At 37.2% G+C, this 120000-nt stretch overlaps 6 protein-coding genes and 1 long non-coding RNA gene across 13 annotated transcripts in view; 6 read left to right on the plus strand and 1 right to left on the minus strand.

Annotated features, from left to right (window-relative positions):
• LOC139968168 (uncharacterized) overlaps positions 1-11840 on the plus strand; it is a 33438-nt gene extending 21598 nt beyond the window's left edge. Inside the window, exons 8-12 of the mRNA XM_071972562.1 lie at positions 1715-1867; positions 7197-7366; positions 8760-10294; positions 10670-10811; positions 11105-11840. Of these exons, the coding sequence (XP_071828663.1) occupies positions 1715-1867; positions 7197-7366; positions 8760-10294; positions 10670-10811; positions 11105-11235 (2131 nt within the window). The 3' untranslated portion in view covers positions 11236-11840. The remainder of the gene's footprint in view (positions 1-1714; positions 1868-7196; positions 7367-8759; positions 10295-10669; positions 10812-11104) is intronic.
• A 6884-nt stretch (positions 11841-18724) lies between these two features.
• LOC139967852 (uncharacterized) lies at positions 18725-96344 on the plus strand. Of its 7 annotated transcripts, none has more exons than XM_071971991.1 (20): positions 18725-18911; positions 34222-34336; positions 34974-35045; positions 35304-35363; positions 36030-36098; positions 36461-36532; positions 37408-37479; positions 37809-37886; positions 39031-39093; positions 40440-40511; positions 40913-41008; positions 41446-41598; positions 43032-43100; positions 43629-43709; positions 90662-90733; positions 91259-91312; positions 91890-92074; positions 92396-93930; positions 94307-94448; positions 94743-96344. In XM_071971991.1, the coding sequence occupies exons 1-20, from the start codon at positions 18815-18817 to the stop codon at positions 94871-94873; spliced, it is 3288 nt and encodes a 1095-aa protein (XP_071828092.1). In that variant the 5' UTR covers positions 18725-18814; the 3' UTR covers positions 94874-96344. The 7 variants fall into 7 exon arrangements, with proteins under 7 accessions (XP_071828092.1, XP_071828091.1, XP_071828095.1 ...); XM_071971990.1 differs by lacking the exons at positions 90662-90733; positions 91259-91312 and adding exons at positions 44469-44540; positions 45063-45116 and having other exon boundaries at positions 94743-96343; XM_071971994.1 differs by lacking the exons at positions 90662-90733; positions 91259-91312 and adding exons at positions 44469-44540; positions 45063-45116 and having other exon boundaries at positions 40937-41008; positions 94743-96342.
• On the plus strand, positions 22108-28101 carry LOC139967861 (uncharacterized). Its single transcript, XM_071972010.1, has 3 exons — positions 22108-23568; positions 25966-26066; positions 27313-28101. The coding sequence occupies exons 1-3, from the start codon at positions 23477-23479 to the stop codon at positions 27513-27515; spliced, it is 396 nt and encodes a 131-aa protein (XP_071828111.1). The 5' UTR covers positions 22108-23476; the 3' UTR covers positions 27516-28101.
• On the plus strand, positions 47324-51450 carry LOC139968197 (uncharacterized). Its single transcript, XM_071972590.1, has 3 exons — positions 47324-47743; positions 48120-48261; positions 48559-51450. The coding sequence occupies exons 1-3, from the start codon at positions 47714-47716 to the stop codon at positions 48687-48689; spliced, it is 303 nt and encodes a 100-aa protein (XP_071828691.1). The 5' UTR covers positions 47324-47713; the 3' UTR covers positions 48690-51450.
• LOC139967864 (uncharacterized) lies at positions 80241-82055 on the plus strand. Its single transcript, XR_011793165.1, has 3 exons — positions 80241-80375; positions 80969-81216; positions 81922-82055. It is a non-coding gene; the product is annotated as an uncharacterized lncRNA (long non-coding RNA).
• On the minus strand, positions 81277-85005 carry LOC139967860 (uncharacterized). The gene is made up of 3 exons (XM_071972009.1): positions 84231-85005; positions 83306-83526; positions 81277-82770 (listed from the first exon to the last, which is right to left on the minus strand). Coding segments are annotated over exons 1-3 (405 nt in total). The 5' UTR covers positions 84414-85005; the 3' UTR covers positions 81277-82769.
• Positions 96345-102362: 6018 nt separating the features above from the next.
• LOC139968169 (keratocan-like) overlaps positions 102363-120000 on the plus strand; it is a 19413-nt gene continuing 1775 nt past the window's right edge. Inside the window, exons 1-4 of the mRNA XM_071972563.1 lie at positions 102363-102569; positions 118363-118477; positions 119109-119180; positions 119439-119498. Coding sequence (XP_071828664.1) covers positions 102473-102569; positions 118363-118477; positions 119109-119180; positions 119439-119498 — 344 coding nt within the window. The 5' untranslated portion in view covers positions 102363-102472. The remainder of the gene's footprint in view (positions 102570-118362; positions 118478-119108; positions 119181-119438; positions 119499-120000) is intronic.

The raw sequence follows: 120000 nt of genomic DNA on the forward strand, positions 1-120000 counted from the left end.
CAATTGTATTATTTGGATTTATTTTGAAAATGTGAGATCATAACGTTATTATGGCTTTCGATTTTGTTTCTTTCTTCAATTGGACACATAACCACATTATATATTCTCCACAATTAAGGTAATGTTTGCATATGCAGTTAAATCTTCTTTGGTTTAGTCAATTATGTGAGTGTATCAAAACAATATCAATGATGAAAACTCTGTAATTTTGCAGGATATTGGTTGGATTCGCTCTCATATTGTATCAATACTAAAGTTGAAATGTGTAACTGCATATTACATGTTATTTGTAACGAAAAAAGTCATACAAAAAGACTTAGTTCTGGTCCCAATGACGTCTGAAGGAGATGTGTAAAAGATTTACATAGCATGGGTATAAAAGAAGAATCTACATGTCCTCCAGATATTAATTTTTGGTGGCACCCTTATATACATGAGTAGGCCTACTGGAATCCCTTTGCTACAAATTGAAAAAAAAGGTAGAAAGATAAACAAGATATGCCATGCACACAGAAACATGTGCAGTGTTTAGCTTACAAACGTATCCTTCAGATGAAGAAATAAACAACAGAACCTAAATAATAAAAGCAATCAGGAGATTTGAATAGAAATGCAGGCTGCACGTACGACTTTACTCTCCAAAAATGAATGTTTAATTGATTCACAATACCGATTTTCTTGATGTAAACTGAGCCATCTCTTCTTTTTATTCGTACACAGTGCCTTACAATATACCACCTTGTTTGAAATTCCGGAAAGTTTCTTTCACACAATTCAAAGAATTAGTACGATGTAAGATATACTGCTGTTTCTTCTTTCATTGTTAAGAGATGTTTAGAAATTAGTAAGTTAACCGACAACCACTCCAATAACAAGAGTCAAACGAGGTATAGCTGTTGTTACGGTATCAATTAACACAACAGTTTTACACCTTGCAACCATCAAGATTCACTTTAAATGACTAGTTTCACTAGAATTGATTGACCTTTGGTTCCCATCATCTTCATGAAGTCTCATTTCACAGCACTACCGAAAACACCTTGTCGTATCAGTTATTTTAATCACTAACTTATTTTCCCATGACAATGACATTGACCATAGCCAATGTTTAAGTTACCGAATCATAGTGAGTCACTATCTGCGTTTTCGTTTCATAATTTGATGAAATCATTCCTGTAAAGTCTGCCGTCTGTTATGTTTTACAGACATATGTCATCTATCAAGCTGAAGTCGATACCAGAACGACTGTTTGAATCCACTTCAGTTCATACGGTTTTGTAAGTTTCATGACTAAATAGGCCAAGTATCTCTTCTTAAATTTGCCTTTAACTAGAAAATATTTAAGCGATGAAACAAACGTACAGGAGAAAACCAATAATGCTTGGCCACAAAGGTACGGTAAATTTCGACAAGGACCTAGTCTTAAACTTATCTGTTGCGTATACGCCTGTGTGGATATACTTAATAGGATTGGCATTGTTCTAATTAGCACAGATAACTAGCTTTGTTGCATCAAAGATCAGTCAGTTCATTAACGTCAAAAGTAGAGAAAATGGTTCCATTCATTACACTGAAAACTTACCCAGATGATATTATCCAGTGAGAAAGATGGGAACTGTGTTGAGGTGTCACATGGGAGCGGCTGTTTAGGCTTGATTTCGGAAACTATTCCTAAATGCAAAAATAAAATTTATTTTTGTCTTCAACATTTCAGAGACATCGGAGACAACGATTTGGAAGAAATTCCTGCTAAATTGTTCACGATTAATCCGAAAGGTCACTCTATGATATCACTCTTACTATGTGGTAATAAGCTGAAGTTTCTGCCGAGAGGACTGTTCGACAATGTTCATTCTCTCCAAAATCTGTGAGTTAAAGAAATTAATTTTCTTTCATAGAGAACGGAGGAAGTGTTAAAGATCCGGTCGTCATTGAAAATAAACCACGGCTGACATGCGGGCCTCAGTTTCTAATGACCATGTATACTGACTGCATCGCTAATACTCTTAACTATAAATTTCGAAATAATATAGAAACACTTACCAACGTTATAAACTCGCAAATGGACTCGTCATATTGAAATATGTTTAAGGTATACTGTAGTTTGTGATAAGGCTGGTTTTCTGTATTCATGTTACATGTTTTGTAATTTTATACCAGTGAGGTGCGTCCCTTTCGATAGGATCCAAATTAGACTATACATTAAAATTTGTGTTTATAAAATGGCAGCTAACAATTGAGGTTATCATTAACGATATTGTGAAACGTTTAGGTAGTCACTATGTAATAATCTAGTACAGCCTTGGGTAAGTTCTCCTATACATATGATAGTTCTAAAACTTTCTAAAAATATCTCTGTATTCGGTTTGATTGTACACGACACAGTACAAAGGAAAGGGAAATTCAAACTATCGTGATGTTAAACTTCCTGTTGGCATTATGAAACGACACATCGATAAAACGGCTGCTTCTTATACAATGTTTAAGTAGGTCGATAAGGGGTTGCTTATTACTTTTCATTGAAAAGCATTTCTATCATTTATGTTGGTGATGCTGATGGATATCTAAATATATATTTGCCATAGATCAGGTTCAGTCAACCAATTTTTGGGTCAAATGTTTGAAACAGAACGAACCCTTTTTAAATTAAAAAATATTTACCTTCAGTTCTACCTTTGAGCGGGAAGAAATGGTGGACCAGCGTTAAGTTCATCCGAAATAAGAATGCAAGATTTATGTTATAAAATGCGGGGATTGACTTTTATGAGCAGTTGTATCGGTTTTTCTTCTAAGGTTGCTTAATAATCGCAAGACTGTAATACACCAATGCTAACCTCACTTGGAAGAGATGAAATAGTCCAGCGCTAAGTTCAACAGAGCCATGGAAGTAACATGAGATACAGTTATGTGCCCTTGGATGAGTCGTTGTGTAACTTTGGTCAAACAGAAATAGAAAGATAAACAGAACTTTTCTCTTTAGCTGCAGAAGTCCCGCATTAAGAAGTACTCTTAAAGGACGATGGTGTAAAGATGTTTGTAATTTAACAATTGCTTCCTTTAATTAGAATGTATGTCTCTACACCAGCTCGTGAGCAACGTGATTGTTATCATTTTGTCCGAATATACGTCAATAAAATCATCATGAAAATTCACAGTATGCATCTATTGTATGTTCTCAAATAGGCGACAGATGATCATTAAACGTTAATTCCTTTCGAATAAAGAATTTTAATAGGTTTACGTTTCTACGATCTCAACCTGCACATTTGTTCTTCCTAACACAATGATAAAACAGATTTCTCCACAACAACAACTTGAAAAGTCTACCGGGATCTATACTGGCTGCAACATCTTTGTCTAGTCTGTGAGTAGAGTTGTGTTCTATTTAAATATAGATATAAATAACGAAGAAACGAAAGGTCGGAAGAGAAAACGACTGGCCACGTATTGGAACAGTCTGAACTAGTCGTAAAGCGTCCCGAAATAATGAAACTTGAATGAGCAGAAAATTGTGAACGACAACGCTATGACATTACACGCATTAGTTCAAGCTCGTTTAGGCCACCGCTATAAAACTGGTCATAAGGTTCACCAACACTTTAGGGCTTTCTTAAAAGGCGTTTGCAATTTTACTACAGTCACATTTCTGTACTTTACTTATATTAATAAATATGTGTTCAACTATACTTCTTTATAATGCTCTCTTGGTAGACGATAGACTATTTGTCGTTGGAAGATGAAACAAACATACAGACGTCCAACCAACAACCATCCGATAAACAAAATAAGTTCCCAAAACATGTATTTAGTAATCCTAATTAAACGTTGTGACGATTCAAATGTTAAATGGTTATACGTCGTATCAATTGCACTAATATTTCCTAATATTTCAGGTATCTTTTTCAGAACAACATAGAATACCTGACGGAACCATTATTCGGCAATAATAAACGAAATTCTACATTAAAAGAAATGTGAGTATAAAAGTTTTAGCAATTTAAGGAACACACACATGTGTTTATGTATGCTACATAACTGCGAAAAATCAAATCAGCTCGAGTAGCGACCACCTTATTAGTGTGTTGTCACAGCTAACTTTTTCTCAATAATGAGGGAAAGTCCCTACTTTTGAACAGAGACGTCAACGCCTAGCTGCGTGTCTGTATATATATATATATTTTTTAATTTATTACCTCCTTTGTCGATAAAGAAAACTATGTTAGTCAACGAGCTGTCCCTGCGTATGTATAGCGATTTATGCGTATAACGCATTGCATTTTTCGACAATTACTCATATTTTGACAAGATGGGAGCAACTTCATCGTATTGCGTCGTATACACAATGGTACATTGCAATAGTTTGGTTGCACAGCCTATTAAAATTTCAATGGACACTGATATTAAGCACTTAAAAACTCTCGACTTGAATCGATATCTGAAATAGAAGCTTTACTAGGACAGCGGCGTAACTACGAGTAAGGAAAGGTCGTGTGGGTTACGTGTGGGTGCCTGTGGGTCTAAGGATCACTCTTTAAATCTGGTCATTGACAGTAATAGCATATCCCTTCACAGTAACCTTTTCCATCCACACCCTTGCCTCCAAAAAACCTGATATGTTACTTGAAATATACTGACATCTTTGAAATAACATTGAGATAGAATCACGATGTTTCATGAGCTCAGAATCCATATTTCATTGTAAAGAAATAGCAAATTGATCTAACGTTTATTTCAGCCTTTTACAAGATAACCCCATCCGTCGATTATCGTCAGCAGTTCTTGATGAAATGATCGACGGAGGTACCATGTGAGTTAATTTTCCTATCATTCCAAGCCTTTCATATATTGATATCGACTTTGCACTTCGCCCTGTATCCCGTGGACATAAAAAAGCCAAGATGTACTTTGTCAGCTATTAATTATTTACTCATCTATACATTTCTAACATTCTTTGCGTCAGCATATTGATTCACAGGATTGTAATTTCCATTTTATTTAATCTCTAATTTGAATCGCAGGGATCAGCAGACCTGTATTCAATTTGACTGCCTAATAATTATCACATCGATGTTGCTTTACAATTGGACTTCTGTATTTATATATAGGTAATCAACGTGAAAGGTAAATGATTTACGTCGCGATGTTGTAAGTTGGTCTCGCCTTATGAAACCAACATACACACAAAGTTGTTAAATTGTTGTGATTTTAAACTAATTTAGGCGATACACTAATGACTTAACACTGTTATCGAAATAACTGTTGGTAGTTGCTGAAGACTAACATTGAAATATTCCAATAACTTTCACCACGATTCATTTTAAATATTGACATAGTCATAAATTTCATTATTGTCCTACGTACAGGAATATGTTTTGTGAAAGTCTTACACTACCAATGATTCGAGAGCAATTGAATATGTAAGTCTTCTTACCCAATTTGTCTCTTCTATTTTATATAGTAATCGAATCTATCTATCTATCTATCTATCTATCTATCTATCTATCTATCTATCTATCTATCTATCTATCTATCTATCTATCTATCTATCTATCTATCTATCTATCTATCTATCTATCTATCTATCTATCTATCTATCTATCTATCTATCTATCTATCTATCTATCTATCTATCTATCTATCTATCTATCTATCTATCTATCTATCTATCTATCTATCTATCTATCTATCTATCTATCTATCTATCTATCTATCTATCTATCTATCTATCTATCTATCTATCTATCTATCTATCTATCTATCTATCTATCTATCTATCTATCTATCTATCTATCTATCTATCTATCTATCTATCTATCTATCTATCTATCTATCTATCTATCTATCTATCTATCTATCTATCTATCTATCTATCTATCTATCTATCTATCTATCTATCTATCTATCTATCTATCTATCTATCTATCTATCTATCTATCTATCTATCTATCTATCTATCTATCTATCTATCTATCTATCTATCTATCTATCTATCTATCTATCTATCTATCTATCTATCTATCTATCTATCTATCTATCTATCTATCTATCTATCTATCTATCTATCTATCTATCTATCTATCTATCTATCTATCTATCTATCTATCTATCTATCTATCTATCTATCTATCTATCTATCTATCTATCTATCTATCTATCTATCTATCTATCTATCTATCTATCTATCTATCTATCTATCTATCTATCTATCTATCTATCTATCTATCTATCTATCTATCTATCTATCTATCTATCTATCTATCTATCTATCTATCTATCTATCTATCTATCTATCTATCTATCTATCTATCTATCTATCTATCTATCTATCTATCTATCTATCTATCTATCTATCTATCTATCTATCTATCTATCTATATATATATATATAAATTACCATTATCAAATTATTTACACAAAATTAGGCTAAATTGTAAATTTTAGAAACCGCAAACTTTGAATGGGGGATATTTTTGATGTAAGAAAGAAAATGAATAGATATTTACCTGAGTGCCTCCTTAGACAAAACGTGTTGTATAAATATGACTATGAATGCATCCTACACACTTTATATATAAATCAATAACCATGTAGTTCATATCACATGTTCGAATTCATGGATAAAGCAGAATAAAGTTAAATTTATCCTCAGAATTACAAGAATTAATGGATTAACACCGTTCAGTGATGCTTTGATAACCTGATACGGACTATAACTCACAACTTGCAACTAGACCCGTATTTATTTATCACAGTTCGCTCTATTGTAGTGCACGGGTGGATGAGGAAAGTGGGTTACATGGTTGAGACAGGGGACGGCAACTTCCAGGAAGAGGGTCGGTGCAGTTGTTCATGGTTATAACGAACAAATCGGTTTTGAATGAGCCACGTATTTCCAAAATTGTGTTATCGAGGAATTAATGGTTAAATGACATTGACTGATTGCTGTCATGAATGCTTCCAGAATTCATTTGATAAGAGTTCCAAATCATGAAAATATATTCAATGGAACTCAACCAGATGCTTGGTCTGAGCACATGTTTTTTTTTCGGACTTTCCCATGAACGAATTGGCAGACGACGTTTGTTTTGTACCTATAGCTGCGTCATGATATTACTTACTTGCCTGTATACATCTATCCATCCATCATATCATCCATCCATTCATTCATCCATCCTGTTTATTCAATCTTATCACAGAAAGTGTGTATCACCATCGAATCAACTGTCAATGAACGTTAGCAAAGGGTTAAGTGTTAGAGGCTTTAGCTGTATCGAACACGAGGATCATGTGTACGAGTGTGTATCTTGTCCAACTGGTACGTCCTCGGGACGAAGAAAGAGAAACTATTGCGAGAAGTGTCCAAGAGGTACAGAGACATTTATCTATTAACCTTGCAATACGTGAAAATAAATTGTTTAGCCCAAAACAACATTGAAGCCACTTATTTCGTTATTGACCTAACCATTACATTACGATAAAACATCAACATTCAAGACAAAAACGTTTTGTGTAAAAATTTTGTTTAGTTTGGTCGGATTTCCCCCTAAAACATATAAGTATTTCCTAACATACGATTGTTATTAGCCACACTTGACATCTTTCTTGTTTTTCCTTGTTCACCAAATGAATTGAATAATTAGTGAAATTTATTCAATCCTCAACAATACGTCGACCGGACACTTTTCATAGTAGTAAACAACTACTGTAAAAGCAAATTCCGTATTTCACATTCGACATTTGCTTCACTCCTTGTAATGAAAATTGACCAAACAAATTAATGAGTTACTTTGTTATTATGAACGGTGAATAGTGAATATTGAATAGTGGATAGTGAATACTGGATAGTGGATAGCGGATAGCGGATTGTGAATAGTGATGGTGATAGCGAATAGTGAATGGTGAATAGTAACTTAAGGGTGGATAGTGGATAGAGGATGGTGGGCAGTGCACAGTGATAGTGATCATGATCAAGATAGTAGTAATGATAATAATGATAATAATAATAATCATGAACATTTGTAATGCTCTAGAATCCGTTTAAAAGACATTAATGGGGCAGTAAAGCTATTGTGAGAATGGGCGCAGCAAGTAGCTGAGAAAGAAACAGTTATCAAAGGTAAAATTCGATTAGAAAGAAATCGAGTTCTAGAAACAGATGAGTTTTCAAAGTATATTTGAAGGACACAAGAGAAGGAGAGAGTTTGAGGCTTTCAGTTAATTTGTTCCAAAGTTGTGGGGCAGCAGAAGCAAAACAATGGTTTCCCAAGGAACTATTGGAAGAGTTTATTGTGAGAAGTTGTGTAATATGAGAGCGTTATTCACGAGGTGCACAATGTGGCTGTAACAGCTCTGATAAATACATTGGCGATAAACCGGCATAGTATGAACGGTAACCATATGTAAGTAACTTGAAAATGATTCTTAGTGAGACTGGTAGCCTTTTAATCCTCTAAATGCTGGAGTGATAAGTTCTGTAGAATTAGTACAGGTTACATTTCTATCGGATATCATCTCAAATTGGTACGTGTTGTGGTATTTTATAATAGCTAGCTGTGAAAGGTGTTTTAAGATATTATTTCTGATTTCTGAAGTATTTTGTTTCGGTAAATCTCCTGGCAGACAAACTGAAAGGACCTTAATATGTCAAAGACCTTCCCCTTTATTATTTATCGTTTACTTTTGTTGTGTGGTTACATGTTATCATCATCAATACTAGTGATTATTTTTGTTTCAGTAAGACTCACCTTTCTTTTCAACAGGTGGCTTCTATCAAGATCAAGTTGGCCAATACTCCTTGGATGGAACGTCCATGAACTGCAAAAATTGCACTGAAGGAACGTTTGTAAGGGACGGTTCAGGAAAAGACCCTCTGAGCTGTAAAGTTTGTCCCACTGGAACAAATAAGAGGGCATTGGCAGGATTTCGAGCTTGCTCTTGTTTGGAAAACTATTTCAGGCGTGATCGGTTTGATAAATGTGAACTTTGTCCACAGGAGGGTGTACATTGCAAGAATGATTACATGACCATAAGCCAAGGCTACTACTGGAACTGGAGTTACACAAATATTGACGAATACAAACGATTTGTAGAAAACCTTCTGACATTTAATGACTCGTACGAAAAGGATACAACGATGTTTAATGGATCTCTTCCCAAAGCTCATAAATGTTTGAAGAGCGATAGTTGCTCTAATGACGTTGATCAAATCAAAGGAAATTGTGCGGAAGGCTATATTGGTTGGATGTGCACAAACTGTGACGAAGAATTCTTCCCTATATTTGGATTTTGTCGTCCTTGTCCAGCTCTTAAATATTTCATTTTGGAATCTTCAGTCATTTTGATCATTCTTGCTCTTTTCCTCTTTCTTCTGTTCAAAACTTATCGTAATAAAAAAAGACGGTCTCGATCCCTTGTAGACAGTACGTTGGCCTTGACCAAAATAGTTCTCGGATTTTATCAAATTATGGCAGAATTTTGGGAATCTATAGATGTTATCTTTTGGCCACAGTTTTTTAGAAGCATTGCTGCATGGCTAGATGTTTTGCAATTTAATATTTCAAGCATACTGATAAAGCCTAAGTGTTTCTGGCCTGCATTTGAGCTAACACCGTACACAGCTTTTACTCTGGGCGCTATGTTTCCATTCTTTTCAATGGCTTGTGCCATTCTTGCTATTGGTGCGGTAAAACTTCACGCAAGAGTTTCAGAAAAGAAGAGCCCTGCAAACGTTGACGATATTACTTCCCGCTTGCAACTTCACCAAAATAATATTCTTACCTTTCTGGTTCTTATATTATTTGTCACTTACACATCCACTTGTAACGTTACCTTTGCACTTTACGGCCCTACTTGCGACACGTTTTCTCTTGATGAGTTTGGTGTTTATAACATTAGCATATTGCGGTCTGATTACTCAATAAACTGTAACACGACCACCCATCGTCGTTTCCAAATCGCTTCGTACTGTTCGTCAATATATGTTATTGCACTTCCGGCAGTTCTGTATCTTCTCTTGTGGAAACATTCTCGTCGAAATGGCAGCAGCGAGCTTCATGAACACAACAATGATGACTCACCAAAGTGGTTGAGATTTCTTAATGAGAATTACCAGTCTGATTTCTGGTACTGGGAAATCATCGAACTTGTCCGTAAAGTGTCACAGACTTTCGTAATCGTCATATTTGGATGGAATGGATATTTTTCTGTCACAATTACGTTAACATTGGCTGTTATCTTCCTGAGTTTACATATTTCCTTCAAACCGATGAAAGACAGGGTTGAGTATTACTTACAGGTGGGTTTGAGTACTAATTGTAGAATTAAAGACGCACATGGCCCTTTTTGGGGAAGACAGAAGTACAGTGCACCAACTTAAATTTGAATATACGGGAATGTGGAGCGGTTTGTATGCTGTTGTTAAGCATGAATATTTATTTCAGATTGTCTTGATGGGGAAATGTTTTCATTTAGCATATCTACTACTAATAGTCTTAGCCTTTTCGTAAAGAGAGGAAAGCGGAAGTGTGGTGGGATTGAGGGTAGGGAGGTAGACATGGTACTATCTCGCGTGCTTTGGCGGTTCTGAAGACATATGGTAAATGGTATTCAAAACGTTACTCATTTTTTGTAAAATAGCTGTTCATATTGAAGATACTTTGACTCTTTTCAGCTGATGTCCCTTTGGGCCATTTTCTTCAACATGCTTGTAGCAGCAGTTCCAGCTCCGGAATCTTTCACTGGACAATTCTCAACCGATATCCTGGTCACGTTTCTGGTGATTTTAAACACCAGTGTTATTGTCATTGCACTAGGTGAGTGATGTCAAGATTATTTATAAAAACACAATATTTGCTAAGACAATTGTCGGAAAGACTATTATTAAATGGTTATACAATGGTTATTAGAAGCCGATTGAGGATAATTAAGAGCAAAGAAGCATATTCAGACACAAAAAGGCACACTCCTTCTGCGTCCAAGTTATTTGCAACCTTTACCTACTACCAAGGATCCAAGGCGTGATAAGTTTAAATATCCGATCAAGCAGTCATTGTAATTTAAACCAGTTCCTAAAAATATGGATAATTGCATAAATGTCTCTTTTCAGCTGTGACCGTCTTGAAGATGGGTAAAATTATTTACAGTAGAAATTGTCTCCGAAGAGGAAACAGCGGGTACCGAACTAACGAAGGTCAAGATGAGCACTTCTACGATGAAGTCCAACCTCTTATCAATTGATATCTGCACCAGTGTACAATATATCACTCGGAGTTATCCCTATCTCCAAAGGTTTTGTCTTGCGATAAGCAGTTGAGAGTGGCACTTGGATTCCGATCTGTTGCATTCATTTCATTGGAAACGGTTGAAGTGGCGGCTTCGTTGATATAGCCAGTTGTGTAAAAAGCATACAGTAAATATCGCATAAGGGAGATTAATGCTGGTTACATGCTATTGACATATAAACCTAGATGAGATATATGCCTCACCGTTCAGCCATTTCCTCATCCACAATTTTGTAAACTTTTCATTACACTGCAATAATATTGCAACAGGGTATATGTCAGTGCATGACTATGTGTTTGGATCAGACAAAACTTACGTCATGTAAATATGTATTATTAAAATGATTATTATTAGTTGTTATTATTATTATTTTTAATACTTATTCAGAATGCCATTTTGCACCGCTTCAGATGCAAATGTGAAGTATTTTAAATTGAGGTTTATTCATGATCGTACTTTAGGAACGTATAGACTGCTTAATTTAATGGGGAAAGTTGATAGCCCTCTTCGTACGTTCTGTCATATTCATTCTGAGACCATAGAACACTCTTCTGGTCATGTCAGGTCACTTCTAGTTTTCTTTTAAACTGTGAGCAAAACTATTTTGGGTGGCAGTTTATATTTTCGAAACGAAACATTTTCTTTGGTCGAAGTCACGTTAGTTATAATCCTATTAATTTCTTTATTCTGTATTGTTAATATTATATCTTTGATTGTAAACTGAACAATAACATGCCAGATTTCAAAATTGTTTTCCCCCCAAAATGAAGTTCATTATAAAAGTTGAGAAACACATTGCTTACAATAATAGAACTTCAAAGTCTTGCAGAAATAACCATAAAGCATTGCAACGAAGTCTTCCTAATTGCATTGATGAATTGGAAGAATTAATTTTTGAGAACATTATACTGTATACATTATATTGTCCGTGTATGAATTATGTAACATACGTACTGTATTTCATGAATTATATCTGAATAAAGGAGATGGAAAAAACAATCTTCTTCTTATCATGTTTATGATTTTTATTATGATATTATTATTCTTAGTGTTATAATATGATATAATTATTATTATTTTATTATTAATGCCTTCAAAAAACAAGAAGGCCGACCACCTTCATCGAGCCAATCTTCATTTACTCATTCTCGTTCTACATGTACGTGAACCAACAGGCCTATCGCGCTACGCAATGTGGGATCCGGAGAACAGTGATGACAAAAGTGGCGTCGATGTAGGAGGAGGCTGAAAGGCTGCCATTGAAGGCTTTCAGCGAGTCGTAGAACGGCTCTAGAAAACCATATTCTATCTTAGATGACTTGACGAGAACTGATCTCACAGAAAAGAAGAAACTTAAGAATTTTAAGAATTTTCAGAGGGAAATGGAGAAATTTCCCGGGGATGCCATATCAGATCTAAAGTTCCTTTACAAGATACGCATAGCATTCCTAATGACGAATGCCTTTGGCAAAATGAATGGGAAGGTCGAATTATTTTTAGTCATGGGTCTTCTTCTAGCAGAGGTGTTTTTATGCTCTTTAATCCTACATTAGAAGTGACCATTATCCGTTGTTAGCTTCTGCTAACGGTAGATCCATTATTACCGAGTTAAAAATCTCTGACAAAATATTCGCCATTGTTTGTTTATACGGTCCCACTTCGGAAGATGCAGACTTCTTTCAAGAAATATTACTGAAACTTAATGATTATTCCAGTGACACCCTTATCATTGGCGGTGACTTCAACTCATTTTTAAATTTACATTTAGATAAAACAAGGGGGCATTTCAAGGACTGATTTTAACGCTAGATAAAAATTTCTGGAGCTAATGTCTACTTACGACTTGATTGACATTTGGAGAGACAGTAATCCGCATAAACGAGATTTCAGTTGGAGGTCAAATATTACTCCGGCTATTTCCTGTCGACTAGACTTTTTCTCATTTCGCGAAAGGTGGGGTCTTCCATCACTCATTGTTTTTTCTCCCCTGAGTTTACAGTCGGACCACTCAATTTTGAACTTCAATTTAACCACGTATTCTGGGGAAAGGGGTCCAGGTGTCTGGAAATTTAACTGCTCCTTCCTAAAGGACAATGAGTATACTCACTTCATCAGCAACATTATTCATTCAGCTAATACCACAGACCAGTATCAAAGTCCTGCGTTAAAATGGGACTTTTTAAAGTATCAACTTCGTAAGGTGTTCTTCAAATTATGGTAAAATAAGAGCTACAGAGCGTAGTAAAAATGAAACTGAGACTATAAAAAAAACATTTCAAACTTAGAGAAATATTATCATAATATGCCATCGCCGGATACTCTAAAAAATATTAGCAATTAAAAGAATTATACTGAAGCAATTGTTTGACTATAAATAACTAGGTATTATTGTTCTCTCCGGAGAAAGATGGGTAGGGTAAGGTGAGAAAAATAAAAGTTATTTTTTAAACCTGGAAAGACGCAATAAGTCTGTTAATGTTATTCGTAATTAAAAAACACATACTGGTACCAATATTACCGATAAAACTTCAATTCTGCATGAAATGTTTTTATTTTATAATGAATTGTGTTCTAGTCAAGGCCTCACCTCCTTTTTTCGTGGCCTTAAAATCCCTAGGTCTTTGAATGAGGATGATGCGAACTTATATGACGGCCCCTTAAAAGAGGATTAGTGTAAATCTGCCATTTTATCAATGTGCAATGGTAAAAGCCCGGGTAATGAAGGTTATCAGTGAAATTTTACAGTTTTTCTGCCAGATATTGGTAGAATTGTTACTAATTCCCTTAATTTCGCTTTCCAAAAGTCTTCTCTTTCATGTTAGCAGTCTCGTAGCCTCCTTACTCTTATTCCAAAACGAGAAAAAGATCATATTTGTGTTAAGAATTTTCGTCCCATTTCACTATTAAATACAGACTACAAAATTAGTTCTAAGGAATTAGCAACGAGAGTTAAGAAATTTCTCAACTCAGTTATTGGTTCTTGTCGAACTGGTTATATTGAAGGTCGCTTTATCGGGGAAAATGTTCGATGTGTTTTAGATTCTATTGATTATTGTAAAACAAATATAATTCATTTTTTTGTTGTTATTGATTCTGAAGAAAGCTTTTGATAGTTTGAAATGGATGTTTTTAAGTTTAAGATTAATGATGATTTTTGTCCATGGGTTGGATCTCTATACTCTGGCTCCTCTGCAACTGTTTGTAATAATGGTTTTGCGTCTCAGTCGTTTGACATTACTAGAGGGGTTAGACAAAGTTGCCCTTAAAGTTCTTATATTTTCATTTTATGCGTTGAACTGCTGGCTAAGAAAGTTAATACAAATGCAAATATCAGAGATATTTCGGTTCTCAATCAGGATTCTTCAATATGCCGATGACACTATTTTGTTCCTAGACGGTTCAGATAATGCACTTAGGGAGACTGTTTTGCTTTTGAAAGAGTTTGCATCGGCATCAGGACTTAAATCAGCATTTTGCGTTATCTGCTATAGTTTTTCTCATCCTCGCTGATTCCACGATGCCATAACGACATACATAACTAGCTTATCCATTCAAATCTTACTTCAAATGGTGGCGTAAAAGTCGAACAATATACAACTTTCAACTTTGTTTTTCTCGAAGATATTTTCCATTGGGATCCAAATAAATCTCGCCCATATTGCAACTACAAGGCAGATGATGTGGACACGCTTAAATGCATTCATTAATGATATTCTTAATGCTTGGTCTGATTTTACATTTAAAGAAGTTAATGATAACCTTAAAAGTCAAGTCATCTGGAATAATCATCTAAAGTAAATGACAAGGTAATATTTTATAAAACATAATTAAATAAAGGAATAAGATGCATAAATGATATAATTGATGAACATTATCACTTTTTTTTTTATCGTTCTCAGACTTCAGAGAAAAGTATTACATTAACTGCCCATTGACTGTTTAATGTAGTATTATTAATGCCATCATAGCTAACTGGAGAAGGTCATTGAATCGATTGAGAAGATTTGCCAAATCAAATTTAAATACCATTTTCATATGAAAAAGGCAACAAGTGAACATGATCTTTGAGATGTGTCAAAAGTTACCAGTCTTTGTGACTATGAATGGTTGCAAGGAATAGAAGTGAGTTCGGTAGTTTAACGTCATTCAGGCTAACTGGTGCAGGCAGTAGAGCGATGATTGTGATCATAGTTATCAGGGACCAAATTAAATGGTAGTCCGATCGTCCAAGACGACCAAAATTTATATCCCTTTCTACAACCCTCGTTCTAACCTTGATAGAGCAGTCATTCAGCCACCATGTAGCCCCCCTACAACCCCTTATTAACCTTGGAAGTGCAGGAATACAGCCACCCCATGTACAGTAGCCACACCGGCTATCCTTGGGAATGCAGTGCTACCACAACTCACCCACCTAATCCGCTCCTTATCGTGAAACCCAGAAAACCGAGCGAAGAACGTCGTTTCTGTAGCGTCCTATAACTCGAACGCAATGCATGTTAAACAGACAGCCCTCGTTAATATAAGTTCGTGAACTGAAATTGCGCCACCTCTTCAGTACACTTGGCTTACAGAGCGAATTGACCCAGTATTGAACCCTATTACATATATGTCATAGCATGTATACCCTAATACAAATAAATAATAGTGGCGCTCGTCCGTTTTGTTATCACCGAAATCTTCCCCCTCCTCCAGCAAAAAGGACGTAAAAACCGTCTTCAGTATTACTTTTTGCAAATAAAGGTATGTGTCCAAGGAATTGCTAAAATATTTGAACACGCTCATACTGTAGACTGTCACAAACAAGTCTACTGTGTCTACAAGGGTCCACAAGGGTCTACAAGGGTCGACTATGTAGGTAACAAACCCAATTAGAAAACGTTTAGATTATTTAGGTCCAACTTCTTCTTGACCGATCTGAACTATCAATCTCGTTTAGGATTAATTGATCGGACTAAGCAACACTTTTAGATTTTTCATCAAAGTAACTTTAACGTTAGTGTGCAACTAAAGAATTCGATTAATCCCTCGATGATACATTCGTCGCCCAAAAACTTATTCTGAGCCGCCTTCATCAACTTGCTTGTACCATCGGTTACAGCACCGAAATCTTTCTGAGGGAATCTCTCAGATAATGTAATGGTCACGGCGTTTGTCATTTTAAATAAATCTGTTATCAGTAATGCGTTTGGTAAGTGCCATGCTATATATTTCTAATCTGACTAGTGTGTTAAAGTAATTGTATTTCTTTAACACTATACAGGTACGTGTTAGTTTAACAGTTGAATTTTATTCTTGGTGTAAAATTAGGTCTACCAACAGTTCAGTACAACGACATTAGCATACAACTAACAAAAATAAAAAATTAAAAAAATCATTGGATGAACAGGGAGATGTAAAAAGCAGATATGAAGGCTTGAATAGTATTGGACAAAAAAAATCCCCAATTTTTAATTGATTATTCCCCCAAATATCTAAGCTCAGTATCAACGCCAAAGAAAACCCATAAGTATCATATGATAGAAGGTTCCACGGAATGTTTATGAATAGTTTAACTAAAGCAAACTTGGGTGAATTAATTAAATTGTCAAATTTAGTAAACGGAAGTAGTCTCCAACGAATGGAATTTCCTTTACGATAGTGAGAATTTGAAAATTAGAAAGTTTGAGAAGAGAATTCGTGTTTGTTATATAAATATCATTAATTAACTGATCTCGACAACTTTTGTTATTAGTCATTTACCATATCATTTTGTGTACTACTTTTGCTTTAATGTAAAGTGTTAATACAGAGGTCCAGACATTTTCCTTATTTCTTTCTTCCTTTCCTGCATGGAAGTGTGTTCTGCTTTGTTTCCCTAAGCAATTATATCTGTATATTGCATATTGGCAACAACAAATAAATGAAATGAAATACAAAACTATGGACTAAGACTAAGACTCTCGGTGGAAAGCACGTTTCTTGTTCTATAATGATGTGGCTTGCTTCTAAATTTGTCTCTTAAATAAAAACGTTTAGTTCATTTTCCAATTGACAAAAATATACGGCAGTTTAAAAGTGCCATCGAAGAATAAAATATGTAACCTTAATTAGTTACCATTTTGCAGAAATATTTTATAGTGACGATATGTAAAAAGTGGCTATTTCATCAGTATTTAGAAAATTTGTTAAGTCGAAAGATTGTAAAATATCAACAACTAAGCATTTTGCAGAAAATTGTTGAAACGACGAGATAAACCTTCATAAACTGTTATTTCAACCATTTAATTTTGGAACAATTTTGAATATGCCGACGTGGAAAGGTGTCAACATTTGAACATTTTCCAGAATATTGGTGATATTACGAGATGTCATAAATTGTTAATTCAACATTTTGCAGAAAATCGTTAGTGTAAAGAAATTCTTATCTTGATGGCACGTAAAAGCTGCAACAAAGTATAACAGAGTGCAAAATAGTATAAACAGGAAGTTAGCAATTGATAAAAATTGAAATAAAACTCCCATATAGGCTTGGAACTCCTGAACAAGTACGATGAATAAGAGAAAAGGGCAATGGATTGTATTTATTTTCAAAATTCAATACAAAGCAGTGTGGTAAAGTAGTAACGGGATAATTGTAAATTTGGCAAGATATTCATCCACTTGCATCTAGTATGAAGCTTACACACATAATCTATTTGGTCTTGCCAGGATAGGTTCATACCTATCCTGGTGCTGACGGTCTTACATATATAATCTATTTGGTCTTGCCAGGATAGGTATGAACCTATCCTGGTGCAGACGGTGTTACACACATAATCTATTTGGTCTTGCCAGGATAGGTTCATGTCTATACTGGTGCTGACGGTCTTACAGACATAATCTATTTGGTCTTGCCAGGATAGGTTCATATCTATCCTGGTGCTTAGGATATTACACACATCATCTATTTGGTCTTGACAGGATAGGTTCATATCTATCCTGAAACTGACGGTGTTACACACATCATAATCAGGGAGTGTTAGCTCAGTGGTTAACGTCGGTGCCTTTCAATAATAAGGTCCCGAGTTCGAGTCACTTCAAGATTAATGTATGTCGTCCAGTTACAGAGTTGTTTACAATTCATAATCATGGACGTCAAAATATGAATCTAAGAGACTGACTTCGGTCAGCTTGCGGCTTTGATAAGCCAATGATGGCGGCTTCGCGAGTTCCTGCTTGCAGGAGGATCTAAAAACACAAAATACGAATACAAAATCTATGTAATCTGGCCAGGACTGGTTCATATATATCCTATTGCTGTCTTACATACGTAATCTATTTAGTCGTCAGTTGCGAAATGTTGAATAATTTAACCCGACCGTGCACCACCATACAAATTGCAAGAATCAACTGTGACAAAGCTTGTATAAATTAATTAGTTCCTCTTTTTTGTATTGTGTTTATAATCACGCTACCACAGACACCGTTGGAAAGAAGCATATAAATAAGAACGGTAGAACCGATTTTTGTCACACGACAAGTCCCTCCGTGCACACGAATTGGCGGTTTAGTGATGGAACCGTTACCCATTTGGTGTTACTTTCTTTTATTAGGGTCCATGCAGGCAGTTAATCCAGTAACTGCTATCAAGAATGACTGCCCGCTCGCAGGTAAGATGTATTTAATAATGCTCTCTCTGATTTTAAACATGTAGCTAAACCACTAAATCGTGGAATGGTATCGGGGTGGGGAGACAAGTGCGACGGGCAATTTCTTTCTATAATGAGATATAACAAAGAAATAAAGACGAAAAAAGCTATACTTTTAAGTTTTTACCGACATTTTATACGCTGTCATCCGTTGTTTTATGCCACTGGTCACTTGTACTAAGCAGTTTTTAAATGGAGTATTCCACATGTTGTTTATTTATTTATTTATTCATTCATTTCAACTTTATTTTGCCACAGAGGGTTACTCGGTTTGTCGAGATTTATCTTCCACGAGGACCTATTAAATAAAGTTATTCAAAACATATTGGTGTAAAATGCGATAATAAGTCTGAATGTAAAAAAAAAACCAAGATGTAAAAAGATATAGATAAAAGATAGATATACTAAATGTAAACGAAAAAAAACATGCCCAATTTAAAACTCTGAATGTAAGCACCAACATGTAAACTGAACATAAAACTAATTTAATAGATAGATAACGGATAAATTGATCCCCAATGAAAAACATATACATATAAAATAGGTTAGATGTTACAAAGCTAAATATCATAAACTTAAGAATTTCAAAAATTGTAAGATCTGTAGAATATTTGCATAAATTAACATAAATATACAATTTCTTTCACAAATCTTTAAAACTGCTAAATTTGTGTGCATTTCTGTCAAATGGAGGCAACTCATTCAATTCTTTTGCAGCAATACATGAAACTCTTTTCTAATGTATTTCGGTCCTCTTGACGTCACAGACCGTAGAGCATAATTGTGGCCATTTCAAATGGCGGTATACATCTCATTCATATAATTGGGTGCTAATCCGTTAGGAGATTAAAAGATTAAAATACAATAATTAACCGTTCATATATTGAATGTACATCAAAAGAACATTAAAAAGGTCACATTATCTTGCGAAATAAATTACGCTTAAGGTAATTATAGCAGCACTCTTTTTGCAGCTTAGTTATCGTATTAATATATCCCTGATTACATGATCCCGATACAAGATTGCAGTAATCGAGGTACGGAAGAGTGTATCCATTATAATATAAAACTCAAGTTGGCACACGAGTATATTGCTTCATTAGAAGGCCAACCTGGTGCTGACAGTCTTACACACATAATCTATTTCTTCTTGCCAGGATAGTTTCATACTATCCTGATGCTGACGGTCTTATATACATAAACTATTTGGTCTTGTCAGGATAGTTTCAAATCTATCCTGATGCTGACGGTCTTACACACACAATCTATTTGGTCTTGCCAGGATAGGTTCATATCTATCCTGGTGCTGACGGTTTTACACAAATCTATTTGGTCTTGTCAGGATAGGTTCATATCTATCCTGATGCTGACGGTCTTATATACATAATCTATTTGGTCTTGCCAGGATAGGTTCATATCTATCCTGGTGCTGACGGTCTTACATACATAATCTATTTGGTCTTGTCAGGATAGGTTCATATCTATCCTGGTGCTGACGGTCTTACAAACATAATCTATTTGGTCTTTGTCAGGATAGGTTCATTCCTATCCCGATGCTGACGGTCTTACACACATAATCTATTTGGTCTGGCCATGCAGGAAAGGTTCATACATATCCTGATGCTGACGGTCTTACATACATAATCTATTTGGTCTTGTCAGGATAGGTTAATATCTATCCTGATGCTGACGGTCTTACACACATAATCTATTAGGTCTTGCCAGGATAGGTTCATATCTATCCTGGTGCAGACGGTTTTACACAAATCATTTTGGTCTTGTCAGGATAGGTTCATATATCTATCCTGGTGCTGACGGTCTTATATACATAATCTATTTGGTCTTGCCAGGATAGGTCCATATCTATCCTGGTGCTGACAGTTTTACACAAATCTATTTGGTCTTGTCAGGATAGGTTCATATCTATCCTGGTGCTGACGGTCTTATATACATAATCTATTTGGTCTTGCCAGGATAGGTTCATATCTATCCTGATGCTGACGGTCTTATATATATGTATCTACTTGGTCTTGTCAGGATAGGTTAATATCTATCCTGATGCTGACGGTCTTATATACATAATCTATTTGGTCGTGTCAGGATAGCTTCATATCTATCCTGGTGCTGACAGTCTTACACACATAATCTGTTTGGTCTTGCCAGGATAGGTTCATATCTATCCTGGTGCTGATGGTCTTACACACATAATCTAGTTGGTCTTGCCAGGATAGGTTCATATCTATCCTGGTGCTGACAGTCTTACACACATAATCTATTTGGTCTTTTCAGGATAGGTTCATATCTATCCTAGTGCTGACGGTCTTACACACATAATCTATTTGGTCTTGCCAGGATAGGTTCATATCTATCCTGGTGCTGACAGTCTTACACACATAATCTATTTGGTCTTGCCAGGATAGTTCATATCTATCCTGACACCCCAGAGCCTTTCACATTTTACATTTGCAAGTTGATTTACATTCATATGCACTAAGAAGGTCAGTATTTGTTAATGTACGTTACCTTTGTCTTGAAAAGACTACAGCATTTAGTTTCATCTATATTTATTACCATCATATTATTACTACATCTATATATATATATATATTCGTATATCTTCATTTAATTTATGAGATAAATCCGTTATGGTTTTCCCCACTAACATGGAAAAGTTGTATCGTCTCCATACATATCAGCGATGCAGTGTGATCGACATAAATCAAAGTGATTAATATAGAGTAATAAACGGTAATGGACCAACAATAGATCCCTGCAGTGGCACACCGCTTTGTATGGTCATGCAGGTTGAATGAACCCCATTATAACAAAGACGCTTTGAATTATATCACACAGGTAAGACTTTAACCGTTCAAAACAATCTTTGGAGCATTGCTATAGTTTTTGTAACAATGTAGTAGCAAGGTTGACTTAATCAAACGCCTACTTAAATCTATTAGCATTGACTTACCAAAAGTCCTTTTTAGACATCCAACCGTCTATCAATAACTAATAATGCTGTCTCACACGATTGCTTTGCCATGAATCCAGATTGTGCTACTCTTGGTAAATTAAACTGTTCAACCTTTTCATGAAGAGATCCATGTACAGTGGTGTTGGAGGGGGGGGGGGGGCACTGGGGGCACGTTCCCCCCACTTTTTTCCAAAATAGCAAATGTGCCTTACTGGCAAATAAAATGTGCCCATTTGATGAAGAACTGTCTTTTGGATTTCTTAAGCCTTTGTTATTTTAATATTTTATTTTAATAATTTATTTTTAGTCTGTACATGCTATTTCTAAAATAGCATCCCATATCTTGTTGTAGCACGGTTAACAATAAACAATCTCAATAAATAGTATTGATAGCATACTAACACATCATATATATTTAAGTGATATGGCCGGTGTGTATCAGTTTATAGTATAACGAGTGGTGGTTGTGGAATGAGGAAGTGCCCCTCTGATGTTGTGCTCCCACACTTTTTGGAAGCTTCCTACCCCCCTGTCCGTGTACATTTTTGTCCAAGGTCTTTTTGAAACTACGGTTATCACTGATATTGGTCTATAATTCCACACGTCTAGTTTCGACCCATTGTCGTAGGTAGGTATCACTTTGGCCACCGTCCATCTTGACGCCGGGAAATCATATAAGTTGCGCATTTTTTTGTAACATGTAAGCGCTGATTTTATCGGTACCCGTAGCTTTTGAATTATCAAGATGCTGTAGATACCTAATAACAAATTCATGTGATAACTTTAGGAATATTTAACAGAAATCCATTTGAAATCTCTGACAATACATATTGCTTTAACGTTTCCATACTTTTGTTTTCCTGTGAATTCTGGCTTGTCGCAAATTTGTTTGCTACAGATGTAAAAAGAAGTTAATTTGCGATATCGATATCGTTATTGATATCTGTATCAAGTACCTGTAAGATAGATGTAGCCCAACAGTGTCACGTATTCCCCATTGATTGTACATTTCTCAAAGCTTGCCAGATATATATTTCCATTATTCTTTAAAGGCGATATCGCTCGTAGACTTTTTTTCGAGGGCGCTGGCATTTTCGAGGTTTCAGCGAGGTTTACTGGGACCCCGAAAACTCACGTGACCTCGGTGGCAAATTTAGATCAGTGAATAGCACAGGCAAGCGTATTCGTAACAAGCCCGTACCCATGCACACATAATGTTATAACACAGCATTTCAGATTATTGTACTGTTTACCGTAAAGGATTTTCGTACGCGATAGTTTGTTGTTTGTGTGCCTTTTGAGTAAAGAATACTGTACGATTTTCGTGCAAATACATTCGATTAGACTAGAGTATAGTGACAATCATGGAAAAGGGATCAGGGCAAGGAGAATCGGGCGAAAGAAAACGACCTTATCCTGGAACGAGCGTAGGTTCAAGTGGAGGAAAGCCATTGTTGCATGGACCTGACAAAAACAGCAGTGCAAAGGAACAACAGCGACGAAGAGATGCCACGAAGATCTATCTTCTACGTTCCTACAGTACGTAAACTGGCAAATGGAGAAAGAACTCTACAAACATGTCCACGATTTGACTTCTGTTAGCAACGCAGATTTCGCAAAACATTTGCTTCAGGATCACACAAAAAGGTAATGATTTGCTAAGCTAGGCTAAAACTGTATAGGGTAATACTAGTACATAGTTACCTAGGACAATATTGTCCTAGGTAACTGTCAGTATTGCGAAGTACAGAAAACTGCAAAGTTCGGACACCCCTAAGAAATACACGATTTCACCATGATAACCTACAAGCGAAAGCCAATATGATCACTAAAAACTAGGAAGCTACAGTTATTTCCTCTCCAAAATGACCCGTGCGCAAGTATGTACGTACATATTTGTCAATAAAATGAAGACAGTTTTTGGGGTATTTTAAGGCTTAGGTGTTCGAACTTCGCAGTGTCTATGCTATTGTATTTGTAACATACATGATTTGATGAGCCTAGGCTTTGTAACTAGGCCTATCATTCAATATTTTTCCAATGGACCTAGCGTATGCTAACCTTATCATACTTATCCTAGCACAAAATAGCAGTAAGTTGTATTACTGAGTCATCATCATCACTGTTTGTGAATGCTTGTCATGAGGATACTGTATAGGCTGTGGCTATTCGTACGACTAGTTGTAACAATTATTTATAAACTATTCTTACGACAAAGGCAAATTCAAGTGCAGTAAAGTAAATAAAGCAACTGCGCATGTAGTAGGGCTAACCCTAACCCTAAACATTACCCTAAACCTCAATGCTAACCCTAACCGGAAGTTATTGTTACTCCTCGTCGTAAAGTTAGTACTCCTAATCATAAAAATAGCAACTGCCCATGCGTAGTCGGAAATTATTCTTACGACTAGTTGTAAGAATAGCCATTTTGTACTGTATACAGTTAAAAATTAAAATATCCTTCCTAAAGAAGACTGACAGGGACTGGGGTCTTTAGTTTCACTCCTCATATTTATGCCATGGAAAGCTGGGCCTTCTCATCACCAAAAAGAAAACTGTTTTTTGCCTCAACAAATTGATGGAAATATATTTTCTAACCACTAGGCCTAGATGATCTGTTCATCCCCACCCCCTCCAGGTTCTAAATTGTTATCAGCTCTCCTTGTTTGAGGAATAATTCTTGTGAATGAGCATTTGAAAGAAAAGCCTCACCTATGCCCAGTCATAATTAACTAGGCATATAACATAGGACTAAGGCCTATATAGTATTAGTAATAAGTATCTGAATTTAGTGTTCATAGTAACTGTATTCCCTAATTTTGTAATATACACCAGTGAGGAAGGCCTACTGTGCTGTACAAGTACAACCACATGGACCTGCAATTTTTCCTATAAAAATAATGCATCTACATAAATAATTTAAAATCACTACTAACTGATTCACATGTTTTCACACCGCTGCGTATGCAACTAGACCTTAGGTTTTTCTAAGGTCAGCCACAGCCAGCATATATGCAATCAAGTTTTAATGGTTCATTTGGGCAACAGGGTGTTATACTGTTATCTACTGACTGTCTGTCCAATATTCCAGCAATCATGTGTACATTTCTGTGTTTGGGATTTTTGAAGGAACCCAACTGCTATGCAAGAAATTAGGTAAATTAGCCTCACAAATTGAGGGACCATATTAGTACATATAGCTATACCTATATAAACCTTTATATAGCCATGCCTGGAGGTAAGAAAGTACCAGTTTTTTTTTGTGTAGGCCTGATGCTCATACTTTATGATGCTGTGCTAAGTTATCATATTTTTTATATAGTCAGTACTATGCTTGTTTTTGTTCAGCTTCTTGTGAATGATCTGATGTTTAGTGTTCAAAAATTATAATATCTATTAAATTTGGTGGCCGAAACTATCTCTTGTGGAGAGTAATCTAGCGTTAAATTAATGGTAGTCTGAAATCAAGCTATTCATGTAAACAGGAAGTTTTCACAATGGTGGGCTTATGTCATGGAGTAAGCTAGCATTTCAATTCTCACTCATGAAACCAACTGCTCACATAAACAGGAAGTTTACACAGTAGGTAAACTTCAAACTTTGATCAAAAGACTGGACATCTTTTAGCGATATGAAACCAATCAGTTCACTAAGACAGGAAGTTTACATAGTAAATTTTACATTGACATGTGAGCTCAAGTTGTTGGGCAAGCAGTTGGGCAATACAAAATTATCCTTACAATTCTTGAAAGGTACTGCGGTTTATGGATATGTTGAAGAAGAGTATGAAAGAATATCTCATCCTTATCTGGGTTTAAATCAATGTGGGTTAACAATATGTTATTATTGAAATCTGCCTAAGTGTTTGTTTGTTACTATTCTCTTTCATATTTATTCTTGGGTAGGTATGATAAAAACATGTATGTTTGTAATGATTTGGTCATTACCAGATTCATTACGCATACAATTAAGCTTGGGGTGTACAGTAAAATTACTATTTCAGTTATATGATTTACAGACAATTTTTTTTGTTTCATCGTATAGGTTTCAAATGCATCTTTTCCGGAAAGATGCTGAAAGTCAAACAGAGGCATTCTCAGCAGCTGTCACCACAGAAAGATCAGTTGACACTCAGAAAGGAGAAGGTAAATTTATATGTTTATCCTTGCATGAATTACAGACTGGAAGAGCAGTGATAATCTTATCTGATCTGATGTGATCAGAAAAATAATACAATTTCATTCTCATTAAATTGCAAAGAAAAGAAAAAGATGGTAGCATATTGCTCATCCACTAAAAAGCATACATGTGTATGAGAATTTATAAAAGTAAGTGGGCCTGATATTATCAGGATCTTCTTTAGAGGCAAACTGACTAGTAAGAGTAAATTCAAGAGACACAATAGAGCCTGGAACAGAGAGGACATGGTGAACACAAAGAAAGAAGTTAATGGTGTATTGAACAAAAGGAGTCAGTGAAAGCAGAGGTATTTAGATAAACTGTGGAGTACAAAGCGAGGATTAAGTAAGGAGAGAGGGCGAATAAACTATAGCAGAATACAGAGATGGAGCAGGATAAAGTTAGTCATGTCCTTCCTGTATATTGAGCCCATTCAGTTGAATGGTGCTAGGGCACTCCGTCCACTCTCTCTATCTCTGCTGTGGTGTACTGTGTCTGAGATGGTTAGTCTACGAATTTAGTTACCTGTTGGGACATGTCTTTAATGGTATGATTGGGGAGCTGAAAGTGTTCCCCTACTGGAGTCTCCTTTCATGGTATTGACTTGTGACTAGAACTGCTTCTTGAGGGTGGTCTTGGTTTCACCAACATACTTGTAACTTCAATGTCCTCTAAACTCAATGACACCATTTAAATTGAAATATCAGTTTCCAGTGCTGCATAAGTGTGATAAGTTCTAAACAAAAGGTATATTTTTAGTCACAGCCAAGGGCGTAGGAACCGGGGGGCTGGGGGGGGGGGGTGCCAGCCCCCCCGTGAAAAATGTGGAGGGGCAGGAGTATCATTGCGCCCCCCCCCGCTTCGCAAGTCAGAAAACCCCTTTTTCATTTCCAAATGAGAAAAAAAATCTCATTTGGAGCGCCAAATTGCATCTAAGGCCTGGTGAAAATACAAAATTAAGTTTACAAAATGGAGTGGGTGTTGAAGTGTACTATATTGCACCAAATTGCATCTAAAGCTACCTGGAAATGCAAAAAATTCCAAAGGGGGAGGGGGCACCCCCTCCCCTTAGACCCCTCTCCCAGGTCGGCCATCAGTCTTCAGCCCCCCCCCCCCATTCAAAAGTACCTTCCTATGCCACTGGTCACAGCCATAGAAGCTATAGCAGGATACTTGCAATCTAGTAACTCTTGTTTTATGTAATCTCTACAGATACTCCTGATCCAGTTACTTCAACACCTCTCAAGAAGCCATCTGCCAATGTTCTGTCCAATGTCACCAGTAGGATTAGATATGGAGCAGCATGGGAGAGAAACCTCAGACTATACGAATACACATTGCCACATTTACATGATCCTGAACAAAAGAGATCATACATATGGCAGGGGCAAGCACTTTTCCCAGACTTTTGTTGAGAGGTTGTGCGACATTCACAAACGTTGGATTAGCAGCTAATGATACATCTGCATCACCAGATTGAGATAAATTGCTTTCGTCCATTTTGTTCGATAGTAGCTATGACTATGAATCAGGAGCTTGGCCACCCTCTAAGTCAAGGTGGGCAAGGTTGGGGAAATTCAATCAAGGAGTAACAATCCAAGAATGGCCAGCTTTATATTGTATATAGACCTACACGCACAGCGTGTATAAATATCTGTATCGGTTTATTTATACTGGTGTTCATTTCCGTTGCCAGGAGGGGATATGATTTGAACGTGGGGGAGGGTGTGGTGGGTGGGGAGGGGGTCCCATTTGAAGTGTCCAAACGATGCTAATCTTTACATCTGTCTTCTTGAATCACTTGTACCCCTATCGACACGATCAATCAGTCCTGTCTCTCACCTCCTCTCATGCACTGGTGTATTTATTTCCTGGCAAGATAACAGTTAGGCATAGTAAGGGTCAGAGGTCATCACAACTTAAAGAGTTGTGCGAGTCCCTGTGGTCTCTTACATCCTGGTAGCAGTAGAGAGAAGAAGCCTAATAGATCAGAAACCATAATCATCTTCTGTTGTGTCTTATTTTCCAGCATCCTTGAAACATTATATCCTTCCCCTTTGATTTGTTGATGTCATAAAGCTGTATTTTTGTTGTGCATTATTTAATTCCAGTAATTAGATTGTATATTCTTCTTGTGTATTTGACAGTATCCCAGTGATATCCATTTTTCTGCTCTTGGTTTTTTTTCTCTGTACTTTCATATCATATCTATCTCTACCCTAGCCTCCATCTCCACATTTTTTTTACTTTCTTCCTCCATCCCTTCATATGTCTTTCACTCTTTCTTTTTTGACCTCTTTCCTCCCCTCTGTTTACCCTGTATGTTTTAGTTTGCCGACTCCCCCCCCCCCCGCGTCTCACCCCCAAAAAAGTTCACAAGGTTGACAAGTCTCCCCGTGCTAGTCCCAAGCTATACACCCTTGTTGTGGTGACCGTTCAATATACTTGCGGATCAAATGGAAAGCCCCACCCCCACCCCTTTTTCCCAGTGTAATGAATCGGCAAATGGAAGATTATTCGGAGTTGTTCGTGATGGTTCAATGATCTTATAGTCAGGCATAGGCCTATATGGTTCTCTTTGTCCTTCATTGCCGTCGAAGTTTGAAATGAATTAATCGTGCTAGGAACTTCCGGGCAATGTTTAATTTTCTGTGGCAAGAAAAAAAGCTTCCCCCCAGTCTCTCCTGGTTGACTATATAGAGCCTGTACGCCTATATGGTCACACAATAGTATAGATAAGTATGATCCATGCAGACAGCTAGTATATATTTTTTAAATTCAATCCAATTTCAGTTAAAGTTTCGAGTTGTAATTCGAGTCAGTCGAGATGAGGTGCCCCATGGTGGAGCTGGGTAACCCACCCCAACCCCGTTGCCGACTTTTTGGCATTTCGTTGGGAGCCGTTCGGAACAAGAAGCAGGATAGTCAATTCTGGGAGTACAGTACGCTGGAAAGCAATACACTGACGTAATTTAGAAAAAAAAGTTTTTGGCTTTGACGGCCGATGCTCAGCGAGACACTTTTCAATGGAAATAACTATTAGTTTATTGTTCATGTACTTATTCCCTTTTTGCCAGTCCTTTCTATAGAGGGTGGAGCCGCCCCTTATGGCAACGTATTTTCCTTCCCTTTTCCGTTCAAGTTTCGTTATTTTTTAATTCGGGTCAAAGGGGTTAGGGGTGCAAGGACAGGGTTTACGTGCACCGATTAGGAGGACGGGGTGCAGCTAGGGCAAGTGCTCTGTGATCGCCTAAAGGGCCCGTTGCCAGGAGTCCAAAAATAATCAAATATACATATTTATCTATATATGGTATATGACATAAAATGCTTTGTCTTACCCTCCTGATATATAACTAAAATTTATTTATAAAATACAATGTAAGCTGTGACTGTCTATGTATAATTAATACCTAAATTGGCTGAAATACCAATTGTTCACACATGACGGACTTGACTTTACGTTTGATACCCAATTTTGTAATCACTTCAGTCAATTTTTTCACTCATTCGCGTTTGTCTTTTTGTGACACCAGTCAGCGTGAATCAGACATAAAGTTCATAACTATTAGTTTCTTGAGCTGTTTCTTGACTTCGACTGCTCACCATGTAGGCCTAAAAGAGTAAAAGCAAGGAACTGCTAGAGTAGCAGCTCCCTGGTCAAACTATTACGCCTGATGCAAAGCTCGACCGTAACCTATACTGTACAGCCCATTAGTTGTGAAAAGTTCTGAACGTAAAACAAAGCACAGAGTTTTGTATCACACAACACACACGAAAACGCGGCGTAATACCGCATACTACTGACCAGGGAGTTGTTCCATAACAACTCCCTGTACTGCCACAGACAAGAAACTATGCAGGAATTTCGCCAAGGCCACCGTTCAAGTAACCGAACCCGTTTATTGCTTACTAGCCGTAAATACGGGATTGCTGAGAAATTACGAGACAACAGCGACGAACCGGTAGAGGGTAGTATTGATATTATTTTTGAATCGGGTGGTGTGAAGGACAGAATTTACGAGGAAATTACGAGCGATCCCACCTTTAAGATTTCATTTTTACAACAGGTCTGTTTGGCAAGTCTGTGTTGCAGTGTTTGTAGCTATTTTGACGATGGATATACTGTATGGGCTGGGTTAATAAGAACATTTCTTAGCACTTAATGTTCGTTGTAGAAAAGAAGGAACATGTCTTGAGACGTTAACATTAAATGTTGATATATAACATAATTGCATTTTATTTTTTGTAAATGTTTCATGATTTACAGCTTATTATCCTGCATAAAGCTTGATAACTTTCCAGATAATACAATAACTTTATCAGCAATTGTTTTTATCCACAATGTTGTTATTATGGCATCGTCTATACCCGCGCTGTATCATACATTGCTTCCAGTGTGAGTTTGCATGCTGTGTCATTTGTTGAAAGCTACGGGCGATTGAAACTCCAAGAGTATCATATCCATATATGATCCACTTCTGATTCGCTTCGTATGGGACTCTGTGTAGTTTTGCTAATGAATGCTCTACATCGGCTCTCCACGTACAAATGGTGGAACATTCCATGACTGACATGAAATATGTTTGATTAAAATAAAAACCTACTCCAAAAGTATATGTATATAGTAGCTTAATATATCACCTCAACTTTCATTGCGACACGTACCCAGCGTGACTAAGTACAGTACCGTGAATGCATGGTGTATAGCCGTGTCAAATGTAACTGCTATACTTGAACTCACAAAAAGTACGTGTTGATCTCATAAACTTGAACTTCCTGAAAACGGACTTCCTTATATGGAAACGTGTTCTCTAAAAGGCAGTATTGCGTACTTTGTCTAGATTGAGATTGTTGTTGCTTCTTGTACCATGTTCATTAATTCTATACTTCTTTCAATGTGGGGTCTTTTCCCCGCTTTTGCACTTCCCATTTGACTTTATCACGCTTTGTCTTTTGTATCTGAACCTGTTACTTTCCCTTGAACCCGAATAGTACGGTCGGCATCACATGATATGGCAAGCCATCAGTCTCAAACCGTGCAGGAATCGACATACACCGATTTAAATCGACATATACCAATTTATTAAACTGGAATAAGTCGATTTAAATCGGTAGAAGTCAATTTTAAGCTGCTGGAAACTGGTTTAAGTCGAAGGAAATTGGTATATGTCGATTTAAATCGGTATACGTCGATTCCCCACGATTTAAGACTGATGGCCCGCCATAGCAGCCCTCCTCACACTACATGTCAAGTTGCTTTGCTGCAGCTAAAACCTTTGTCAGCCTAACGAGGGCGAATATCTCAGTCTATGATAACAACTGAGACATTTGTACCACTATTCAACCCTGCAGGTTACTTCATATGCTTTACAGACCAAGCACTGTCGAGGCTGACTTTATCAGTCAGGTGCGTATCCGGGGGGGGGCGTTGGGGGAGGGCGCCCCCCGGGTAAGGAAAAGAAGAGAGAAAAAAAGAGAAGAAAAAGGGAAAAGGAGGGGGGAAAAAGAAAAGGAGGAGAGGAAGGAAGGGAAAAGAAAAAGAAAAAGAGAGAAAAATGAGAAAAGGAGGGAGTAGAAGATAGCCAAGACCTCGGGAAGAGAAAGAGGAACAGTCATAGTTAAAGCGATGATCCCTATTATATACACAGGGTAGCCAGTGACAGATCAAGGATTACGGAGCGGGTGTGCGCCTCACCCTACCCCTTACACCGACAACTCCATTTTTGACGTTTCCATATTTCCTCTCTCACTAATGTATCTATATAAATACTATATATGGTCTAACATAACGCGCGTGTGTGTATGGACGCCTTAAACAATTGTACGATTGTGCAATATGGAACCAACTGTGGCTGATATTGAACTCGACCGAGTCGTCGGGGAACATGACGCATTTCGGGAAGGGGCGACCGCCCCCCCCCCGAGCAAATTTTCTTTATGACATCGCTAGTAATTTCAAAATAGACAATGCTTAGATGCAACTTACAAGGCCTGAGAAGTGTCATTTCCAGCGATCTGGGAGGCATTTTCGGCCAAAATTTTTATTGTACGCTTCGCGCCAACTCATGGTGGCGCTTCGCTTAGATAGTTTGCCTACCGGCTTCGCCCCTCCCTTGGCAATTACTCGCTACACGCCTGTTCGAGTTTGTAAAGCAAAGAGCAGATATAACATCGTATCAGTGAGCATTGAAATGCATGTTCCACGATGAACAGTCTCAAAAACTGTCTATGTGTATAGTCAAAGGCGTAGGAGCCCAATTTGATTTGGGGCCTGTAACGAAAAAAAAGGCCAACATTTTTCGCGCGCAAAGCGCGCGCTCAATACATCGATGCCAATATCATATAAGCAAGCATCGGTCATTACATTGCATGGCATCGTGTACCTTACGGTCCGTGAAAGTTACACAGTATACCGCCGGATGCTAATGTAAACAACCAAATGTCTTATGTAGATGGAGAAAAAGCATACAGATCCATTTATGTCAAAACTCTCTTTTACAGTAGTAATGTCGGTCAAGCTTACAACTTTATTTTAATTACCAAGGAGATCATTTTTAAGCTATTCATTGCTATTTATTTTTCTTTAAGTAGGTGCCCGAAGAAAATGGGAAAAATTTGGTTGCGGGGGGGGGGGGGGGGGCACTCCTACGGGACCTACGCCTATGTGTGTGGTGTTCGGTTTCGATATACCTGATATCGGAAATATCTGCTATTTTTCATTTCCTTCAACCAAGTTTTATAATAGCCATTTATAAGAGGTTTTAATATTTCTACACCAATAAATTAACTGTGTCTGAATTTTCAAAAAATTTCCTGACAAACATTCTTCATCATACTTTTCCTCTACTCGTGCAATTTTGACCTGTCTTTTAGGGGTTCAAGGAGATTTTTTCTATATTGGTTGTCCATAGATTGAATTTTGTGCAACATTATGGGTATGTTTTGAAGTGATTTTATTCACGAGAAATGTGAATTTTCAAATTCTCAACAAATAATGGGCTTAAAACCTTGAAAAGTTTGGCTTTCGGATATTGTGGGCCGTGACGTAGAATCACCTACAAAGGCAATGATCCATAGGACATGCAATGAGGTCGAACATGATGTGACTGGTGAAAATCTTCAAAAGGTTATGGATGGGGGAAAAAACTTTTGGGAAATACTTGGTTCTCAGGCAAAAGTGTACATCTGGTTGCTCATTTTCAAGCCCGAGAAGTGCCATTTCCGGTGATCTGGGGGGTATCAAAACCAGAAATTTTCTTGTACGCTCCGCGCCAACCGATGGTGGCGCTCCGCTTAGATAGTAATTCGCGCCCCCCGGGTTAGAAAATCCTGGATACGCGCCTGATCAGTAACGTTTCTCAAAGTGTGTGTACTTTAATGCCTTTCCCAATGTGGGTATTTGTTCTCACGCTTGTTGCTACAATGTTAGGGTTTATTACTTTTGCAACAATCCGGCTTGAATAATTGTCTTCATCGCTAATTTTCTTGTATATTATGCAGAATGACTTCACGAATAATACGATATCAATCCATGTTGGATCAACTTTATATAAAGGTCGCTATGCAGCTTTTTCTTGTTTTTACTTTTTACTATAACGTTAACATTCATAGCAGCCTCTCAACTAAGATAATATACTATCTTTACACAGGGTTTAGAAGCTTTTGTCGTGAATTGACTGTTATACTTGTTAACAAGATTCAAATGCTGCATGCATTCTTGGCTGCTTTTATAGTGAGTCCATATACTGGTAATCGTATTCTAGCAAATTAGTTACTTTAACTACTACTGTTGTCTCGTACTACAAGTCTGAATGTGTTGTTCGCAGGCGCGTAGCCAAGGGGGGGGGGTCGAAGGGGGCGACCGCCCCCCCTGAGCAGATTTGTTTGAATGTTTTTTATGATATCGCTAGTAATTTCAAGCTTTTAGATGGGAAGTGCCATTTCCAGCGATCTGGTAGGCAGTTTGAGCCAATTTAAAAAAAAAAATTTTTTACGCATACCGCCAACTTATGGTGGCGCTACGCTTAGATAGTTTTCAATGCAGAATCTACGCGCCTGGTTGTTCGACATATTTCTCAAGTTGATGTCTGTGTTACTATTTATGAATTGATATCCATACAGATGTTCCAGCGTGTGGACCAACAGGTGTCTGTAATTGCTCTAACGGTGAAGCTAATTGTGCGGATAAAGGTTTGGTTGCCTTGCCAAGAAACCTGTCATCCGACTTGCCTTACATGTAAGTGTGAGTACGTAATTACACGTGAGCATGTGACAAGATCTAGGCCTATATAACACCCGTAGGCTGGGATGTACGTTCAATGTTTCTTGGCTTCACCTCATGTGATTGGACCACTGTAGCAAGGTGTTAATTAAAGTAATACCTTTGGAGGTGGGCTATATGATTTGGCCAATAAACACGTCGAATAAAATAACCCATGATAGTGTCCGCCACGTCTCTAGGGCAATTTTTTTCAGCCAAGATAAGCGTTTGAATAAGAATTGTCTCATGATCATAACCTTCATTGCCAGCATTTTAATTTATTCAACTCAACAGCCAATCAAATTGAACTTTTGTCGTTTATTATGGAGTAATCGACATTGTAATTTGTAGGCAGCCTAACTGTATATTTCTACTGATGTTTGTTTTGTTCCGATAAAATATATTGAAGGAAGTTTGTGTAAAGAAGTGCACGATCAAATGATATGTAAAAACTTCGAAATCCTGCCTACAACACTCACATGGCTCAAGCAGAATAAAGTGCTAGAATTGACCTTAGAAACCCATATCTTACTTAAGTCATTTCAAATTTCGAGTGTCTTAAGGCGTCTTCGTTCTTTTACTCACGAGTTTATGCATTTTTCTTTCTGTACAGAGACCTTTCAAGCAATGCAATTGAATGTGTTCCCACGGAATTTTTCGAACGATTTACCAATCTGAAACAATTGTAAGTATTTTCTTTCTTATATTCAGGTTTCCAGGAGCATGACTGATACAGATTCTGGCCACACATAACTTGTATAGCAGTGTACAATGGAGTCACTAGCTTTCAATATGTACCATGATTGCAACTGAAATTCTTTAATTTGTATAGATTACTTTCATTATAAGAAGAATACTGTTATTTTTCATTTTGTGTATGATACATCAATTGATATATCACTTTATAAGAATATCTTGTTCTTCACTTATTTTTCCTTCACAGACAATTCAATAAGAATCATATTCGAAGATCATTTCACCTTCCGAAAAGTCTAGACACGCTGTGAGGAGAAAACGTTTGCAATACAACTAACTATTAAATATATTAATAGCTAAATATTTTAGAATACAGTTATTATTTTTTTAATGTGTAAAATCTCAAATTTGGCCAGCTACTATTCGTGGTTCTTACGTTTTCTACTAAAAAAGTATAGCAAAACATAAGTTTCTTATATTTTGCAAGAAAGTATAGCTGTCTTTGTATATCTTTACGTGTATATAAGTATTCGGACAAACAGCTACCACACTAGAAATATGAATGTGTATGTATGAATGTATTTTAGATCCTCCTGCAAGCAGGAACTCGCGAAGAAGCCTCATTGGCTTATCAAAGCCGCAAGCTGACCGAAGTCAATCCCTTACATTCATATTTAACGTCCATGATTTTGAATTGTCAATTGACAACAACTCTATAACTGGACGACATACATAAATCTTGGAGTGACTCGAACCGGGGACCTTATGAGTCTCCGGTTATTTAATATAAATAATTAAAAAAATCGACAAAAGTTGTTGGTATTTGAATCCGACATTACGAATTTCATTTCGGACACTGTACGTATATATAACTATAGAAAAGAGCAATATAATATAATGAAACAGTTTGATAAACCTGTGATTAAACCGTGTTTGTTATTTTAATTAATTATTATTTCTTATTTCATTGCAGTTACATTGAACATAATCAACTCGAAGAAGTGAACAATTTCTTTATTCACTGCGATAAGCTACAAACTGTGTAAGTCAATAGTGTATACCTAAACCTATATCTAACTTATAATTAATATAACCAACTCATGATTGGAGACGGGTAAGTCCATGTACTCTGCCCACGTGATCTGCCCATATGATGTAACGTGTATCATTCTGTTGTTTCATCATAGTAGATCATCAAATTAAATATATATATATATATATATATATATATAGATATATATATATATAAATATATATATATATATATTATATGTGAAATGTGAATATATGAGATATTGAAGAAAGTGTAACGTAGCGCAATACTTTAAGCCAGAAGGTTAGATTGTTGCTACCTTTCCAAATAAATCCATTATTATTCTGCTTTGTTGTTTTTTGTCTCCTTAGATCGCTGATCGGAAATAAAATAAGAAACATACCAGAACATGTCTTTCAAGGATGTTCCAAACTAAAACTATTGTAAGTCCCATTCCACTACTTTTACAGCTAACCAAAAGCAACATTAAAAGCATAAGAAAAAACAACAACAAACAAAAGGAATAGAGAGCAATCAACTCTCTGCTTCACAGCTAGTTCCGATGAGATGTATACAATTTATTCACTTCAAGTGGATAAACAGCTTTGGTCAAACATGGACTACCCATCAATGTGAGTTAAATCAGTTAAAACACTTCCAATTGGGTCAACACAGTCTTTGAATATTGTGAAATAAATTCAAAATCGGTAAGTGCATGTTGTAGAAGCATGAATGAAAAAATGTTAACATGGGTCAAAAACTGTTTTAGATGGGTAAAAATATTTTTAATGTATCGTTGTTAGTAAGCCTGAAGAAGAAAGTAAACGCGATAATCAATTCCAGTTGATTATAAATTGGAGTCGCTGACGCAACCATCATTATGCAGATGTGTGACAGAGAGGCCAATTCCTCGACGATCTAAGGATATCACCCTGTATGGAAATATGATCTGTATAAAATCTTAATGTTAACAGAACTACACTTTACTTTCAAGTTCCTTTGGAAAGAATACAGAATTTCTGAACTGCTTTGCTCATGGTTTAGAGAAAACTTGACATGAGGAAACAAGAGAACTTGATGTTAAAAAGCTTTAGATTTAGGCCCATTGGTTAAACGAGGCACAAGTGCCGGGCGTCTTGCGGCCAAAAACAGGTGATTTTAAATTATTCGTAATGTTTCCTTTTCTCATCTAAGAATAAAAAAGCTGACGTATGATATCATTTATTTGAACATATTGTTAACTAATTTCGTGACGGGTAGTGCCAACGTGGATCGTTGAATGTTTGTACTTTCCTACACCCTTGTTCTACTTCCACAGATATTTAGACGCAAATCACTTGTCACGACTTTGGAACTACAGTTTTGCCGGGCTTGACTCTTTAACAACGTTGTACGTACATGTGCTACTCAATAGAATATTGTTATCATCTTTTTTGGTACATACTTAACGTTTATTTCTAATAAAAGCATTCCGCTGGTGTACGAACATTTTAGTATCAAGCTTCATAAATTTTATACTGGTTTAAGGGTGTAATGTAAAAAAAGAAATATACATATATATATATATATATATATATATATATATATATATATATATATATATATATATATATATATATATATATATATATATATATATATATATATATATATATATATATATGGCGCTATACTTCAATCTAAATTTCAAATACTAATTTTGACCTTCGCTCCCGACAGAAGTATGCAAGGGAATGCTGGGCCTTACTTCCTTTCTGAGGAATCAATATCAAGAGTGTGTTCTACCCTTGAAGAATTGTAAGTATCTAGCTAGTATATAGCTAAGTATATAGCTAGTATACAATATATGTATATGTAAGTATATAGCTAGTATATTGTAAGTATATAGCTACAGTATGCTAATAGATATAAAGCAGAGTGGTTATAGAATATGACACCTGCACAAGTAAGTACTTTACATTATCTTCGGAATATTGATGCCATATTATTTTTGTCTCTATTATGTCAATAGAACCCTCAATTAGCAGACCATTATGATCACACAGTTAAAAAACCATCCCAATTCCTGGTTTTATGACATGGGTTTAAAGCCTCCGTTATTATGTAACACGTTAGCTTAATTACAACAAGCAATTTAACTGGTACTCGTTAATATCAAAAATATTGAAAACAAATGTAAACAAGGTAAGAAATAAATAAGAAAACTAACTTACCAAGTATTGATTCTCTTGCATCTAACTGTTATCAGCAGCCTTTCGTAGCTAATATCGCAGCCAATAGCGAAATAGTTACAAATCGATTTTCTCTTTTTACTGTGTAGATGTAAATATATTAAAAAGACGGTTTACGCAAAACTGTTACTCAGCGATATCATGATGTCAAAAACGATATGATTTCTTCATGATTCCAAATAACCTTTACAAAAGTATAAATATACTTACTGACAACTATCGGCCCCCTTACCCCAGTGCTGCCACGGACGTTCACGCAAACGCATGTCCACTATTAAACCCGCACCCGTAGAGAGTACAGGGGTTACCATAGTAAAATAAAAACGGGTTGTCTGCAGAGGTACGCTGGTTTACAATACAATACAAAATGTCAAGGTTAGCAAATACAATTGTGATAAGGCTAAGACCATATGATTAATTAGCGATTGTATAGCAAACATAGCCCCTCCATTATAACCCTCAATGCGCGAGTTGTATTCATCTCTGGCATATTTCCATTATTGGCATATTTCCATTACTGGCATATTTCCATTCTGCATCTCTGTAGCTTCATAGGGCACAAATGTTTTTTTTTTGGGGGGGGGAAACGTTTGGCAGACTATCAACTTTAAGCAGAGTATTACCTAGTGCATAAGTGCATAAGGTATAGCAAAGATTTACGTAAATTAAAAGATTCCTTATGCCAACGTGCTATTATGTTTTTCACTTAGGTCGATCTCAACTGACAAACTACCTTCAACTCTTCTACGAAATTGTACAGGGTTGATTATTTTGTAAGTAAACACGACATCTGCCAGCTTTATTTTGATTGGTGATATATCACCTGTATACCAAACGTATAATGGCTGTGAAAGTCCCTCCATTGTCAAATGTAAACCTCCTTAAAGATCTTCCACCTTGAACATCATTTCATATCTTGGAATAACTCTTGGAACGGAACAAACCTGTGGGTATGAGACCATTTAAAGTAGATCAGCTGAAAGTAGAAGAGGTCAGTGAAAGGCAGAGATATATATTCTCTGACAACATCACGATTATCAGGTTTCCCGGCCACACAAATACCTATTAAGAAACTCACGTGTATTCACTTACAAGAAGTGAAACCAAAAATATATTCAATTTGGGGTAAACGCATAAGTGGAAATTTTGAGTGTTAAACTCATTCGACTACAGTATGCTTTTTTTGTTACTACTCAGTATTTCTGTGTAAAAGGATACACATATTTGGATTAACTTAGTGTATTTGTGTGTTAAACATAGACGAAAAAATTTGTCGCAAAAATTAACCAGGTGTCGCGGCAGTCCTATACCTTGCATGGCCTTTTGATCTGGGTTAAAATACATCTCAACGTCATCAAACGAGCCTTGAAAATTTTGACGACCGTTTATGACGAAATATTGGTGCCAATTGTATTATTTGGATTTATTTTGAAAATGTGAGATCATAGCGTTATTATGGCTTTCGATTTTGTTTCTTTCTTCAATTGGACACATTACCACATTATATATTCTCCACAATTAAGGCAATGTTTGCATATTCAGTTAAATCTTCTTTGGTTTAGTCAATTATGTGAGTGTATCGAAACAATATCAATGATGAAGACTCTGTAATTTTGCAGGATATTGGTTGGATTCGCTCTCATATTGTATCAATACTAAAGTTGAAATGTGTAACTGCATATTACATGTTATTTGTAACGAAAAAAGTCATATAAAAAGACTTAGTTTTGGTCCCAATGACGTCTGAAGGAGATGTGTAAAAGATTTACATAGCATGAGTATAAAAGAAGAATCTACATGTCCTCCATATATTAATTTTTGGTGGCACCCTTATATACATGAGTACTGGAATCCCTTTGCTACAAATTGAAAAAAAAAGGTAGAAAGATAAACAAGATATGCCATGCACACAGAAACATGTGCAGTGTTTAGCTTACAAACGTATCCTTCAGATGAAGAAATAAACAACAGAACCTAAATAATAAAAGCAATCAGGAGATTTGAATAGAAATGCAGGCTGCACGTACGACTTTACTCTCCAAAAATGAATGTTTAATTGATTCACAATACCGATTTTCTTGATGTAAACTGAGCCATCTCTTCTTTTATTCGTACACAGTGACTTACAATATACCACCTTGTTTGAAATTCCGGAAAGTTTCTTTCACACAATTCAAGGAATTAGTACGATGTAAGATATACTGCTGTTTCTTTCATTGTTCTTTCTTTCATTGTTAAGAGATGTTTAGAAATTAGTAAGTTAACCGACAACCACTCCAATAACAAGAGTCAAACGAGGTATAGCTGTTGTTACGGTATCAATTAACACAACAGTTTTACACCTTGCAACCATCAAGATTCACTTTAAATGACTAGTTTCACTAGAATTGATTGACCTTTGGTTCCCATCATCTTCATGAAGACTCATTTCACAGCACTACCGAAAACACCTTGTCGTATCAGTTATTTTAATCACTAACTTATTCTCCCATGACAATGACATTGACCATAGCCAATGTTTAAGTTACCGAATCATAGTGAGTCACTATCTGCGTTTTCGTTTCATAATTTGATGAAATCATTCCTGTAAAGTCTGCCGTCTGTTCTGTTTTACAGACATATGTCATCTATCAAGCTGAAGACGATACCAGAACGACTGTTTGAATCCACTTCAGTTAATATGGTTTTGTAAGTTTCATGACTAAATAGGCCAAGTATCTCTACTAAAATTTGCCTTTAACTAGAAAATATTTAAGCGATGAAACAAACGTACAGGAGAAAACCAATAATGCTTGGCCACAAAGGTACGGTAAATTTCGACAAGGACCTAGTCTTAAACTTATCTGTTGCGTATACGCCTGTGTGGATATACTTAATAGGATTGGCATTGTTCTAATTAGCACAGATGACAGCCTTTGTTGCATCAAAGATCAGTCGGTTCATTAACGTCAAAAGTAGAGAAAATGGTTCCATTCATTACACTGAAAACTTACCCAGATGATATTATCCAGTGAGAAAGATGGGAACTGTGTTGAGGTGTCACATGGGAGCGACTGTTTAGGCTTGATTTCGGAAACTATTCCTAAATGCAAAAATAAAATTTGTTTTTGTCTTCAACATTTCAGAGACATCGGAGACAACGATTTGGAAGAAATTCCTGCTAAATTGTTCACGATTAATCCGAAAGGTCACTATATGACAGCACTCTTTCTATGTGGTAATAAGCTGAAGTTTCTGCCGAGAGGACTGTTCGACAATGTTCATTATCTCCAAAATCTGTGAGTTAAAGAAATTAATTTTCTTTCATAGAGAACGGAGGAAGTGTTAAAGATCCGGTCGTCATTGAAAATAAACCACGGCTGACATGCGGGCCTCAGTTTCTAATGACCATGTTTACTTACTGCATCGCTAATACTCTTCACAATAAGTTTCGAAATAATATAGAAACGCTTACCAACGTTATAAACTCGCAAATGGACTCGTCATATTGAAATATGTTTAAGGTAGACTATAGTTTGTGATAAGGTGGGTTTTCTGTATTCATGTTACTTACTTGTAATTTTATACCAGTTAGGTGCGTCCCTTTCGATAGGATCCAAATTAGACTATACATTAAAATCTTTGTTTATAAAATGGCAGCTAACAATTGAGGTTATCATTAACGATATTGTGAAACTTTTAGGTAGTCACTATGTAATAATCTAGTACAGCCTTGGGTAAGTTCTCCTATACATATGATAGTTCTAAAACTTTCTAAAACTATCTCTGCATTCGGTTTGATTGTGCACGACACAGTACGAAGGAAAGGGAAATTCAAACTATCGTGATGTTAAACTTCCTGTTGGCATTATGAAACGACACATCGATAAAACGGCTGCTTTTTATACAATGTTTAAGTAGGTCGATAAGAGGTTGCTTATCACTTTTCATTGAAAGCATTTCTATCATTTATGTTGGTGATGCTGATGGATATCTAAATACATATTTGCCATAGATCAGTTTCAGTCAGCCATTTTTTGGGTCAAATGTTTGAAACAGAACGAATCCTTTTTAAATTAAAAATATCTACTTTTAGTTCTACCTTTGAGCGGGAAGAAAAAGTCGACCAGCGTTAAGTTCATCCGAAATAAGAATGCAAGATTTATGTTATAAAATGCGGGGATGGATGTTTATGAGCAGTTGCATTGGTTTTTCTTCTAAGGTTGCTTAATAAATCACAAGGCTCTAATACACCAATGACAGCCTCACTTTGGACGAGATGAAAGAGTTCAGCGCTACGTCCAACAGAGCCAAGAAAGTAACACGAGATACAGTAATGTGCCCTTGGATATGTCGTTGTGTAACTTTGGTAAAACAGAAATAGAAAGATAAACAGATCTTTTCTCTTTAGCTGCAGAAGTCCCGCATTAAGAAGTACTCTTAAAGGACGATGGTGTAAAGATGTTTGTAATTTAACAATTGCTTCCTATTATTAGAATGTATGTCTCTGCACCAGTTCGCGAGCGACGTGATTTTTATGATTTTGTGCGAATATACGTCAATGAAATCATCATGAAAATTCACAGTATGCATATATTGCATGTTCTCAAATAGGCGACAGATTATCATTAAACGTTCATTCCTTTCAAATAGGACATAAAGAATTTAAGTATGTTTACGTTTCTACATCTCAACCTGCACATTTGTTCTTCCTAACACAATGATAAAACAGATTTCTCCACGACAACAACTTGAAAACTCTACCGGGATCTATACTGGCTGCAACATCTTTGTCTAGTCTGTGAGTAGAGTTGTGTTCTATATAAATATAGATATAAATAACGAAGAAACGAAAGGTCGGAAGAGAAAACGACTGGCCACGTATTGGAACAGTCTGAACTAGTCGTAAAGCGTCCCGAAATAATGAAACTTGAATGAGCAGAAAATTGTGAACGACAACGCTATGACATTACACGCATTAGTTCAAGCTCGTTTAGGCCACCGCTATAAACTGGTCATAAGGTTCACCAACACTTTAGGGCTTTCTTAAAAGGCGTTTGCAATTTTATTACAGTCACATTTCTGTACTTTATTTATATTAATAAATATGTCTTCAACTAGACTTCTTTATAATGCTCTCTTGGTAGACGATAGACTATTTCTCGTTGGAAGATGAAACAAACAAACAGACGTCCAACCAACAACCATCCGATAAACAAAATAAGTTCCCAAAACATGTATTTAGTAATCCTAAGTAAACGTTGTGACGATTCAAATGTTAAATGGTTATACGTCGTATCAATTGCACTAATATTTCCTAATATTTCAGGTATCTGTTTCAGAACAACATAGAATACCTGACGGAACCATTATTCGGCAATAATAAACGAAATTCTACATTAAAAGAAATGTGAGTATAAAAGTTTTAGCAATTTAAGAAACACACACATGTGTTTATGTATGCTACATAACTGCGAAAAATCAAATCAGCTCGAGTAGCGACCACCTTGTTAGTGTGTTGTCACAGCTGACTTTTTCTCAATAAAGAGGGAAAGTCCCTACTTTTGAACAGAGACGTCAACGCCTAGCTGCGTGTTTGTATATATATTTTTTTAAATTTATTACCTCCTTTGTCGATAAAGAAAACTATGTTAGTCAACGAGCTGTCCCTGCGTATGTATAGCGATATGCGTATAACGCATTGCATTTTTCGACAATTACTCATATTTTGACAAGATGGGAGCAACTTCATCGTATTGCGTCGTATACACAATGGTACATTGCAATAGTTTGGTTGCACAGCCTATTCAAATTTCAATGGACACTGATATTAAGCACTCTCTTAAAAACTCTCGACTTGAATCGATATCTGAAATAGAAGCTTTACTAGGACAGCGGCGTAACTACGAGTAAGGAAAGGTCGTGTGGGTTACGTGTGGGTGCCTGTGGGTCTAAGGATCACTCTTTAAATCTGGTCATTGACAGTAATAGCAGATCCCTTTACAGTACCCTTTTCCATCCACACCCTTGCCTCCAAAAAACCTGATATGTTACTTGAAATATACTGACATCTTTGAAATTACATTGAGATAGAATCACGATGTTTCATGAGCTCAGAATCCATATTTCATTGTAAAGATATAGCAAATTGATCTAACGTTTATTTCAGCCTTTTACAAGATAACCCCATCCGTCGATTATCGTCAGCAGTTCTTGATGAAATGATCGACGGAGGTACCATGTGAGTTAATTTTCCTATCATTCCAAGCCTTTCATATATTGATATCGACTTTGCACTTCGCCCTGTATCCCGTGGACATAAAAAGCCAAGATGTACTTTGTCAGCTATTAATTATTTACTCATCTATACATTTCTAACATTCTTTGCGTCAGCATATGGATTCACAGGATTGTAATTTCCATTTTATTTAATCTCTTATTTGAATCGCAGGGATCAGCAGATCTGTATTCAATTTGACTGCCTAATAATTATCACATCGATGTTGCTTTACAATTGGACTTCTGTATTTATATATAGGTAATCAACGTGAAAGGTTAATGATTTACGTCGAGATGTTGTAAGTTGGTCTCGCCTTATGAAACCAACATACACACAAAGTTGTTACATTGTGGTGATTTTAAACTAATTTAGGCGATACACTAATGACTTAACACTGTTATCGAAATAACAGTTTGTAGTTGCTGAAGACTAACATTGAAATATTCCAATAACTCTCACCACGATTCATTTTAAAATATATAGGTATCTATCTTGTGAACACCTTACAATGCCCACGATTCGGGAACAACTGAATGTGTAAGTTTATTCAATTATCTCTATTTTGGTATTGCTGATGAGTGCAAAAAAATATGCCACTATGCAATAATGAACAACTTAGTATCTTCCTCTGGTGACAATCGGTGGAAGTGACTCCTCCGGCCCGCTTTTACTACAATTTACGTTGTACCTGAGGGAGCCGTTACTCAACGCAGCTCTGAAAAAAACAATTGCATACTTGTTAATAATTAATTTTAATCCCTAACTACACATCGAAGAGTTACTATTGTCTTTTCTCTGCACGATTCAACCCGCTTGATGTGTACACCGTGACGTGCTAAACTAGCAAAATAGAGATCAATGGCTAAGAAAAAGAATGTTACTTAACTCATAAACATTGTGCTGATAAATGGATTAATTCAATTTTATTACAAAGATTATCAATGATATTAGAATGCAAAGAAATCATTTTATGTTACCTCCGAGTAGCAACCACGACCTCGCATTTGAAATTCGACTGTCAGCTGTGGTTTCGTGTAAACGAACAGTATAGTAGTCTCCCTAAACAAGCGAATGAAAATATATCATATTTATACATAATGTCTGTACCATTTGGCTCTAGAACATGTCTGCGTCCATCGACTGTAATGGTAATGAACATCAGCTATGACGCTTCCCGGTGGTTCGAGGCTAGAGGATTTAGTTGTATCCTATTCGGACCTAAGGTGGATAATCTCCGAGAGTGTACATCTTGTCCAACTGGCACATACGGTGGACACGTAACTGGCTTCATTTGCCAGGCTTGTCCACGTGGTATGTATTGTCACTGGTAAACCTCTGGCAACCTTTTTTTGCTTATAAACATTGAAGCCACAGTTCTCTTTTGTTTTGGCTTGATATTTATAAGAGGATGAAGTGATGGTTTGTTCGTATTTTGGTGTTGATGCTTGTCAGTAAATACTCTTCAACTAACAGAAAAGTTTGCAAAGGCTCGTTTATCTCTAAGAAAAACAGTTTTTGTATAAGAAGAATAGTATGAAAGGACATTCGCTATAACTTCAACATTATTTGTCACACATGATTGCCATAGTGAACTCTAATTTTTATAAGTCTTTCCGTATCTTTTTACAGGTGGCTTTTATCAAGATCAAGTTGGCCAATACTCCTTGGATGGAACGTCCATGAACTGTAAAAATTGCACTGAAGGAACGTTTGTGAGGGACGGTTCAGGAAAAGACCCTCTGAGCTGTAAAGTTTGTCCCACTGGAACAAATAAGAACGGATTGGCAGGATTTCGAGCTTGCTCATGTTTGGATAACTATATCAGGCGTGATCGTTTTGATAAATGTGAGCTTTGTCCACAGGAGGGTGTACATTGCAAGAATGATTACATGGCCATAGGCCAAGGCTACTACTGGAACTGGAGTTACACAAATATTGATGAATACAAACGATTTGTAGAAAACCTATTGACATTTAATAACTCGTACAAAAACGATACTACGAGATTTAATGGATCTCTTGCCAAAGCTCATAAATGTTTGAAGAGCGATAGATGCGCTAATGACGTTGATCAAATCACAGGAAATTGTGCGGAAGGTTACATTGGTTGGATGTGCACAAACTGTGACGAAGAATTCTTCCCTATATTTGGATTTTGTCGTCCTTGTCCAGCTCTTAAATATTTCATTTTGGAATCTTCAGTCATTTTGATCATTCTTGCTCTTTTCCTCTTTCTTCTGTTCAAAACTTATCGTAATCAAAAAAGACGGTCGCGATCCCTTGTAGACAGTACGTTGGCCTTGACCAAAATAGTTCTAGGATTTTATCAAATTATGGCAGAATTTTGGGAATCTATAGATGTTATCTTTTGGCCACAGTTTTTTAGAAGCATTGCTGCATGGCTAGATGTTTTGCAATTTAATATTTCAAGCATACTGATAAAGCCTAAGTGTTTCTGGCCTGCATTTGAGCTAACACCGTACACAGCTTTTACTCTGGGCGCTATGTTTCCATTCTTTTCAATGGCTTGTGCCATTCTTGCTATTGGTGCGGTAAAAGTTCACGCAAGAGTTTCAGAAAAGAAGAGCCCTGCAAACGTTGACGATATTACTTCTCGCTTGCAACTTCACCAAAATAATATTCTTACCTTTCTGGTTCTTATATTATTTGTCACTTACACATCCACTTGTAACGTTACCTTTGCACTTTACGGCCCTACTTGCGACACGTTTTATCTCGATGAGTTTGGTGTTTATAACATTAGCATATTGCGGTCTGATTACTCAATAAACTGTAACACGACCACCCATCGTCGTTTTCAAATCGCTTCGTACTGTTCGTCAATTTATGTTATTGCACTTCCGGTAGTTCTGTATCTTCTCTTGTGGAAACATTCTCGTCGAAATGGCAGCAGCGAGCTTGATGAACACAACAATGATGACTCACCAAAGTGGTTGAGATTTCTTAATGAGAATTACCAGTCTGATTTCTGGTACTGGGAAATCATCGAACTTGTTCGTAAAGTGTCACAGACTTTCGTAATCGTCATATTTGGATGGAATGGTTATTTTTCTGTCACAATTACGTTAACATTGGCTGTTATCTTCCTGAGTTTACATATTTCCTTCAAACCGATGAAAGACAGGGTTGAGTATTACTTACAGGTGGGTTTGAGTACTAATTGTAGAATTAAAGACGCACATGGCCCTTTTTGGGGGAAGACAGAAGTACAGTGCACAAACTTAAATTTGAATATACGGGAATGTGGAGCGGTTTGTATGCTGTTGTTAAGCATGAATATTTATTTCAGATTGTCTTGATGGGGAAATGTTTTCATTTAGCATATCTACTACTAATAGTCTTAGCCTTTTCGTAAAGAGAGGAAAGTGGAAGTGTGGTGGGATTGAGGGTAGGGAGGTAGACATGGTACTATCTCGCGTGCTTTGGTGGTTCTGAAGACATATGGTAAATGGTATTCAAAACGTTACTCATTATTTGTAAAATAGCTGTTCATATTGAAGATACTTTGACTCTTTTCAGCTGATGTCCCTTTGGGCCATTTTCTTCAACATGCTTGTAGCAGCAGTTCCAGCTCCGGAATCTTTCACTGGACAATTCTCAACCGATATCCTGGTCACGTTTCTGGTGATTTTAAACACTGGTGTTATTGTCATTGCACTAGGTGAGTGATGTCAAGATTATTTATAAAAAAAAACACATTATTTGCTAAGAGAGTTGTCGGAAAGACTATTATTAAATGGTTATAAAATGGTAATTAGAAGCCGATTGAGGATACTTAAGAGCAAAGAAGCATATTCAGACACAAAAAGGCATACTCTCTCCGCGTCCAAGTTATTTGCAACCTTTACCTACTACCAAGGATCCAAGGCGTGATAAGTTTAAACATCCGATCAAGCAGTCATCGTAATTTAAACCAGTTCCTAAAAATATGGATAATTTCAGAAATGTCTCTTTTCAGCTGTGACCGTCTTGAAGATGGGTAAAACTATTTACAGTAGAAATTGTCTCCGAAGAGGAAGCAGCGGGTTCCGAACTAACGAAGGACAAGATGAGCATTTCTACGATGAAGTGCAACCTCTTATCAATTGATATCAGCACCAGTGTACAATATATCCCTTGGAGTTATCCCTATCTACAAAGGTTCTGTCTTGCGATAAGCAGTTGAGAGTGGCACTTGGACTCCGATCTGTTGCATTTCATTAGAAACGGTTGAAGTTGCGGCGTCGTTGATATAGCCAGTTGTGTAAAAAGCATACAGTAAATATCGCATATGGGAGACTAATGCTGGTTACATGCTGTTGACATAAAAACCTAAATGAGATATATGCCACACCGTTCAGCCATTTCCTCATCCCCAATTTTGTAAACTTTTCATTACACTGCAATAACATTGCAACATGGTATACGTCAGTGCACAGACCATGCCTATGTGTTTGGATCAGACAAAATTTACGTCCTGTAAATATGTATTATTAATATGATTATTATTATTATTTGTTATTATTATTATTATTATTACTAACACTTATTCAGAATGCCATTTTGCACCGCTTCAGAGGCAAATGTGAAGTATTTTAAATTTAGGTTTATTCATGATCGTACTTTAGGAACGTACAGACTGCTTAATTTAATGTGGAAAGTTGATAGCCCTCTTTGCACTTTCAGTCATATTCATACTGAGACCATAGAACACTCTTCTGGTCCTGTCATGTCACTTCTAGTTTTCTTTTAGACTGTGAGCAAAAGTATTTTGGGTGGCAGTTTATATTTTCGAAAAGAGACATTTCTTTGGTCGAAGTCACGTTAGTTATAATCCTATTAATTTCTTTATACTGTATAGTTAATTCTTCAACTTATTTTTAAATTTACATTTAGATAAACAAGGGGGAATTTCAAGGACTGATTTTAACGCTAGATTAAAATGTCTGGAGCTAATGTCTACTAACGACTTGATTGACATTTGGAGAGACAGTAATCCGCATAAACGAGATTTCAGTTGGAGGTCAAATATTACTCCGGCTATTTCCTGTCGACTAGACTTTTTCTCATTTCGCGAAAGGTGGGGTCTTCCATCACTCATTGTTTTTTCTCTCCTTAGTTTACAGTCGGACCACTCAATTGTGAACTTGAAGTTAACCACGTATTCTGGGGAAAGGGGTCCAGGTGTCTGGAAATTTAACTGCTCCTTCCTAAAGGACAATGAGTATACTCACTTCATCAGCAACATTATTCATTCAGCTAATACCACAGACCAGTATCAAAGTCTTGCGTTGAAATGGGACTTTAAAAAGTATCAACTTCGTAAGGTGTCCCCAAATTATGGTAAAATAAGAGCTACAGAGCGTAGTAAAAATGAAACTGAGACTATAGAAAAAAAACATTTCAAACTTAGAGAAATATTATCATAATATGCCATCGCCGGATACTTTAAAAAATATTAGCAATTAAAAGAATTATACTGAAGCAATTGTTTGACTATAAATAACTAGGTATTATTGTTCTCTCCGGAGCAAGATGGTTAGGGCAAGGTGAGAAAAATACAAGTTATTTTTTAAACCTGGAAAGACGTTATAAGTCTGTTAATGTTATTCGTAATTAAAAAACACATACTGGTACCAATATTACCGATAAAACTTGAATTCTTCATGAAATGTTTTTATTTTATAATGAATTGTGTTCTAGTCAAGGCCTCACCTCCTTTTTTCGTGGCTTTAAAATCCCTAGGTCTTTGAATGAGGATGATGCGAACTTATATGACGGCCCCTTAAAAGAGGATTAGTGTAAATCTGCCATTTTTTCAATGTGCAATGGTAAAAGCTCGGGTAATGAAAGTTATCAGTGAAATTTTACAGTTTTTCTGCCAGATATTGGTAGAAATGTTACTAATTCCTTTAATTTCGCTTTCCAAAAGTCTTCTCTTTCATGTTAGCAGTCTCGTAGCCTCCTTACTCTTATTCCAAAACGAGAAAAAGATCATATTTGTGTTAAGAATTTTCGTCCCATTTCACTATTAAATACAGACTACAAAATTAGTTCTAAGGCATTAGCAACGAGAGTTAAGAAATTTCTCAACTCAGTTATTGGTTCTAGTCGAACTGGTTATATTGAAGGTCGCTTTATCGTGGAAAATGTTCGATGTGTTTTAGATTCTATTGATTATTGTAAAACAAATATAATTCATTTTTTTTTGTTTCTGAAGAAAGCTTTTGATAGTTTGAAATGGATGTTTTTAAGTTTAAGATTAATGATGATTTTTGTCCATGGGTTGGAACTCAATACTCTGGCTCCTCTGCAACTGTTTGTAATAATGGTTTTGCGTCTCAGTCGTTTATTATTATTATTAACCTTTAAAAGGGTGACTCGGTTAGCCGAAGCTAATCTTCCCCGAGTCCCTAAATTTGACAATTTGACATTACTAGAGGGGTTAGACAAAGTTGCCCTTAAAGTTCTTATATTTTCATTTTATGCGTTGAACTGCTGGCGCAAGAAAGTTAATACAAATGCAAATATCAGAGATATTTCGGTTCTCAATCAGGATTCTTCAATATGCCGATGACACTATTTTGTTCCTAGACGGTTCAGATAATGCACTTAGGGAGACTGTTTTGCTTTTGAAAGAGTTTGCATCGGCATCATGACTTAAATCAGCATTTTGCGTCATCTGCTATGGTTTTTCCCATCCTCGCTGATTCCACGATGCCATAACGACATACATAACTAGCTTATCTATTCAAATCTTACTTCAAATGGTGGCGTAAAAGTCGAACAATATACAACTTTCAACTTTGTTTTTCTCGAAGATATTTTCCATTGGGATCCAAATAAATCTCGCCCATATTATGAAAATTGAAAAGCTACGAACGCAGTGGCGTAGCTACGGGGGGCCTGGGGGGGGGGGGCCGGGGCCCCCATGAAATCGGCTGGCCCCCCCACTGGCCCCCCCACTGGGAATGGGGTAAAAAAAATTGTAAAAAAAAAAAACAACTCATCAGTGGGATTCACTAATATTTTTTGTTCAATAATTTGGGAAATAGAGTTACACAATTTTCTCGTCTGCATCTGGCAGAATAAGAATAATATAATATTTGTAGTAATCATGAGAATGGTCATACAGTATGGCATGGCAATGGTCGATGCGACGGTTGCGACCATACACCGAACCTTGTGCATGTGCTGCGCGATATCGATATCTACCAATACATGTTATCGGTCATGGATTGGCACAAAAACCCAGATTCTGATGACAGCTGCCTCAAGAAACCCAATAAATGGCATAATTAGCACTGAGCCACCAATGTGGACCATTACCGAAACATCGATGCGTGTTAGTCTTCCATCCCCTTCCTTTAATGCTATTTAAGTCCACATGTGGGCATTTCCTGCAAACCTACCGGTAGCCCACAGGGGTTTGAGTTGGGAAAAGGCCTTGACACCTTGAAACAACAAATGATGCCAACCATAGGCGTACGAGGCGGGGGTGCAGGGGGGCAGACTGCCCCCTAAATATATATATATATATATATATATATATGTATATATATATATAAATATGCAGTAGCTTGCCCGAATATTTTTCAAATTTTTGCCCGACAATTCCATGATTTTCTTTATTTAGCATCATGATGCCCGAATATTTCCGTGTAACACCACTGTAAGCGCAGTTCATCTGGGCTACCACGCTTTTTGCACGATCAATTTTTTTTCTTCTAACTAGTCAATTGTATACCTGGACCAAGGGCGGCGGAACCGGGGGGAAAAAGGGGGCACGTGCCCCTCCCCCACTTTTCCTCAGGTTAGAAATGTGCCTTTTTTCTACATAAAAATTGAGGTGCCTCAAGTTAGCAAGAGGCCAGGGAACCAGATTGAACACTCGGGAAGGGCCGTTTCCGGCCATCTGAGGGGTTTGTAAAACCAAAAATTTTCTAAAAGTACGCTCCGCGCCAACCGATGGTGGCGCTCCGCTCAGATAGCAGTGCATACAACTTTGCAAATCCTGGCTAAGCCCGTGACTTTTAACGAATTTCTGTGAGCCAAACTCAAAGCATTTTCGAATGGAAAAAATTTGTTAAGATATTAAAAAGAAAAAAACTCTAATTCGGAAGATTCCTACATTAGCAACTAGCATGATTTCACCTCATTTTGTCTCAAAAGAAAACTTGTTCCTTGTTTCCCAATTTGCGCATTGGATATTGCAGTGCTAGTATGCATATTTTCCTTGAGGGAGGGGGGGGGGGGACGTTGATGGAGTGATGTGTATACACAAATAAGATAATACAATAAGAGTTATAAAGGGTACTGAATATGACGCTGCATCATTCCAATCGAATTTCTGCAAAGTGCCCTTTGATGTCGGTGCCCCCCCCAGATTAAAAGTGCTTCCGCCGTCCTTGACCTGGATATCCCCGACATGAGTGTATAAAAGAAACATTTTCTTTTTCATGGATGGTGGGGGGGGGGGGGGGAGTGTATACAAGCCTAGAAGTACAGGTTTATCATATTCTTTGTTATATTTTATACTTTTTTGTGAGACAAATTGCAGTCTCACCCGACACAGCGACAGTATCCCGCCTACGTGTCGTTGAACAATGTTTTTCTGGAGGTAGCTGAGTACTCTATTAAAATAATAAATAAGGTAACTAAATATAGCAGCTTAAAAAATATACTGTCCCATTTTTCCCCTTCAAAGTGATGATACCATTTTTTCTTCTTCTAATTTACCAAATTTTTGGGGAACTGTAAATTTCTAAAACGTGAGATTATAAAATAAAGAATGTTTAGATGCAACTTGCAAGGCCTCAGAAGTGCCGTTTCCGGCAATCTGAGAGGCATTGTGTGCCAAAAATTTTCTTTTTCGCTACGCGCCAACCGATGGTGGCGCTCCGCTTAGATAGTGTCACGGGAACTTTCGGGCACAAAAATCTCTGCCCCCCAAAACTGAAATGGTCCCGTACGCCTTTGATGTCAACTTCACTCAAGTTAAAAGTCTGGCTGAGTTGGCAAGGCCAATCAGCATGAAAGAGAAAATTTTTTTTTTGCATTTCTGTCACCAAAGTTGCACATCTTTTTGGTTGCTATTTTGCCTCACAGGTGCCATCTCCTGCGATCTGGGGTGTGCTGAAATCTCAAATTTTCTCTGTACGCTCCGCGCCAATCAAGGTGGCGCTCCGCTCAGATAGTAACCTCCGGCCCCCCACAAGAAAGAACAGCCCCCCATGGCCCCCACTCAAAAAATCCTAGCTACGCCACTGTACGAACGTCATTGGCCAATACGTAATACAACACCATGCTTCATTTGTATAGATTGTCCAGCTCGCTGGTTGTACCAAGTTACCAACTCGACGTTTTGAATCCATATTTAGGAACGGCTCATAACTATACCTGCATCTCTGATTGTTTGAATTGGTTGAAAGTGAGCTAGGGGAACTGTATGCGATTAATATTAAATGTGTAATTTGTCGGAGGACACTTTTCTCATTATCTGCAAATGTCCTTAAGTACTCGCCGGCAGCTTCATTTGGTCCAGGAAAGCAGACAAAATTAAGCACACTACACTAATAAGCTCTATATCAGATGGGAGGGGGGGGGGGGGGGTTAATATGCAACCCATATTAAAGGTTTTATAAATGGTTTGAAATGCACTTGGGTTGAACGATATACTGTTGTAAATGTTGCTTTTTTGGTAAATTTACTTCAATTATTATCTTAAAGAGCAGGGGGGCTAATTTAATTTGTGATTGCAACTACAAGGCAGATGATGTGGACACTCATAAATGCATTCATTAATGATATTCTTAATGCTTGGTATGATTTTGCATTTAAAGAAGTTAATGATAACTTTAAAAGTCAAGTCATCTGGAATAATCATCTAAAGTAAATGACAAGGTAATATTTTATAAAACATAATTAAATAAAGGAAGAAGATGCATAAATGGTGTAATTGATGAACATTATCACTTTTTATCGTTCTCAGACTTCAGAGAAAAGTATTACATTAACTGCCCATTGACTGTTTAATGTAGTATTATTAATGCCATCATAGCTAACTGGAGAAGGTCATTGAATCGATTGAGAAGATTTGCCAAATCAAATTTAAATACCATTTTCATATGAAAAAGGCAACAAGTGAACACGATCTTTGAGATGTGTCAAAAGTTACCAGTCTTTGTGACTATGAAATGGTTGCAAGAAATAGAAGTGAGTTCGGTAGTTTAACGTCATTCAGGCTAACTGGTGCAGGCAGTAGAGCGATGATTGTGATCATAGTTATCAGGGACCAAATAAAATGGTAGTCCGATCGTCCAAGACGACCAAAATTTATATCCCTTTCTACAACCCTCGTTCTAACCTTGATAGAGCAGTCATTCAGCCACCATGTAGCCCGCTACAACCCCTTATTAACCTTGGAAGTGCAGGAATACAGCCACACCTGCTATCCTTGGGAATGCAGTGCTACCACAACTCACCCACCTAATCCGAACCTTATCCTGAAACCCAGAAAACCGAGCGAAGAACGTCGTTTCTGTAGCGTCCTATAACTAGAACGCAATGCAAAACAGACAGCCCTCGTTCATATAATTTCGTGCACTGAAATTGCGCCACCTCTTCAGTACACTTGGCTTACAGAGCGAATTGACCCGGTATTGAACCCTATTACATATATGTCATAGCATGTATACCCTAATACAAATAAAAAATAGTGGCGCTCGTCCGTTTTGTTATCACCGAAATCTTCCCCCTCCTCCAGCAAAAAGGACGTAAAAACCGTCTTCAATATTACTTTTTGCAAATAAAGGTATGTGTCCAAGGAATTGCTAAAATATTTGAACACGCTCATACTGTAGACTGTCACAAACAAGTCTACTGTGTCTACAAGGGTCCGCAAGGGTCTACAAGGGTCGACTATGTAGGTAACAAACCCAATTAGAAAACGTTTAGATTATTTAGGTCCAACTTCTTCTTGACCGATCTGAACTATCAATCTCGTTTGGGATTAATTGATCGGACTAAGCAACACTTTTAGATTTTTCATCAAAGTAACTTTAACGTTAGTGTGCAACTAAAGAATTCGATTAATCCCTCGATGATACATTCGTCGCCCAAAAACTTATTCTGAGCCGCCTTCATCAACTTGCTTGTACCATCGGTTACAGCACCGAAATCTTTCTGAGGGAATCTCTCAGCTAATGTAATGGTCACGGCGTTTGTCATTTTAAATAAATCTGTTATCAGTAATGCGTTTGGTAAGTGCCATGCTATATATTTCTTATCTGACTAGTGTGTTAAAGTAATTGTATTTCTTTAACACTATACAGGTACGTGTTAGTTTAACAGTTGAATTTTATTCTTGGTGTAAAATTAGGTCTACCAACAGTTCAGTACAACTACATTAGCATACCACTAACAAAAATAAAAAATAAAAAAAATCATTGGATGAACAGGGAGATGTAAAATGCAGATATGAAGGCTTGAATAGTATTGGACAAAAAAAAATCCCCGAATTTTTAATTGATTATTCCCCAAAATATCTAAGCTCAGTATCAACGCCAAAGAATACCCATAAGTATCATATGATAGAAGGTTCCACGGAATGTTTATGAATAGTTTAACTAAAGCAAACTTGGGTGAATTAATTAAATTGTCAAATTTAGTAAACGGAGGTAGTCTCCAACGAATGTAATTTCCTTTACGATAGTGAGAATTTGAAAATAAGAAAGTTTGAGAAGAGAATTCGTGTTTGTTATATAAATATCATTAATTAACTGATCTCGACAACTTTTGTTATTAGTCATTTACCATATCATTTTGTGTACTACTTTTGCTTTAATGTAAAGTGTTAATACAGAGGTCCAGACATTTTCCTTATTTCTTTCTTCCTTTCCTGCATGGAAGTGTGTTCTGCTTTGTTTCCCTAAGCAATTATATCTGTATATTGCATATTGGCAACAACAAATAAATGAAATGAAATATAAAACTAAATGGACTTAGACTAAGACTCTCGGTGGAAAGCACGTTTCTTGTTCTATAATGATGTGGCTTGCTTTTAAATGTGTCTCTTAAATAAAACATTTAGTTCATTTTCAATTGACAAAAATATACGTCAGTTTAAAAGTGCCATCAAAGATTAGAATACGTCACCTTAATTAGATAGCGTTTTGCAGAAATATTTTAGAGTGACGATATGTAATAAGTGGCTATTTCATCAGTTTTTAAAATAATTGTTAAACCGCAAGATTGTAAAAAAATCAACAACTTAGCGTTTTGCAGAAAATTGTTGAAACGACGAGATAAACCTTTCATAAACTGTTATTTCAACCATTTAATTTTGGAACAATTTTGAATTTGCCGATGTGGAAAGGTGTCAACATTTGAACATTTTCCAGAATATTGGTGATATTACGAGATGTTATAAGTTGTTAATTCAGCATTTTGCAGAAAATCGCTAATGTAAAGAAATTGTTATCTTGATGGCACGTGAAAGCTGCAACAAAGTATAACAGAGTACAAAGTAGTATAAACAGGAAGTTAGCAAGTGAAAAGAATTGAAACTCCCATGTAGGCTTGGTACTCCTGAACAAATACGATTAATAAGAGAAAAGGGCAATGTATTGTATTTATTTTCACAATTCAATACAAAGCAGTGTGGTAAAGTAGTAACGGGAAAATTCTAAATTTGGCGAGATATTCATCAACTTGTATCTAGTATGAAGCTTACACAAATAATCTATCTGGTCTTGCCAGGATAGGTTCATATCTATCCTGATGCTGACGGTGTTATACACAATCTATTTGGTCTTGCCAGGATATAGGTTCATATCTATCCTGGTGCTGAGGGTGTTACACGCATAATCTATTTGGTCTTGCCAGGATAGGTTCATATCTATCCTAGTGCTGACGGTGTTACACACATAATCTATTTGGTCTTGCCAGGATAGGTTCATATCTATCCTGATGCTGAGGGTGTTACAAACATAATCTAATTGGTCGAACCAGGATAGGTTCATATCTATCCTGATGCTGAGGGTGTTACACACATAATCTATTTGGTCTTGCCAGGATAGGTTCATATCTATCCTGGTGTTGATGGTGTTACACAGTGTAATCTATTGGTCTTGCCAGGATAGGTTCATATCTATCCTGGTGTTGACGGTGTTACACACATAATCTATTTGGTCTTGCCAGGATAGGTTCATATCTATCCTGGTGTTGATGGTGTTACACACATAATCTATTTGGTCTTGCCAGGATAGGTTCATATCTATCCTAGTGCTGACGGTGTTACACACATAATCTATTTGGTCTTGCCAGGATAGGTTCATATCTATCCTGATGCTGAGGGTGTTACAAACATAATCTAATTGGTCGAACCAGGATAGGTTCATATCTATCCTGATGCTGAGGGTGTTACACACATAATCTATTTGGTCTTGCCAGGATAGGTTCATATCTATCCTGGTGTTGATGGTGTTACACAGTGTAATCTATTGGTCTTGCCAGGATAGGTTCATATCTATCCTGGTGTTGACGGTGTTACACACATAATCTATCTGGTCTTGCCAGGATAGGTTCATATCTATCCTGGTGTTGATGGTGTTACACACATAATCTATTTGGTCTTGCCAGGATAGGTTCATATCTATCCTGGTGTTGATGGTGTTACACACATAATCTATTTGGTCTTGCAAGGATAGGTTCATATCTGTCCTGGTGTTGATGGTTTTACACACATAATCTATTTGGTCTTGTCAGGATAGGTTCATATCTATCCTGGTGTTGACGGTGTTACACACATAATCTATTTGGTCTTGCCAGGATAGGTTCATATCTATTCTGAAACTGCGAGTATTACACACATAATCTATATGGTCTTGCCAGGATAGGTTCATATCTATCCTGGTGTTGACGGTGTTACACACATAATCTATTTGGTTTTGCCAGGATAGATTCATATCTATCCTGGTGTTGATGGTGTTACACACATAATCTATCTGGTCTTGCCAGGATAGGTTCATATCTATCCTGGTGTTAATGGTGTTACACACATAATCTATTTGGTCTTGCCAGGATAGGTTCATATCTATTCTGAAACTGCGAGTATTACACACATAATCTATTTGGTCTTGCCAGGATAGGTTCAAATCTATCCTGGTGTTGACGGTGTTACACACATAATCTATTTGGTTTTGCCAGGATAGGTTCATATCTATCCTGATGCTGACGGTGTTATACACAATCTGTTTGGTCTTGCCAGGATATAGGTTCATATCTATCCTGGTGCTGAGGGTGTTACACGCATAATCTATTTGGTCTTGCCAGGATAGGTTCATATCTATCCTAGTGCTGACGGTGTTACACACATAATCTATTTGGTCTTGCCAGGATAGGTTCATATCTATCCTGATGCTGAGGGTGTTACAAACATAATCTTATTGGTCTTGCCAGGATAGGTTCATATCTATCCTGATGCTGAGGGTGTTACACACATAATCTATTTGGTCTTGCCAGGATAGGTTCATATCTATCCTGGTGTTGATGGTGTTACACAGTGTAATCTATTGGTCTTGCCAGGATAGGTTCATATCTATCCTGGTGTTGACGGTGTTACACACATAATCTATCTGGTCTTGCCAGGATAGGTTCATATCTATCCTGGTGTTGATGGTGTTACACACATAATCTATTTGGTCTTGCCAGGATAGGTTCATATCTATCCTGGTGTTGACGGTGTTACACACATAATCTATTTGGTTTTGCCAGGATAGGTTCATATCTATCCTGGTGTTGATGGTGTTACACACATAATCTATTTGGTCTTGCCAGGATAGGTTCATATCTATCCTGGTGTTGATGGTGTTACACACATAATCTATTTGGTCTTGCCAGGATCGGTTCATATCTATCCTGGTGTTGACGGTGTTACACACATAATCTATTTGGTTTTGCCAGGATAGGTTCATATCTATCCTGGTGTTGATGGTGTTACACACATAATCTATTTGGTTTTGCCAGGATAGGTTCATGTCTATCCTAGTGCTGACGGTCTTACAAACATAATCTATTTGGTCTTGTCAGGATAGGTTCATATCTATTCTGAAACTGCGAGTATTACACACATAATCTATTTGGTCTTGTCAGGATAGGTTCATATCTATCCTGGTGTTAATGGTGTTACACACATAATCTATTTGGTTTTGCCAGGATAGGTTCATGTCTATCCTTGTGCTGACGGTCTTACAAACATAATCTATTTGGTCTTGCCAGGATAGGTTCATATCTATTCTGGTGTTGACGGTGTTACACACATAATCTATTAGGTTTTGCCAGGATAGGTTCATATCTATCCTAGTGTTGATGGTGTTACACACATAATCTATCTGGTCTTGCCAGGATAGGTTCATATCTATCCTGGTGTTGATGGTGTTACACACATAATCTATTTGGTCTTGTCAGGATAGGTTCATATCTATCCTGGTGTTGATGGTGTTACACACATAATCTATTTGGTCTTGCCAGGATAGGTTCATATCTATCCTGGTGTTGATGGTGTTACACACATAATCTATTTGGTCTTGCCAGGATAGGTTCATATCTATCCTGGTGTTGATGGTTTTACACACATAATCTATTTGGTCTTGCCAGGATAGGTTCATATCTATCCTGGTGTTGACGGTGTTACACACATAATCTATTTGGTCTTGCCAGGATAGGTTCATATCTATCCTGGTGTTGATGGTGTTACACACATAATCTATTTGGTCTTGTCAGGATAGGTTCATATCTATCCTGGTGTTGATGGTGTTACACACATAATCTATTTGGTCTTGCCAGGATAGGTTCATATCTATCCTGGTGTTGATGGTGTTACACACATAATCTATTTGGTCTTGCCAGGATAGGTTCATATCTATCCTGGTGTTGATGGTTTTACACACATAATCTATTTGGTCTTGCCAGGATAGGTTCATATCTATCCTGGTGTTGACGGTGTTACACACATAATCTATTTGGTTTTGCCAGGATCGGTTCATATCTATCCTGGTGTTGACGGTGTTACACACATAATCTATTTGGTTTTGCCAGGATAGGTTCATATCTATCCTGGTGTTGATGGTGTTACACACATAATCTATTTGGTTTTGCCAGGATAGGTTCATGTCTATCCTAGTGCTGACGGTCTTACAAACATAATCTATTTGGTCTTGTCAGGATAGGTTCATATCTATTCTGAAACTGCGAGTATTACACACATAATCTATTTGGTCTTGTCAGGATAGGTTCATATCTATCCTGGTGTTAATGGTGTTACACACATAATCTATTTGGTTTTGCCAGGATAGGTTCATGTCTGTCCTTGTGCTGACGGTCTTACAAACATAATCTATTTGGTCTTGCCAGGATAGGTTCATATCTATTCTGGTGTTGACGGTGTTACACACATAATCTATTAGGTTTTGCCAGGATAGGTTCATATCTATCCTAGTGTTGATGGTGTTACACACATAATCTATCTGGTCTTGCCAGGATAGGTTCATATCTATCCTGGTGTTGATGGTGTTACACACATAATCTATTTGGTCTTGTCAGGATAGGTTCATATCTATCCTGGTGTTGATGGTGTTACACACATAATCTATTTGGTCTTGCCAGGATAGGTTCATATCTATCCTGGTGTTGATGGTGTTACACACATAATCTATTTGGTCTTGCCAGGATAGGTTCATATCTATCCTGGTGTTGATGGTTTTACACACATAATCTATTTGGTCTTGCCAGGATAGGTTCATATCTATCCTGGTGTTGACGGTGTTACACACATAATCTATTTGGTCTTGCCAGGATAGGTTCATATCTATCCTGGTGTTGATGGTGTTACACACATAATCTATTTGGTCTTGTCAGGATAGGTTCATATCTATCCTGGTGTTGATGGTGTTACACACATAATCTATTTGGTCTTGCCAGGATAGGTTCATATCTATCCTGGTGTTGATGGTGTTACACACATAATCTATTTGGTCTTGCCAGGATAGGTTCATATCTATCCTGGTGTTGATGGTTTTACACACATAATCTATTTGGTCTTGCCAGGATAGGTTCATATCTATCCTGGTGTTGACGGTGTTACACACATAATCTATTTGGTCTTGCCAGGATAGGTTCATATCTATCCTGGTGTTGATGGTGTTACACACATAATCTATCTGATCTTGCCAGGATAGGTTCATATCTATCCTGGTGTTAATGGTGTTACACACATAATCTATTTGGTCTTGCCAGGATAGTTTCATATCTATTCTGAAACTGCGAGTATTACACACATAATCTATTTGGTCTTGCCAGGAGATGTTCATATCTATCCTGGTGTTGATGGTGTTACACACATAATCTATTTGGTCTTGCCAGGATAGGTTCATATATATTCTGAAACTGCGAGTATTACACACATAATCTATTTGGTCTTGCCAGGATAGGTTCATATCTATCCTGGTGTTGACGGTGTTACACACATAATCTATCTGGTCTTGCCAGGATAGGTTCATATCTATCCTGGTGTTGATGGTGTTACACACATAATCTATTTGGTCTTGCCAGGATAGGTTAATATCTATCCTGGTGTTGATGGTGTTACACACATAATCTATTTGGTCTTGCCAGGATAGGTTCATATCTATCCTGGTGTTGACGGTGTTACACACATAATCTCTCTGGTCTTGCCAGGATAGGTTCATATCTATCCTGGTGTTGATGGTGTTACACACATAATCTATTTGGTCTTGCCAGGATAGGTTCATCTCTATCCTGGTGTTGATGGTGTTACACACATGATCTATTTGGTCTTGCCAGGATAGGTTTATATCTATCCTGGTGTTGATGGAATTACACACATAATCTATTTGGTCTTATCAGGATAGGTTCATATATAACCTATTGCTGTCTTACATACGTAATCTATTTAGTCGTCAGTTGCGAAATGTTGAATAATTTAACCAGACAGTGCACCACCATACAACTTTGACGAATCAACTGTGACAAAGTTTGTATAAGTTAATTAGTTCCTCCTTTTTTTTTATTGTGTTTATAACCACGCTACCACAGACATCTTTGAAAAGAAGCATATAAATAAGAACAGTAGAGCCGTTTTTTTGTCAGACGACAATTCCCTCCGTGCACACGAATTGGCGGTTTAGTGATGGAACCGTTACCCATTTGGTGTTACTTTCTTTTATTAGGGTCCATGCAGGCAGTTAATCCAGTAACTGCTATCAAGAATGACTGCCCGCTCGCAGGTAAGGTTTATTTAATAATGCGCTCTCTGATTTTAAAAATGTAGCCAAAACACTTAATCGTGGAATGGTATCGGGGAGTGGGGAGACAAGTGCGACTGGCAATTTCTTTCTATAATAAGATATAAAATAGAAATAAAGACGAACAAAAGCTATATTGTAAGTACTTACCGACGTTTATACGCGGTCATCCGTTGTTTTATGTAGTACTTGTACTTGTACTAAGTATAGTTTTTAAATGGAGTAATTCACATGTTGTTTAGTTATTTATTTACTCATTTCAACTTTATTTTGCCAGAGAGGGTTACTCGGTTTGTCGAGACTTATCTCCCACGAGGCCCTATTAAATAAAGTTGTTCAAAACATATTGGTGTAAAATGCAATAATAAGTCTGAATGTAAAAAAAAACAAGATGTAAAAAGATCATAAAAGATAGATATACTAAATGTAAACGAAAAAAAAATGCCCAATTTAAAACTCTGAATGGAAGCACCAACATGTAAACTGAACATAAAACTAATTTAATAGATAGATAACGGTAAACGGATAAATTGATCCCCAATGAAAAACATATACATATAAAATAGGTTAGATGTTACAAAGCTAAATATCATAAACTTAAGAATTTTTCAAAAAATTGTAAGATCTGTAGAACATTTGCATAAATTAACATAAATATACAATTTCTTTCACAAATCTTTAAAACTGCTAAATTTGTGTGCATTTCTGTCAAATGGAGGCAACTCATTCCATTCTTTTGTAGCAATACATGAAACTCTTTTCTAATGTATTTCGGTCCTCTTGACGTCACAGACCGTAGAGCATAATTGTGGCCATTTCATATGGCGGTATACATCTCATTCATATAATTGGGTGCTAATCCGTTAGGAGATTTAAATACAATAATTAATCGTTCATATATTGAATGTACATCAAAAGAACATTAAAATGGTCACATTATCTTGCGTGATAAGTTGCGCTTAATGTAATTATAGCAGCACTTTTTTGCAGCTTAGTTATCGTATTAATATATCCCTGATTACATGATCCCGATAAAAGATTGCAGTAATCGAGGTACGGAAGAGTGTATCCATTATAATATAAAACTCAAGTTGGCACACCAGTATATTGCTTCATTAGAAGGCCAACCTGGTGCTGACAGTCTTACACACATAATCCATTTGTTCTTGCCAGGATAGTTTCATAATATCCTGATGCTGACGGTCTTATATACATAATCTATTTGGTCTTGTCAGGATAGGTTCAAATCTATCCTGATGCTGAGGGTCTTATATACATAAACTATTTGGTCTTGTCAGGATAGGTTCATACCTATCCTGGTGCTGACGGTTTTACACAAATCTATTTGGTCTTGTCAGGATAGGTTCATATCTATCCTGGTGCTGACGGTCTCACACACATAATCTATTTGGTCTTGTCAGGATAGGTTCATACCTATCCTGATGCTGACGGTCTTACATACATAAGCTATTTGGTCTTGTCAGGACAGGTTCATATCTATCCTGATGCTGACGGTTTACACTCATAATCTATTTGTTCTTGCCAGGATAGGTTCATACCTATCCTGATGCTGAGGGTGTTACACACATCATCTGTTTGGTCTTGCCAGGATAGTTCATATCTATCCTGGTGCTGACGGTCTTACATACATAATCTATTTGGTCTTGTCAGGACAGGTTCATACCTATCCTGATGCTGACGGTCTTATATACATAATCTATTTGGTCTTGTCAGGATAGGTTCATACCTATCCTGATGCTGACGGTCTTACATACATAATCTATTTGGTCTTGTCAGGACAGGTTCATACCTATCCTGATGCTGACGGTCTTACATACATAATCTATTTGGTCTTGTCAGGACAGGTTCATACCTATCCTGATGCTGACGGTCTTACATACATAATCTATTTGGTCTTGTCAGGCTAGGTTCATACCTATCCTGGTGCTGACGGTCTTACATACATAATCTATTTGTTCTTGTCAGGATCCTGATGCTGACGGTATTACATACATAATCTATTTGGTCTTGCCAGGATAGGTTCATACTTATCCTGGTGCTGACGGTATTACACACATAATCTATTTGATCTTGCCAGGATAGGTTTATACCTATCCTGGTGCTGAGGGTGTTACACACATAATCTGTTTGGTCTTGCCAGGATAGTTCATATCTATCCTGACACCTCAGAGCCTTTTACATTTTACATTTGCAAGTTGATTTACATTCATATGCACTTAGAAGGTCAGTATTTGTTAATGTACGTTACCTTTGTCTTGAAAAGACTACAGCATTTAGTTTCGTCTATATTTATTACCATCATATTATTACTACATCTATATTCGTATATCTTCAGTTTAATTTGTGTAAAAATTATGAGATAAGTCCGTTATGGTTTTCCCCACTAACATGGAAAAGTTGTATACGTCTCCATACACATTAGCGTTGCAGTGTGATCGACATAAATCAAAGTGATTAATTTAGAGTAAAAAACGGTAATGGACCAACAATAGATCCCTGCAGTGGCACACCGCTTTGCATGGTCATGCAGGTTGAATGAACCCCATTATAACAACGACGCTTTGAATTATATCACACAGGTAAGACTTTAACCGTTCAAAACAATCTTTGGAGCATTGATATATACTTAGTATTTTTTACAATATAGTAGCATGGATGACTAATCAAACGCCTATACGTAAATCTATTAGAATTGACTTACCATAAGTCCTTTTTCTACATCCAACCGTCTATCAATAACTAATAATGCTGTCTCACACGAATGCATTGCCATGAATCCAGATTGTGCTACTCGTGGTAAATTAAACTTTTCAACCTATTCGTGAAGAGATCCATATACAGGGGTGTAGGAGCCGGGGGGCGGGGCACTGGGGGAAAGTGCCCTCATTTTTTTCCAAAATAGCAAATGTGCCCTACTGACAAATAAAATGCGCCCCTTTGATGAAGAACTGTCTTTTGGATATCTGAAGCCTTTGTTATTTTAATATTTTTTTAAATTATTTCTTTTGAGTCTGTAGATGCTATTTCTAAAATAGCATCCCATATCTTGCTGTAGCACGGTTAACAATAAACAATCTCAATAAATAGTATTGATAGCATACTAACACATCATATATATTTAAGTGATATGGCCGGTGTGTATCAGTTTATAGTATAACGAGTGGTGGTTGTGGAATGAGGAAGTGCCCCTCTGATGTTGTGACCCCCACTTTTTGGAAGTTTCCTACCCCATGTCGATGTACATTTTTGTCCAAGGTCTTTTTGAAACTACGGTTATCACTGATATTGGTCTATAATTCCACACGTCTAGTTTCGACCCATTGTCGTAGGTAGGTATCACTTTTGCCACCGTCCATCTGGACGCCGGGAAAACATATAAGTTGCCCACTTTTTTTAACATGTTAGCGCTGATTTTATCGGTACCCGTAGCTGTTGAATTATCAAGATGCTGTAGATACCTAATAACAAATTCATGTGATAATTTAGGAATATTTAACAGAAATCCATTTGAAATCTCTGACAATACATATTGCTTTAACGTTTCCATACTTTTGTTTTCCTGTGAATTCTGGCTTGTCGCAAATTTGTTTGCTACAGATGTAAAAAGAAAAGAAAATAATTTGCGATATCGATATCGTTATTGATATCTGTATCAAGTACCTGTAAGATAGATGTAGCCCAACATTGTCACGTGTTCCCCATTGATTGTACATTTCTCAAAGCTTGCCAGATATATATTTCCATTATTCTTTAAGATTTCATTTTTACAACGGGTCTGTTTGGCAAGTCTGTGTTGCATTGTTTGTAGCTATTTTGACGATGGATATACTGTATGGGCTGGGTTAATAAGAACATTTCTTAGCACTTAACAGGCGCGTATCCAGGATTTTCTAACCCGGGGGGCCCGAATTACTATCTAAGCGGAGCGCCACCATCGGCTGTCGCACAGCGTACAAGAAAATTTCTGATTTTGATACCACCCAGATCACCGGAATGGCACTTCTCAGGCTTGAAAATAGCCAACCAGATGTACACTTTTTGCCTGAGAACCAAGTATTTCCCAATAGTTTTTTTCCATCCATAACCTTTTTGAAGATTGTCACCAGTCACAAAACATGTTTGACCTCATCGCATCTCCCGTGGATCATTGCTTTTGTCTAGGTGATTCTACGTCGCGGCACACAATATACGTCAGCCCCACATTTCAAGGTTTTAAGCCCATTGTTTGTTCAGAATTTGAAAATTCACGTTTCTCGTGAATAAACTCACCTCAAAACATACCCATAACGTTGCACAAAATTTCATCTATGGACAAACAATATAGAAAAACCTCCTTCAACCCCTAACAGACCGGTCAAAATTGCACGAGTAGAGGGAAGTGCTGTGATGAAGAATGTTGGTCAGAAATTTTCGAAAATTCAGACACAGTTAATTTCTTGGTGTACAAATATTAAAACCTCTTATAACGGCCAGTATAAACCTTCACACAAAACCTTAACACACATAGGCTTAGGAGGCGAAGGGTGGGGGTGGGGGCTGCAGCCCCTAATTCGCCATTACTAATGTAAAAGAGAGTTTTGACCAACGGCCGCGGAAGCACTTTTAATCTGGGGGGGGAGGGGGTGGGCACCGACACCAAAGGGCACTTTGCAGAAATTCGATTGGACTGATGCAGCCTTATATTTAGTACCCTTTATAACTCTTATTGTATTATCTTATTTGCGAATACACATCACTCCATCAACGCCCCCCATCCCCTCAAGGAAAATGTGCATACTAGCACTACAATATCCAATGTGTAAATTGGGAAACAAGGAACAAGTTTTCTTTTGAGACAAAATGAGGTGAAATCATGCTAGTTGCTAATGTAGGAATCTTCCGAATTTGAGTTTATTTCTTGTTAATATCTTAACACATTTTTTCCATTCGAAGTAGCTTTGAGTTTGACCCACAGAAATTCATCAAAAGTCAAGGGCGTAGCTAGGATTTGCAAAGTATATGCACGACTATCTGAGCGGAGCGCCACCATCGGTTGGCGCGGAGCGTGCAATAAAAGTTTTGGTTTTACAAACCCCTCAGATGGCCGGAAACGGCCCTTCCCGAGTGTTCATTCTGGTTCCCTGGCCTCTTGCTAACTTGAGACACCTCAATTTTTACATAGAAAAAGGGCACATTTTTAACCTGAGGAAAAGTGGAGGGGGGGGGGCACGTGCCCCTGTGCCCCCCGGTTCCGCCGCCCTTGTTTTTTTTGCGAAATTTTTGGCTATTTTGTTCGGGCAAGTCGGACAATTTTGAGGCTGTTCATCCTGTAACGCCATTTTCATGCTCACTGATATGATGTGATATCTACTGTTTGCTTTACAAATTTAAACAGGCTCGTAGCGAGGAATTTGCCAAGGGAGGGGCGAAGCCTGTAGGCAAATTATCTAAGCGTAGCGCCACCATAAGTTTGCGCGAAGCGTAAAAGAAAATTTTGTCCGAAAATGCCTCCCAGATCGCTGGAAATGGCACTTCCCACCACCATTTGTTGGCGCGAAGCGTACAAGCAAATTTTGGCCGAAAATGGAAATGGCACTTCCCAGGCCTTGTAAGTTGCATCTAAGCACTTTCTATTTTATTTTTGAAATTACAAGCGATATCATAAAAAATAATGCTGAAGGGGGGGGGGTCGCCCCTTCCCGAAATGCGTCATGTTCGAGTTCGAGACCAGCCACAGTTGGTTTCATAGCACAATTCTACAATTGTTTAAGACGTATATAAACACACACGCGTTATGACAGACCATATATAGTATATATATATAGATCATGAGTGAGAGAGGAAAAATGGAAACGTCAAAAATGGAGTTGTCGATGTAAGGGGTAGGGTGAGGCACACGCCACTTCCGAAATCCTTGATCCGTCACTGGCTACCCTGTGTATGTAATAGGGATCAGCGCTGTAACGATGTCACTGTTCCTCTTTCTCTTCCCGGTGTCTTGGCGTGTTCTAGCTTCTACTCTCTCCTTTTCTTCTTTTTTTTTCTCTTTCTTCTTTTTCGTTTCCCTTCCTTCCTCTCACCTCCTCTTTTTTCCTTCTCTTTTTTTTTCTCTCCTCTCTTTCTTACCCGGGGGGCGCGCGCCCCCAACGCCCCCCTGGATACGCGCCTGCTTAATGTTCGTTGTAGAAACGAAGGAATTCAAACATGTCTTGAGGCGTTAACATTAAATGTTGATATATAACATTATTGCATTTTATTTTTTTTGTAAATGTTTTATGATTTACAGCTTGTTCTCATACATACATGTCAAGGAATCACTGAGCTAGTTGGATGTCTGTGTTAATGTGTTACTTAAAATTCTTGTAAAGTTTTGAGCTAAATTTCAACATGATCTAGTCTCACTATCATTTTTGATACTTTTGCAACTTAGGCAGAAGGAAACTTTAAGATGTCAGTGGCATACATTTATGTACTTGTGATCAGAGGTTTATAAACCTGACAACTCACCATGTCCAGCATATACGAGCTTTAGAATATACAATTTTACAACAGGGAGTGAAAAATTGTGGCCAAATGCAGATGATCCAGTCATCACGATTGGAACACCAGACAAAACTTAATCCGTCTGTGAGACATCTAATGTAATGATCATTTTTTCACTTGTTCTTTTGTAAATTAATTTACTTTCTTTGTAAAGCGCCTTGAGCAGTGACTTTTGGTTACTGATTTGGCGCTATATAAGTCTCATTTATTATTATTATTATTATTATTATTATTATTATTATCCAGCGTAAAGCTGGATAACTTTGCAGATAATACAAAACTTTACCAGCAATTCTTGTTATCAACACTGTTGTTATTATGGCATCGTCTATACCCGCGCTGTATCATACTTTGCTTTCAGTGTGAGTTTGCATGCTGTGTCATCTGCTGAAAGATATATACGGGCGATTGAATACTCAAAGAGTATCATATCCATAAGATCCACTTCTGATTCGCTTCGTATGGGACTCTGTGTAGTTTTGCTAATGAATGCTCTACATCAGCTCTCCACGTACAAATGGTGGAACATTTCCATGACTGACATTAAATATGTTTGATTAAAATAAAAACCTACTCCAAAAGTATATGTATATAGTAGCTTAATATATCACCTCAACTTTCATTGCGACACGTACCCAGCGTGACTAAGTACAGTACCGTGAATGCATGGTGTATAGCCGTGTCAAATGTAACTGCTATTTTAAACTCACAAAAGATACGTGTTGATCTCATAAACTTGAACTTCCTCAAAACGGAATTCCCTTATCTGGAAACGTGTTCTCTAAAAGTCAGTATTGCGTACTTTGTCTAGATTGAGATTGTTGTTCCTTCTTGTACCATGTTCATTAATTCTATACTTCTTTCAATGTGGGGTCTTTTCCCCGCTTTTGCACTTCCCATTTGACTTTATCACGCTTTGTCTTTTGTATCTGAACCTGTTACTTTCCCTTGAACCCGAATAGTACGGTCGGCATCACATGATATGGCAAGCCATCAGTCTCAAACCGTGCAGGAATCGACATATACCGATTTAAATCGACATATACCAATTTATTAAACTGGAATAAGTCGATTTAAATCGGTAAAAGTCAATTTTAAGCTGCTGGAAACTGGTTTAAGTCGAAGGAAATTGGTATATGTCGATTTAAATCGGTATACGTCGATTCCCCACGATTTAAGACTGATGGCCCGCCATAGCAGCCCTCCTCTCACTACATGTCAAGTTGCTTTGCTGCAGCTAAAACCTTTGTCAGCCTAACGAGGGCGAATATCTCAGTCTATGATAACAACTGAGACATTTGTACCACTATTCAGCCCTGCAGGTTACTTCATATGCTTTACAGACCAAGCACTTTAACTGTCGAGGCTGACTTTATCAGTCAGGTGCGTATCCGGGGGGGCGTTGGGGGCGGGCGCCCCCCGGGTAAGGAAAAGAGGAGAGAAAAAAAGAGAAGAAAAAGGGAAAAGGAGGGGGGAAAAAGAAAAGGAGGAGAGGAAGGAAGGGAAAAGAAAAAGAAAAAGAGAGAAAAATGAGAAAAGGAGGGAGTAGAAGATAGCCAAGACCTCGGGAAGAGAAAGAGGAACAGTCATAGTTAAAGCGATGATCCCTATTATATACACAGGGTAGCCAGTGACAGATCAAGGATTACGGAGCGGGTGTGCGCCTCACCCTACCCCTTACACCGACAACTCCATTTTTGACGTTTCCATATTTCCTCCCTCACTAATGTATCTATATAAATACTATATATGGTCTATCATAACGCGCGTGTGTGTATGGACGCCTTAAACAATTGTACGATTGTGCAATATGGAACCAACTGTGGCTGATCTTGAACTCGACCGAGTCGTCGGGGAACATGACGCATTTCGGGAAGGGGGCGACGGCCCCGAGCAAATTTTCTTTATGACATCGCTAGTAATTTCAAAATAGACAATGCTTAGATGCAACTTACAAGGCCTGAGAAGTGTCATTTCCAGCGATCTGGGAGGCATTTTCGGCCAAAATTTTTATTGTACGCTTCGCGCCAACTCATGGTGGCGCTTCGCTTAGATAGTTTGCCTACCGGCTTCGCCCCTCCCTTGGCAATTACTCGCTACACGCCTGTTCGAGTTTGTAAAGCAAAGAGCAGATATAACATCGTATCAGTGAGCATTGAAATGCATGTTCCACGATGAACAGTCTCAAAAACTGTCTATGTGTATCAGGGGCGGATGCAGGATTTTTGACAGGGGGGGGGGGTCTGACTGGTCCAGCCGCGCCTGATCGAAAGACTATCTAAGCGGAGCGCCACCATCGGTTAGCGCGGAGCGTACCAGAAAATTTTGGGTTTTACAAACCCCCCCAGATGGCCGGAAACGGCACTTCCCGAGTATTCTAAGCTGCATGTACCTAGCCTGAAAATATGGATCTCATGTCTGCACTTTCTCAATTGATGAGAAAAAAACAATCTATGAAATATGGTAATACATATCAGATGAGTTGAGATGATACAAAAATCATAATGCCTTTAACCACCAATCCCCCTCCCGTTCCGTCACCACTGTTTGATGCAGGGCCGGATCCAGGATTCTGGAAGGGTGAGGGGTTTGGCCTCCAGTGATCCTAGGGTCTAAGGGGAGTGGGTTTCCCTCTATCCATTGTGAAATTCTTGGATACTTAAGTACAACAGGGAACCCCCTTCAATTTAGCCATTCAAAGCACCTACAAAAACTCACTCGAAATGTATCTGCATCAGTACGAGTTAGCTAGTTTTATTGATGATCTATTCATGGTAGATTGGAGAGAACAAACGCCGTGGATGTTTCTCAATGAACTTTCGGACCACTTCGTCAGTGTCGATAGGAGTGTTATAATACGTGTTCATGAGAACAAGAGCTGTGAGACGTTCCTTGCCCATTGTTGATCGGAGAACAGTTTTATGCCTTCTCACCGCAGAAAACGATCTCTCATGAAGAATTCGTCGGCGCATCCTATGCAGCCTACCGCTCTGCCACCTCACCGCCCAAAACAATTCGAACACCACCTCAATTTTGAAACTTTTCGGTCTGAAAATTGAGATTTTTAGGCATTTTTTGCACGTGTAGCACGCGTGCACACTATAGTTCATTTGACGGAAAAGACACACCTGGCTGACTTGTAAGGATAACCGCCCTTCTGACGTCCTACATGTTTAAAGTTGGCGTTTACTTTAATTATTTTTCTCTCTCTCTTTTTTTCTCTCTTTTTTTTTCTCTTTTTTTTTTCTCTTTTTTTTTTCTCTCTTTTTTTTTTGGCCAAGAGCAGGGGGTCCGGACCCCCTGGACCCCCCCTGGATCCGCGCCTGTGTATAGTCAAAGGCGTAGGAGCCCAATTTGATTTGGGGGCTGTAACGAAAAAAAAAAGGTCAACATTTTTCGCGCGCAAAGCGCGCGCTCAATACATCGATGCCAATATCATACAAGCAAGCATCGGTCATTACATTGCGTGGCATCGTGTACCGAACGGTCCGTGAAAGTTACACAGTATACCCGCCGGATGCTAATGTAAACAACCAAATGTCTTATGTAGATGGAGAAAAAGCATACAGATCCATTTATGTCAAAACTCTCTTTTACAGTAGTAATGTCGGTCAAGCTTACAACTTTATTTTAATTACCAAGGAGATCATTTTTAAGCTATTCATTGCTATTTATTTTTCTTTAAGTAGGTGCCCGCCCGAAGAAAATGGGAAAAATTTGGTTGCGGGGGAGGGGGGGGGGGCACTCCTACGGGACCTACGCCTATGTGTGTAGTGTTCGGTTTCGATATACCTGATATCGGAAATATCTGCTATTTTTCATTTCCTTCAACCAAGTTTTATAATAGCCATTTATAAGAGGTTTTAATATTTCTACACCAATAAATTAACTGTGTCTGAATTTTCAAAAAATTTCCTGACAAACATTCTTCATCATACTTTTCTCTACTCGTGCAATTTTGACCTGTCTTTTAGGGGTTCAAGGAGGTTTTTTCTATATTGGTTGTCCATAGATTGAATTTTGTGCAACATTATGGGTATGTTTTGAAGTGATTTTATTCACGAGAAATGTGAATTTTCAAATTCTCAACAAATAATGGGCTAAAAACCTTGAAAAGTTTGGCTTTCGGACATTGTGGGCCGTGACGTAGAATCACCTACAAAGGCAATGATCCATAGGACATGCAATGAGGTCGAACATGATGTGACTGGTGACAATCTTCAAAAGGTTATGGATGGGGGAAAAAACTTGGGAAATACTTGGTTCTCAGGCAAAAGTGTACATCTGGTTGCTCATTTTCAAGCCCGAGAAGTGCCATTTCCGGTGATCTGGGGGGTATCAAAACCAGAAATTTTCTTGTACGCTCCGCGCCAACCGATGGTGGCGCTCCGCTTAGATAGTAATTCGCGCCCCCCGGGTTAGAAAGTCCTGGATACGCGCCTGATCAGTAACGTTTCTCAAAGTGTGTGTACTTTAATGCCTTTCCCAATGTGGGTATTTGTTCTCACGCTTGTTGCTACAATGTTAGGGTTTATTACTTTTGCAACAATCCGGCTTGAATAGTTGTCTTCATCGCTATTTTTCTTGTATATTATGCAGAATGACTTCACGAATAACACGATATCAATCCATGTTGGATCAACTTTATATAAAGGTCGCTATGTAGCTTTTTCTTGTTTTTACTTTTTACTATAACGTTAACATTCATAGCAGCCTCTCAACTAAGATAATATACTATCTTTACACAGGGTTTAGAAGCTTTTGTCGTGAATGGACTGTTATACTTGTTAACAAGATTCAAATGCTGCATGCATTCTTGGCTGCTTTTATAGTGAGTCCATATACTGGTAATCGTATTCTAGCAAATTAGTTACTTTAACTACTACTGTTGTCTCGTACTACAAGTCTGAATGTGTTGTTCGCAGGCGCGTAGCCGGGGGGGGGGGGGGGTCGAAGGGGGCGACCGCCCCCCTTGAGCATATTTGTTTGAATGTTTTTATGATATCGCTAGTAATTTCAAGCTTTTAGATGGGAAGTGCCATTTCCAGCGATCTGGGAGGCAGTTTGAGCCAATTTTTTTTTTTTTTTTTTTTACGCATACCGCCAACTTATGGTGGCGCTACGCTTAGATAGTTTTCAATGCAGAATCTACGCGCCTGGTTGTTCGACATATTTCCCAAGTTGATGTCTGTGTTACTATTTATGAATTGATATCCATACAGATGTTCCAGCGTGTGGACCAACAGGTGTTTGTACTTGCTATGACAGTGAAGCTGATTGTGCGGATAAAGGTTTGGTTGCCTTGCCAAGAAACCTGTCATCCGACTTGCTTTACATGTAAGTGTGAGTACGTAATTACACGTGAGCATGTGACAAGATCTAGGCCTATATAACACCCGTAGGCTGGGATGTACGTTCAATGTTTCTTGGCTTCACCTCATGTGATTGGACCACTGCAGCAAGGTGTTAATTAAAGTAATACCTTCGGAGGTGGGCTATATGATTTGGCCAATAAACACGTCGAATAAAATAACCCATGATAGTGTCCGCCACGTCTCTAGGGCAATTTTTTCAGTCACGATAAGCGTTTGAATAAGAATTGTCTCATGATCATAACCCTCATTGCCAGCATTTTAATTTATTCAACTCAACAGCCAATCAAATTGAACTTTTGTCGTTTATTATGGAGTAATCGACATTGTAATTTGTAGGCAGCCTAACTGTATATTTCTACTGATGTTTGTTTTTTTCCGATAAAATATACTGAAGGTAGTTTGTGTAAAGAAGTGCACGATCAAATGATATGTAAAAACTTCGAAATCCTGCCTACAACACTCACATGGCTCAAGCAGAATAATGTGCTAGAATTGACCTTAGAAACCCATATCTTACTTAAGTCATTTCAAATTTCGAGTGTCTTAAGGCGTCTTCGTTCTTTTACTCACGAGTTTGTGCATTTTTCTTTCTGTACAGAGACCTTTCAAGCAATGCAATTGAATGTGTTCCCACGGAATTTTTCGAACGATTTACCAATCTGAAACAATTGTAAGTATTTTCTTTCTTATATTCAGGTTTCCAGGAGCATGACTGATACAGATTCTGGCCACACATAACTTGTATAGCAGTGTACAATGCAGTCACTAGCTTTCAATATGTACCATGATTGCAACTGAAATTCTTTAATTTGTATAGATTACTTTCATTATAAGAAGAATACTGTTATTTTTCATTTTGTGTATGATACATCAATTGATATATCACTTTATAAGAATATCTTGTTCTTCACTTATTTTTCCTTCACAGACAATTCAATAAGAATCATATTCGAAGATCATTTCACCTTCCGAAAAGTCTAGACACGCTGTGAGGAGAAAACGTTTGCAATACAACTAACTATTAAATATATTGATAGCTAAACATTTTAGAATACAGTTATTATTTTTTTAGTGTGTAAAATCTCAAATTTGGCCAGCTACTATTCGTGGTTCTTACGTTTTCTACTAAAAAACTATAGCAAAACATAAGTTTCTTATATTTTGCAAGAAAGTATAGCTGTCTTTGTATATCTTTACGTGTATATAAGTATTCGGACAAACAGCTACCACACTAGAAATATGAATGTGTATGTATGAATGTATTTTAGATCCTCCTGCAAGCAGGAACTCGCGAAGAAGCCTCATTGGCTTATCAAAGCCGCAAGCTGACCGAAGTCAATCCCTTACATTCATATTTAACGTCCATGATTTTGAATTGTCAATTGACAACAACTCTATAACTGGACGACATACATTAATCTTGGAGTGACTCGAACCGGGGACCGTATGAGTTCCCGGTTATTTAATATAAATATTTTAAAAAATCGACAAAAGTTGTTGGTACTTGAATCCGACATTACGAATTTCATTTCGGACACTGTACGTATATATAACTATAGAAAAGAGCAATACAATATAATGAAACAGTTTGATAAACCTGTGATTAAACCGTGTTTGTTATTTTAATTAATTATTATTTCTTATTTCATTGCAGTTACATTGAATATAATCAACTCGAAGAAGTAAACAATTTCTTTATTCACTGCGATAACCTACAAACTGTGTAAGTCAATAGTGTATACCTAAACCTATATCTAACTTATAATTAATATAACCAACTCATGATTGGAGACGGGTAAGTCCATGTACTCTGCCCACGTGATCTGCCCATATGATGTAACGTGTATCATTCTGTTGTTTCATCATAGTAGATCATCAAATTTAATATATATATATATATATATTATATGTGAAATGTGAATATATGAGATATTGAAGAAACTGTAACGTAGCGCAATATTTTAAGCCAGAAGGTTAGACTGTTGCTACTTTCCAAATTAATCCATTATTATTCTGCTTTGTTGTTTTTTGTCTCCTTAGATCGCTGTTCGAAAATAAGATAAGAAACATACCAGAACATGTCTTTCAAGGATGTTCCAAACTAAAACTATTGTAAGTCCCATTCCACTACTTTTACAGCTAACCAAAAGCAACATTAAAAGCATAAGAAAAAACAACAACAAACAAAAGGAATAGAGAGCAATCAACTCTCTGCTTCACAGCTAGTTCCGATGAGATGTATACAATTTATTCACTTCAAGTGCCTTTGGATAAACAGCTTTGGTCAAACATGGACTACCCATAAATGTGAGTTAAATCAGTTAAAACACTTCCAATTGGGTCAACACAGTCTTTGAATATTGTGAAATAAATTCAAAATCGGTAAGTGCATGTTGTAGAAGCATGAATGAAAAGATGTTAACACTGGTCAAAAACTGTTTTAGATGGGTAAAAATATTTTTAATGTATCGTTGTTAGTAAGCCTGAAGAAGAAAGTAAATGCGATAATCAATTCCAGTTGACTATAAATTGGAGTCGCTGACGCAACCATCATTATGCAGATATGTGACAGAGAGGCCAATTCCTCGACGATCTAAGGATATCACCCTGTATGGAAATATGATCTGTATAAAATCTTAATGTTAACAGAACTACACTTTACTTTCAAGTTCCTTTGGAAAGAATACAGAAATTCTGAACTGCTTTGCTCATGGTTTAGAGAAAATAACATGACATGAGGAAACAAGAGAACTTGATGTTAAAAAGCTTTAGATTTAGGCCCATTGGTTAAACGAGGTACAAGTGCCGGGCGTCTTGCGGCCAAAAACGGGTGATTTTAAATTATTCGTAATGTTTCCTTTTCTCATGTAAGAATAAAAAAAGGTGACGTTTGATATCATTTATTTGAACATATGCATTGTTAACTAATTTCGTGACGGGTGGTGCCAACGTGGATCGTTGAATGTTTGTACTTTCCTACACCCTTGTTCTACTTCCACAGAAATTTAGACGCAAATCACTTGTCACGACTTTGGAACTACAGTTTTGCTGGGCTTGACTCTTTAACAACGTTGTACGTACATGTGCTACTCAATAGAATATTGCTATCATCTTTTTTGGTACATACTTAACGTTTTTTTTCTAATAAAAGCATTCCGCTGGTGTACGAACATTTTAGTATCAAGCTTCATAAATTTTACACTGGTTTAAGCGTATAATGTAAATATATATAAATATATATATATATTATATATATATATATATATATATATATATATATATATATATATATATGGCGCTATACTTCAATCTCAATTTCAAATACTAATTTTGACCTTCGCTCCCGACAGAAGTATGCAATGGAATGCTGGGCCTTACTTCCTTTCTGAGGAATCAATATCAATAGTGTGTTCTACCCTTGAAGAATTGTAAGTATGTAGCTAGTATATAGCTAAGTATATAGCTAGTATACAATATATATATGTAATTATATAGCTAGTATATTGTAAGTATATAGCTACAGAATATGACACCTGCAGAAGTAAGTACTTTACATTATCTTCGGAATATTGATGCCATGTTATTTTATGTCTCTATTATGTCTATAGAACCCTCAATTAGCAGACCATTAAGATCACACAGTTAAAAATCTAACCGGTCGAGTAAAAACCATCCCAATTCCTGGTTTTATGACATGGGTTTAAAGCCTCCGTCATTATGTTAACACGTCAGCTTAATTACAACAAGCAATTTAACTGGTACTCCTTAATATAAAAATTATTGAAAATAAATGTAAACAAGGTAAGAAATAAATAAGAAAACTAACTTACCAAGTATTGATTCTCTTGCATCTAACTGTTATCAGCAGCCTTTCGTAGCTAATATCGCAGCCAATAACGAAAGAATTACAAATCGATTTTCTCGTTTTACTGTGTAGATGTAAATATATTAAAAATACGGTTTACACAAAACTGTTACTCAGCGATATCATGATGTCAAAAACGATATGATTTCTTCATGATTCCAAATGACCTTTACAATAGTATAAATATACTTACTGACAACTATCGGCCCCCTTACCCCAGTGCTGTCACGGACGATCACGCAAACGCAATGTCCACTATTAAACCCGCACCCGCAGATAGTACAGGGGTTACGATAGTAAAATAAAAACGGGTTGTCTGCAGAGGTAAGCTGGTTTACAATACAATACAAAATGTCAAGGTTAGCAAATACAATTGTGATAATGCTAAGTGATTGAACACCCTATGATAAATTCTATATAGCGAACGAAGCCCCTCCATTATCACCCTTAATGCGCAAGTTGTATTCATCTCTGGCATATTTCCATTATTGGCATTTTTCCGTTACTGGCATATTTCCATTCTGCATCTCTGTAGCTTCATAGATTTTATTATGAACTATGGCGTAACTGTCTTTTAATGTTGTCATATTAAGTTGGGGACAAAGTTTTTTTTGGCAAACGTTTGGCAGACTATCAACTTTAAAGGTCAAGTGACACGTAACAGATTTCCTTCAAACTTGCACAAATTGAGAAGCTACATATCAAAACCCTATACTCCAAATTTGGAGTTCTACGATTGTTCCTTTGCTGTTTTAATTAAGTTAATAACCAAGCTAATCCCGTAAGATAATGACGTCACGGGGGAACCGCCAATGTTACCAAAACTAGAAAGGCCTAATATGCTAACCGAGATCAAAGCCGTAAACAATACGTCACGGACAGTAAACAAAATATCATATGAGAATGGGTGCACAACAGTACAAGAAAGTTTTGTGTTCGTCAAACACTGTATACAACGATATCTTAGTACCAGTGCACTCGGCCAGCCTAGCTGCCTAAGTAAAGATTGGCTTGGACCTTCGAGTGAATCTTATGTGTGTGTTTCCTATCGCCTATCCGCGCAACTTGGACTTGGAACACCAACAGCTCGCCGTCTACAAGACAATGCCGTTCCTTCTCTATTTGGAGAAAGTATCTTCAAATCTCGAGAAGATATAGAAACAAGTAGACCAGTGGTTGAGAAGCTGGATCGGAAGAGAGTAAGTGTATTACTAACTTAGTATTATTACTAACTTACAGTAGGCTAATTCTTATAATTTCGTTCAGTTAGTTAGGCCCTAAATTAGGTATGGCGACGATAAAGTTAGGCGTGGGCTAGGGCTAACAAAACTTGTATCAGTGGTACATCATGAAAAATCCAGGATAACAATCATCAGATGTTTACATGTCATTTTGCCCAATAATGTGCTCCCACCTATCTTCATACTCATAGCTCATATGTTGAGCAGTAAATGACATCCTTATATTTTGCCATTTTTGGTGGTAGGGCTGCAATTTTTGTTACAAGAGAAAACGCTTGTGAAAGGTGCTTTCAAACAAACAAACTGCTTTCTTAAATGAACTTTCATAACTTCCTTGTTATTTTCTTTCCCAATTTTCACTACTTAGATTAATCTAGAAGCTGTTCCCCAACCAACTGCAGTGAAAATACAAAAGCAGGATTCTGCAGAATGTACATCTCCATCTAAAGGTAGCATGATCTTATATACATGTGCTTGTAATTACCGAAAAACAGTTGGGAAATGGGGGAGGGGAGGGTGGTGACAGGCATTAAAGATTTAAGTAGTCAGTTTTGAACGGGATACAAGGAATCTCCACCAGTAAAACATCGAGGCATGTATATGGGGGGGGGGGGGCAAGCTACCTGACAAAAAGGAGGCAGCAGTAGTACGCCCGAAAGGTCCCCATAAATAGGCATAAATAGAGTGATGGATGGGGGAAGCTGACTAGGGGATAACATACATTGTATTTTATCCATCATATCCGCTTGCCTGACGAGAGTGGTTGAGGAGGCTATACCTGATGGCTTCACAGGAAAATATATAGGCTACATCTATAGTTACTGAGAGAAGGGATATTATTTTGTAGTTAAACTATATGAAACCAAGCTGAAGTCATTTGAAATGCTCATGGTGTGAGTGGCCCATATTTTTGCAGCCACATAAAGTAGAAGGGTATGCTCTCCTTGAGAAAAGAGAAGTGAACCATCTAGGCAGCTGACCCCTGTCCTAGAGTAGCCTACTGTATGTGTGTGGTATAATAAGCGTTTATTCTAATTTTCAGTGAATGTAACACATGTAGAAGTCCAGTGTTCACTGGTCCCCCTACCACCATTGAAGTTGTTGACTGAACCAACAGAGACAAGAACACCATCAAAGCAACCAGGGCCATCTCACAGTGGCGATGATTGTCTGTCTGCTGCTGTGGCATCCTCATCGGGATACACCGAAAAAACCGCCAGGTAGTCCGGACTACACTCCATCAGTTCACTCATCTGATGAATCTGAACATGACAAAGATGATGCTTCAAGGTAATTTTCAAGATTGATAGTAGATTAGTCTGGAAAATCAATTGGTGCTAACACTTTCCGGAAAGAGGATCATTATTAACTTTGACACCAACACTGTGGAGCAGTCTGGAATGTGTGGTGAGGCCATCAGTCTTTACTTCAATTAGCGTATACATACTGTATCTGGTAGAGTTGTCACAGCGGTATGTGAACAAGAAATAAAGGCACAAACAAGTAGTTGGATTTAACAGAGTATATTATATCTTCACTTGGCTGGATATCTGCTACTGAATACAAATGGTGAAAGTTTCATCTTATACACTCTTTTACCATGGATTACAAGGGGATGGGACAGGATGTAATACTCTGTCCACATGTTTACTTTACTAAATAAACAGTGGTTAAGCTACTGAGACAATAACCACACATCCTGCTGAAGATTACATAATCCATAATATTAGGTGCACAAACAGGTGTAGGGTTTTTGTTGTAATCAGTAAAAAATATATTGGAATTGTTCAGGCACAAGTGGTCAGGTAAAACATGACCCATGTATCCACACCAATCGAGGTGTATCAGCTGTCGCCTTAGTTGGGCATCCAAAGACTTGACTGACAACTGTGCATTGTGCCATGACTTTTGACCGAAATGGAGTGATTGGAATGCCTCTATCTAAATGGTATGTTTTCATGAACTATTATTCTTCATATCTTTACTATTCTACAGATTACGTATGGAACTGTTTGACTGCTTGCACAACTTCTGCAGAAGTGGAACTCTGGGAGAGGAGTGTCCTGTTCCTGTCAGAAAAGAGCCACCACCACTTGCAAGCTCCTATATTCATCCGAACAATGAGGATGCCATAAAACAACACCGAAGCAGATTTCAAAAGCTTTGCTGAAGTGGTTGATGGCCTCCCAATTTCTAATTTTGTTTCATTGTAGTTGAGAGCAATCGCTTTATGATCAAGTAACCTTGATATTCCATGGATTAATGAACAATTTCAGATTGATTTTCATTACACTTTTATTAAAATGAAAGCCTACGCTCTCCAGATCCCATTGACATAGTGGTTTAGGCTACTTCATTCAAACTGTTCTTCTATTTTAACCTAGTATATTTGAGATTTCAATCATCCAGATTTTGTTGGCAGGCTACTAGAAGTGACAGCTTTGCTTACAAGAGAGAATTTATACAAAAAATTAACTTGAGTTTTTATTATTTATTACTGTTATGTACTTCCCAAACTTGAAAATGTAAAAATTCATCCAAGATTGTAGTTAATACCATGAACCAGAAAAATGTATGCTGGAATTCCAAAATGTTCACCATTCAGCCACAAAACAGACAGGACTGGACCCTGTTTCATTAAACTTTGCAGAAATGATAGTTTGACTTGGCATACAAAGTCCACATTCTCACAGTCTTGGTAATTTAAACCCTTCATACTGTTCAGATGGAAAAGCTGCTCGAATCCTCCTTACAGCACAGGATGGGAGAACAACACGAACCTCTTTCCCTAAAAACTGCCAGCACATCCGTACAAGTTGTCTGTATACTGTGTGTCTGTATTTCCTGTAAAATAATCATATGAAAATCAGCTATGAAAGATGAACACACAAAAGCTTGGTAGCCATCTGGGGACGTCAATTTTAAAATAAATCTCCATATGATTTCCAGAATTTTGATTGGCCCGTAAATCTGCCTCCCCTAAAGTTTCAGGCCTAGCTATGCAATTTACACAAACTGATCATTGAATCTCGGTGACTAAAATTTGTAAATGGATCATGCCCAAGCATGGTGGACATTTTTTGTGTGGGATTTGGTTCCGTGGCTCAGTGTAAATGACTACTATGTCAGTCAGCATGATAAGGGTTAACCTCAAGGACATTGCACCAGTTTTTGTTTTTGCACAAAATGTCCTAATCAGAAGCAGGTTTTGAACATGGTGCACACATTTTCTTGATCTAATCTATATCTTAATGTAATTCCCTTCACAACAAAACTAAACTATGAATACAAGCACACCCTCTGTATTGTTACATCATTCAACAGCAGGTCAGAGCAATGAATAAAGGTATACAACAAATATAATGTATTCTCTACTTACTAATGGATGCTATTTTCCTGTGCACGGCCACCATACTGTTGACGGTACACGTTGTAGGCTGTCTGTAGCACCCATGGGTTCAGGCACACAGCTTCAAAACCTGGGTGTAAGGTGATGCATGCAGCACCTTCTTCATCCATCACATTCCTTACTTTTTCTATTTCCCTGCAGCATCTACACTCCCTTGCTGTAGGCATCACAGCACACTGGCCACAAGACACCTGTAAACAATGCAAACCAGTTCAAATGATAAAGAGCCAATTTTCAATGACTTCATACCGGCCTCAATTATTGGGCATACTAACATGTCAAAATAAAAAAAAAAACCTCTGAAGGGTTGTCTACAATTGAAGCTCCTTATAAGTGGAGGAGGGGGTAGCCTCTTCTTAGAGTTCTTGCCTCTGTTGGGACAATGCTGCAATGGAAAATAAAACATGCCGATGTTGCCTCGTTTCCAACTGTTTTTCCCACTTCTGAATCCATTCCCTAGATTGAGAAAATCTGGTTATGAAATTAGCTTAAGCAAAAATGACGAAAAGCTGGTGTGAGGTGCCACCTTCTCCCTCCCCCACCCTTTCCCTAATTTGTGGTAACTTCACTCATTTGCCACTACAACTGCTAGGAAATTAATAATAGACCACCTCTGAATTTGTTGTGCACTCTTCCAATTGGCTCCTTCAATCTACTAACCAAATGAAATATGTCTGTGTGACATGTTCCTGGGGCATGTGCTGCCACAACTTTTAAGGAAAATAGTAACTCCCTTAACTTAACTCGACCGCACTCTCATCTTAATTTTGCTGCCCCATCAACAAATTGGCTAGCTAAGAGTATGAGCAAAGTTAGGAAACATTTATCGGTTCTAGGCCTAACTAGTGACACAACTATCGGCCTATACAGTATAGTACGCTAGGCGTAACGTTACCCAGTGTGTTCCGTCAAGACGATCAATTTCGACATCGCTGTCCGATCCCGCTTCCTCTTCGCTGGTCTCCGGTTCGAACATGTAGGGAAAAACTTCCCCACGATCGTCGACCATGTCCTCCATTTCCCTGCATTCTTCGCTATTGCTATCTGAATACTGTGTGTCAATGCCACCGGCAGCCATTTCGCGATATGTATAAGCTATGCTGTGTACGCTGTGCTGTGTATATATGCGTACTACAGTGCGTTTATAGAAACTGTTCAATGCGACGATATCATGCACTTTCGACTTGGTAAACAAATGACGTCATTTGTTTTCGACTCTCCCTGAACGAGTCAATCTAGCCGATTTTTTGCGGAGTTTATGTTTGCTTGATAGAAAGAAAATGCAAGGAATTTATGAAAAAAGAAGTCAATGGATGTTTTGTTCGATGTCTTATGTATCATTTTGTGATTTTTCATCTTAATCCAAATCTTAACTTTCTTGTAACAGACTGCTGAAAAAGGTAATATTTTCGAGAAGTTTGAGATTTCTACATACCCAATGCACTGCGCAGAACATATACAGTTTGCACTCTTCTGCGCTCCCCCGTGACGTCACTGAATCTATTACGTAATAGTACTTTTTACCGATTTCTACCCCTTTGGAGACGGAAAAAAATCTCGGTGTTGGGTTTTTCTTAATGTAAGAATTGTTAAGTTTAATATTATGTAAAGTCAAGTCTACGTGTCACTTGACCTTTAAGCAGAGTATTACCTAGTGCATAAGTGCATAAGGTATAGCAAAGATTTACGTAAATTAAAATATACCTAATGCCAACGTGCTATTATGTTTTTCACTTAGGTCGATCTCAACTGACAAACTACCTTCAACTCTTCTACGAAATTGCACAGGGTTGATTCTTTTGTAAGTAAACACGACATCTGCCAGCTTTATTTTGATTTGTGATATATCACCTGTATACCAAACGGTTAATGGCTGTGAAAGTCTCTCCATTGTCAAATGTAAACCTCCTTCAAGATCTTCCACCTTGAACATCATTTCATATCTTGGAATAACTCTTGGAACGGAACAAACCTGTGGGTATGAGACCATTTAGTAGATCCGCTGAAAGTAGAAGAGGTCAGTGAAAGGCAGAGATATATATTCTCTGACAACATCACGATTATCAGGTTTCCCGGCCACACAAATACCTATTAAGAAACTCACGTGCATTCACTTACAAGAAGTGAAACCAAAAATCTATTAAATTTGGGGTAAACGCGTAAGTGGAAATTTTGAGTGTTAAACTCATTCGACTACAGTATGCTTTTTTTGTTACTACTCAGTATTTCTGTGTGAAAGGATGCACATATTTGGATTAACTTACGCGTATTTGTGTGTTAAACATAGACGAAAAAATTTGTCGCAAAAATTAACCAGGTGTCGCGGCAGTCCTATACCTTGCATGGCCTTTTGATCTGGGTTAAAAGACATCTCAACGTCATCATACGAGCCGTGAAAATTTTGACGACCGTTTATGACGAAATATTGGTGCCAATTGTATTATTTGGATTTATTTTGAAAATGTGAGATCATGACGTTATTATGGCTTTCGATTTTGTTTCTTTCTTCAATTGGACACATTACCACATTATATATTCTCCACAATTTAGGCAATGTTTGCATATGCAGTTAAATCTTCTTTGGTTTAGTCAATTATGTGAGTGTATCGAAACAATATCAATGATGAAGACTCTGTAATTTTGCAGGATATTGGTTGGATTCGCTCTCATATTGTATCAATACTAAAGTTGAAATGTGTAACTGCATATTACATGTTATTTGTAACGAAAAAAAGTCATACAAAAAGACTTAGTTCTGGTCCCAATGACGTCTGAAGGAGATGTGTAAAAGATTTACATAGCATGAGTATAAAAGAAGAATCTACTTGTCCTCCAGATATTAATTTTTGGTGGCACCCTTATATACATGAGTACTGGAATCCCTTTGCTACAAATTGAAAAAAAAGGTAGAAAGATAAACAAGATATGCCATGCACACAGAAACATGTGCAGTGTTTAGCTTACAAACGTATCCTTCAGATGAAGAAATAAACAACAGAACCTAAATAATAAAAGCAATCAGGAGATTTGAATAGAAATGCAGGCTGCACGTACGACTTTACTCTCCAAAAATGAATGTTTAATTGATTCACAATACCGATTTTCTTGATGTAAACTGAGCCATCTCTTCTTTTATTCGTACACAGTGACTTACAATATACCACCTTGTTTGAAATTCCGGAAAGTTTCTTTCACACAATTCAAGGAATTAGTAAGATGTAAGATATACTGCTGTTTCTTCTTTCATTGTTAAGAGATGTTTAGAAATTAGTAAGTTAACCGACAACCACTCCAATAACAAGAGTCAAACGAGGTATAGCTGTTGTTACGGTATCAATTAACACAACAGTTTTACACCTTGCAACCATCAAGATTCACTTTAAATGACTAGTTTCACTAGAATTGATTGACCTTTGGTTCCCATCATCTTCATGAAGTCTCATTTCACAGCACTACCGAAAACACCTTGTCGTATCAGTTATTTTAATCACTAACTTATTTTCCCATGACAATGACATTGACCATAGCCAATGTTTAAGTTACCGAATCATAGTGAGTCACTTATCTGCGTTTTCGTTTCATAATTTGATGAAATCATTCCTGTAAAGTCTGCCGTCTGTTCTGTTTTACAGACATATGTCATCTATCAAGCTGAAGACGATACCAGAACGACTGTTTGAATCCACTTCAGTTAATATGATTTTGTAAGTTTCATGACTAAATAGGCCAAGTATCTCTTCTAAAATTTGCCTTTAACTAGAAAATATTTAAGCGATGAAACAAACGTACAGGAGAAAACCAATAATGCTTGGCCACAAAGGTACGGTAAATTTCGACAAGGACCTAGTCTTAAACTTATCTGTTGCGTATACGCCTGTGTGGATATACTTAATGGGATTGGCATTGTTCTAATTAGCACAGATGACAGCCTTTGTTGCATCAAAGATTAGTCGGTTCATTAACGTCAAAAGTAGAGAAAATGGTTCCATTCATTACACTGAAAACTTACCCAGATGATATTATCCAGTGAGAAAGATGGGAACTGTGTTGAGGTGTCACATGGGAGCGACTGTTTAGGCTTGATTTCGGAAACTATTCCTAAATGCAAAAATAAAATTTATTTTTGTCTTCAACATTTCAGAGACATCGGAGACAACGATTTGGAAGAAATTCCTGCTAAATTGTTCACGATTAATCCGAAAGGTCACTATATGACAGCACTCTTTCTATGTGGTAATAAGCTGAAGTTTCTGCCGAGAGGACTGTTCGACAATGTCCATTATCTCCAAAATCTGTGAGTTAAAGAAATTAATTTTCTTTCATAGAGAACGGAGTAAGTGTTAAAGATCCGGTCGTCATTGAAAATAAACCACGGCTGACATGCGGGCCTCAGTTTCTAATGACCATGTTTACTTACTGCATCGCTAATACTCTTCACAATAAGTTTCGAAATAATATAGAAACGCTTACCAACGTTATAAACTCGCAAATGGACTCGTCATATTGAAATATGTTTAAAGGTAGACTATAGTTTGTGATAAGGTGGGTTTTCTGTATTCATGTTACTTATTTGTAATTTTATACCAGTTAGGTGCGTCCCTTTCAATAAGATCCAAATTAGACTATACATTAAAATCTTTGTTTATAAAATGGCAGCTAACAATTGAGGTTATCATTAACGATATTGTGAAACTTTTAGGTAGTCACTATGTAATAATCTAGTTCAGCCTTGGGTAAGTTGTCCTATACATATGATAGTTCTAAAACTTTCTAAAACTATCTCTGTATTCGGTTTGATTGTGCACGACACAGTACGAAGGAAAGGGAAATTCAAACTATCGTGATGTTAAACTTCCTGTTGGCATTATGAAACGACACATCGATAAAACGGCTGCTTCTTATACAATGTTTAAGTAGGTCGATAAGAGGTTGCTTATCACTTTTCATTGAAAGCATTTCTATCATTTATGTTGGTGATGCTGATGGATATCTAAATACATATTTGCCATAGATCAGTTTCAGTCAGCCATTTTTGGGGTCAAATGTTTGAAACAGAACGAATCCTTTTTAAATTAAAAATATCTACTTTTAGTTCTACCTTTGAGCGGGAAGAAAAAGTCGACCAGCGTTAAGTTCATCCGAAATAAGAATGCAAGATTTATGTTATAAAATGCGGGGATGGATGTTTATGAGCAGTTGCATTGGTTTTTCTTCTAAGGTTGCTTAATAAATCACAAGGCTCTAATACACCAATGACAGCCTCACTTTGGACGAGATGAAAGAGTCCAGCGCTACGTCCAACAGAGCCAAGAAAGTAACACGAGATCTCGCACATTACTGTATCGATACAGTAATGTGCCCTTGGATATGTCGTTGTGTAACTTTGGTAAAACAGAAATAGAAAGATAAACAGATCTTTTCTCTTTAGCTGCAGAAGTCCCGCATTAAGAAGTACTCTTAAAGGACGATGGTGTAAAGATGTTTGTAATTTAACAATTGCTTCCTTTAATTAGAATGTATGTCTCTACACCAGCTCGTGAGCAACGTGATTGTTATCATTTTGTGCGAATATACGTCAATAAAATCATCATGAAAATTCACAGTATGCATCTATTGTATGTTCTCAAATAGGCGACAGATGATCATTAAACGTTAATTCCTTTCGAATAAAGAATTTTAGTAGGTTTACGTTTCTACGATCTCAACCTGCACATTTGTTCTTCCTAACACAATGATAAAACAGATTTCTCCACGACAACAACTTGAAAACTCTACCGGGATCTATACTGGCTGCAATATCTTTGTCTAGTCTGTGAGTAGAGTTGTGTTCTATATAAATATAGATATAAATAACGAAGAAACGAAAGGTCGGAAGAGAAACGACTGGCCACGTATTGGAACAGTCTGAACTAGTCGTAAAGCGTCCCGAAATAATGAAACTTGAATGAGTAGAGAATTGTGAACGACAACTCTATGACATTACATGCATTAGTTCACACAATGAAAAGTTGCGAGCAAGCTCGTGTAGGCCACCGCTATAAAACTGGTCATAAGGCTCACCAACACTTTAGGGCTTTCTTAAAAGGCGTTTGCAATTTTACTACAGTCACATTTCTGTACTTTATTTATACTAATAAATATGTGTTCAACTATACTTCTTTATAATGCTCTCTTGGTAGACGATTGACTATTTGTCGTTGGACGATGAAACAAACAGATGTCCAACCAACCACCTTCCGATAAACAAAAAAAGTTCCCAAAACATGTACTTAGTAATCCTAAGTAAACGTTGTGACGATTCAAATGTTAAATGGTTATACGTCGTATCAATTGCACTAATATTTCCTAATATTTCAGGTATCTGTTTCAGAACAACATAGAATACCTGACGGAACCATTATTCGGCAATAATAAACGAAATTCTACATTAAAAGAAATGTGAGTATAAAAGTTTTGGCAATTTAAGAAACACACACGTGTGTTTATGTATGCTACATAACTACGAAAAATCAAATCAGCTCGAGTAGCGACCACCTTGTTAGTGTGTTGTCACAGCTGACTTTTTCTCAATAAAGAGGGAAAGTCCCTACTTTTGAACAGAGACGTAAACGCCTAGATGCGTGTCTGTATATAGAAACGTATAGAACTTTGCACGCACGAATCAGCGCAGAAAATATTTCATATCGAACATACTTATAATGTAACGCATAACAGAAGTCTTCTTTTCTATCACTCAACTATTCCATTGTCATCAACAATTTATTACCCCCTTTGTCGATAAAGAAAACTATGTTAGTCAACGAGCTGTCCCTGCGTATGTATAGCGATTTATGCAACGCATTGCATGTTTCGACAATTACTCATATTTTGACAAGATGGGAGCAACTTCATCGTATTGCGTCGTATACACAATGGTACATTGCAATTGTTTGGTTGCACAGCCTATTAAAATTTCAATGGACACTGATATTAAGCACTATCTTAAAAACTCTCGACTTAAATCGATATCTGAAATAGAAGCTTTACTAGGACAGCGGCGTAACTACGAGTAAGGAAAGGTCGTGTGGGTTAAGTGTGGGTGCGTGTGGGTCTAAGGATCACTCTTTAAATTTGGTCATTGACAGTAATAGCATATCCCTTCACAGTAACCTTTTCCATCCACTACCTTGCCTCAAAAAAAAAAAAAACAAAAAAAAAAACTGATATGTTACTTGAAATATACTGACATCTTTGAAATTACATTGAGATAGAATCACGACGTTTCATGAGTTCAGAATCCATATTTCATTGTAAAGAAATAGCAAATTGATTTAACGTTTATTTCAGCCATTTACAAGATAATCCCATCCGTCGAATATCGTCAGCAGTTATTGATGAAATGATCGACGGAGGTACCATGTAAGTTAATTTTCCTATCATTCCAAGCCTTTCATATATTTATATCGACTTTGCACTTCGTCCTGTATTCCGTGGACATAAAAAAGGACCAAGATGTACTTTGTCAGCTATTAATTATTTACACATCTATACATTTCTAACATTCTTTGCGTCAGCATATGGATCCACAGGATTGTAATTTCCATTATTTTTAATCTCTAATTTGGATCGCAGGGATCAGCAGATCTGTATTCAATTTGACTGCCTAATAATTATCACATCGATGTTGCTTTACAATTGGACTTCTGTATTTATATATAAGTAATCAACGTGAAAGGTAAATGATTTACGTCGCGATGTTGTCAGTTGGTATCGCCTTATGAAACCAACATACACACAAAGTTGTTAAATTGTTGTGATTTTAAACTAATTTAGCCGATACTCTAATGACTTAACACTGTTATCGAAATAACAGTTTGTAGTTGCTGAAGACTAACATTGAAATATTCCAATAACTCTCACCACGATTCATTTTAAAATATATAGGTTTCTATCTTGTGAACACCTTACAATGCCCACGATTCGGGAACAACTGAACGTGTAAGTTTATTCAATTATTTCTATTTTGGTATTGCTGATGAGTGTAAAAAATATGCCACTATGCAATAATGAACGACGTAGTACCTTCCTCTGGTGACAATCGGTGGAAGTGACTCCTCCCGCTTTACTACTATTTACGTTGTACCGGAGGGAGCCGTTACTCAACGCAGCTGTGAAAAAACCCAATTGCATACTTGTTAATAATTAATTTTAATCCCTAACTACACATCGAAGAGTTACTATTGTCTTTTCTCTGCACGGTTCAACCCGTTTTGATGTGTACACCGTGACGTGCTAAACGAGCAAAATAGAGATCAATGGCTAAGAAAAGAATGTTACTTAACTCATTAACATTGTACTGATAAATGGATTAATGATATTTATTACAAAGATTATCAATGATATTAGAATGCAAAGAAATCATTTTATGTTACCTCCTAGTAGCAACCCCGACCTCGCATTTGAAATTCGACTGTCAGCTGTGGTTTCGTGTAAACGAACAGTATAGTAGTCTCCCTAAATAAGCGAATGAAAATATATCATATTTATACATAATGTCTGCACCATTTGGCTCTAGAACATGTCTGCGTCCATCGACTGTAATGGTAATGAACATTAGCTACGACGCTGCCCGGTGGTTCCAGGCTAGAGGATTTAGTTGTTTTGGACTCAAGGTGGATAATCTCCGAGAGTGTACATCTTGTCCAACTGGCACATACGGTGGACACGTAAATGACAACACTTGCCAGGCTTGTCCACGTGGTATGTATTGTCACTGGTAAACCTCTGGCAACCTTTTTTGCTTATAAACATTGAAGCCACAGTTCTCTTTTGTTTTGGCTTGATATTTATAAGAGGATGAAGTGATGGTTTGTTCGTATTTTGGTGTTGATGCTTGTCAGTAAATACTCTTCAACTAACAGACAAGTTTGCAAAGGTTCGTTTATCTCTAACTAAGAAAAACAGTTTTTGTATAAGAAGTATAGTATGAAAGGACATTCGCTATAACTTCAACATTATTTGTCACACATGATTGCCATATTGAACTCTAATTTTTATAAGTCTTTCCGTATCTTTTTACAGGTGGCTTTTATCAAGATCAAGTTGGCCAATACTCCTTGGATGGAACGTCCATGAACTGTAAAAATTGCACTGAAGGAACGTTTGTAAGGCTAGGTTCAGGAAAAGACCCCCTGAGCTGTAAAGTTTGTCCCACTGGAACAAATAAGAACGGATTGGCAGGATTTCGAGCTTGCTCATGTTTGGATAACTATTTTAGGCGTGATCGTTTTGATAAATGTGAGCTTTGTCCACAGGAGGGTGTACATTGCAAGAATGATTACATGGCCATAAGCCAAGGCTATTACTGGAACTGGAGTTACACAAATATTGATGAATACAAACGATTTGTAGAAAACCTATTGACATTTAATGACTCGTACAAAAACGATACTACGAGATTTAATGGATCTCTTCCCAAAGCTCATAAATGTTTGAAGAGCGATAGATGCGCTAATGACGTTGATCAAATCAAAGGAAATTGTGCGGAAGGCTATATTGGTTGGATGTGCACAAACTGTGACGAAGAATTCTTCCCTATATTTGGATTTTGTCGTCCTTGTCCAGCTCTTAAATATTTCATTTTGGAATCTTCAGTCATTTTGATCATTCTTGCTCTTTTCCTCTTTCTTCTGTTCAAAACTTATCGTAATAAAAAAAGACGGTCTCGATCCCTTGTAGACAGTACGTTGGCCTTGACCAAAATAGTTCTCGGATTTTATCAAATTATGGCAGAATTTTGGGAATCTATAGATGTTATCTTTTGGCCACAGTTTTTTAGAAGCATTGCTACATGGCTAGATGTTTTGCAATTTAATATTTCAAGCATACTGATAAAGCCTAAGTGTTTCTGGCCTGCATTTGAGCTAACACCGTACACAGCTTTTACTCTGGGCGCTATGTTTCCATTCTTTTCAATGGCTTGTGCCATTCTTGCTATTGGTGCGGTAAAACTTCACGCAAGAGTTTCAGAAAAGAAGAGCCCTGCAAACGTTGACGATATTACTTTCCGCTTGCAACTTCACCAAAATAATATTCTTACCTTTCTGGTTCTTATATTATTTGTCACTTACACATCCACTTGTAACGTTACCTTTGCACTTTACGGCCCTACTTGCGACACGTTTTCTCTTGATGAGTTTGGTGTTTATAACATTAGCATATTGCGGTCTGATTACTCAATAAACTGTAACACGACCACCCATCGTCGTTTCCAAATCGCTTCGTACTGTTCGTCAATATATGTTATTGCACTTCCGGCAGTTCTGTATCTTTTCTTGTGGAAACATTCTCGTCGAAATGGCAGCAGCGAGCTTCATGAACACAACAATGATGACTCACCAAAGTGGTTGAGATTTCTGAATGAGAATTACCAGTCTGATTTCTGGTACTGGGAAATCATCGAACTTGTCCGTAAAGTGTCACAGACTTTCGTAATCGTCATATTTGGATGGAATGGTTATTTTTCTGTCACAATTACGTTAACATTGGCTGTTATCTTCCTGAGTTTACATATTTCCTTCAAACCGATGAAAGACAGGGTTGAGTATTACTTACAGGTGGGTTTGAGTACTAATTGTAGAATTAAAGACGCACATGGCCCTTTTTTGGGGAAGACAGAAGTACAGTGCACCAACTTAAATTTGAATATACGGGAATGTGGAGCGGTTTGTATGCTGTTGTTAAGCATGAATATTTATTTCAGAATGTCTTGATGGGGAAATGTTTTCATTTAGCATATCTACTACTAATAGTCTTAGCCTTTTCGTAAAGAGAGGAAAGCGGAAGTGTGGTGGGATTGAGGGTAGGGAGGTAGACATGGTACTATCTCGCGTGCTTTGGTGGTTCTGAAGACATATGGTAAATGGTATTCAAAACGTTACTCATTATTTGTAAAATAGCTGTTCATATTGAAGATACTTTGACTCTTTTCAGCTGATGTCCCTTTGGGCCATTTTCTTCAACATGCTTGTAGCAGCAGTTCCAGCTCCGGAATCTTTCACTGGACAATTCTCAACCGATATCCTGGTCACGTTTCTGGTGATTTTAAACACCAGTGTTATTGTCATTGCACTAGGTGAGTGATGTCAAGATTATTTATAAAAAACACAATATTTGCTACGACAGTTGTCGGAAAGACTATTATTAAATGGTTATAAAATGGTTATTAGAAGCCGATTGAGGATAATTAAGAGCAAAGAAGCATATTCAGACACAAAAAGGCATACTCTCTCCGCGTCCAAGATATTTGCAACCTTTACCTACTACCAAGGATCCAAGGCGTGATAAGTTTAAATATCCGATCAAGCAGTCATTGTAATTTAAACCAGTTCCTAAAAATATGGATAATTGCAGAAATGTCTCTTTTCAGCTGTGACCGTCTTGAAGATGGGTAAAATTATTTACAGTAGAAATTGTCTCCGAAGAGGAGACAGCGGGTACCGAACTAACGAAGGTCAAGATGAGCACTTCTACGATGAAGTCCAACCTCTTATCAATTGATATCTGCACCAGTGTACAATATATCACTTGGAGTTATCCCTATCTACAAAGAGGTTCTGTTTTGCGATAAGAAGTTGAGAGTGGCACTTGGATTCCGATCTGTTGCATTCATTTCATTGGAAACGGTTGAAGTTGCGGCTTCGTTGATATAGCCAGTTGTGTAAAAAGCATACAGTAAATATCGCATAAGGGAGATTAATGCTGGTTACATGCTATTGACATATAAACCTACATGAGATATATGCCACACCGTTCAGCCATTTCCTCATCCACAAGTTTGTAAACTTTTCATTACACTGCAATAATATTGCAACAGGGTATATGTCAGTGCATGACTATGTGTTTGGATCAGACAAAACTTACGTCATATAAATATGTATTATTAAAATGATTATTATTAGTTGTTATTATTATTATTATTAATACTTATTCAGAATGCCATTTTGCACCGCTTCAGATGCAAATGTGAAGTATTTTAAATTGAGGTTTATTCATGATCGTACTTTAAGAACGTATAGACTGCTTAATTTAATGGGGGAAGTTGATAGCCCTCTTCGTACGTTCTGTCATATTCATACTGAAACCATAGAACACTCTTCTGGTCATGTCAGGTCACTTCTAGTTTTCTTTTAGACTGTGAGCAAAACTATTTTGGGTGGCAGTTTATATTTTCGAAAAGAAACATTTTCTTTGGTCGAAGTCACGTTAGTTATAATCCTATTAATTTCTTTATTCTGTATTGTTAATATTATATCTTTGATTGTAAACTGAACAATAACATGCCAGATTTCAAAATTGTTTTCCCCCCAAAATGAAGTTCATTATAAAAGTTGAGAAACACATTGCTTACAATAATAGAACTTCAAAGTCTTGCAGAAATAACCATAAAGCATTGCAACGAAGTCTTCCTAATTGCATTGATGAATTGGAAGAATTAATTTTTGAGAACATTATACTGTATACATTATATTGTCCGTGTATGAATTATGTAACATACGTACTGTATTTCATGAATTATATCTGAATAAAGGAGATGGAAAAAACAATCTTCTTCTTATCATGATTATGATTTTTATTATGATATTATTATTCTTAGTGTTATTATATGATATAATTATTATTATTTTATTATTAATGCCTTCAAAAAACAAGAAGGCCGACCACCTTCATCGAGCCAATCTTCATTTACTCATTCTCGTTCTACATGTACGTGAACCAACAGGCCTATCGCGCTACGCAATGTGGGATCCGGAGAACAGTGATGACAAAAGTGGCGTCGATGTAGGAGGCTGAAAGGCTGCTATTGAAGGCTTTCAGCGAGTAGTAGAACGGCTCTAGAAAACCATATTCTATCTTAGATGACTTGACGAGAACTGATCTCACAGAAAAGAAGAAACTTAAGAATTTTCAGAATTTTAAGAATTTTCCTTTACAAGATACGCATAGCATTCCTAATGACGAATGCCTTTGGCAAAATGAATGGGAAGGTCGAATTATTTTTAGTCATGGGTCTTCTTCTAGCAGAGGTGTTTTTATGCTCTTTAATCCTACATTAGAAGTGACCATTATCCGTTGTTAGCTTCTGCTAACGGTAGATCCATTATTACCGAGTTAAAAATCTCTGACAAAATATTCGCCATTGTTTGTTTATACGGTCCCAATTCGGACGATGCAGACTTCTTTCAAGAAATATTACTGAAACTTAATGATTATTCCCTTATCACACCCTTATCATTGGCGGTGACTTCAACTCATTTTTAAATTTACATTTAGATAAACAGGGGGGCATTTCAAGGACTGATTTTAACGCTAGATAAAAATGTCTGGAGCTAATGTCTACTTACGACTTGATTGACATTTGGAGAGACAGTAATCCGCATAAACGAGATTTCAGTTGGAGGTCAAATATTACTCCGGCTATTTCCTGTCGACTAGACTTTTTCTCATTTCCGAAAGGTGGGGTCTTCCATCACTCATTGTTTTTTCTCTACTTAGTTTACAGTCGGACCACTCAATTGTGAACTTCAATTTAACCACGTATTCTGGGGAAAGGGGTCCAGGTGTCTGGAAATTTACCTGCTCCTTCCTAAAGGACAATGAGTATACTCACTTCATCAGCAACATTATTCATTCAGCTAATACCACAGACCAGTATCAAAGTCCTGCGTTAAAATGGGACTTTTTAAAGTATCAACTTCGTAAGGTGTTCTTCAAATTATGGTAAAATAAGAGCTACAGAGCGTAGTAAAAATGAAACTGAGACTATAAAAAAAACATTTCAAACTTAGAGAAATATTATCATAATATGCCATCGCCGGATACTTTAAAAAATATTAGCAATTAAAAGAATTATACTGAAGCAATTGTTTGACTATAAATAACTAGGTATTATTGTTCTCTCCGGAGAAAGATGGGTAGGGCAAGGTGGAATACAAGTTATTTTTTAAACCTGGAAAGACGCAATAAGTCTGTTAATGTTATTCGTAATTAAAAAACACATACTGGTACCAATATTACCGATAAAACTTCAATTCTGCATGAAATGTTTTTATTTTATAATGAATTGTGTTCTAGTCAAGGCCTCACCTCCTTTTTTCGTGGCTTTAAAACCACTAGGTCTTTGAATGAGGATGATGCGAACTTATATGACGGCCCCTTAAAAGAGGATTAGTGTAAATCTGCCATTTTATCAATGTGCAATGGTAAAAGCCCGGGTAATGAAGGTTATCAGTGAAATTTTACAGTTTTTCTGCCAGATATTGGTAGAATTGTTACTAATTCCCTTAATTTCGCTTTCCAAAAGTCTTCTCTTTCATGTTAGCAGTCTCGTAGCCTCCTTACTCTTATTCCAAAACGAGAAAAAGATCATATTTGTGTTAAGAATTTTCGTCCCATTTCACTATTAAATACAGACTACAAAATTAGTTCTAAGGCATTAGCAACGAGAGTTAAGAAATTTCTCAACTCAGTTATTGGTTCTTGTCGAACTGGTTATATTGAAGGTCGCTTTATCGGGGAAAATGTTCGATGTGTTTTAGATTCTATTGATTATTGTAAAACAAATATAATTCATTTTTTTTTTGTTATTGATTCTGAAGAAAGCTTTTGATAGTTTGAAATGGATGTTTTTAAGTTTAAGATTAATGATGATTTTTGTCCATGGGTTGGATCTCTATACTCTGGCTCCTCTGCAACTGTTTGTAATAATGGTTTTGCGTCTCAGTCGTTTGACATTACTAGAGGGGTTAGACGAAGTTGCCCTTAAAGTTCTTATATTTTCATTTTATGCGTTGAACTGCTGGCTAAGAAAGTTAATACAAATGCACATATCAGAGATATTTCGGTTCTCAATCAGGATTCTTCAATATGCCGATGACACTATTTTGTTCCTAGACGGTTCAGATAATGCACTTAGGGAGACTGTTTTGCTTTTGAAAGAGTTTGCATCGGCATCAGGACTTAAATCAGCATTTTGCGTTATCTGCTATGGTTTTTCTCATCCTCGCTGATTCCACGATGCCATAACGACATACATAACTAGCTTATCCATTCAAATCTTACTTCAAATGGTGGAGTAAAAGTCGAACAATATACAACTTTCAACTTTGTTTTTCTCGAAGATATTTTCCATTGGGATCCAAATAAATCTCGCCCATATTGCAACTACAAGGCAGATGATGTGGACACGCTTAAATGCATTCATTAATGATATTCTTAATGCTTGGTCTGATTTTACATTTAAAGAAGTTAATGATAACCTTAAAAGTCAAGTCATCTGGAATAATCATCTGAAGTAAATGACAAGGTAATATTTTAAACATAATTAAATAAAGGAATAAGATGCATAAATGATATAATTGATGAACATTATCACTTTTTTTTATCGTTCTCAGACTTCAGAGAAAAGTATTACATTAACTGCCCATTGACTGTTTAATGTAGTATTATTAATGCCATCATAGCTAACTGGAGAAGGTCATTGAATCGATTGAGAAGATTTGCCAAATCAAATTTAAATACCATTTTCATATGAAAAAGGCAACAAGTGAACATGATCTTTGAGATGTGTCAAAAGTTACCAGTCTTTGTGACTATGAAATGGTTGCAAGAAATAGAAGTGAGTTCGGTAGTTTAACGTCATTCAGGCTAACTGGTGAAGGCAGTAGAGCGATGATTGTGATCATAGTTATCAGGGACCAAATTAAATGGTAGTCCGATCGTCCAAAACGACCAAAATTTATATCCCTTTCTACAACCCTCGTTCTAACCTTGATAGAGCAGTCATTCAGCCACCATGTAGCCCCCCTACAACCCCTTATTAACCTTGGAAGTGCAGGAATACAGCCACCCCATGTACAGTAGCCACACCTGCTATCCTTGGGAATGCAGTGCTACCACAACTCACCCACCTAATCCGAACCTTATCCTGAAACCCAGAAAACCGAGCGAAGAACGTCGTTTCTGTAGCGTCCTATAACTAGAACGCAATGCAAAACAGACAGCCGTCGTTCATATAATTTCGTGCACTGAAATTGCGCCACCTCTTCAGTACACTTGGCTTACAGAGCGAATTGACCCAGTATTGAACCCTATTACATATATGTCATAGCATGTATACCCTAATACAAATAAATAATAGTGGCGCTCGTCCGTTTTGTTATCACCGAAATCTTCCCCCCTCCTCCAGCAAAAAGGACGTAAAAACCGTCTTCAATATTACTTTTTGCAAATAAAGGTATGTGTCCAAGGAATTGCTAAAATATTTGAACACGCTCATACTGTAGACTGTCACAAACAAGTCTACTGTGTCTACAAGGGTCCACAAGGGTCTACAAGGGTCGACTATGTAGGTAACAAACCCAATTAGAAAACGTTTAGATTATTTAGGTCCAACTTCTTCTTGACCGATCTGAACTATCAATCTCGTTTGGGATTAATTGATCGGACTAAGCAACACTTTTAGATTTTTCATCAAAGTAACTTTAACGTTAGTGTGCAACTAAAGAATTCGATTAATCCCTCGATGATACATTCGTCGCCCAAAAACTTATTCTGAGCCGCCTTCATCAACTTGCTTGTACCATCGGTTACAGCACCGAAATCTTTCTGAGGGAATCTCTCAGCTAATGTAATGGTCACGGCGTTTGTCATTTTAAATAAATCTGTTATCAGTAATGCGTTTGGTAAGTGCCATGCTATATATTTCTTATCTGACTAGTGTGTTAAAGTAATTGTATTTCTTTAACACTATACAGGTACGTGTTAGTTTAACAGTTGAATTTTATTCTTGGTGTAAAATTAGGTCTACCAACAGTTCAGTACAACTACATTAGCATACCACTAACAAAAATAAAAAATAAAAAAAATCATTGGATGAACAGGGAGATGTAAAATGCAGATATGAAGGCTTGAATAGTATTGGACAAAACAAAATTCCCTAATTTTTAATTGATTATTCCCCAAAATATCTAAGCTCAGTATCAACGCCAAAGAAAACCCATAAGTATCATATGATAGAAGGTTCCACGGAATGTTTATGAATAGTTTAACTAAAGCAAACTTGGGTGAATTAATTAAATTGTCAAATTTAGTAAACGGAAGTAGTCTCCAACGAATGTAATTTCCTTTACGATAGTGAGAATTTGAAAATAAGAAAGTTTGAGAAGAGAATTCGTGTTTGTTATATAAATATCATTAATTAACTGATCTCGACAACTTTTGTTATTAGTCATTTACCATATCATTTTGTGTACTACTTTTGCTTTAATGTAAAGTGTTAATACAGAAGTCCAGACATTTTCGTTATTTCTTTCTTCCTTTCCTGCATGGAAGTGTGTTCTGCTTTGTTTCCCTAAGCAATTATATCTGTATATTGCATATTGGCAACAACAAATAAATGAAATGAAATACAAAACTATGGACTAAGACTAAGACTCTCGGTGGAAAGCACGTTTCTTGTTCTATAATGATGTGGCTTGCTTTTAAATTTGTCTCTTAAATAAAAACGTTTAGTTCATTTTCCAATTGACAAAAATATACGGCAGTTTAAAAGTGCCATCAAAGAATAAAATATGTAACCTTAATAAGTTAGCATTTTGCAGAAATATTTTAGAGTGACGATATGTAAAAAGTGGCTATTTCATCATGTATTTAGAAAATTTGTTAAATCGCAAGATTGTAAAAATATCAACAACTAAGCATTTTGCAGAAAATTGTTGAAACGACGAGATCAACCTTCATAAACTGTTATTTCAACCATTTAATTTTGGAACAATTTTGAATTTGCCGACGTGGAAAGATGTCAACATTTGAACATTTTCCAGAATATTGGTGATATTACGAGATGTCATAAATTGTTAATTCAACATTTTGCAGAAAATCGTTAGTGTAAAGAAATCCTTATCTTGATGGCACGTAAAAGCTGCAACAAAGTATAACAGAGTGCAAAATAGTATAAACAGGAAGTTAGCAATTGATAAGAATTGAAATAAAACTCCCATGTAGGCTTAGAACTCCTGAACAAATACGATGAATAAGAGAAAAGGGCAATGGATTGTATTTATTTTCAAAATTCAATACAAAGCAGTGTGGTAAAGTAGTAACGGGATAATTCTAAATTTGGCAAGATATTCATCCACTTGCATCTAGTATGAAGCTTACACACATAATCTATTTGGTCTTGCCAGGATAGGTTCATACCTATCCTGGTGCTGACGGTATTACATACATAATCTATTTGGTCTTGCCAGGATAGGTTCATATCTATCCTGGTGCAGACGGTGTTACACACATAATCTATTTGGTCTTGCCAGGATAGGTTCATACCTATCCTGGTGCTGACGGTATTACATACATAATCTATTTGGTCTTGCCAGGATAGGTTCATATCTATCCTGGTGCAGACGGTGTTACACACATAATCTATTTGGTCTTGCCAGGATAGGTTCATATCTATCCTGGTGCTTAGGATGTTACACACATAATCTATTTGGTCTTGCCAGGATAGGTTCATATCTATCCTGGTGTTGACTGTCTTACACACATAATCAGGGAGTGTTAGCTCAGTGGTTAACGTCGGTGCCTTTCAATAATAAGGTCCCGAGTTCGAGTCACTTCAAGATTAATGTATGTCGTCCAGTTACAGAGTTGTTTACAATTTACAATTCATAATCATGGACGTCAAAATATGAATCTAAGAGACTGACTTCGGTCAGCTTGCGGCTTTGATAAGCCAATGATGGCGGCTTCGCGAGTTCCTGCTTGCAGGAGGATCTAAAAATACAAAATACGAATACAAAATCTATTTAATCTGGCCAGGACTGGTTCATATATATCCTATTGCTGTCTTACATACGTATTCTATTTAGTCGTCAGTTGCGAAATGTTGAAAAATTTAACCCGACAGTGTACCACCATACAACTTTGACGAATCAACTGTGACAAAGCTTGTATAAATTAATTAGTTCCTCTTTTTTTGTATTGTGTTTATAATCACGCTACCACAGACACCGTTGGAAAGAAGCATATAAATAAGAACGGTAGAACCGTTTTTTGTCAGACGACAATTCCCTCCGTGCACACGAATTTGCGGTTTAAGTGATGGAACCGATACTGATTTGGTGTTACTTTCTTTTATTAGGGTCCATGCAGGCAGTTAATCCAGTAACTGCTCTCAAGAATGACTGCCCGCTCGCAGGTAAGATGTATTTAATATTGCTCTCTCTGATTTTAAAAATGTAGCTAAACCACCAAATCGTGGAAAGGTATCAGGAGTGGGGAGACAAGTGCGACTTGCAATTTCTTTCTATAAAGAGATATAACAAAGAAATAAAGACGAAAGAAGCTATACTTTAAAGGCGATATCGCTCGTAGACTTTTTCTTGAGGGCGCTGGCATTATCGAGGTTTCAGCGAGGTTTAATGGGACCCCTATTAATCACGTGACCTCGGTGGCAAATTTAGATCAGTGAATAGCACAGGCAAGCGTATGCGCAACAAGCCCGTACCCATGCACACATAATGTTATAACACAGCATTTCAGTTTACTGTACTGTTTACCGCATAGGACTTTCGTCCTCGATAGTTTGTTGTTTGTGTGCCTTTTGAGTAAAGAATACTGTACGATTTTCGTCCAAATACATTCGATTAGAGTATTGTGACAATCATGGAAAAGGGATCAGGGCAAGGAGAATCGGGCGAAATAAAACGACCTTATCCTGGAACGAGCGTAGGCTAGGTTTAAGTGGAGGAAGGCCTTTGTTGCATGGACCTGACAAAAACAGCAGTGCAAAGGAACAACAGCGACGAAGAGATGCCACGAAGATCTATCTTCTACGTTCCTATGTAAGCTGGCAAATGGAGAAAGAACTCTACAAACATGTCCATGATTAGACTTCTGTGAGCAACGTATGCTTCAGGATCACACAAAAAGGTAATGATTTGCTAAGCTAGGCTAAAACTGTATAGGGTACAGTAGTTGTCCTAGGTTACATGTATAGCCTATCAGTATTGCGAAGTACAGAATACTGCGAAGTTCGGACTCCCATAAGAAATACACGATTTCACCATGATAACCTACAAGCAAAAGCCAATATCACTAAAAACTACGAAGCTACAGTTATTTCCTCTCCAAAATGACCTATGTGCAAGTATGTACGTATATATTTGTCAATAAAATGAAGATATAGGCTAGGAGTTTTGGGGTATTTTAAGGCTTAGGTGTTCGAACTTCGCAGTGTCTAGTATGCTATTGTATTTGTAACATACATGATTTGATATGCCTAGGCTATGTAACTAGGCCTATCATTCATTATTTTTCCAATGGGCCTAGCGTATGCTAACCTTACCATACTTATCCTAGCCCAAAATAGCAGTAAGTTGTATTACTGAGTCAGCATCATCACTGTTTGTGAATGCTTGTCATGAAGATACTGTATACAGTTAAAAATGAAAGTATCCTTTCTAAAGAAGACTGACTGATATTTATGCAATGGAAAGCTGGGCCTTCTCATCACCAAAAATTAAACTTTTTTTGCCTCAACAAATTGATGGAAATATATTTTCTAACCACTAGGCCTAGGTGATCTGTTCATCCCCACCCCCTCCAGGTTCTAAATTTTTATCAGCTGTCCTTGTTTGAAGAAGATGTTCTTGTGAATGAGCATTTGAAAAAAAAGAAAGAAGTTTGAAGCCTCATCTTTGCCCAGTCATAATTAACTAGGCATATATAGAACTAAGGCCTACAGTATAGTAATAAGTATCTGAATTTAGTGATCAAAGTAACTGCATCCCCTAATTTTGTAATATGCACCAGTGAGGAAGGCCTACTGTGCTGTACAAGTACAACCACATGGACCTGCAGTTTTTCCTATAAAAATAATGCATCTACATAAATACTTTAGAATCACTCCTAACTGATTCACATGTTTTCACACCGCTACATATGCAACTATACTTCTAAGGTCAGCCACAGCCAGCATATACGCAATCAAGTTTTAATGGTTCATTTGGGCAACGGGGTGTATATGTTATCTACTGACTCAATCATGTGTACATTTCTGCGTGTGGGATTTTTGAAGGAACCCAACTGCTATGCAAGAACTAAGGTAAATTAGCCTCACAAATTGAGGGAACATATTAGTACATATAGCTACACCTATATAAACCTTTATATTGCCATGCCTGGAGGTAAGAAAGTACCAGTTTTTTGTGTAGGCCTAATGCTATAATGTTGTGATAAGTTATCATATTTTTATATATGGGTCCATCCATGCCAAATCAACAGTGGCCTCCACGCCCACCCTCTCAGAATTGCCTGAAATTGATATGGTGTCTTGCAATATGTCTCAAAGGATGAAATTGGGCCAAAAAAAATTGGAAAACTTTTTGGTTGCTAGGATACGGCCCGCCTAGCAACCAAATCCAGATTGCATTTTAAGAGCCCTAAATGATCTGATATTTAGTGTTCAAAAATTATGATCTATTAAATTTGGTGACCGTAACTATCTCTTGTGGAGAGTAATCTAGCGTTAATGGTAGTCTGAAAACTAGCTATGCATGTAAACAGGAATTTTCACAATGGTGGGCTTATGTCATGGAGTAAGCTAGCATCTCAATTCTCACTCATGAAACCAACTGCTCACATAAATAGGAAGTTTACACAGTAGGTAAATAGTGAGTGTACATCAAACTTTGATCAAAAGACTGGACATCTTTTAATGATATGAAACCAATCAGTTCACTTAGACAGGAAGTTTACATAGTAAATTGTACATTGACATGTGAGCTCAGGTTGTTGAGCAAGCAGTTGGGCAACACAAAATTATCCTCACAATTTTCTTGAAAGGTACCACGGTTTTAGGATATGTTGAAGAAGAGTATGGAAGAATATATCATCCTTATTTGGGTTTAAATCATTGTGGGTTAACAATATGTTATTATTGAAATCTGCCAAAGTGTTTGTTTGTTACTTTTCTCTTTCATATTTTTCTTGGGTATGATAAAAACATGTTTGTTTGTAATGATTTGGTCATTACCAGATTCATTACGCATACAATTAAGCTTGGGGTGTACAGTAAAATTACTATTTCAGTTATATGATTTACGGACAATTTTTTTGTTTCATTGAACAGGTGTCAAATGCATCTTTCCAGAAGGATGCCGAAAGTCAAACAGAGGCATTCTCAGCAGCTGTCACCACAGAAAGCTCAGTTGACACTCACAAAGGAGAAGGTAAATTTATATGTTTATCCTTGCATGAATAACAGACTGGAAGAGCAGTGCTAATCTTATATCTGATCTGATGTGATCAGAAAAATTAATACAATTTCATTCTCATTAAATTCCTAAAGAAAAGAAAAAAATGGTAGCATATTGCTCATCCACTAAAAAGCGTACATGTGTATGAGAATTTATATAAAAGTCAGTGGCGCTGATATTATGAGGATCTTCTTTAGAGGCAAACTGACTAGTAACAGGTAATTCAAGAGACACAATAGAGCCTGGAACAGAGAGGACATGGTGAACACAAAGAAAGAAGTTAATGGTGTATTGAACAAAAGGAGTCAGGGAAAGCAGAGGTATTTAGATAAACATTGGAGTACAAAGCGAGGATTAAGAAGGAGAGAGGGGGAATGAACTATGGCAGAATACAGAGATGGAGCAGGATTAAGTTAGCATAGGCATAGGAGCCTCATTTGATTTGTGGGGGGCTTAAACGACTTGCCCGAAAAATATGACCGAAATTTTCGCGTGCTCCGCGCGCGATCAACATGTTGTTGTGCATATCATATAGGCATTCATCGGTTATTACATCACATGCCAATAACATACAATCATTTTGCGTCTTACTGTATTAGCCTTCCATATTGGTTAAAATTATTAGGGAATCTGTAAAACAAAAATGATCATAACAATGTAAGTTTAAACATTGAAAAACACATTGCAAAATATTCTTCTTGCAGTAGGTGCCTGAAAAATTCTCAACTTATTGCTGAATTTTTACCAAAAAAAGTGAAAAACACATTGCAAATTATTCTTTTTTTAAGTAGGTGCCCGAAAAATTCTCAGCATATTGCCGGAATTTTCACCGAAAAAAGTGGAAAACACATTGCAAATTATTCTTCTTTCAGTAGGTGCCCGAAAAATTTTCAGCATTTTGCACGAATTTTCACCAAAAAATGTGAAAAACACACTGAAAATGATTCTTTTTTAGTAGGTGCCCGAAAAATTCTCAGCATATTGCCCGAATTTTCACCAAACGCCTATGTAAGTTAGTCATGTCCTTCTTGTATATTGAGCCCATTCAGTTGAATGGTGCTAAGGCATTCCGTTCACTCTCTCTATCTCTGCTGTGGTGTACTATGTCTGAGATGGTTAGTCTACGAATTTAGTTACCTGTTGGGACATGTCTTACTTTAATGGTATGAGTGGGGAACTGAAAGTGTTCCCCTACTGGAGTCTCCATTTTCATTGTATTGACCTGTGACTAGAACTGCTTATTGAGGGTGGTCTTGGTTTCACCAACATACTTGTAACTTCAATATCTTCTACTTCAATGTCCTCTAAACTCAATGACACCATTTAAATTGAAATATCAGTTTCCAGTGCTGCAAAAGTGTGATAAGTTCTAAACAAAAGTATATTTTTAGTCACAGCCATAGTAGCTATAGCAGGATACTTGCAATCTAGTAACAAATGTTTTATGTAATCTTTACAGATACTTCTGATCCAGTTACTTCAACACCTCTCAAGAAGCCATCTGCCATGTTCTGTCCAATGTCACCAGTAGGATTAGATATGGAGCAGCATGGGAGAGAAACCTCAGACCATACAAATACACATTGCCACATTTATATGATCCTGAACAAAAGAGATCATACATATGGCAGGGGCAAGCACTTTTCCCAGACTTTTATTGACAGGTTGTGCGACATTCACGTTGGATTAGCAGCTATTGATACATCTGCATCACCAGATTTAGATAAATTGCTTTCGTCCATTTTGTTCGATAGTAGCTATGACTGTGAATCAGAAGCTTGGCCACCCTCTAAGTCAAGGTGGGCAAGGTTGGGGAAATTCAATCAAGGAGTAACAATCAGAGAATGGCCAGCTTTGTATTATTGTATATAGGCCTACACAAACAGCGGGTATAAATATCTGTATCGGTTTATTTATACTGGTGTTCATATCCGTTGCCAGGAGGCAGGAGGGGATATGATTTGAACGTGGGGTGGGGGTGGGGAAGGGGTCCCCTTTGAAGTGTTCAAACGATGCTACATTTTACATCTATCTTCTTGAATCACATGTATATTAAACACCCCTATAGACACGATCAATCAGTCCTGTCTCTCACCTCCTCTCATGCACTGGTGTATTTATTTCCTGGCAACATAACAGTTAGGCATAGTAAGGGTCAGAGGTCATCACAACTTAAAGAGTTGTGTGAGTCCCTGTGGTCTCTTACATCCTTGTAGCAGTAGGGAGAAGAAGCCTAATAGATCAGAAACCATGATCATCTTCTGTTGTGTCTTATTTTCCAGCATCCTTGAAACATTATATCCTTCACCTTTGATTTCTTGATGTCATAAGCTGTATTTATGTGGTGCATTATTTAATTCCAGTATTGAGATTGTATATTCTTCTTGTGTATTTGACAGTATCCCAGTGATCTCCATTTTCTGCTCTTGGTTTTCTTTTCTCTGTATTTCATATCATATCTATCTCTACCCCTAACCTCCATCTCCACATTTTCTTTACTTTCTTCCTCCATCCCTTCATCTGTCTTTCACTCTTTCTTTTTTGACCTCTTTCCTTCCCTCTGTTTACCCTGTATGTTTTAGTTTGCCGACTCCCCCCCCTTACATCTTACCCCCCTAAAAAATGTTCACAAGGTTGACAAGTCTCCCCATGCTAGTCCCAAGCTATACACCTTTGTTGTGGTGACCGTTCACTATACTTGCGGATCAAATGGAATGCCCCACCCCCCACCCCTTACTTCCCAGTGTCATGAATCGGCAAATGGAAGATTATTCGGAGTTGTTCGTGATGGTTCAATGATCTTATAGTCAGGCATAGGCCTATATGGTTCTCTTTGTCCTTCATTGTAGTCGAAGTTTGAAATGAATTAATCGTACTAGGAACTTCCTGGCAATGTTTAATTTTCTGTGGCAAGAAAAAAAAGCCCCCCCCCCAGTGTCCCTCCTGGTTGACTAGAGCCTGTACGCCTATATGGTCACACAATAGTATAGATAAGTATGAGCCATGCAGACAGCTTTTTTTTTCTTTTTCTTTTTTAAATTCAATGCAATTTGAGTTATAGTTTCGAGTTGTAATTCGAGTCAGTCGTGATGAGGTGCCCCATGGTGGGGCTGGGTAACCCACCCCCAACCCCGTTGCCGACTTTTTGGCATTTCTTTGGGAGCCGTTCGGAACAAGAGGCAGGATAATCAATACTGGAGTACAGTACGCTGGAAAGCAATAAACTGACGTGATTTAGAAAACAAAAGTTGTTTGCTTTGACTGCCGATGTTCAGCGAGTCACTTTTCAATGGAAATAACTTTTAATTTATTGTTCATGTACTTATTCCCTTTTTGCCAATCCTTTCTAAAGAGGGTGGAGCCGCCCGTTATGGCAACGTATTTTCGTTCCCTTTTCCGTTCAAATTTCCTTATTTTTAATTCGGGTCAAAGGGGTGCAAGGACAGGGTTTACGTGCACCGGTTAGGAGGATGGGGTGCAGCTAGGGCAAGTGTTCTGTGATCGCCTAAAGGGCCCGTTGTCAGGAGTCCAAAAATAATTAAATATACATATTTATCTATATATGGTTTATGACAAAATCCTCCTGATATATAACTAAAATTTATGTATAAAATACAATGTAAGTTGTGACTGTGTCTATGTGTAATTAATACCTAAATTGGCTGAAATACCAATTGTTCACATATGACGGACTTGACCATACGTTTGATACCCAATGTAATCACTTTTGGCAATTTTTTCACTCATTCGCGTCTGTCCTTTTTGTGACACGAGTCAATGTATCAGACATAAACTTCACTATAAGTTTCTTGAGCTGTGAAAGAATGTCGGCTCGCAACTGAGGTTGTAATATTTCAAATACTTTACTCAGGTTAGTACAAGACTGGCGCATCTGTAAAGGTTTGGAATACACTGGTTTTTTAAAGTAAAATAGTACTGTACTTCTATAGGCTAAACTTCTGATATTCGATACAGCATAAAGCATGCAGAGCTTTCCAAATCAGTGATTCAACTACGAAACCAGGGCATCCGTAAAACAAACCACAGAGTTTTGTATCACACAACACACACGGAAACGCGACGTAATAATTTACCGCATACTACTGACCAGGGAGTTTTTCCATAACAACTCCCTGTACTGACACTGCCACAGACAAGAAACTATGCAGGAATTTCGCCAAGGCCACCGTTCAAGTAACCGAACCCGTTTATTGCTTACTAGCCGTAAATACGGGATTGCTGAGAAATTACGAAACAACAGCGACGAACCGGTAGAGGGTAGTATTGATATTATTTTTGAATCGGTTGGTGTGAAGGACAGAATTAACGAGGAAATTACGAGCGATCCCACCTTTAAGTACATACCGACGTTTTATACGCTGTCATCCGTTGTTTTATGCCACTGGTCACTTGTACTAAGTAGTTTTGAAATGGAGTAATTCACATGTTGTTTATTTATTTATTTCAACTTTTTTTTTGTGCCAGAGAGGGTTGCTCGGTTTGTTAAGACTTATCTTCCACGAGGCCCTATTAAATGTAGTTGTTCAAAACATATTGGTGTAAAATGCAATAATAAGTCTGAATGTATAAAAATCTAGATGTAAAAAGATGCATGTAAACTGAAAATAAAACTAATTTAATAGATAAGTAACGGTAAACGGATAAATTGATCCCCAATGAAAAACATATACATATAAAATAGGTTAGATGTTACAAAGCTAAATATCATAAACTTAAGAATTTCAAAAATTGTAAGATCTGTAGAACATTTGCATAAATTAACATAAATATACAATTTCTTTCACAAATCTTTAAAACTGCTAAATTTGTGTGCATTTCTGTCAAATGGAGGCAACTCATTCCATTCTTTTGTAGCAATACATGAAACTCTTTTCTAATGTATTTCGGTCCTCTTGACGTCACAGACCGTAGAGCATAATTGTGGCCATTTCATATGGCGGTATACATCTCATTCATATAATTGGGTGCTAATCCGTCAGGAGATTTAAATACAATAATTAATCGTTCATATATTGAATGTACATCAAAAGAACATTAAAAAGGTCACATTATCTTGCGTGATAAGTTGCGCTTAAGGTAATTATAGCAGCACCTTTTTTTGCAGCTTAGTTATCGTATTAATATATCCCTGATTACATGATCCCGATACAAGATTGCAGTAATCGAGGTACAGAAGAGTGTATCCATTATAATATAAAACTCAGGTTGGCACATCAGTATTTTGCTTCTTTAGAAGGCCAACCTGGTGCTGACAGTCTTACACACATAATCTATTTGTTCTTGCCAGGATATTTTCATACTATCCTGATGCTGACGGTCTTATATACATAATCTATTTGGTCTTGTCAGGATGGGTTCATATCTATACTGGTGCTGACGGTGTTACATACATAATCTATTTGGTCTTGTCAGGATGGGTTCATACCTATCTTGATGCTGACGGTCTTACATACATAATCTATTTGGTCTTGTCAGGATAGGTTCATATCTATACTGGTGCTGACGGTGTTACATACATAATCTATTTGGTCTTGCCAGGATGGGTTCATACCTATCTTGATGCTGACGGTCTTACATACATAATCTATTTGGTCTTGTCAGGATAGGTTCATACCTATCCTGATGCTGACGGTCTTATACACATAATCTATTTGGTCTTGTCAGGATAGGTTCATACCTAGCCTGGTGCAGACGGTCTTACACACATAATCTATTTGGTCTTGCCAGGATAGGTTCATATCTATCCTGGTGCTGACGGTCTTATATACAGAATCTATTTGGTCGTGTCAGGATAGGTTCATATCTATCCTGGTGCTGACAGTCTTACACACATAATCTGTTTGGTCTTGCCAGGAAAGGTTTATACCTATCCTGGTGCTGAGGGTGTTACAGACATAATCTATTTGGTCTTGCCAGGAAAGGTTTATACCTATCCTGATGCTGACGGTCTTACATACATAATCTAGTTGGTCTTGTCAGGATAGGTTCATACCTATCCTGGTGCTGACGGTCTTACATACATAATCTATTTGGTCGTGTCAGGATAGGTTCATATCTATCCTGGTGCTGACGGTCTTACATACATAATCTATTTGGTCTTGTCAGGATAGGCTCATACCTATCCTGATGCTGACGGTCTTACATACATAATCTAATTGGTCTTGTCAGGATAGGTTCATACCTATCCTGGTGCTGACGGTCTTATATACAGAATCTATTTGGTCGTGTCAGGATAGGTTCATATCTATCCTGGTGCTGACAGTCTTACACACATAATCTATTTGGTCTTGCCAGGATAGGTTCATATCTATCCTGGTGCTGACAGTCTTACACACATAATCTATTTGGTCTTTTCAGGATAGGTTCATATCTATCCTAGTGCTGACGGTCTTACACACATAATCTATTTGGTCTTGTCAGGATAGGTTCATACCTATCCTGATGCTGACGGTCTTACATACATAATCTATTTGGTCTTGTCAGGATAGGTTCATATCTATCCTGGTGCTGACGGTCTTACATACATAATCTATTTGGTCTTGTCAGGATAGGTTCATACCTATCCTGATGCTGACGGTCTTACATACATAATCTAGTTGGTCTTGTCAGGATAGGTTCATACCTATCCTGGTGCTGACGGTCTTATATACAGAATCTATTTGGTCGTGTCAGGATAGGTTCATATCTATCCTGGTGCTGACAGTCTTACACATTTAATCTATTTGGTCTTTTCAGGATAGGTTCATATCTATCCTGGTGCTGACGGTCTTACACACATAATCTATTTGGTCTTGTCAGGATAGGTTCATATCTATCCTGATGCTGACGGTGTTATACACATAATCTATTTGGTCTTGCCAGGATAGGTTCATATCTATCCTGGTGCTGACGGTCTTACACACATAATCTAATTGGTCTTGTCATGCAGGATAGGTTCATATCTATCCTGATGCTGAGGGTGTTACACACACAATCTATTTGGTCTTGCCAGGATAGGTTCATATCTATCCTGGTGCTGACAGTCTTACACACATACTCTATTTGGTCTTGCCAGGATAGTTCATATCTCTCCTGACACCCCAGAGCCTTTCACATTTAACATTTGCAAGTTGATTTACATCCATATGCACTAAGAAGGTCAGTATTTGTTAATGTACGTTACCTTTGTCTTGAACAGACTACAGCATTTAGTTTCGTCTATATTTATAACCATCATATTGTTACTACATCTATATATATATATATATATATATATATATAAATATATATATATATTCGTATTTCTTCATTTAATTTATGTTATAAGTCCGTTATGGTTTTCCCCACTAACATTTTTCCTCACTAAAGTGATTAATATAGAGTAATAAACGGTAATGGACCAACAATAGATCCCTGCAGTGGCACACCGCTTTGCATGGGTATGCAGGTTGAATGAACCCCATTATAACAAAGACGCTTTGAATTATATCACACAGGTAAGACTTTAACCGTTCAAAACAATCTTTGGAGCATTGCTATATATAGTTTTTGTAACAATGTAGTAGCAAGGTTGACTTAATCAAACGCCTACGTAAATCTATTAGCATTGACTTACCAAAAGTCATTTTTCTACATCCAACTGTCTATCAATAACGAATAATGCTGTCTCACACGATTGCTTTGCCATGAATCCAGATTGTGCTACTCTTGGTAAATTAAACTGTTCAACCTTTTCATGAAGAGATCCATGTACAGGGGTGTTGGAGCGGGGGGGGGGGCACTGGGGGCACGTTCCCCCCACTTTTTTCCAAAATAGCAAATGTGCCTTACTGGCAAATAAAATGTGCCCATTTGATGAAGAACTGTCTTTTGGATTTCTTAAGCCTTTGTTATTTTAATATTTTATTTTAATAATTTATTTTTAGTCTGTACATGCTATTTCTAAAATAGCATCCCGTATCTTGTTGTAGCACGGTTAACAATAAACAATCTCAATAAATAGTATTGATAGCATACTAACACATCATATATATTTAAGTGATATGGCCGGTGTGTATCAGTTTATAGTATAACGAGTGGTGGTTGTGGAATGAGGAAGTGCCCCTCTGATGTTGTGCTCCCACACTTTTTGGAAGCTTCCTACCCCCCTGTCCATGTACATTTTTGTCCAAAATCTTTTTGAAACTACGGTTATCACTGATATTGGTCTATAATTCCACACGTCTAGTTTCGACCTATTGTCGTAGATAGGTATCACTTTGGCCACCGTCCATCTTGACGCCGGAAAATCATATAAGTTGCGCACTTTTTTTAACATGTTAGCGCTGATTTTATCGGTACCCGTAGCTTTTGAATTATCAAGATGCTGTAGATACCTAATAACAAATTCATGTGATACTTTAGGAATATTTAACAGAAATCCATTTGAAATCTCTGACAATACATATTGCTTTAACGTTTCCATACTTTTGTTTTCCTGTGAATTCTGGCTTGTCGCAAATTTGTTTGCTACAGATGTAAAAAGAAGTTAAAATAATTTGCGATATCGATATCGTTATTGATATCTGTATCAAGTACCTGTAAGATAGATGTAGCCCAACATTGTCACGTATTCCCCATTGATTGTACATTTCTCAAAGCTTGCCAGATATATATTTATATTTCCATTATTCTTTAAGATTTCATTTTTACAACGGGTCTGTTTGGCAAGTCTGTGTTGCAGTGTTTGATGCTATTTTGACGATGGATATACTGGGCTGGGTTAATAAGAACATTTCTTAGCACTTAATGTTCGTTGTAGAAAAGAAGGAACATGTCTTGAGACGTTAACATTAAATGTTGATATATAACATAATTGCATTTTATTTTTTTGTAAATGTTTCATGATTTATAGCTTATTATCCTGCATAAAGCTTAATAACTTTCCAGATAATTCAATAACTTTATCAGCAATTGTTTTTATCAACAATGTTGTTATTATGGCATCGTCTATACCCGCGCTGTATCATACATTGCTTCCAGTGTGAGTTTGCATGCTGTGTCATTTGTTGAAAGCTACGGGCGATTGAATACTCCAAGAGTATCATATCCATATATGATCCACTTCTGATTCGCTTCGTATGGGACTCTGTGTAGTTTTGCTAATGAATGCTCTACATCAGCTCTCCACGAACAAATGGTGGAACATTTCCATGACTGACATTAAATATGTTTGATTAAAATAAAAACCTACTCCAAAAGTATATGTATATGGTAGCTTAATATATCACCTCAAATTTCATTGCGACACGTATCCAGCGTGACTAAGTAGAGTACCGTGCATGCATGGTGTACAGCCGTGTCAAATGTAACTGCTATACTTGAACTCACAAAAAGTACGTGTTGATCTCATTAACTTGAACTTCCTGAAAACGGACTTCCTTATATGGAAACGTGTTCTCTAAAAGGCAGTATTGCGTACTTTGTCTAGTGAGATTGTTGTTGCTTCTTGTACCATGTTCATTAATTCTATACTTCTTTCAATGTGGGGTCTTTTCCCCGCTTTTGCACTTCCCATTTGACTGTATCACGCTTTGTCTTTTGTATCTGAACCTGTTACTTTCCCTTGAACCCGAATAGTACGGTCGGCATCACATGATATGGCAAGCCATCAGTCTCAAACCGGGCAGGAATCGACATATACCGATTTAAATCGACATATACCAATTTATTAAACTGGAATAAGTCGATTTAAATCGGGAGAATTCAATTTTAAGCTGCTGGAAACTGGTTTAAGTCGAAGGAAATTGGTATATGTCGATTTAAATCGGTATACGTCGATTCCCCACGATTTAAGACTGATGGCCCGCCATAGCAGCCCTCCTCACATTACATGTCAAGTTGCTTTGCTGCAGCTAAAACCTTTGTCAGCCTAACGAGGGCGAATATCTCAGTCTATGATAACAACTGAGACATTTGTACCACTATTCAGCCCTGCAGGTTACTTCATATGCTTTACAGACCAAGCACTTTAACTGTCGAGGGCTGACTTTATCAGTCAGGTGCGTATCCGGGGGGGCGTTGGGGGCGGGCGCCCCCCGGGTAAGGAAAAGAGGAGAGAAAAAAGAGGGGGGAAAAAGAAAAGGAGGAGAGGAAGGAAGGGAAAAGAAAAAGAAAAAGAGAGAAAAATGAGAAAAGGAGGGAGTAGAAGATAGCCAAGACCTCGGGAAGAGAAAGAGGAACAGTCATAGTTAAAGCGCTGATCCCTATTATATACACAGGGTAGCCAGTGACAGATCAAGGATTACGGAGCGGGTGTGCGCCTCACCCTACCCCTTACACCGACAACTCCATTTTTGACGTTTCCATATTTCCTCTCTCACTAATGTATCTATATAAATACTATATATGGTCTATCATAACGCGCGTGTGTGTATGGACGCCTTAAACAATTGTACGATTGTGCAATATGGAACCAACTGTGACTGATCTTGAACTCGACCGAGTCGTCGGGGAACATGACGCATTTCGGGAAGGGGGCGACACCCCCCCCGAGCAAATTTTCTTTATGACATCGCTAGTAATTTCAAAATAGACAATGCTTAGATGCAACTTACAAGGCCTGAGAAGTGTCATTTCCAGCGATCTGGGAGGCATTTTCGGCCAAAATTTTTATTGTACGCTTCGCGCCAACTCATGGTGGCGCTTCGCTTAGATAGTTTGCCTACCGGCTTCGCCCCTCCCTTGGCAATTACTCGCTACACGCCTGTTCGAGTTTGTAAAGCAAAGAGCAGATATAACATCGTATCAGTGAGCATTGAAATGCATGTTCCACGATGAACAGTCTCAAAAACTGTCTATGTGTGTAGTCAAAGGCGTAGGAGCCCAATTTGATTTGGGGGCTGTAACGAAAAAAAGGCCAACATTTTTCGCACGCAAAGCGCGCGTTCAATACTTCGATGCCAATATCAGACAAGCAAGCATCGGTCATTACATTGCATGGCATCGTGTACCGAACGGTCCGTGAAAGTTACACAGTATACCGCCGGATGCTAATGTAAACAACCAAATGTCTTATGTAGATGGAGAAAAACCATACAGATCCATTTATGTCAAAACTCTCTTTTACAGTAGTAATGTCGGTCAAGCTTACAACTTTATTTTAATTACCAAGGAGATCATTTTTAAGCTATTCATTGCTATTTATTTTTCTTTAAGTAGGTGCCCGAAGAAAATGGGAAACATTTGGTTGCGGGGGGGGGGGGGGCACTCCTACGGGACCTACGCCTATGTGTGTAGTGTTCGGTTTCGATATACCTGATATCGGAAATATCTGCTATTTTTCATTTCCTTCAACCAAGTTTTATAATAGCCATTTATAAGAGGTTTTAATATTTCTACACCAATAAATTAACTGTGTCTGAATTTTCAAAAAATTTCCTGACAAACATTCTTCATCATACTTTCCTCTACTCGTGCAATTTTGACCTGTCTTTTAGGGGTTCAAGGAGGTTTTTTTCTATATTGGTTGTCCATAGATTGAATTTTGTGCAACATTATGGGTATGTTTTCAAGTGATTTTATTCACGAGAAATCTGAATTTTCAAATTCTCAACAAATAATGGGCTTAAAACCTTGAAAAGTAGGGCTTTCGGATATTGTGGGCCGTGACGTAGAATCACCTACAAAGGCAATGATCCATAGGACATGCAATGAGGTCGAACATGATGTGACTGGTGACAATCTTCAAAAGGTTATGGATGGGGGAAAAACTTTTGGGAAATACTTGGTTCTCAGGCAAAAGTGTACATCTGGTTGCTCATTTTCAAGCCCGAGAAGTGCCATTTCCGGTGATCTGGGGGGGTATCAAAACCAGAAATTTTCTTGTACGCTCCGCGCCAACCGATGGTGGCGCTCCGCTTAGATAGTAATTCGCGCCCCCCGGGTTAGAAAATCCTGGATACGCGCCTGATCAGTAACGTTTCTCAAAGTGTGTGTACTTTAATGCCTTTCCCAATGTGGGTATTTGTTCTCACGCTTGTTGCTACAATGTTAGGGTTTATTACTTTTGCAATAATCCGGCTTGAAAAGTTGTCTTCATCGCTATTTTTCTTGTATATTATGCAGAATGACTTCACGAATAACACGATATCAATCCATGTTGGATCAACTTTATATAAAGGTCGCTATGTAGCTTTTTCTTGTTTTTACTTTTTACTATAACGTTAACATTCATAGCAGCCTCTCAACTAAGATAATATACTATCTTTACACAGGGTTTAGAAGCTTTTGTCGTGAATGGACTGTTATACTTGTTAACAAGATTCAAATGCTGCATGCATTCTTGGCTGCTTTTATAGTGAGTCCATATACTGGTAATCGTATTCTAGCAAATTAGTTACTTTAACTTCTACTGTTGTCTCGTACTACAAGTCTGAATGTGTTGTTCGCAGGCGCGTAGCCAGGGGGGGGGGGGGGTGTCGAAGGGGGCGACCGCCCCCCTTGAGCAGATTTGTTTGAATGTTTTTATGATATCGCTAGTAATTTCAAGCTTTTAGATGGGAAGTGCCATTTCCAGCGATCTGGGAGGCAGTTTGAGCCAATTTTCTTTTTAATTTTTTTTTTACGCATACCGCCAACTTATGGTGGCGCTACGCTTAGATAGTTTTCAATGCAGAATCTACGCGCCTGGTTGTTCGACATATTTCTCAAGTTGATGTCTGTGTTACTATTTATGAATTGATATCCATACAGATGTTCCAGCGTGTGGACCAACAGGTGTCTGTAATTGCTCTAACGGTGAAGCTAATTGTGCGGATAAAGGTTTGGTTGCCTTGCCAAGAAACCTGTCATCCGACTTGCCTTACATGTAAGTGTGAGTACGTAATTACACGTGAGCATGTGACAAGGCCTATATAACACCCGTAGGCTGGGATGTACGTTCAATGTTTCTTGGCTTCACCTCATGTGATTGGACCACTGTAGCAAGGTGTTAATTAAAGTAATACCTTTGGAGGTGGGCTATATGATTTGGCCAATAAACACGTCGAATAAAATAACCCATGATAGTGTCCGCCACGTCTCTGGGGCAATTTTTTTCAGCCAAGATAAGCGTTTGAATAAGAATTGTCTCATGATCATAACCTTCATTGCCAGCATTTTAATTTATTCAACTCAACAGCCAATCAAATTGAACTTTTGTCGTTTATTATGGAGTAATCGACATTGTAATTTGTAGGCAGCCTAACTGTATATTTCTACTGATGTTTGTTTTGTTCCGATAAAATATACTGAAGGTAGTTTGTGTAAAGAAGTGCACGATCAAATGATATGTAAAAACTTCGAAATCCTGCCTACAACACTCACATGGCTCAAGCAGAATAATGTGCTAGAATTGACCTTAGAAACCCATATCTTACTTAAGTCATTTCAAATTTCGAGTGTCTTAAGGCGTCTTCGTTCTTTTACTCACGAGTTTATGCATTTTTCTTTCTGTACAGAGACCTTTCAAGGAATGCAATTGAATGTGTTCCCACGGAATTTTTCGAACGATTTACCAATCTGAAACAATTGTAAGTATTTTCTTTCTTATATTCAGGTTTCCAGGAGCATGACTGATACAGATTCTGGCCACACATAACTTGTATAGCAGTGTACAATGCAGTCACTAGCTTTCAATATGTACCATGATTGCAACTGAAATTCTTTAATTTGTATAGATTACTTTCATTATAAGAAGAATACTGTTATTTTTCATTTTGTGTATGATACATCAATTGATATATCACTTTATAAGAATATCTTGTTCTTCACTTATTTTTCCTTCACAGACAATTCAATAAGAATCAAATTCGAAGATCATTTCACCTTCCGAAAAGTCTAGACACGCTGTGAGGAGAAAACGTTTGCAATACAACTAACTATTAAATATATTAATAGCTAAATATTTTAGAATACAGTTATTATTTTTTTAGTGTGTAAAATCTCAAATTTGGCCAGCTACTATTCGTGGTTCTTACGTTTTCTACTAAAAAACTATAGCAAAACATAAGTTTCTTATATTTTGCAAGAAAGTATAGCTGTCTTTGTATATCTTTTCGTGTATATAAGTATTCGGACAAACAGCTACCACACTAGAAATATGAATGTGTATGTATGAATGTATTTTAGATCCTCCTGCAAGCAGGAACTCGCGAAGAAGCCTCATTGGCTTATCAAAGCCGCAAGCTGACCGAAGTCAATCCCTTACATTCATATTTAACGTCCATGATTTTGAATTGTCAATTGACAACAACTCTATAACTGGACGACATACATTAATCTTGGAGTGACTCGAACCGGGGACCTTATGAGTCCCCGGTTATTTAATATAAATAATTAAAAAAATCGACA

This window comes from Apostichopus japonicus, chromosome 5, assembly GCF_037975245.1.
Source record: "Apostichopus japonicus isolate 1M-3 chromosome 5, ASM3797524v1, whole genome shotgun sequence".
In the NCBI taxonomy this organism is placed as follows: domain Eukaryota; kingdom Metazoa; phylum Echinodermata; class Holothuroidea; order Aspidochirotida; family Stichopodidae; genus Apostichopus; species Apostichopus japonicus.

What these genes read in the sequence shown, in the direction of transcription:
- LOC139967852 (XM_071971991.1), top strand. Translation starts at nt 18,815, where the DNA reads ATGGAACCGTTACCCATTTGGTGTTACTTTCTTTTATTAGGGTCCATG. An exon ending in TGCGATAAGCTACAAACTGT is followed by an intron (nt 36,099 to 36,460) that starts GTAAGTCAATAG and finishes TTGTCTCCTTAG; the next exon opens with ATCGCTGATCGGAAATAAAA. An exon ending in GGGTTGAGTATTACTTACAG is followed by an intron (nt 93,931 to 94,306) that starts GTGGGTTTGAGT and finishes GACTCTTTTCAG; the next exon opens with CTGATGTCCCTTTGGGCCAT.
- LOC139967861 (XM_071972010.1), top strand. Translation starts at nt 23,477, where the DNA reads ATGGAGAAAGAACTCTACAAACATGTCCACGATTTGACTTCTGTTAGC. An exon ending in CTTCAGGATCACACAAAAAG is followed by an intron (nt 23,569 to 25,965) that starts GTAATGATTTGC and finishes TTCATCGTATAG; the next exon opens with GTTTCAAATGCATCTTTTCC. An exon ending in TGACACTCAGAAAGGAGAAG is followed by an intron (nt 26,067 to 27,312) that starts GTAAATTTATAT and finishes TAATCTCTACAG; the next exon opens with ATACTCCTGATCCAGTTACT.
- LOC139968197 (XM_071972590.1), top strand. Translation starts at nt 47,714, where the DNA reads ATGAAAGACAGGGTTGAGTATTACTTACAG. An exon ending in GGGTTGAGTATTACTTACAG is followed by an intron (nt 47,744 to 48,119) that starts GTGGGTTTGAGT and finishes GACTCTTTTCAG; the next exon opens with CTGATGTCCCTTTGGGCCAT. An exon ending in TGTTATTGTCATTGCACTAG is followed by an intron (nt 48,262 to 48,558) that starts GTGAGTGATGTC and finishes GTCTCTTTTCAG; the next exon opens with CTGTGACCGTCTTGAAGATG.
- LOC139967860 (XM_071972009.1), bottom strand. Translation starts at nt 84,413, where the DNA reads ATGGCTGCCGGTGGCATTGACACACAGTATTCAGATAGCAATAGCGAA. An exon ending in GTCTTGACGGAACACACTGG is followed by an intron (nt 83,527 to 84,230) that starts GTAACGTTACGC and finishes CATTGTTTACAG; the next exon opens with GTGTCTTGTGGCCAGTGTGC.